Source organism: Ochotona curzoniae, unplaced genomic scaffold (genome assembly GCF_017591425.1).
Source record: "Ochotona curzoniae isolate NIBS_2020 unplaced genomic scaffold, NIBS_Ocur_1.0 contig_43, whole genome shotgun sequence".
In the NCBI taxonomy this organism is placed as follows: Eukaryota; Metazoa; Chordata; class Mammalia; order Lagomorpha; family Ochotonidae; genus Ochotona; species Ochotona curzoniae.
In genome coordinates, this window is record NW_024466218.1 from 1,629,356 (window position 1) to 1,754,528 (window position 125,173).

Genomic DNA, 125,173 nt, shown 5'->3' on the forward strand with positions numbered 1-125,173 from the left:
CCTGGCTCAGCCCAGCCCTGGTTGTTGTATGCACTTGGGGAGTAAATCAGTGGGGAGGATCAACCTTTCTCTCTCTCTATCCCTCTCTCTCCCTCTCTCTCCATTTCTCTTTCTCCCTGTAACTCTGTCTTTCAAATAAAAATAAAATAAACCTTTTTTTAAAAGTGCCTTGTGGTCATATCTCACAATTTTATAGCCCAGTTTTAGCTATTGTTCTTTTAAAAATTTTCTCTTACTAAAATTCTACCTTTAAATTTGTATGTATGTACGTTTGTTTGTATGTATATACGTTTGTATGTATGTGTATATGGATTTTTACTTGAATGAGGTACAGAGAGAGAAAGAGATTTATCTTCCATCTACTGGTTCAATCCCCCAAATGCCTGCAAAAGCCATGGCTGGGGCAGGCCAAAGCCAGGAGCCAAGAACTCCTTCTGGATTTCTGCAGCAGGTGGAGGGGCCCAGCCACTTGGGCCATTACCTGCTGCCTTCCAGAGTGTGCATGAGCAGGAAGCAGCACCAGGATTTAAACCCTCCCTGCATCACAGGAGGCAATACTGAGTGAGATCTGCCCCCTTCCAATATTTTTGTTCTCACTATCTCCTCCTACTATTCCACAATATGCCCGTAAGACGGCACTGCAGTTTATTATTTCCATTGTGTTAGACATTTAAGAAACACATTACTGCACATGCCTTGGCAAGCTAATATGTAAAGTTTGGCTCTTAGGAAGTAGCATCATTCTGCAAGAGGCTGGCTTTTCCTCCTCTCAGCCACTGGTTCTCTCTACCCTGTCTTTATGTCCTTGTCACTTCATCTGTTTTAGGAAAGGATCAGAGTGAGGAAGAAGCTGGGGCAGCTCTGACCACAGCAGTGGCAATGGGTGAAGATTCTTGTTCTTGCAAGTTGCAGATCAATGCCAACACAGTAATTCTCTCTCTCTCTTTTTTTTAAGATTTATTTATTTATTTATAAGTGGAAAAGCACATATATAGAGAGAAGGAGATACAGAGAGAAAGGTCTTCTGTCTGCTAAGTTCACTCCTCAAGTGGCCACAACAGCCAAAGCTGAGCTGATGTGAAGCCAGGAGCCAGGAGCTGCTTCCGGGTCTCCCACGTGGGTGCAGGGTTCCAGAGCTTTGGGTCATCCTCGCCTGCTTTCCCAGGCCACAAGCAGGGAGCTGGATGGGAAGTAGAGCAGCTGGGATTAGAACAGGTGCCCATGTGGGATCCCTGCAGATGCAATGCGAGGATTTAGCTGGGCCCAATGCAATAATTCTTAAGAATGCTGTTTTTAGATGCTTAGTAGAACAGTCAGGGTTCTCTGGAGAGACAAAATTAACAGGACACACAGAGATGAAGGACAGGGCCTGGCAAACCACTTCGTGTTTTAGCAGAAACCTATACTCTGGGCTTCCTTGCTAAGGAACTGTGTGAGTTTAGGCAAGCTGCTTAAGTCACTCTCACATGATCCACATCAACCAGAATGCTGGCACACCTTCTCACCTGGGGTTAATGTTACAAACGCCAAGCAAGATACAGTCAAAATAACATCTCCTCAGGCATGGAAACCTGAAAGTATGCTCGCAGACTTCTCTGCACAAAGGCTCGCCTACTTGTTGAGTCCACAGATCTGCGTGTTCCTTTCAGAATGCGAGCTTTGAGCCTTGCACTGCCGCTTCCTTCGGGGGAGTGTCTGCATTCCAGGTACTCAGGAATTGCCTGGGCTTCTCTTAACCCAGCTCCAAGCTCTGTTGGAACACTCAGCTGCAGGTAAGGCATGGAAGCGGGAGTTCCATCTGAGAGAGGTGGAAAAAAGTGCAGAAAGGCTGTGAATTAGTGGGAGAACTGTCTCCCAAGTTCAAGGCCATGATGCTGACCTCAGCTGAAGAATCCAGGGGCCTCAGAGTCAATGGTAGGCACTTCTGAGTGCTCCAAGTCAAGCTTTATAATAATTTGGTTCACTAATGTGATTCAGTCAAGTCTAGTCCATAGGTAAGCAAATCGTCCCAGGAAGTGGAGGAAGGCACTGGAACACACCCTCTTGATTGTCCTCATTGTCTAAGCACCAGTCGTGACCAAACCAATGATTTGTCACCTGCTACAGATCAGCAATCAACTAGTAATGCCTTTCTCCCTTCTTTTATGTCTTATATGAAAGGCAGCACGACACAGAGAGAAAAAGTCAGACAGAGAAAAACACCTTTTATCTACTGGTTCACTCTTCAAATGACATCAACAGCTGGGCCCGGGCCAGGCTGAAGCCAGGAGTGCTGAAATTCATTTGGGTCTCCCATGTGGGTGATAGGGGCCCAAGGAGCTGGACCGCTGTTTGCTGCCTTTCCCGGCACATTAACCGGAAGCTGGATCAGAATGGCACTTCAGTGTGGATGCACACATTGTAAGCAGCAGCAGCTTAACCCACGGCATGATAACATTAGCCCCATTTTTCCCCCAAGAAATATTATCATGGATAAAACTGAAAGTCAGTCTTTTTGCTTTCAGTAAGCGGTAGCATGAGAATGGTACCCAGCCATATATCCACAGAAAAGCATAGTTTTCCAAATCAGCAGGACAGGCAAGGAACAAAACAGGAGGGCTGGTGGGGAGCTTTCTAGGGAACACCAGGAGCTGGAAGAGACATGCCTTCAGTGTGTTCAACCGCGTGTCACTCCACCAAAGTCCAACTCCTAATTGTGTGCTTCCTCTCACCGAGCCAGCCCAGACAAAACACTGAGTCATCGTGACACTTGCCTAATCCAAACAACTGCCACTCCATCCCCTTCTGCTGAAAAAAGAGCATCTCGGGCCCGGCGCAGTGGCGCAAGTGGTTAAGGTCCTCGCCTTGCACGCCCGGGATCCCATATGGGCGCCGGTTCTAATCCCGGCAGCCCCGCTTCCCTTCCAGCTCCCTGCCTGTGGCCCGGAAAAGCAGTCGAGGACAGCCCAAAGCTTTGGGACCCTGCACCCGCGTGGGAGACCCGGAAGAGGCTCCTGGCTTTGGATCGGCGATAGCATCGGCCCGTTGCGCTCACTTGGGGAGTGAATCATCGGGCGGAAGATCTTCCTCTCTGTCTCTCCTCTCTGTATATCCGCCTTTCCAATAAAAAAAATAAATAATAAAAATAAATCTTTAAAAAAAAAAAAAGAAAAAAGAGCATCTCGGACATTCCTGACTTGTCTTAGTATTTTTCTCTGAAGATGGTAGAAGCTAAGAAGGTAGCTAGCTATAGCTCAAGCTGTACTCAGGTCTAGCAAATCAAAGGGAATGTGGGTGATAAGGAAGGGCGAGGTTCTCAAAAAGTAAACAAGTGTTTCACCTGAACTCTTGTTGGTTTTGAAAAAAAAAAAAAGCTATCAACAAGTTTATCCAAGGGCCAGTGCAGTGGCATAACGGGTAAAGCTGAGGCGTACAGTGCTGACACTTGCTCCCCATATGTGTGCTGGCTCAAGTCTCAGCTGCTCCACTTCCATTCCAGCTCCCTGCTAATGTGCCTGGGAAAGCAATGGAGTGCTTGGGCTCCTGAGCCCACTTGTGAGACCTAGGGGATGCTTAGGACTCCTGGCTTTAGTCTAGCTCAATAGCTCAGTGAATGGAGGACTTTTCTTGTTGATTCTGCCTTTCAAATAAGTAACATAAATCTTTAAAAAGGAAGTTTATCCCCAAAATTCATCATTATCTTAGTTGGTGATTGTTGGGAGGGGATTCCTTGTACTATCCTAGGTCTGTGTGGCATTTCTCACAATACAAAGCAAAATAAAAGACGAATGTGACATATATATAGGCAAAACACAACCAACTCCACAAGGAAGAATAATTTAAACATGCGGTAAGCTTTCCAAGAAATCTATTGATAGAATCACAAACAATAATAGGTGCATTGATGTGCACAACGGAAAGGTAGCAACCTGCAGTAGTCCCTGGTGGGTGTGCTCTGCCTTCCCTAGGGGGCCATCTGGACATGAGTGGGGACACTTGCACCTGTTGCACTCACTGCTGGCTCTGGAGGAAGCCCAGGGATTCTCTACGCCCTGTAATCTGAGAATGTAAATTCCCCCTCCCAACCTCAGTAAGGTTTCCAAAGGAACAAGGCGGAAGTGAGGAAACAAGGAAAGCGCAAACCCTGAAGCAGCCCCTGGGGAGCTGTTCTGACTCTGACCCTCAAGGCCAGAGCGTAGAGAATCCCTGGGCCAGGACTGGGAAGAGCACACAGAAGAAAGGGAACCACAAAACTCAAGGGATTGTGCCAGCCAGAGCCTGGCTGGAGGCTCGGCAGGATCCATGAGTCAACACAATGTTAAGACACAGTCAGAACAGAGTGTCTGCCAGTCTGAGAAAGGGAGTGGATTTCCTATCATCTAGAAGATGTTGCCTAAATATGGTTAAAACATAATTTAAGAGGCCAGCACCGTGGTGTAGCTTAGCCTGCCACCTGTGGTGCCCACATCTCATATGGGTACAGGTTCCAGTTCCAAGTGTCCCACTTCTGATCCAGCTCCTTGCTAAGGTGGCTAGGAAATCAGCAGAGAATGGTCCAAATCTTTGGGCCCCTGCACCCATGTGGTAGACCTGGAAGAAGTTCCTGATGCCTGGCTTCTGCCTGGTCCAGCTCTGGCTATTGTAGCCACTTGGGGCATGAACCATCAGATGGAAGATCTCTTTCTTTGTCTCTCCTCTCTTGTAAATCTTTTGAAATAAAAAAATAAGCAAATCTTTATGAAGGACTATACTACTGTAATAATATGGGGAAAATCAGTCAGAGGCTGGGAACTTAGGGATACACTATGGAACTGTATCATAAAATTCAAAATAAAAAAGAAAAAGAAATACTTCTTAAAAATACTCTCCCCTCCCCCCACACAAAATAAGCAAATTTTAAAAAGAAAAATGGGAAAATGATAGATGTAGTCAGAAAGCACCCCAGGAACTGATGCCCAAACTCCCAACAAAGCTGTACTAAGACCGCTTAACCCTACAACACAGCCCGGGCTGCAAACTCCACTCAAGAATGTATAAATGAACCACAGGCCAGCAGCTCCTTCCCAAGTGAGCGCATCCAGCCTATGGCTTGGGTCTCTGTCACTTCTGACCAGGTTCCAGTCTCAAGTCTGGTTTGGGAAGGCTAGACACAGTAGATGACAATTCCAAAGATATCAGAACACACCTTAAGACTGAGTTCTAGTGGATTGCACAGGTAGTACATAGTGTAAGTCAGGGAACATGTGAAGAACTTAAGAAAAGCAGTGAGTGCTGTACGAGACGAAGAGAGGATGCACTTTTAGAAGGCACACCGCTGGATGGGGGTGTCAGGGAAGGGAAGCAAATGGACCCAGCTTCTACCTTGCCTTGACTCCACAATTCAGTTATAACCAGCTGTTCCAGCTAATGAGTGCTTGTCTGACTCAGCCCTCAGGTAGTTCTGAGCTCTCACTTCCATGGCTGACCTGCTTCTGAGTCATGGCTGCTCAGGTCTTTGGGTTTCCCTGTCCTCTGGCCTCAGCTCCCTGCCCAGCTCTTTGGACTTACTGCCCCCAGTGCCTTGGTCTGATACGAGGAAGTCTCACTGGCCACCTCTGGGTGAAGAGCCAAGTCATGCACGAGAAAGGGACTGTGCAAGCCTCTTTCACAGGGAGGAGGAGTCAAGGTCCCGGGCTTTGGGCACCTCTGTATAATCAAATCTGAGGGGAATGTTCGTCCAAACAGCTTCTCTTTCTTTCCCTATGCGCTAACAGATTATTTTTGTTCATTTTTTAAAACAGTACTGAACATGATAGAAATTCATTTAAATACATCATGAGGAATAGACCGGAATGCTTTTGGATAGTTGCTAAAATTGCTGGCAAATGAATCAGCAATATAGGTGTATGGAATAAATTTAAAAATCATTGCTCAGGGCAGGGGTTTGGTAATAAGGGATTAGACCTGGCTTGGAGGGCTGCATCCTATACTGGAGTGCATGGATTTGAGTCCTGGCTCCTCCCTGGATTCCACCCACCTGCTAATGCTCACCCTTGGAGGAAACAGCCAGTGATTCAAGCACTTGAGTCCCTGTCACCCAATCTAGAGACCTGGATTGGGCTCCCAGCTCCCAGCTTCGACCTGGCCTGGCCTCTACCATCCCTGACTTGTAGGAAGTGAACCAGTGAACAGGGCATGCTGTGTCTCTTTATCTCTCAAATAAAATAATTTTTTAAAAAAGTCTTGACCTATCAGTTCCACCAAGAATCTTGAAACTTGTTTGCATTATGATACAAACTATTATCAAAACAGAAGTCAGTCACATGTTGTTGAGCCTAGCATTCATGACAGCCTGAAGTAAATCATTATGTTCCTTCCACATGTGGTTTTCGTAAACTGAACATTTTCATGCTCTCATTAAAGTGTTGCCATTCATAGCCTGCTAATTAATGAATGTTTTCTTCTAAAAGCTAGAAACTGTATTTCCTAGTAAAATTGCTAAGTAGACACAAATTAAGATGATGGTTAACTATATGAAGTTTATTAAAATATAGTGCACATGCGTGGACATTGGGTCTGGAGCTAAGATACTGATTTAGAGTCTCATGTCCCTAGCACCTAGGTCTGAGTCTTGGCTCTGGCTCCTAACGCCAGCTGCTCATCAATGGGCACCCTAGGAGGCAGAGGGTGGTGACTTAGACGGTTGGGTCCCTGCCTCTCTTAGGAAATCCAGATTGAGTTCCTGGCTCCTAGTTTGGATCTGGCCCAGCTGCTGCTGCTCCAGGCATTTGGAGAGTTAACTAGTGAATAGGAGCTCTCTTTGTCTCACTCTCTCTCCTTTCTCTCTCTTACTCACTCTCAAATATATACCTAGAAATTTGAAGAATAAAATAAAATACAGGTCGCACAGGTGCAGATGAGGTAAGGGCAAGCAGAATATTTTGCTTTCCTTTGTTGACTGGCTCTGCCAACACTGTGTTTGGGTTTCTGCTTATCTGAAATCATGTTGACACAGGCATTCTGAATTTTTGAAGGATGTGTGTGTGTTTGTCTGGAGCTGTTATTGCCTCGCTTCCTGGAACACACTTCTTTTAATGAGGAAACTCTGGTAAGCTGTCAGAATTTCACAACACACACACACACACACACAAACACACTTGATAACAGCGTGTTTTCCTTGGGAAACCCAACTGGAGACACAACACAGTTGTTGTATTCCTGTATTGCTTGTTCTGCAGGAGGGATAATGAAGAGGTTCCATTTACAGATATTTCTAGACATTTCTAGCAACACCATGATTTGCACTAATAACTTAGTCTTTAGAGCAATTGTCCTCAGCTCTTTATTCTGAGATCTCCATCTTATTGTACTCCACATTGTAAAAGAAAAATGTGTATTTTCATTTTATTTGAAGGTTTATTTGTGAAGGGACCATGCGAGCAGGGAAGGGAGAAGGAAGGGGAAACACCTCCAGAGAGAAAACCGGGAGGTGGGGTCCCTCTCAAAAGGGAGGGAGAGAGGCACCGTCCCGACTCACTTTCTGAACACACGTCTGACAGCTGCCCCTTACTGAAGAGCTAAAGAATGACCCAGATCGGCCAGCTGCGGAGAAAACTGCGTGTGTCAACAGGAGTATCTGGAAGTAGGTTTACCTTGACTTCAGAATTGTCTCTAAGAATCATTGCTGAGCGTTGCTTTAGGTCTTGGAGAATTTCCTAAACTAAGAGAGTCCCAGAGTAATGATGCTTTCAACACCAAGAACCTATGCAACAATGGAAAATAGTTTATGAGTCCCCTGCTGCAATGGTTGAACTAAACAGTCCATGTGTTAGAGCTGTGTCATTATACAGCTGTCTTGCTGAAATGGTTTCTGACCTCTACAGAGAATTATAAAGAACGGGATACATGCTGTTCTTTTCATGTTTTTGTTCACAAAAATGAGGCCCTTTACACCTACTAATGTTTAACCACTAAGTTAAAAACAACTACACAGCAATTTGGAGCACTCCAGAGTCTCCGCAAAGAGATCCTGGTTTTCTGCAGTTCATACAGTGTATACAAGAAGGCAGCCTGGAGTGGGCAGAAAGAACCATGTAATTAGACACACTTCCCAAGCAAATTACGGTGACAAGCGGGGGCTTGAGGATTTCTGTTGGAGCCTGGAGCTGCAGATATTCATTATAGGTGCTTGGGAGGCACAGCTGCTCCTGATTAAAAAAAAAAAAAGCCACGTGGACTGCTTGGCCAGCCAGGTGCAGGCAGGCCAGTCCAAGGCTGCCTAGAGCCAGCAATGTGTCTATGGCTACACACACTCCAGCTCTTAATGGTCCTGGCAGAAAAGGAAACAGGTCTTGTCTTTGTCTCTTCCTACCCATTTCTGAGTCTCCAGCCAGGTGGTAACATTTCCTGGGAGTTAATGACTAGCTGGGTTAAATGTTGTGGGCTTTACCTCCAGCCCATTGGGAACTGCTACACCAGGAAGCACTTCCCAATCAAAGCACCGTTTAAACAAAACAGAAGAAAATGAACTGTTCTTGCTGTCAATAGCAGTGATCACCCTAAAGGAGGGCATTCCTGGGGGGTCGGTGGAACAGGGCAAAGGCAAGCTTCAGGGAGAGGCCTAGGGGACTGGCTCAGTGGGAGGTAGGTAGCAGGAGTGGCTGCTCCTGTACAGGAAGAAGGACCCAGGGGCGTTGTATGCCATCCTTTGCTTAACCTTGTACCCTTGCTGCTACGTGCCAAATGCATCTGGAGGGCACGTGAGGGGGAAGATGACTTCCCTGAGCAACAATAGCATGAAGTCTACATGCACACTAAGACACAGCGTTCCCTGAATCCTACACTGTGCCGGGGGGCACTGGCCCCGGAGGCTTCAATTCACATCTGCAGCGAATCCAGTAAGATTTCTGTAAGGACCACCATTTCCTACTGAGGAGAGACTGGGACTTCAAGGTGTTAAGTATCTTTTTTAAAGCATTTATTTATTTGGAAGGCAGAGATGTAGAAGCAGAGAAGGACATTTCCACTCCCTAGTTACACAATAGCAAAAACTAAACCAGGCTGAAGCCAGGAGCTTCTTAAAGGAGTCCAATGTGGGTGCAAGGGCCCAAGGCTTTGAGCCATCCTCCACTGTTCTATCAGGCTGTAAACAGAGAGCTAGATCAGAAGTAGAGCAACTGGGGCTTGAACCAGTGCCCAAAGAGGTTAACTTGGCCAAGATTCACCACCCTGATCAATCCAAGGGCTGAAACTTGATTTCTCTTCTTCCATTAGTACTTGATCTCCCTTGAATAGACATATGTAAATTAAAAAAAGATTTGTTTATTTTTATTGGAAATTCAAAGAGGAGAAGAAACACAGGAAGGTCTTCCATCTGTTGATTTACATCCCAAGTTGCTGCAATGGCCAGAACTGAGCTGATCCAAAGTCAGGAGCCTGGAGCTTCCTCCGGGTCTTCCACATGAGCACAGGGTCCCCAGGCATTGGGCTATCCTCGACTGCTTTCCCAGGCCACAAACAGGGAGCTGGATGGGAAGCAGGGCCATAGGGATCAACTGGCATCCATAAGAGATCTCAGCGTGTGCAAGGCAAGGACTTTAGCCACTAGACTACTGCACATTTTAATGATTGGAAGCTGATCATTTTAGCTACTTTTAAGTGCACAGTTCAGTACATTCACACTGTAGCACAACCATCACAACCATGCAGCCACAGAACTCATCACCTTACATAGCTGATGCTATGTCCATTGATTGTAACTCCCAGGCAGCTGTGGTCCCCCACCATGTCCTCAAGGCATCCACTGTGCAGCATGTGTCAGACACTCCCTACCTTTTGAAGGCTAAGTCGGTCTCCATTGTGTGTACAGACCACATTTTGTTTAGGCATCCATCCGTAGAGGGACATTTGGGCAGCTTGCACGGTTCAACTATCATGAATGCTGCTGCTATGTTTAACTCTGCAGGTCAATGGCATTCCTGTTGGCCACCATGCTGGCAGGAAGAGAATGGCCCAAGCCCACAGACCTCATGCCAGTTGGATCTTCTGCAGCTCCAGGTTCTGTAAGAAGTTCATGCTAGGAGGAATCCAGACATTCAGTTCCAGCCTGTTAACCTGGGCTTTGGGTCGGGAAAAAAACAAAATTCTTTAAATCCAAACCCCACACGGTCTGTAGCCTGCCCTGGGCTGCCAGCATCAACTGCCACCTCCTAAAGAAATAGGACTATGGCTAACCCACACCCAAGGTGGGTGGGAACAAGTTAGGGACATCTTGAGTTGTCATCATGGTCAGTCAGGGTGCTTGACTGGCATTTAGCATGTGAGGTCAGGGGCTCCAGGTGACCTGTGACATGTGAAGCAGTCGCCCACCACAGAGATTTGTCTTGCATCCTGAACTCGTTTTGAATGTCCCATCAAATGAGTGTCCTGGGAGGACCATTTGCAGCAGTGGTTAAGATATCACTTTGGGAGAGCCCATGTCCCATGTTACAGTGCCCAGGTTGGAGTCACAGCTCTCCCCTCCCAACCCAGCTCCCTGCTGATGTACACTGGGTAGGGGAGGAGGGGCAGAAGGTGATGGTGGCTCCAGCACTTGGGGACCCTGCCACACTCTTGGGACACTCAGGGTTTCAGGCTCCTTGCTTCAGCTAAGTTTGTTACAGGCCCTGAGGAGACTGACCAGCAGGTAGAAGATGGATGTCAATTTCTTTGCCTTTCAAACTGAATGAAAGTAAACCTTTTCAAAAAGCAACTAAATCAAGAAAAAGAGTCTCCTTAATTCTGAGAGCCCAGCCTTGTGGTCCTTGCGGGGTCCTTTCCCTCCTCGCTCTGCCCAAGGTGAGGTGCTCACTCCACCTGGACTGTCTCTGTTTTGTCCCCTGCCGTGTCCCCAGATGACAGCTCAGTGTGCCCACCCTCCAATCTTGCTGCAGGATCGGCCACTCCCTCAGGTGAGAACTCCTGAACTTTTAGTATATTCATTCATTCCAGAGTTTGATTTTGTTTCTCCCTTTTTCCATACATTCTCTGATTCCCGGCCCTGGCCAGGTTAACAATTTGAATAAGGCAGGGTCCTTAACCTCAAGGAACCCACAGGGTTGGGGACAGGGGAACGGTGATTACCAGGTAGTGCACATTACAGAGGGAGGGGGTGTGAAGTGCCGGAGACAAGGAGCCACAAACCCTGCCTGCGAGGCAGTGTCTCAACTGCGAATTGCTCACTCGTGTTTGTGTTCATGTGACAGATCTTGTCAGCTACGCACCATTATTCAGCTTGCTCTATCCACATACACTTGGAGGTCTTCCACATCAAACCTGAGCAGAAATGATTCCATTCGTTTAGCAGCTGCACAAGGCTTGGTTGAATGGATGTGCCAGACTTGGTTAGGATGGCCCTTCCAACAAGTTCCCATTTCAAGTATCATCGCAACAAATAACAAGGACACTTCAAAAAGTCTATGAAGCAGTGCAATTAAAATCAGAATTTACTATGAAAGCATGCATCATTTTCTCACAGGACACATTTTTTCATCTATTATGAAAATAATTTTTACATCAAAATATTTTGCACCAAAATAAACTCAGTTTTATTTCCATTTTCCATGAACTTTTTTCAACACTTTGAAACTATTTTCCACGCATGCTAGTGTATCAACCGAATGAATGCTCAGGAGTGGGTTACAAGACCTACTATATGTCCCAGTCACTAAAGAAACCTTTCCAGACATGATATTAATGTGCTTTCTTCCCTCTCAGCCAACACACAACAGACAGGAATGTGTTCTTAAATGTTTTGACCTCTGCCAATCTGGTGGATAGGAAGCTGTATCTCATAAGAGTTTTTCTTTGTCCTGTATCATGAAAGAAATTGAGTATATTTTTCTGTATACGAGTGCCCTTCGTTCTTCCAGTTCATTGGCCCATTTCTCTACTGTGCTATTGATCTTTAAAACAAAAAAGCTATTTCAGATTTCTTTGCTGTTAAGGAAAGGTATGTTTATGCATTATGCATTGTAAATATTTTCCTCCAGCATGTTTGCCTTTTAACTTAAAATATTAGGTTTTTAAAAAAAATATTCATTTTATTTTAAAGGCAGCAAGATGGAGAAAAATATTCCTCATCTACTGCTTTACTTCCCAAATGCCTACACCTGCAGGAAAAGCCTGCACAAAGCAGGCTGGCTCCGCCTGAAGCCAGGAGACAGGACCTCCACTCCGGTCGCCAGCACAGGTGGCCATGCCCCAGGTACTGCAGCCAACACCTGCTGCCTTCCGGTGTGCGTGAACAGGAAGCTGGAATCGGGAGTAGAGCAGGGACTGGATTAGGGGTGCCATGAGTAGCATCTTTACTGCTCTAAATGTCCACCCCTGCTTTTTGCTTTTTTCTCTTCTTTTTAATTTTCTCTCCCCTCCCCTTTTCTCCTCTCCCCTCCCCTTTTCTCTTTCATTTTTTTCTCCATTTACTTAAAAGGCAGAGCAAGCTAACAAGAAACCTGAAACTGCAGCAGCACCTTCCACATAGGTGGCAGAGCCTCAGGCACTTACACTAACATTTCCTTTCTCCCCGCAGGATGCATAAACAAGGAGCTGGATAAGAAGTAGAACAGCTCAAACTGGTGCTCTGATCCAAGACATGGTTGCTACAGATGGCAGCGTAAAGTGCTACACCACAACAGCCACCATCCTCCCTAGTTTTGCTTTTCTCCATGTAATCATCTGTAATTTTAGTTTTGATAACTGAATTCACTTTTGCTTTTATGATTTCTGTGTTGTATATCATCCTTAGAAAAGCTGTATCTCTCGGGGTGCCAGTTTGAGTCCTGGCTGTTCCACTTCCAAGTCTCCCACAGGCAACAGAGAATCAATCAAGTACTTGAGCCATTACCTGCTATCTCTCAGGGTGCTCAATACCAAGAAGCTGGAATTGGAAGCAGAGCTGGGACTCAGACCCAGGTCATCTGCTAAGGGTTGTGGCCATCCTAAGCAGTATCTGAAGGGCCATGCCAAACACCTGCCACACTTCTGCATTAACTTTGACTTTGGTTATGTTACCTGAAATCTACAGGAGCCTAGAATATGGGATTGATCCTGGAATGGTTTGTTTCCAAAGCTGTTTCGTGGACGTATCAATATGTGAGGCCAGAAATGGATTCATCTCAAGCCTGTAACTCAGGACCCATGGGGTATGAGATGATGGCTGAGACACAGGCTCTAAGCCACATGCAACCGAAGTGAGGATTGTGCTGGGGTCATCTCTAGGCCCACTTCAATGAGGTACAGCCAGGTCAGTCTGCAATCCAGAAAAATGAGATTTGGCCCCATCATGGACCAACAATGTGAGGTGTACAACAGGAACTCAGGCCAAAGTTGAACTGGTGTTAGACCCTCAGATTCGCTCTCCCCTGCCTGGGGTACTTTGTGCTCTTTCAAGAACTGCAGCTGTACCCAAGACCGGTGATCTGAAAGCCAGTTTTCCTTCCCAAAGTCTCCTGCACATGACCTTTCTGTTCCATTCTCACTGCCCAGTCCAAGTTTCCATTGCTCGAGGACTGACCGAGTTGTGATAGAGTCCCGATGTTCATATCCCTGTGCCTGTGCATGGCCTGAAATGCCCTGTCTCACATGCACGAGAGAGCCTGCCCAAATCCAAGTTCCGACCTCCCCTGGGGCCATTCTGGTCCCAGAATCCCAGTTCCACCATCTCTGACAGAGCAAATAGTGCCCATCCAGTGATGGTTTGGGGGACCAGGCCGGGGGGCAGGAGGACTCCGAATGATGGCTAACTTGCTGGTGCCTCAGTTTATTCATCTGACATGGAAAATGAACCGCAAAGGACATGGAGAGAATTGAAGGAAACTGCACATGTGGAAAGGTCCGTTTCAGGATTTGCACCCAGGTCCCCTTTGCCCAGTTTTCTTGGCTGCCAAGCCTTTGAAGTCTGGGCTTTATCTTACTCTGGGTGCACATTAGAGGATGGCATACAGAAGGCACTCAATGAACAATAATTGCAGAAATTGCACAAAGGATACTAACCCTCCTGACTCCTTTAGACTTCTTCAATCCCTTATGCACATTTGCCAGCTGAATGCTTCTTCAATTTGATTCTCAACAAACATGTCTCTCACTAATTGAAACATCATATGACCATGCTCTTATTTCTATGTACCTAACCAAAACAAAGCAAACAAAAGTCAGCATAATCCTACTAGACAGTGACTGAACCTTCTGGCCATAGAAAGCCTTTAGATACATATTTGTATTTAAAGTAATTCTATTCATCTTTCAAAATAAAGTTGAGGTCTTAAGATAAATCTCATCTTTATTATTTTGTTTGGTTAGCATTATTTCGAAAACATACTTCATATCATTAAGAAAGCTTAGTAAAAACAAAGTTTTGGAGACAAAACAGTTTGCCATTGTTTGAGGAAAGTGTAACTTATTTTTCTGTTGTTCTACATTTAGGATTTCTTTTTCCAAATGTTCTTTACTTTAAACAATGCTGCAATGGGTATTTTTCTGCATTAATCTTTCACCTTGTTTCTCAATAGCTCCTTAGAATGACTACAGTAACCACAGTTCTTGAGTACTTGCCATGTTCCAGACATTGATTTTTTTCATGTGTCACTGAATTGAATCCTTGTAACAATGCTGTCAGGATGAGCGCATCATTGCCATTCTACAGGTGATGAAATCAAAGCACAAAGAAGTTGAGAAATGAGCTTGGTGCACTCAATGCCAAGATCTCACCTGGTTCTGGTCCGTTCTGACTCAAAGCACTTGCTCTCAACCATGAACTTTTTATGGCTCTTGACAGAGATGCCAACGAGAGGTGGTTTGTTCCAATGCATACTATACCAGCAGCAAGGACAGTACATCCTTTCACTGCTCTTTTCCTTCCTGGGAATTTCCTTCTAAGCATTCCCATTCTTTTGTGAGCTGGCTTTGCAAATGGGACAGTCCCCTGGCCACCATGTAGTCCAGCCAAAGTAACCCAAGGTCAGGCAAAAGCCTGACCATGGGCATCCCACCTGATGCACGAATGCTCTGGAAACATGCAAATACTGTCAGGGGATACTGTTAGACTGGGAGACACGGCACCTGCCAGGCAGGACCACCTCTAGCCCTGGATGGGCAGACTAGCAGAGTCTTCTCTGGCCCGCATGTGTCCACTTATAAGTTGGTGTTTATAAACTGTAATCACACAAAAATGATTTTTCTATTGTCTATGAGTTGCTTATTCATACAGGTCAGTGTCATTTCAACGAAAACAAAAGCAAGCTGTAAAGGTAATCCAACAAAGAAAATGCAGTGGTTTCCTCTAAGATGCCAACAACCTATCAATTCTATAGTGAAACTATGGGTGCTGTTTTGGATGTGAAAAATTCTCCTGTTGGAAGACTTGAGGGCATCTCACGGAAGCATCTGGAATGTGTGTTCCTATCCATTTTGACCCTAGGAGTCTCCCATGGCAGAATGACATAAGAGGTACACACTTGACCTCTGCCCCTGGTTCCTGGCCCCGCAATACTTCAGTCACTTCCTAGGAGCACCAAGAATTCGTCTTTGGTCTCACTACCACTTCCTGCGAGAGAAGACTCTTTAGTTCCAAGGTTCCTCTAACTGGGCTTCTGGCTCCCTCCAGGTTGGGAGCTGGTCACTGAAGCAGCCAAGCCATGAGCTGAAGCTTGGAACCTCCGACCCTACCTCCCCCATCCCCAGGAGAGGAGAGAAGCTGAGACTGGGTAAGTAGCTGTGAGATGCAGCTTACCCAAAAGAGTCCCTCAAAGACAGTTCTAGGGGAGCTTCCTGGTTGGCAACCACACCTGTGCGTTCCCTGAGGAAGAAAGCTCCTGGACTTGGTTGGGTGGCTTCCTGGCTTTTCCCTGTCCCTCTTCACCTGTGCTGTGTCATATTCTTTACCATAAACCAGTCGACGGAGGGAACTGGTTCCCTGAGCTTGAGTGATCTTAGCAAATCAGGAAAGTTAAGGAGAGGATCTTGGGCCCTGATTTGTAGCCACAGCAGACAGAAAAGCAGGTGGGTATTCTAGGGACCCTTCACTTGGGCTTGAAGTAGCAGCAGGACTGTGAGGCTGAGCCCTTTACTTGGAGGCTCCGGATGCTGAACTTCAATCCACAGTCTCAGCATTGGACTGAATTATAGAACAGCCAACTAGTGTTGGAAAATCCTACCACACATTGGTGTCAGCAGTATTGCATGTGTATGGAGAACGTGGAGTTTTTGCTTTGTTTTTTTTTTTTTTTTTTCCTGTGAAGGCCATGAAATAAAAGGCCTCACTGAGCAGTGTACTTCCCCGGGGTTCTGGGTCCCTAGTGAATGCTACAAGCACTCACTGTGTGCTGGACACCTGCTAGGTGTTTTGCACGTCTTGTTTTTCATCTGTCCAACAACTGAGTAGGAGAAATTGGGTTTGCCCCAGCTTGGAGATTCAGAAAGCAACCTCGAGAGGTCCCAACCAGAGGCAAAGTTGATCTATAAGCTCAGGCCTGCAGCTTTGGGCAGCATATGTCCCCAGTACAAGTTGAGTTCCTTCTGAAAGCCTGCCTCTCCTCCACCACAGCCAGCAGGGCCAAGTCTAAGCAAGAATGGTGGCGGAAGGAAATGTGAAGAACAAATGTGATTGCACTATGGTCTCTGACACCTCTCCAGCAAGATGGTAGCAATTAGAAGGAGTGTGGGACACTGACACTTGTCATTGCATTGTCAGGGTGCTCACATCTGTTCTGAGCGTGAGCTACTGTTCTGAATAAACTAGGAATACACATGTATGTGGCTCTTCCTACAGTTCAATAGGCATCTCCATGTCCTGCTTCTCTCAGAATTCTTTTTTTTTTTTAAGATTTATTTCATTTTTATTAGAAAGTCAGATATACAGAGAGAAGGAGAGATAGAGAGGAAGATCTTCCATCCATTGATTCATTCCCCAAGTGGCCACAGTGGCCAAAGCTGAGCTGATCCAAAGCCAGAAGCCCAGAGCCTCTTCTTGGACTCCCACATGGGTGCAGGTTCCCAAGGCTTTGGGCCGTCCTCCACTGCTTTCCCAGGCCACAAGCAGGGAGCTGGATGGGAAGCAGGGCTGCCAGGACACAAACTGGCCGTCCATATGGGATCTCAGCGTGTGCAAGGCAAGGACTTTAGCTACTAAGCTACTGTGCTGGCCCTTTCAGAACTCTTAGAACTCAAGTTCTAAAAGCCCAGAGCCCATCAGCATGCTAGGCAGGAGCCACAGGCAAACCTTCCTCTTCCTCTTTCTTCCAGTGTCGGGGTCCAGTGGGGAGCTGCTGGGGTCACTCACTGAGGGCAGGGCAGGTCCTTCGGCAGGAAGAGGCAGGACATGGCGACCCCATGGCATTTCACCCATGCAGAGAGACCACAGTGTCTCAGATGGTTCTGGAGGCGAAGGTGGCAACAGCCACTCCTCAGAGGGAGGGTGCCGGGCACAGCCAAACCTCGGGCGCACAGTTTTCTTAGAAAAGCGCTTGCTGCGTTCCGGGAACACACAAGTCCTAATATGCCTTTCGCTGCTATTAGCTTGAGGATGCCAGGGTCAGATCACGCGATACTGTTCTCTTTCGGTGCTTGCAGAGCATAATCCTAACCTGACACAGGGTTGGCATTCAGGGAGGACTGAAACGAGCCGAACGAGTAAGTCACATCGTCGGAGCTGCCAAAAGGGCCTGCATATGACTCATTCCATCGAATGCTCCTCAACTGCTAGGGAGCACTTATTTAAACAGGGGTGTCTGATGTCAGATATCCCGGGGAAACTGAGGTATCTATGCCACATCATAAAGTGGAACAGGAGGCCTCCCCTGACCCCATCGCAGCCTCCCTCCCCCTGTGTGTTCCCCCGGACCAGCAGAGGTGACCACACATCCCCATGGGGAGATGAGGTCCACGGGGATGTGCCAGGGGCACAGAGGGCCACCCCTCAGCCATTCCCTGCTTCTGATTTCAGTGGCTCCGACTCTGACCACATTAAGGAAAGCAGCAGGTGCCTCTGGGGCGGAGTGCCTGTGCCCGGGTCGGCCCAGTCTGCCGCTGTGTATTCCCTCGGCAGGCAGCAGCCTGCAGCCTGATGGAACGCATGCGAAATACATCTGATATGAACAGGAGATGACAGCTGACATTTCTGGCACTCCTTTCTGCCTGGCAGGACCAAGGGAAACTACAAAAACCCGGAGCTTAAAGCAGCCCGACCTTTCTCATGTGTGTCCTCTATGTTGTGCCTTTTTTCCAATCGCCCCCCGCTGAATGCCACAGCCTCTGCCAGTTACATAACTTGTATTATTGTAATCCTCACAACTCCATGGGTAAAACAGTGCTAACTCTACCTTGGCAGAAGAAGCTATCAAGGCAAAAAGCTTACAACTTGTCCAAACTGGAGACGTTACAAGGTCACCACATCTGAGAGCCTAGGCTGGCATCAGAGCCCTGGAATGTGTCCGAGTTTAAAGCCTTGTTTGTACTTCTGTTATGTTTTTCCACCATCTTGAAAGGAGGTTTTTTTTTTTTTAATCTGAAAGAATGAAAGAAAAAGAGGGAGAGAAAAACAAATCTTCTATACCCCAGTTCACTCCTGCAAATGGCCAATGTCTGGAAGCCAGGAGCCCAGAACACGTGGGTGGTAAGGGCCTAATTGAGTCACCTTCCCCAACCTTCCCAGGCACATCAGCAGGGAGCCAATCAGAATCAGAGCTGCTGGGCTCCAACCGGGCTCCTAGGGAATGCTGGCATCACAGGCCGGCTCCTCCACTTCCGTTCCAAGTGATGTCTGCTGTTATACCTGGAGCTTCAGACTTCTTGTTCCACTGAAATTTTATCATTTGTAAAGAGCCAGAGACTACTTACAGATTCTCTTTAAAAAAATGATCTTTCAAAGTAATCTATCAAACTATTACACAAATTTTGAGTTGAAGCATCAAAGAAGGTTCTCAGGAGACAGTGGGAGAAGGCACGATCTGAAAGCAAAGGACGGGTGGAGCCAGTGGCTGGCAGCCAAGCTTTGCTGTTTTTTTTTTTTCATTTTTAAAGATTTATTATTTATTTATTCCTTTGAAAAGCAGAATTATACAGAGAGAAGGAGAGAAACACAGAGATCTTCCACCTGTTGGTTCACTTCCCAGATGGCTCCCCGGCAAAGGCCAGGTCAAAGCCAGGAGCCAGGAGCTTCATACAGTTCTTCCATGTGGGTACAGGGTGCCGAGCCCTCACGCCAACAAATAAAATGGCTGAAAAATAAGTGACCTTGGAACAAGTCAGGGATTAAATAGATTATGATAGCATACATAACCAATGACAATTTTTTTTTTTCTTGAGGCGGGGAGACAGACTGACAAGCTAGCATTTGCACTTCCATCTACTGGTTCAGTCCCCAGATACCTACCATGGTTGGGGCTGGCCAGGTCTCGGGGGTTAAACCTGCCAGCAGGCCCCAAGGTCACGAATGTGAGGTGATGGTGTGAACCACTGAGAGAAGCTGGTGAGGAATGTCTGCTTTATTATGCACAAGTTACAAGTTCATGGCTAAGGACAGGAGGCCAGGAAGGCATCTTCTGGAAGTCCCCCCACCCACCAAAGACTATGTAAGACACTGATCGGCACACAGGGCTGGAAGCTGTGAGCCACGCCCACCAGGTAGCATGCAGGGGTCCAGGGGCAATAGCTCACAGCCAGGCACAGGACCAACCTCGGTGGCATCGGCCATCAGTAGTGGCTCCCTGGCTCTGTGTTAGCACGGAGCTATAGCCTGTTGCTGTGCCAGGAGTCAGACCCAGACATAGTCAGAGATGGAAAAATGCCTGCCTCAAGTAATGTTTCAGTAAGTACTTTCAGGTTTGTAAAATGCTCCTTGTGCAGCCTCAAGGGTACCACACGACCCACAAAGCAAACCGGGTTCAGCAAAGGCTGAGTGACTTGCTCTTAAACTCCCAATTCTCTCTCTCTCTAAGATGAATTTTATTTTTTATTGGAAAGTCAGATTTACAGAGAAAAGGTGAGACAGAGAGAAAGATCTATCTGCTGGTACATTCCCCAAGTGGCAGTAATGGCCGGAGCTGAGCCAATGTGAAGCCAGGAGCCCAGAGCTTCTTCCCAGTCTCCCATATGGGTGCAGGGTCCCAATTGCTTTCTCAGGCCACAGCAGGGAGGGACAGAAAGGGAAGTGGAACAGCCAGGACACACACTGGCACCCATATAGGATCCTGGCGCATGTAAGGTGAGGACTTTACCCACTAGACTACCGCGCTGGGTCTAACTCCAAATTCTCTTACCCCAAAGTCTATAGTAGTTCCTCTAGGGTAAAGTCAATTTCGTAGCATAAAGGCTGCCCCCCCATAAACCGTGCTAACCAGCAGAGGGCGCAAGCACATGCCTGACTTCTTTAAGTCACACCTCTGCGTGCTGGTCTTGCCACGTAATGTGCCAGATGACTCAAATCTGTTCTTTAATTTTCCCAAGTCTTGTGGATGAAATATCAGCGGTGATGTCCCTACCATCAACAACCCAGGGCGCTCCTAAGTTGTTATAATCACTGTGGCCGGCACCTGGTAGATGGACAATAAATTATTCAAGATTCCCATCAGGGGACCACAGAAGCAATTGAGGTTTAGTTTGCATATATGACACTTACAGTGGCAGATTAGAACCATCGCCCAGGCAGGGAGCCTTGGGAACAGGAGCTGACATTTGTTTAACTAAGGAAACCGTTTAAACCAAGGAAAATACTACCAGAAGTAGCAAGACCTGGAAATCGAAGAAAATGTCAATATCACTCTCTAACAGCAACATGGAAACCAGATTGTTAAATGCACAAGTTTAATAGCTTAGCCGCTCCAGCCAATGGAACACTGTGCTGACGCGAAAGTGAGGCTGCAGAACATCCCACAAGGAGAGACGTCACAACCCAGCAGGTAGAATTCTCAAGATGCAGACAACTCCATTGAGCTTTTGCTTAACAACACACACAGGACAGAAATCAACAGTTTAAGTTGTTTCCTCGGGAGATTGTTAGTGCTACTTTTTTTTTCTTCTTTCTGGCTCCTCCTTGCTTTATGTTCTGCAATTCACATTTATAGTTTGGTAATAAAATTATTATTATTATTATTGTGTTTACTGGAGCCCAGATGGCTTTTTTTCCTCTACCACCATCAGCCAGCACGACCAGGCCAGCGGTCTTGTAAATTAAGGCAGCGGTGACAGACGAGCCAGTTTCCAGGTAGTTAAAGTAATTACAAGGCTGACGAAATTTCCCAGAGCTGGTTATTAAGCGTTGACTTAGCAGCTGTAAGGCTGTTATAAAGAGACACCAGGCTCACACTTTTCCTAAAGGCCTAAAAATGGCACCAAATAAAGTATGAACAATTGTTCCCGGGGAGGGCCCGGTGCCCAGTCTGTCCTGGGCCGCTGTAACTTGAAACCCCTCTATCTCCTACTCCACCTTACTGACCACTGTGTCTCAACTTACTTTGCTGCCCTTGAAATGGAGTGGAATTTCAACGCAGAGTTACCCATTAGTTCCGGGCTAAATGGAAAGCTTTAATTAAATGAACCCGTTGGTCTCAAGCACATTGCTTCTCCTCCCAAAACACTGTGGCAAGGTTTCCCTGGCGTCACAGAGCTTAATGCAATGTGACAACGGTTTCTCACTGCTTTGGCTTAAGTCATTTAAATCACCCAGAGGGAACAGGCACGCGTGGGCTGACTCTTACGGAACGCCTCCAGCCCCAAGCCCAGCGCAGCCAGCGGCTTGTTGCAGAGGGGACTGCAACTGCCCCTCAAGCCCATGGAAACCGCAGAGAACTCCGAGGGTTAATCGCGTCCCGAGCTCGGGGAAGCCCATCTCTGTATTAGACGTGGTATTGTTTATGAAATAATAATAGTTAAAAGGGTCACGATGTCTACTGGTCCCAGCTTGTGTATTGGGGAGGGGAGTGCTTAAATACTACAAAAGTCTGCCAAGTGACAAAGGGGATGAAGTGATCTTTCCTGAACGTGGAAGTACAAACTGCTAGGAGGCGGATGAAGAATGACCCGCACAGTGCATGGGGCTGTGTCAACCACGTGCTGGACCTCCCGTGCAGGTCCAAAAGCGGCTTCTGGTGTCTGCCAGGGTTGCCACGCGCGGCCTGCGAACGAGTAACACACAACCTGAATGGTGGGCGACAGCCCTAAGGTGGGGCTCTCCACCGAGGAGACCCAACCCGGTAACCAGTAGTAAGGACCGGCCAATTCGCCCAGTTCTGCCCGCCCCTCCCCCCGGCAAAACAGGGTCGGGTTAACTGGCTCGCGGTTCACACCATCATCTCGCAGACTCAACAGGCGCACGCCCTGATAGCGAGGATTGTGCACGCACCCCCCTGGTTCCCAGCGCCAGCGTGCTGAGCGCACGTGCTCGCCTCCCGCACCTGGCTCCCGCCGGCCCTCGTGCACTTCCAACTCTGCCACAATCGGCGGGCGGCGGCTTGGACGGCCGTCCGGGACAGGCCGACAGATCCCCGCCCCTCCGCGCGCTCGGCCCGGCTCGCCCTTCTCCTCCTCTTCCTCTTCTCCGGCCCTTTCGCCTCCCGCGCCTGCGGCTTTTGTTTTCCTCCCAGGTTTCTTTACCCACACGTGACCCCGTGTTATTGCAAGGAGCGCTTCGGAGCGCGAGCGCTGGGCGCGCGCACCTATAAATACGGACGCTGGGCCGCGCGACCCACCGGCCAGGGGAGCGGCGAGCAGGCGGACAGCCCGCGAGCAGCAGCAGCAGCAGCAGCAGCAGCAGCAGCAGCAGCAGCAGCGAGCCCGGGGCGCGCGTGGGGCGGGCCGCGGCGCCCCCCGCCCGAGCACCGGGGCCGGCATGGCCCGCCCGCAGGGGGGCCGGGCCGCCGCGCACGCCGCCCGCGCCCCGCGCCCTGCCCAGCCCGGGTCGCCGGCGCTCGCGCACGCCGCTTAGCACTCGGCGCCGCTCGCTTCTCCCGTCTCGCGGAAATCCCGCCGCAGACGGACACAATGGCGGCGGCGGCTGCCAGCACGGTCGCTCGCAGCGGCAGCGCCGGCACCGACGCCGCGGGCGCCAGCGGATTGCAGCCGCAGCCCGAGTCTGCAGCGGCCGCCGCGCCGACCCCGCCGCAGCCGCCCGATCCCCCCCGGAAGCCGCGCGTGGACCCGCGGCGGCGCCAGGCTGCGCTCTCCTTCCTCACCAACATCTCGCTGGACGGACGGCCACCGCTGCAGGACGAGGAGTGGGGCGGCGGCGGCGGCGGCGACGAGGGCGGCGCGGCCAAGCCGGGCGCCGGCAGCGCCTGCGGCGCGAGGACTCGGCTCAGCCTGCTGGCGGCGGCCGCCGAGCGGGGCGGCCCCTGCTTCCTGCAGCCTTCGCTGCTGCCGCCGCCCCTGACTCCGGGCGGCCACGCCACCGTGCCGGGTCCCGGGGCGACGCGGGCGCTCGCGAGCGCGCTGGGCGCCGGCCGCGCCTCAGGGGAGCAGTGGCAGCTGCCGCGGCCCGCGCCTCCCGCCGCCTGTGCTTCGCCGCAGCCGCCAGACGGGCCCGGGGACGCCGGGCAGGAGGAACTGGAGGAGGACGATGCTTTTACCAGCGTGCAGGTGCCGGCGGCAGCCTTCTTGGGTTCCGGGACTCCCGGGAGCGCGAGCGGCAGTCGGGGCCGCCTCAACTCGTTCACTCAGGGAATCCTGCCCATGGCCTTCTCCAGGCAGACCTCGCAGAACTACTGCCCCCTGGAGCAGCCCAGCCAGGGCGGCAGCACCAGCGCATTCGAGCAGCTGCAGAGGTCCCGGTGAGTGTCCCGGACGCGATGCGCTCCTCGCCGTGCGGTTCTGTCCGCTCCCACCCACCTTCACGCCTCGCCCGGGGCCTGAACTGCTAGCTCTAATATCAAGCCACTAAAGGGCACGGAAAAGGAAAGGTAGGGGAGTCCACAGGGAGTGAGTGGTCACACGTGGGTACCCACGTCCGGCACCCCCGAAAGCAGCTGCTGCTGAAAATGCGCCCACCCGCTCACCCCCAAAGTTTATGCTCGCGGGTGCAGACCCGGCGCGCGCTCCCCTGGTGCGGCGCAACGCGGCCGGGCGCGAAGGGGAGCAGTGGGTGGGGTCTGCGGCCAGGTGCCGCGCGGGTGTCCACGTGCAGCCAACATGCATTAATCTCTCCCGAGCAGCTCCCACCAGCGGAGCTCGGGCAAAGACCTTGTTGGCATTTGCCTTTTGCTTTTCTGTGAAGCCTTATGTTCTTTCAAATCTTTGTGCCAGCCCCACCTCCGGAGACCCCCGGGGGTGGGCATGGCAGGGCGGAGATCGGACTTCGGTGGTCCTCTAGAAGTGTGTCTGAATCAGTTAAGAGCTTCTTGTTAGCTTGTTGTCTGAGGGTGTTAGGTCCCTTAATCAATGCCTGGAACTCTGGGCCGCTTGCTGGTAGGAGTCGAGTGGGGGGAAGAGGGGCTCCTTGGCCTTGTCTACTGCAAGATTCCTTGCCCCGTGAGGGTCTCCACTCACAGTTCTTTCAGCCTCCTGGGTCCTCAGTTTCCCCAGTCGTGGGAAGGGAGCATTGTGCAGGCATGGCGAGGGGCAGAAACAGCATCTCTGTCCAGCCTGTGTTGGGGAAGGCCCACCCGAAGCCCAGGTTGGCTCTGAGCTGAGTAAACTTCACTTGCAATACCCCCAAGAACCCAGGGGGGCGAGCAAGCCCAGCTGGTCCAGAAGGGTGCCTAGTGGGTGAAATCACCATGGTGCCTGGTCTGCAGTGCACAGGGCAGGATCCCAGGGCTGCTGTGGGGCTGGGAGCAGCAGCCCTGGAACTGCAGGGGTGAACTGACACCGTGGGGCACAGGTGGCCGAGCTGCTCTGGCAGTCCTTGTCAGGGCAAGGCAGTGTGCAGTGGCCGGTCAACAGCCAGCAGGGAAATCCCTTGCCTCTGGGTGAGTGAGTGTGCGCAAGCACACAGCAGCTTCCAGGCAGGCAGCTGGATGTTGCTGGACACTAGCCCCGATGTGGGAGTCGAGGTCCATCGGTCAGAGGGGTCATGACTGGAGTTATAATAAACATTCGTGTTGTTGTAAACCCGTGTGCGGGACTGGCCTGTGTCCTCCTGATAGAGCGATGTGTGCGTGTGCCGAGAGTAGCTGTAACTTAGGTGAGCTGGCAGTGTTTGTCCAGGACACCCGTGTCCCGGTGCCTGGGGGCTCTAGTTGGGATTCCTGACTAGCACTGCTCTCGGAACCTTTCAGCTGCTTCCTGCCCTGCCTGCCGCCAGAACCCAGGGAGATGAGGTAGTTGGTGGGTGAGCCTCCCCTTCCCCTGACGGTCACAGTGCTGTAACTATTTCTAGATAGTCCTTTGCGGGCAGCTTTGATGGGCATTTTATTAAAAGATGACAGCTACCCACAGCATCTGATTTGAAGTCCAGAGAAGGGAAACATAGAGTGAAATCGCTTTAAGAAGGACCTTTTAAGAGAGGCTGCATTGGCTGGGGAGTGGCAGTGCGCTTAGCTGAGCCTAGGATGCTTTTAAGAACATTGTCCGCAGCTTTCTGATCACTGAGTTCTTGCACCTGCCTAGACAAACTGTGGTTTAGGGCACAGGCCACAGGAACAAGGCCAGGGCCGACCTGGTTGGAGTCCGTTGTGTGTTGTGCCTCCTTTTAGGAAACTGCCAGCCGGTGTAGTTCCATCCGGTGCTTCATGAAGCTTCCCTGGGATGAGGTTTAATTATGCTTTCCTTAGAGTCCTTGCTTGCTATTTGAGGAATTCCACGGAATGTTGCTGCTCTAAACTCCAGCGGCAAGGCTTTTGCTCCGTGATGAGGATGTCTCTTGAGACACTCTCATCCCATCTCAGCATGTCCTGGGTCCGGCTTGGGCTCTGTTCCTGAGAAACAGCACCTTAGGAAGGCAAAAGCTGTGGGCCTGGCCTCCTAACCTAGATCTGGCCCAGTTCTGACCAAAGGAGCTTTCTTTGTCTCTCTCTCTCTCTCTCTCTCTCTCCCTCTCTCCCTCTCTCCCTCTCTCTCTCTCTCTCTCTCTGTATGAATCACACACACATAGAGGTTCTGAACCCACACCCTGGAAGGTCTTTAATAGGCCTTCTAGCCACCTGTAGTCCACTGGAGTCCAGGTCTGCATTTTAGCAAGGTCCCCAGGTGATGCTTCCACTAGTGAGCATTTGAAAAGCACCGCCGCTGCCCTAGATCTGAAGCCTGCCCTTCTCCCTAAATGATGTTCCTGCATCAGGCTTGCTGGGACCATGGGAGTGTTGGGATTTTGCCACAAAATATCTTGCCGTCCTTTCTGAACACTTGGAAAACTCATCAGTGAATCTCTCGGACTTCCAGACCTAGAAATACAATAGGGTCATTTCTGCGTGCACATCTTGGCAGCTATGTCAAGGGACTGATTATACCACGCATGGGGGCAAGCTACCTGACGTCTGTCCCTGTTCACCATCACAGCCACCTGTGTAGCATGTCCCAGTTAGAGAGACCTCAGGTGGACCCAGACACTGGGCAGTCTGAGAAACCACACCCAGCTCTGCCCAGAGCGGGAGGCTGTGTCTTTGCCACCCCAGCATGTTACCATGCCTTGCACACAGTAGGTCCACAGACAGCAAGCTGTTGGCTGTGCACATTGGCCAAGAAAGCAGCAGGGCATTTCCATGGGGGTGAGCCTGTGCTCCCTTTCCCAAGTATTCCCCCAAATTCAGCCTGTTATGATCCCCAGCTTTGCGGCTGCTTCCCACTCACTGTCTCAGGACCTGCAGAATCATTTGTTCTGGCCCTGTCAAGGCAATGGCAGGTCGGACTTGGAACTCAATAAATCTATAGCGGGCTAATCTCTAAGCTGATGATTTTGTGTAGTTCATGAATGATGTCATAAATATCCAAATTGCTCTTGGCAGAAAAAATGTTTCCCCACCCCTGTTTTAGGGTAACCAGCAGACTCAAATAAACAAAGGCCTTTTAGCTTCATACCCTCTCCTGTTTCTCGTTTCTTCTCAGCTCTTGGGACACAGGAAGGTGTTAATGGGTGACAAGGAGTATAAATCTATAAGGCTGTGTTTTGAGGCTTGCAACAGCTGGCAGCCAGATGTCTAGCATCAAACCCAGGTGAACTTACCTGGTTGCCACCTGGGGTGTATAGGGGCGAGGGTGTTGTTGGGTTTGTTGTTGTTGTCTGTTTGTTTTGGTAAGTTTTATTTTACTTTTATTTGAAAGATTTGCAAAGAGAGGAGGAGAGGTGGAGTGACAGGTCTTCCATCCCCAGATAGCCACAGTGGCTGGAGCTGGGCTGATCCAAAGCTGGGAATCAGGAGTTGCTTCTGGGTCTCCCACATGGATGCAGGGGACCAAGGACTCAAACCATCTTCTGCTGCTTTGCCAGGTACATTAGTAGGGAGCTGGATCAGAAAAGGGGCAGCTGAGACGAGTACCGGCACTCATGTGGGATGCAGGCTGAGGTTTAACCAACTCTGCCTTGGCGTTGGCTCCCTTGGAGTATTTTTAAATCACCTGGGTTCATGTGGAATATGTGGACAATGAGGTCATAAGTGGGAGAAGGGCATGTCGTGAGCCAGTGCCCCATGCCTCTGGTGCTAATGCTTGTTCCACCAAGGTGGCTGTCTGATCCTGGGTGGGCTGGACCCTTCCTGGGTGCCCCATGCCTGGGAGAGCCTTGGTAGGGTTTCCCGCCCATCCCCCACTGCCCCTAGCTGACTGTTTGTGGTCCTCATTGAAGGCTGCTGGAGCCTGGGCCTCTTGGTGTCAGTGTGCTGAGTGGCACCTGGGGGTCTCTGAAAAGGCAGATTGTACAGCTCATCCGGCTCCCTGGGATGCAGGTGGACCACACTCAGAAGTGATGCTTCACCCCGTGCCTGTCCTAAGGCAAGGTGGGGGGTCTGGAGTTCAGAGACTGGAAGCCCCTCGCTTTAATGCCATTCATGCCATGTTCATCCTTCTCCCTGTCACTCAGCCCCGCCTCTCTAGAGGGAGAAACCAGGTCCCTGTTTTGGTAACTACAGACTCAGAGTGTTCCCTGAAAGGAAAGCCAGAGCTGACCTTCCCACAGCACTCTGTCATTGCCTTGCTGTGACTTTGGGACACCAGTACTGTGTGTGTTCCAGCTGCTGAGGCACCTGCCTCTGGGCCTTGCAAGTCGGTCAAGGACTTGAAGCTCTTCAGCAGCTAGCGGGCACAGCCTGAGCCCCAGCAGGCGTTCAGAGAGTGACAGTGATGGCAGGGGCAGCCCTGGCTGGTCCCACTGTTCCCCTCCTCGCAGTCACAGTCTGTTGTATGGATGAGCTTCGAGGCACCTAGGAAGAATGCTCAGTGCTGGCCAGTGTATGGGGAGGACAGGAAGTTCATGCTGCTTTCTCTCTGTGGGCAGGGTGGTAGAGACCTCTACACGCTGCGCACCACCTACCTGGCTGCTGGCACACCAGACTTACGCCTGGATTTTGCCTCACTTTGGGAAGAGTTGCCAGGTGTGAGAGGGTCAAGGGCAGGTTGAGAAGGAGTATGGGTGAGCCCGCTGACCTGGTGTGGGGTCAGCATTCCCTGCCAGGCCAAGGAGTTCTGTGCCTTGGGAGAGTGAAGGAAAGGGCTGGGGCTTGGGCTCTGCAGGCCTAGCCTGCTGGGTGTCTCAGTCCTGTGGGCCACTGAGTGGCCTGGCACTGGGTAACCTTGCAGAAGAACTAGATGAGCAGTAGTAGCGTTCAGCTTGGATGGCAGGGTAGGCACTGGTGATGGGCTTCCGCTCTTGTGCTCTTGGACAATGAGGGGTCAGACCTGGACTGAGAACTAGAAAAGACCCCCACATGGGAGACTGCGAAGAAGCATATGGTTCCTGACTTCAGATTAGCTCAGCACCAGCCGTTATGGTCATTTTGAGAGACTGAACCAACAGATGGAAGATCTCTCTCTCTCCTTTACTCTGTGAATCTGCCTATCCAATAAACATAAATAAATCTTCAAAAAAAAAAAAAAAAGAGGTGCCACCATGCTAGATGCAGCAGAGAGAGAAGTCACAAGCCAGCCTGTCCTGTTGGATGGTGGAAATCAACAGGCAGTTGCCCTGGGTGACCTCAGAGCTTCCCTGTGCACTATGGTTTTCTTAGAGTGCTCCCTGGCTGTCCCCCAGGGCGTATCTCTCTGCAGGAGGGGCCCAGAGGCCAGATCTGGGAAACAGGTTCTCTTGACTTCCAGCATCTCCTGCCTCAGTCCCACCTCATCACCTGCAGGGCCCTGTGTGATTCAGAGCAGCAGGAAGATGAACCTGGCACCTCAAGGAGTGGAGTCTGCAGCTCTGGAGTGTGTTTACTCTGAGTTCTCATCTGTGCAGTGGGCTTGCTAATCCTTTTTCCCCCAGAGAACATGTGCTCCATCCTCGAGTTACCTGTCCATTGTGCATACGCGACATCATGTTGGAAGCAGCCCTGCCGGCCAGGGCATGTGCTGCCTTTGGTTCTATTTGGGCTACAGCAACAGACTGGAGTGGCTATGTTCATGATTATGCAATGTCCTGAGCTATTTACTCCGGGGCTTCTCAGGAGGAGCCTGCCACCTGCTGCTGGCCCTGGCTCTGGCCCTGGCTGGTTCAGGCTTCTTCTAAGAGGCTGACCATCCTTTCCCTACAGGCTGCCAGAGGGGCCTTTCCAAAACCCACCTCTGATCCTGCCCATCTTAGATTCCTTTGGTTGTTCCCACCCGCCATGCCACTGCCACACCACTGCCATACCACTGCCATTGCCATCAGCTGCTCCCTGAGGTAGCCTGTGAAGCCTGTCCCTATGCTGACTTTACTGAAGCTGTGCCCAGGGCTCCATGAGACATTCCCAGCCTCCTCTCACTGAGGCCCAGGAAACGAATTACCCAAAAGATGTCTACCTTCTTGAAGAGCCACCTGCTCATCACCTCCAATGGATCTTCCATCTCCTGAGTCTGTGTGCCCCAGCCTAATGCTGGCCTTCCCAGTGGTCAGGGCTTGGAGATGGATACATCCAGGATGTGGATGTTGCTAAATGCACCTTACCCCCCGTCTTAGCCACCATGGTTTACAATAATATGCAGCAATGGGCCCTCAAGATACAGGACACCAAGCCCCACTGGGCACCAGAGACAGTGCCATACACTTTTTTGTCCTATGGTCCCCTTTAAGGGATTAGCAAAATGGCATTATTGAAGGATGTTACACACCAAAGCTCTGGTTAGAATCTGAATGCTGGTGATGAGAATTGCCCCCAAGGTCACCAAGGCCTCCAGCTCTCCCTGTTGAGTACCAGCCCATGTGCGATTAGAAAACCCAGCTTTGCAGACACTGGAAGCTTGACATCACATGTAGGCCTCATAAAATCATTAGATTTGTGTTGCAAACACTGTGGAATGTTGTGTTTTTGTTTTTGTTTGGTTTCCCGAAGCCTCCAAGAATGTGCCATCCATCGACTTCCTGGGACGTCTTTTCCTTTCTGTTTGTGTTTATTGTTTGGATAATTGCACACTAGTTTATACTTAACGAGGTTATCATAAATGTGGTTTGGGGTTTATTGCTGCACATTTAGTCACCGAAAGCTTGGACAGGCAAGCGTGCAAACACTGGTTCTCTAGGACTTGGAGTGGTGCAGTGCTACGGGGTGCGTGAGACGTAGTGTGGTGAGATCACCTAAACAGACCGGAGTACTGTCTACCCAGAAGCTGGGTTTTTAACTGAAAGGCATTTTGCCCATTATTTACAAATATTATTTATAAATGGGAATGCCTGCTTTGATAATTTTAGGAGAATGGGAGGGGTCATATAAGGTCTTAAAAGATAAACTCTGCTGCTTTAACAGCCGTTGGTGCTTGGGGCGGAGCGGGGGGGGGGGCGGGGGGGGGGGGGGGTCAGGCAGTCCTGATCTATTAAGTTGAAAACGTCTGCTCTTGCCGAGTGAATCATGGAGAAGGGAAATAAGATTAAGCATTTGAGGCACTTGTGGGATGCGATTTATCCAGCAGATAACATTTGAAGTCATTTCCTGGGTGCTTTGCAGCTGACAGTGTACTTACTGTCTTGTAGATTTTTACATCAAGTCATTTCAAAAAGGTGGTGTGGTGGCAGCTTGGTAGATGAAATCAGGGAGCTGGAATTTGAAGTCTGTCTTCCAGTTCTAGGTTGGAGACTTTAATCAAGAACCTCACCATAGCTGCATCCCTTAGTGGGATTGTTGTTTTGTTTTTTCTCTCTAAATGCTGTAAAATTGTAGTCCCCTTCCTGGTCCAAATCTCCTGCTTTTGTATATTTGTTAGCCTCAGGAGAGTGAAATTGTTAGGGTCTGGTCCTTGCATTCTGGATCTGTGGGCTCAAGTCATTCAAGGTCACCGAAAGCACAAAGAAAGTCAAGGTACAAAGAAACACTGTGCTGTGGAGTTGGCTGCCCGGGGCTTCATCCTCCAGGGAGGAAGCTGATTTTCACATGATAAACCAGGACAGGCATGGGGATGAAAAATTTTCCCATCACCTCTGCTCTCATCCACATGGCAAGTTTGGGCTCAGTTCTTCCCATGGGGAACTCTTTCCTCAGCCCTGAGGCTTGACCAGTTTCTCAGCTACCAAGAGGGCGTGTAAAGACCCCACTTTGGAGTCACTATCATGGGCCCCTGGATGAATCCATGTGCAAGCCCTGGTGCTGGGAAGGCCAGCATTGGGCTGGGACACACAGACTCGGGGAGATGGAGGACCGTCCGAGGTGGGGGTGCTGAGCAGATGGGCTCTTCAAGGAGGCAGACAGCTCAGTTCCCAGGCCTCAATGGGAGGTTGGAGTACGAGCAGTGCCAGGGACAAGAGTGGTCTAAAGGCAGGGCAGTGGCGTTTGGCTGTCACCAAGATGCTCACCTTTCCCCCTGGACGTCCAGTAGCTGCCTGGCTTCGGGATGCGCTGTGCCTGTATTGCTGCCCATGCTTCATGTCCTGGCTCTCCAGCTTTTCCCCTTGTAGTGTGTGCGGAGTTAAATGGTGCCACCCAGCATTCTCGTCCTCCTGGGTGAGACTTCAGAGTATAAACTTGGTGGGTATGTTAAGATGAGGCCCTACAGGGTCAGGGTGGACCTGGTGTCCTGTGGACCCAAGCAGCAGGTAGAAGCCCTTAGTGAAAATGGTGACGGGAGTGACACAGTGAAGGCAGCCACCTCCTAAAGCTGGGAAAGCTTCCCCCCACCAGGCACCAGGGGAGCTGGCCCTGCTCACCTCCATCATCTGTATCTTCATCCTGGTGTGTGATACACACCAGGCCCCAGGGAGGCGGCATCTCTGAGCACCACTGCCCAGTTCTCCACATGGATAACCCTGCATCCCTGTCCCTCTCCAGTGGACAAAGCCAGAAGTCACAGTGCTGAGACTGAGTAGGAGCAGAGGGACGTGTGGGATAAAGCAACAGTGCCACCAGCACTTCCGCTTTGCTCACTTCCTTGGTGCTGCTGCTGCAGACCTGAATCAGCAGCAGCAACAGCCAGAACTCATCAAAAGAGGTGGTTCCCAGCACAGACCTGGGACACCCAAAACCCTGGGGGCAGGCCTTCCCTCCTCCCCACCCCCACAGTCCCTGTCAGCTCACCTTCTAGGTGCATCTGATTTCATTTCCGGTTTAGGGCAGCTGCTGAAGGCAAAGCCTCCTGAGCTTCAGCTGGCCTGCACCTTCGGACGGCTGGCACGTGTCTGGTGTGTTTATTGTGAAGTAGTCCTCCAAAGCTTTCATTCAGTGCTTCTCAGGGCACACCATGCCCCGAGGGAGGCTCTGCTGAGAGCCCAGGGAACTGGGGTTGGCGGCTCCCTGGAACCACCTCCGCACCCTCCCTCCCGGGGCTCACCCCTCCCCAGGCCTCCCTGTGCAGGTGGAGCTGGTGAGCTTCTAGGTTCAGCTTGGATGGATTCGTCTCCCTTTGTCTTTCTCAGCGACCTCCTTCCTCGCATGCCTGGTCCCTTACCTGTGTCCTAGAGCATCGCCGTGTCCCTCAGCTGTGTTTCCAAGTACTCAAATGTTTTGTTGTTTAAGTAAGCACTGGGAGATGAGCTCAGAATTGAGTCCCCTGTCTTCATGGCTGTTTAGTGCCTAGGATGGGAGGTAGAGAAAAAACAAGTGGAATTCTGGAGGATTCTCAGGAAGAGAACGCTGAGGTCTGAGCATATCCACCGTTTTCAGAGAATGAGAACAGTCTGCCCAAGAAGGGGAGCAGGTGTCTGTGTAGCCATGAGAGGTGAGGGTGCCTGACCGAAGGAAGAGCAAGAGGTCAGAGTGGTTGAAACTCAGTAAACACAGGTGTCCGTAGCTGAAGTGAGGCCCAAGATTAGGCAGGGGCCTTATAAAGCCAAAAGTTGGCTCTTCCTAAGTGACATCTAGTGGCATCTAGCCACTAGACTCGCACATGGGTGGGGAATGAGCTGGAAGAGGACAGGTGCACACTGGGGAGTCTCCTGCCAAGAGACAGCAGTGGCCCAGGCAGGGGTGGAAACAGCGAGGGGCTGATGGGGTCAGGGGGCACATAGGAGATAGGCAGGCAGAGCTTCTGTCCAATCAGAGGCTCCACAGCCAACAGGTGTGGTGTCTGTTGGACCCTGTCAGCCTGTTACAAGTGCCATAGTGGATTTGACACTAGGTGGTAGGGACCCCCAGGTCAAAGAAGGCTGTCTCTGGAGGTGACTGCTAAGCTGGGGTCTGAGAGTAGAGCAGTATACAGGACTGGCCATTGTTCAGGGCTGGGCAGGCAGGGGTGGCAGTAGGCGTCAGCTGGTAACAGGTGGTGGCTACCTTGGGACCCTGATGGTGGTGGTTGGGGTAGGGGGCTCAGGAGAAGAAAGTGGACTCCAGAGATCGGGGATGCAGTGGGATGAGTTTGGAGCTGAGTTGGATGTGGAAGGTAAGGCCAGAGGGGGACATGAAGGAAACCCCTGGGATTCTGGGGTGTAGACCAGCTAGATAGCAGGGCTAGCCTGGGATGGGAGAAGAGTGTGGCACAACCTTGTGTCAAGGGTGAAAAACAACTATCTAGGAGACAGGCCAAAGCTTGTCTTCTTGTTGTCCTCTGCCCCTCTCTAATCTTGAGGTGATAGTTCCATGGGATCATAAATAGTGTTTTGATTGAGATCATGTACCAAGGGGGTTTGCTTTTTCTTCCAAAGAAGTGAATAATGTGTGTGCTTAAGGAATGCCACAAACTTTCATTCACTTCCAACTTATGTGACCTAAAATTTCAATGTTTTAGAAATTTCTTCAGAAAGCTCTCATGCATTTTATTTGATAGAGAGGGAGAGAGAGAGAGAGAGAGAGAGAGAGAGAGAACACCTTTTATCTAATGGTTTACTCCCCGGATACTCGAACAGTTAGGGATAGGCCCGGCTAAAACCTGGAACTGCGTCTGTGTCTACCACGTGGGTGGCAGGAAGCCAGCTGATCGAGCCTTCATCTGTGCCCCTCTGGCTGTGTACTAGCAGGCACCTGGATCAGGAGCCCTCTAATAAGGAAACCAGAACCTCAAATGGTGACTTAGCTGCAGTACCTGCCACTCCAGCAGTTCCTTCTAAGGTAACGTTTATTCTATCAGTTACACAAAAAATAACCCAAGTCAGTTTTCATTCATCTTATTGGAAAGATACAGAATTTCTGTCCATTAATGAAAACATCCTTGAGTAAGAATGTGAGGTTTCCCAAGCAATTCCTAGTTGAACTTGCACTTAAAACTGATTTCCAAGTGCTGGAGTATGAGGGAACCTGAAGGGAGCATCACACTCCAAGAGAAGAAAATGCCTTCTGGAAGCCATGCCCGCCATGTGCCATGCAGCTGTGCAAGCTCCTGGGGCACATCGGTTCCCAGGGAGACACCATACTTCTGCCATGCTTGTGTCTGTCCTGTTTTAACTGGTGGCTTTTGCCATCTTGGCATGTGTATTGAGCCTACGAAGCTGTGTGGGACTCGCTTCCCATCCCAGGTCTGCGGCTGTAGGTGGATCTGAGTCGCCCAGCACTCACTTATTCCCAGGAAAAAGGAGGAGATTGTATTGAGTGGTCAGGCCCGACCCTCATGGTGTGGCTGCAAAAAGCTAATCTAATCAGCTCTGCAAATCACTGATCCCAAGACCTAGGATGCATGCTCTTTGTGATATGTCCCGGGGTGATTTTTTTTTTTAAATAAAGATTTATTTAATTGAAAGCAGGGAAGACAGTGAGAAATCTTCCATCCACTGATTCATTGCTCAGATGGTCACAACAGCGAGGACTAGACAAGGCTGAAGCCAAGAGATTGGTCAAGGTATTCCATGGTAGAGTTCTTGGGCCATCTTCTGCTTTTCTCAGGCCGTTAGGAGAGAGCTGAATCAGACCTGGAACAGCCAGGACACAAACTGGTGCCCACGTTGATGTGTTGCTGGTGACAGCTTCATGTGCTGTGCTACAATTCTAGCCATACCTGATGTGACTCTGAATCCCAGACACCTTGCTGGTGCTTTGCAGGTGTCCCAGGGGCTGAATTTAGAGAGTTGACTTCTACCACATCACTCTGTCTATGGAGACCATGTTCCTGCCGCTCTTGGTCTTGGGCACGTGAAACCTTTTAAGGAACAAGGATGGTGACGTTCTGGGCAGCATGAGTTTGGTTTTAGGACCCAGAAGGTGCACCTGTGCCTCTATACTGATGCATGCTTCCACTGGGATAGCCATGCCCCTTACCAGTCTCTGTTGATGGGAAACTACTGTGTGAATATGGAATGGCTTTGTCAGATTTTTCAGACTGAACCTATATGCGACAAGTATGAGTGAGTAGTAGGGGCCAGACAAGTTGGAAGCAGTGGGAAGGATAGATTTCATTCTGATCATCCCATGATTGTTGTGTGTATTTCACAGGGTTGGCAAGAGTTTAGCTGGAGAGCTCAGGCAGAGGTGTTATAGTTGTTCTGTGAAACCTTCGCTTTTTTGGAGCCAGGAAAACACAAATCAAGCCTAAAATATAAGGAAATGAGTAAGATACAGGCATGGGGGACCTGGAATTTAAAAAAAAAAAATGTCCATGGGTGCTTAGCTTTGATTTTATATTGTTCCAAAGTGGTACCAAATGCCTGTGTTTCACACAAACTCTCACACCAATTGTAGATTGTCAGTGGGAAAACAAACCTTTTGCCATTTGGAGTGCCAATTGATATCTTAGAAGTTTTTTCATGTTTTCAAAGGGAAAATAATCCACATTGCAGGCCCAGAAAGCAGAACTTTCATGAATGGCAATTAACAGGAGATACCCAGAGGAGAAAGTCTCCAGTTTCTTTTTATAACCCAAACAGAAGTAATTGAGGTGACATTTTATTAGCATTGGCATCTCTCGCTAGTGCTGGGAGTTAAATCAGCTTGGTGTAGCTGCATCTAGAGCCAGGAGCTCCATTTTCATCTGCTTCAGGTGCAGGGTAGAGAAGACATGCAGTGTCCCAGGGTGGAGCTGTGGTTCCTCGTGCAGGCTCCCTGCAGTGGGAGCCCAGAGTTTTAGGTGTCTCGCAGCACATGTTCTCCTGGTGTGCAGGAAATGGATTTTGGGTTTGGAGCTTCAGCTTCGGTCTCCTCATCCTGCAGATTGTTTTTCTTGCTGGTGTTTGAAGTCTTCCAAAATGAGTTGGAATGGGCCACCAGCCCCTCATTTCCCCTCCCCAGTCCCTGAGCGCCACCTTAGAGGGGCCACCCTGGGTTCCTCGAGAAGTGGTCCGAGGGTCACCTGGTCCCCGGGAAAGCTGATTCTGTGAGTTGGCTCGGGGCTGGGATGCAGTCAGGTTTTGGTGAAAATCACTCTGAGTCTGGAAAAGAAGAGAGTATGCCAGCAGGTGGCTGGAGGTCACTCTGAGTGGAGTGATGGATGCACTGGGGAGGGCCCACCTGTCCCCCCAAACAGGTCTGGGTAGAGTAACCCCCAGCCCTCCAGTCCTTCAGTATGGGGGATATACTCCAAGACCCTCAGTGGCTGCCTGCCACGTAGAGATTGAGCCCTGTGTACAGAATGGTGGAGTTTTAATGTGTTAGGCACAGGAAGAGATTTGTAATGATGAATCACAGAACCATTATCGGGGTTTCGCATAGGGACCACTTGAACACATGCACTGTGAGACCTAGTCGATTAGTATGATAGCTGAGTGCTGCATGATGAGTGAAAGAGAAGGCTGCAAACCCAGCAAGGCTACACGGGACAGAGGGATGCACCATGTCCCAGGCAGGCCTGTGCTGAAGGGAGCAAGGCCTCATCATGCTACTTACATTTTCTTTTCTTTTTATTTTTTATATTTTGGTGCATAATTAAAACCCATGGATTGCTTATTTCTGAAATTTCCCGTGTCAAATTTTGGGTCCACAGCTACCTGTCAGTAGCTGAGACCACGGAAGGCAGAACTGCTTAGCAGGGATGCGATACTCCTGTGTCTCCTCCAGCAGCTGAGATGGTAGACTCTCCCATGTGCTGAGGAAGGAACCCCGAGGCCCAGGGAACAGAGGCTGCACTGACTTGTGAGCTATGAGTTGGTTGGGATGACAGAATGAGGACCCTTGGCACTGCACTGATCCTAGCTTGAGCTTCTGCCCAGAGCATCTGAGGGCATGAACACCGTGTTCTCCCTAGAGCCATAGCTTCCTCTCTCTTGGCCTCTGGGAAAGTAGATTTCTAGTTCAGAACTCCTAGCTGGTTGAGTCCATGTGTCTCACTGTAGTTTGTTGCATGATGGTGCTGTGAACACCAAGTTGGGGAATTTGACAGCCTTGCTGAGGGAGGCAGTGCATAGAGGAGCAGATTCCTGGAGTCACTGGTGAGCTGATTTTCATCATTTGATCGGCACATAGCCTTTTCTCTGTTTAATATGCCTTTTAAATTTTTTATTTGAAAGATGGAATTTGAGAAGAGAGGAGAGAGAAAAATCTTCATCCTCTGCATCCCCAGATGGCTGCAACAGGCAGGGCTAGATCAGATCAGAGCCCGGAGCTTCATCCCTGTCTCCCTGAGTGCAGGGGCCCAAACACTTTTCCAAGCGCTTCATTAGCAGGGAGCTGGATCAGAAGTGGAGCAGCCAAGACCTAACTAGCACCCAGATGGGATGCCAGAGCTGTAGGTAGCAGCTATGCCTTAACACCAGCTCCAGGGGTTCTTTTGGTACTTTCTGTTGATTTTTAGTAGAATTTACACAGAGCAGCACTATCGCTCATCTGAATGACATTTGTAGCCATGTTTTCTGCCAAAGGCATACCAGCGGCTTTGAGCTCCACCCAGACAGTATTTCAACACTGTTTGGAACCATTTAAACAGTGGAGTCAGGGCCAGCATGATGTACAGTAGATTTATCCACTGCAGGCGTCCCACATGGGTGCAGGTTCTAGGATGGGGTTCCAGGTTCCTGGCTTCCCAGCTGTTGCAGCCATTTGGAAAGTGAACCAGTGGGTGGAAGATCTCTGTGGCTTCCTCCCTCTGTGACTACATTTTACATAAATTGGGGGTGGGGAATGGAATCATGGTTGGCAAAAATGCAAAATGTGGTAGTCATTGACTGAGTAGAGAGCATCAGCTATGCATGTTGGGTGACTGCAGAAGATCTGGCCATCAGCCTACACGACAGTCCTTAGCAAGCCTCCATTCTTGCAGATGGAAGACCAGTCAGACCTATTGCAGATGCTTCTGAAGGTGCTTGCAGTGTGCCTTAGCCACCCCTAGATTGGGTGTCCTGGGAGGCATCTGTCTCTGCTGTGCAGAGGCCTGCCTCAGGTGAGCCTATGTGTTCCTTGACCCTACCGTGACATGGGAAGCATTCACCTTGGAGGGACAGTGAAATGGCACCTGGTCTCTTCCCTCCTGCTGTGCTATGCCAGCAACCAAGAACCACGAGAGGACAAGCACCACAAGTGGCAAAGTTAGGTGTCAAAGTCACATTGACTTGCCATCTGCAGAGCGATCTTCCCAGGGCTTTCTGTAGGATTTAGCTGGATGAGCAGCCGCAGGAGCCAGACTTCCCAGACTGTGATCCCAGCTCTGCTTGGAGCTGTTTGTAAATAAAACAAACCCTTCCTGACCCTCGATCTCCTTATTTGTAAACTGAAGATGGTAAGGACCTGGATGACCCTTGGGACCAAGGGCAGACCATGGTGAATTCCTTCACAGTTCAAAGCCAGGCAGGGTGCCTGGCACCCCGTGGACACTCTGAGCACTTGGCAGGGTTGGGGCATTTAGTGCAATTGCTGTTCAGGAAGTGCGTGCTGAGCCCCATCCAATGAAGGTTCCAAATAAATGAGGGAAATGATTGTCATTGCACAGCCCAGAGCCAAGAAGGGATTTTGTAATTTTCCAGGCCTTTTGATCCATTTGGGCTGCACAGTTCGGGTCCGGAAAATGTGCTTTAGAGCTTGATGCCTGCAGTTCTGACGATCAGCTGTGGTCAGCAGTCAGCAAATCAAGCCAAGCTTGATCAGGGCTGGGGTATTTCAGAGTGGACAGCCAATCAGTCGCGTGAACCAAACCTGCTGGGTTGGACTGTCCCTGCCTTGAACTTGTGAAACCCGGAGAAGCGCAAAATGCAGGCAAGAGCTGTCACAGGACAGTTTGTGATTAGTCACAGAAAGGAATCTCCTGCCATTCCAGCTCCCACCTTAGTAGCTACTTGGCTGAAAGCTGCAGCTCGCTCTGTTGTTTCCAACGTCCAGCATCTGGGACAGATGTTAGTAAAAAGGCAGCTGGATGTGCCCCGCAGGGCTGGGGACTGGAGAGCCTTGTCCCAGGCAGCACCCACAGCCTGACCTGGTCCCTCAACCCGCCGACTGAGCAAATGATTACCGGGGGTGTGGAGTTATTTTCCACGAGGGTATAATTATGACATGAGAATAATTTGGGAAATTGATGGTATTCTCCTCTCCCTGGAAGCCCCCACCTGCTCTCTGCACATCTTCTTCCTGCCATTAGCTGTCTCGCCATCTGCTGGCACGAGATTTCTCTTTTTGGTGGATGCTTCATTAAGAAATGAGAAAATACAGGCAGCAGAATATGAAGGCAGGCAGCTCAGGCTGTTCCTACCAGGGTGCTTCCAGAAGGGCGTGGAAAACGCTTTTCAAACGTAAGTTCACTTGAGGGCCGAAATATATTGAAATTCATGCTTTTTAAAAAAATTATTGTTATACACATGTTCTGTGAGCTTTTTTGAAACTTTCCTGTATAGATGGATTTGAAAATGTTTTGCACCCTTTTTTGCACCACATTTCATTTTTTCCCACAAACTTTTTGTAGCACCCTTGTATTTGCTGTTTAAGGGTAGGATCTTGAAAACTTTTGGCCTGCAGGGGCCCAGGTTTGGCTGGGAGTGGGGGCTTTCTGTTAATTTCTAATTTTAAAAAATGCAGATAGAACTAGTGTTGTGATGCAGTGGGCTAAGCTACCGACTGTGATGCCAGCATCCCATGTTGGCTCACATCTGGCTACTCAGCTTCCCATCCAGCTTTCGGCTGTGGAAAGCTGCAGAAGATGCCCTGCAGGCTTGCCCCTGCCAGCCTCATGGGAAACGCAGGTGGACTTCAGGCTTCTAACTTTGGCCTGGCCCAGCCTTGGCCATCTGGGGAGTGAACCAGCGGTTAGGAGGTTCTCTGTCTCTTTTCTCTTCTACCTTTCAAATAAAATAAATCATTTAAAAAAAAATTACGGGCCTGAATTCACAATCACCTTCTTATCTAACATGACATTTGATTCTTGTCTAATCTACCTCCTGTTAATAATAAAAGCTCCCTGGACTGCAGCTGTACCAGATTGCTGCTTCATTCAGAGAGAAAGGCACCTCTCTTACGAGCAGGTGTTTTTGGGGTGTGTTTTAAGGAAACCTTTGACCATGCATAACTTTCTTTACAGTCTACGCTTAAGTATTACCATAAAGGGAACAGATTGGTACGTTACACAGGTGCAGTTGCAAGAAGACAGCTGTACTTTCCTCCGTTTTCCCCAGGACCCACTCCGTCTCTCCCCCTCGCTCTCCTCTCCTTATCAGTTTTTGCAAAGATGCCATTTTAATCTGCTCTGTATTCACAGACTTAGTTTGTCACTAACCACAATATTCAACAAGTAGAAAGCAGGAAGAGCAGTTCACTAGGAATGTAAACACAGCTGAAAGCGACAGCCCTGTCCCAAAATGACCGTTCCATTCCCATATTACTATATGCTTTTCATCAGTGAACAAGTGATTCTTCTGTGTTTGTGTTTATCTCACCCGAGGCGGCGATGATCTGACTGTGTGAGCATGTAACAGGCTCTGTGTAAGTTTAAAAATAAATAATACGCATGCACAGGCAAAAGCTTGTGGCTTCAAGCGAGACTCAAGGTTGTTTTTTTCTGAAAAGAGTGTTGTGTTGTGGGCTTTATTTCATCTGGAGAGAAACATTTAGGTGGGGAAAGAATGAGAAAGGTGTTCGTCTCTATCATCTGGACAGTTAGCTATAAGGTGAAATTTGTCCAGAGTTACTTTGGAAGGCTGAAGGAGAATGAAATTAACCCAAACAAGAACTTTGCAATGGCGTGTGAGTTGGTCAACTGTTTTGGTAGATGATGGAGGAGCAGAGTTCTTGAGTTCGGAAATGGGGAGGACCTGGGTAGAGCTGTCTTCTGCCAGGTGCTTCCGCAGGTTCAGCACAGAGCTGAGCACCTCAGCTGCACTCCAGCAGCCACCTGTCCTGTCCAGTGAGGTCTCCATGGAGTGTGTGAACATCTGAGGCTATCACAGCCAAAGGCCAAGTGTAAGGAGCGGTGGACGTGGTCCTCAGCCCCACCTTGGCCCTCTGGAGGTGGGGAAGGTTCTGGCCTGTCCTTCTGAGACCCCTCAACTGTGGGAAGCTCTGACCTGTTTTGAAAACACAATGGGGCAAGTGTTGCATTCCAGGGCTGAGCAGTGGCTTGTGTCCGCTCTGATCTTGATGACAGCTTGTTGCTCAAGTGGAACCTGGGTTAGGTAGTGGTGAGGGTACTAGTCATGTCACTGCCACCCACATAGGAAGACCTGACTCAAGTTTCCAGCTTCAGAGGCAGGGAAGACTTCTTGGAGGAGGAGGTGTTCTAGGTTCCTAGAAAGGAAAAGCCACAGGCTTGGGGAATGGGTGGGAAAGGGCTACAGGTGGAGGCAGCGACAGTGTGTCCAGAACCCTATGGTAGGAGAGCCCACCGAGGAAGAGCTGAGAAGCCCGTCCTGGCTGAGGAGCTGAGACTGCCCCTGCTCTGGGGGATTCTCTAATGAGTTTGTGCTTGCTTAGGGCATTGGCTAAAGACAGGCAGACAGCAGGTGTCACTGGCCCCAGCCTGAAGCATCTAAGAAGAAAATATGTGTGTGTGTGTGTGTGTGTGTGTGTGTGTGTGTGTGTGTGTGTGTGTGTGTGTGTGTGTGTATACAAACCCTTATCACGATGAGGGATCCGGATGGAGTCTAACGTATGCAGGAGGATGTGCCTGTTTTATTTAAGGACACAGGGTGGTTCTGGGACCCCATGGCAGATCAGGGGACCCCTAAGTAGGTCTGAGGCCTGGAGCAGGTGAAGACAGGGTAGGAGAGCTGATGAGGCAGGCAGGTAGGGGATTCGGGTCCTTTCAGAAACTGGCAGGACAGTGACAGTGCCCAGAAAAGGGATAGGGAGTGGATGAGAGTATATGACAGGAGGAGTAGCTGATGGCAGTTTAAAACTTTCTGGGTTTGTGATTTGAGGGGGCTTAGTCTGGCCCCCAAGGCTTGAGCTAGAAAGACACTTGAGCAGGGTGGGGCCTGAGGCAGGTTGGACAGACAGATGTAGGTGCTGTTTGCAGGTATGCTGATCAGAGCCCAGGGTGGGGCTGAGGTCTCCTAAGGAGTGAGACAGACGGAAGATGAGTTGCTCCCCAAGGGTCTCCTGTATTGAGATATTAAAGCAACGGGCATGCAGTGGCAAGAGTGGAGACATCATAGGGGGACGAGTCCAGTGAAGCTGGGAAGGTTCCCAGAGGGGCTGCACATGACGGTGTATGAACAAGGAGTGCTGCGTGGATGAAGCAGGCTGGGGGTCCCGGGAGTGCCTCTCAGCCTGTGAGCAGGGTTAGCAGTGACGCCAGCTGCTTGACTTGATAGGGGTGAACAGGAGCAGACTGTGTCCCCGGGAGGAGAGTGTGCCTTCAGACTGCACACTTCATAGAAGGAGAGGTCCCTGTGTGGATAGAGGCACATGCATGTCTCCCAGGTGCCCTTTGCTGAGATAATGAGATAAGTACTCATGCTCATTTGTATAGGCTTTCTTTTCTTTTTAAAAATATTATTTATTTGGATGTCAGGGCTAGGGAGAGGCAGACACAGATCTTCCATCTGCTGATGCAATCTCGGAGAGCTGTGACATCCAACAGCAGGCCAGACTGAAGCCAGGAGCCAGGAACTCCATCTCAGTCTCCCAAGTGAGTGGTAGGGACCCCAATACTTGGGCCATCTTCTGTTCCCTTTCCCAGGCCATTAGCAGGGAACTGGATCAGAAATGGAGCAGCTGGGACACAAACAGGTGCCCATGTGGGATACCAGGTTTGCAGGTGTCAGCTCTACTCACTATACCTCAATACTGATCTCCTGTATTTTCTTTTTTTTTTTTTTTTAAACACGTTTTAGCAGTCAGATCTTGTAGAACTCCCAAAACCTGTGTCTGGCTTGCCAGATGCTCCGAAAGCTGCTCACTAACCATGAGGAGGTGGGAGGAAGAAGTTTGCAGCATGGGCAGAGCAGCACTGGCTCAGGGCCCAGGCTTCCAGGGCTGGCTAGAGGTTCTCTGAGTAGTTGAGAAGTGTGAGTTCAGTTCATGTGGCCCCTGGTGGCTCCTTGATGTGTGTGCCCTCCTCTGGTTGGTCACTGAGGTTGTGTTCTTGGAATCTGGATGATGGCAAAGAATGTCCCAGTCATTGTGATAGGGGAATGGAACACTTCTTGCTTGGGGGTGCCTGGCGTTCTTGGAAAAGAAACCTCTCGATTCAAGAGGGGACATCAAGATGGTTCCTCTAGGGTGGATAGGTGACCTTTGAGCCTGTGTGCCGACACCTTGTGGGGCTGGCTGCACCTGCACCCTCTCGCTCCATGAGCTGATTTTTGTGAAAGGCTGTTTAGCAATCACAGAAACAGGGCACGGGAATTGTCAGCTGAGGGAGGGAGACCAGGACATGGGGCCCTGGTGGCATCTGGGTGCTTGCACTGTGTCTGGATTCAGTGCCCAGCTGTGAAATTACATGCATCTGTGCCAGAATCCTCGAAGGTCAGACCTGTTGGAGAAACTGAGAACCAAAGAGATGATGGACTCATTAGAGGTCCCAGAGCTGGGCTCAGCATGGTGGCCTAGCAGCTAAAGTCTTCGTCTTGAACATGCCAGGATCCCACATGGGCACGGGTTCTAATCCCGGCAGCTCCAGTTCCCATTCAGCTCCCTGCTTGTGGCCTGGAAAAGCAGTCGAGGATGGCCCAACATGTTGGGACCCTGCACATGTGCGGGAGACCTGGAGGAAGTTTCTGGCTCCTGGCTTCGGATCAGCTCAGCTTCGACTGTTGCAGCCACTTGGGGAGTGAATCATCAGACAGAAGGAAGATGTTCCTCTCTGTCTCTCCTTGTCTCTGTATATCTGACTTTCCAATAAAAATAAACAGATCTTTAAAAAGAAAAAAGAGTCCCAGGACTGTGGGCACTGAGTCATGCTGCCGTGGGGGGCTCTCTCTGGCCACCACGGTGGTCTCTGGCCACACTCCTTTGCAAGGAGGTAGAATTGCTTCAGGAATGTGATGTCCCAAAGCCTTGTCCCCTGAAATCCCCAAAGGCTCTTTGATCTGTGCCCACCTGATGTCAGAGGTTGGCAGTTGGGGTTGGCTCACTCTGTAGCCTGCACAAGGAGCCGTGCCAGGCAGGTGCGCTGTTGGTGGTTAGTTCCCGCTCAGGTTGCTGCAGGCCCAAGAGCTGCACAACTGAGCTTGCTGGTGCTTCCTGCAGGGGCCCTGCCCAGACCCTAGCACAGGGCAGTGCCTACAAGGTGAGTGAGCTCTGTGTTCTCTGTACTGCTTGGGAAGCATCTGGGCCTGTGTTGCCACTTGGCACCAGCAGAAAGGAAATTCCCTCTCTCCTTTTTATGCTTAATTGAGGACCAGGAAAAGAGACAACAGTTGCGGTCCGCTTGCACACAGCGGGGTGCAAACCGGCACCTGAGCTTCCTGTTAGTTTCTAAACGGTTTTAAGCATTTGGGGCAAAATACACGAACAGGTTGCCACTCTTTAGCAACCAGCACGTTCAAGTCAGCATTCAGAATGTTCCATATTGCATCTCTGAAGCTCTGTCTTCTGATGACAACCCTGCCCGCGCTCACAGCCCCAACAATTGTTTCAGTTGCTTGTTGTCTCTGCACTTGACTCTGCAGCATGTCTCATATAGACAGACTCACAGCCCATCCTTCTGTGACTGCTGAGTTTCCTCACTCAGCATGATCTGGCTTCTGTGTGATGGCCTGTGTCACCCTTAGGCACCTGTGAGTTCCCCCGAGCCCACAGGTATGCCCTTAAGGATGCATGCTCCCACCACATCACATCTGTCTGTCCATCTGTTCATCCCTTGGTGGACACAAATGGCTTTCCCCTTTAGGCCATTGTGAATCACACTGCTGTGTCGCAGGTGTGCACTGCACAAAGCCTTTGTTCTTTTCTCCGTTTGTCTATGCGCTGTTGCTCAGGATTCACAGGTGAGGGGTGTGCTGCCTTGGGTGCAATGAGTGATGCACATATATGATGCCTAGGAAGTCACATTTCCAGAGTTGAGCAATTTTTGCCTATTGTAAAGAAGCAGTTCTAAGAGAGGGAGTGTGTGTATGTGAGAGAGAATGAGCGAGCAGGGCGTATGTACATGCAGGCAGCTGTACATAAGAAAGGACTTAACCACAGAGGCGGTCTGATCAACCTTTCATTCTACTTTTTAACCCTTCCCCTTGATGTTAACAGTGTTGCCAAGTGATCCTCCATCCCACTCCTAGAATGCTCTGATGGTACCCCTGTACCGGGTCCCAGGTGTCCGTGTAGTATGAATGTATCATTTTGTTTAGGCAATGTATTTTTCCCCCCTCATAGAACAGAAAGGAATTCTTGGTTCAGACATTTAGGAAAAAGAGTGAAACTCAAGTTAGCCATACACCTGCCCCTGCAGAGATGGACATTGTAGGCTGCATCCACAGATGCAAGTGGGGCAGCTGTGTGTGTGTGTGTGTGTGTGTGTGTGTGTGTGCGCGCGCGCGCGCGCACAGCTTTTTGCAAATGAAAGAATGAGCTGCCCACTACATGCTCTGAGTTTCCTCCACTCTCAGAGAGAGTATGCACTTCCTCGCTGTCTTCCTCCCTCCCCTGCACCAGCTAGGAGAGTGTCTGCCTCCCAGTTTCTGTGCTGGGCTCGATTTCTCTGTTGATTGTTGAGATGGGGCAAGAAGGGGTGGTGTTTTTCCCATGTTGTAGTAAAATGGGCAGAGAACAGAAGTCAGCACTGAGCGACTGCTCCACGACAGGGGAGAGCTGAAAATAGAAACCAGATCACTCGCTCACTGCATTGAACTGGATTCACTTGATAGAACTAATCTTTGATCATGATCAGTGGAAATTAGTCCTCTCCTCTTCTGGAAGTATATTTTAATATTTTCATGTTTGCTTAATTGTAACATCAACCATGTCTGTTTTTTGTTTGTTTTTTTTTTTATTGAAACAGGTGCAAGCTTCCCACGCTCCTTTGAGACTCCCCATGTCTGTCTTCCATAACAGGACATTCATGTGGGCTGGGTAGTGCTATCCTGGGACATCTGCAGGCCCTCATCCCCAGGCTGCCTGCACATCCCCTGTGGACATCCTTGGCCTCTGGAGGGACCAGCAGAGGTGTTCCCACAAGCCGTTTGGAAATGCAAGCTGTTTTGTGTATCACATGCCTCTCTTTGCAGATTGATGAGCTCATTTCACAGACACTTCAAGGGGCCCACTGTGTACCATCCACATGAAAATCATCGTGGTTGGGTTCTGTTGATCACAGTTGGTTAAGCATTAATTTGGTGCTGAGCACTGCTATTTTGGTGCTGTCTTTGTTGGTTCAGACATTTGTCATGCACCTTAAGATGAGATGTAACCCAGACCTGGGTACTCGACGTCATTTAGGAGAGGTAGAAAATCCGCGAGGCCAGTGTGGGCAGGGCTGCACAGAGCAACACCCAGGGTAATGCAGAGGTGTGGGGAGAGAAGCGGCCCTTCCTAACCAGAGCTCTCCCCAAGCCCACAGATGTGCCCTTGGGGCGCTCATAGGTAGCCCTGCCTCATGGGAGAGAAAGGGTATGGCTTAAGACTGACCTGAAGAAAGACCGGGGCATGTGGCAACTTGTACCCAGCACCGTGAAGGTGGACTGATGGCTCTCAGCATGACGGCAGCAGCTGTGTGGGCAGGACTAGAATGTGGGAACCTCCTGGGGCTGCCCGGGGGTCCTGAAGGGCAACTTCACCCCTGGAGCAGCTGGCAGAACTGATGCTGCTCCAGAAGGAAGGAAAATACAAACCTGGGGTCTGTGCGCTCATGTCCACTGTAGCAGCATTCATATAACCAAAAGGTCAACGCAGCCACCGAGGACTGGATGGGTGAGCAAGGTGTGAGGCACCTCCAGGCTGGGATAGTGCTTCAGTTTCAGAAAGGAAGGGCAGGCTGGCACACATAGCACCAGATGCGAGCCTTGAAAACACATGGTGACATGAGCCAGTCACAGAAGGGTGACTGCCTTGTGAGTTGCTTCCATGAGGTCCCTGGAGTGGTAGGTGGGCATGGAAAGCAGAGGGTGGTGCCAGGGACCCAGGGAAGAGAGGGCAGGAGTCACAGCTTCCTGGACATGGAAATGCTATGAACGTATATGGTGCTACTGCACTGCACACTTTAAAAACAGCCAACAGGGTGCCTTTTATAGGAGGCTGTTAGAACCATAAAGAAGCGTTACATGAGAACCATACCAGCAGGATCTGGAGCAAAGCTGTGTCCCAGTCTAGAGCTGATGTAGTGCCTGGATGTCTCCACTTCCTGCACCAGGAAGTTACCTGTCCAGGTGTGCACAGGTGTGTGGGCTCCCTGGACCAAATCCTGCAGGTGTCAGCACTGCCTTGTTTCCACCTGCCCTGGCAGCTCAAGGCCTGACCTACTGAGTAAACTGAATGACTCCTGTCTGACGTTTTGCTGAGAAGCTGTCTCGCCTGTCAGAGGCACTAAGCCACAGCAGTGTGAAGGGGACCTTCAAGCTCCAAGACCAAAGTTGTCTCTAGCCCAGCAGGGACTTTCAAAATGCATTGTTTTTCAGCACAAGTCAGTCCTCCCTGGGTAGGCAAAGCTGTAGTTTTCCTTGGCACATGATGACGCTCTTTGTAGCCATGTGAAGTTAAAAGAGCTTCACAACTTTGGAACCAAACTCGCCAGGATTCGAAAGGACAGGAGGAAGGGGACAGATACCTGTTGCTTAGGTGAGCCCAGGAGTGAGTGCTGACCTGCCCAGGCCCTTGGCTTCTCTGGTGGGGTCCCTAATTGGAACCAGCCATTGTATGGATCCTGACAGCCTTAGGAGTAGGTGCCATGTACCTGACCTTGGCCTTAGGCTTTGGGACTGGCCGAGCATGGGTAGACACTTGAAGGGCAGCAAAGAGAGGCAAGTCCAAGTGGCAGAGTAGGATGGCCCATCAGGGGGTCTGTCCCTCCAGCTCCCTGCACTCTGAAAGGCAGGGACAGGTAATGCTGTGACCTCCCAGCTCTGTGAATGGCAAGAGATAAGAGTGCTCCCCTCTAAAGAAGAGGGAGCCTGCAAGGTGTAGAAGTATTGTCTTCATCTCCCAGCCAAGGCCTTGCTTGGGCAGTTCCTTGTCAGGTTGGAAGAGCAGTTTTGTGGTCTGTAAGATGTAATTTGGGGTACAACCCTTGTTACAAGGGAGATAGGAAAATTTACCATGAGGTAGCCTTTAGCATGCCTGGAATCCTTAAGTGAAAGCCTGCTCACCTTGGGCCTGGCCCTGTGTCCTGATATCCTTGTTCATGCCTGTCCTCTGCCCGCCCCCCCCCCAGGTGTGCTGGGCAGGGTTGCTTCTGGGATCTCCGTGTTTCTGGGTTCCAAGGCTATGCACCCAGGTGTTTCCCACAGCCTGTTGCACCTTGGGTCTGTTCCTGCCCCGATACTGTTGCTGAACAGCAAAGGCCAGGCTGTTGGACTTTAAGAATGCAGAAAAGGGGCTCCTGCGCTCGGTCATGAGGCCTTGGAACTGAGCTGGTGTGGCTGGTCCAGGTCCTCATCCTGGTGCTTGACAGCTTCATCTCCAAGGACGAAAATCCAGGCACAGAACTCTCCCAGCCTTAGCAGGTACCAGTGGAGGGAGAAAACTGGTTAAAGTTGCCTTTCCTTGTGCAGGTAGACTTGGGAAGGTGTTGGCTTGCATTTGTCTTAAACCCTTGACCTGTACAACCTTCTTGTCCTCCAGGGTCTGTTCTGGTGCTAAGGCCCAGCAAGCCTTCTCTGGTGGGTCCCTCTGTGTCCCCACCCTAAACCAGGGTGTCCTCCTTGCTCCTGTAACACCTGTGATTGAGCACCTGGTGCCTTGTGCTTGATAAATAGTGGCAGTAATTAAAGCACAACAAATGCATGAATGATAGTTGGCCATGCAGATGGCAGAGAGTGAGCAGGAAGTTGTATGCCTTGAAGCTTTCCATGAAAGGCCCTGGTCTTATCAACCTTGCATGCTCTTATCCAAGCTCAATTCCTTTTTAAAAGCTTTACAAGGGTCTGTCTTGCTTTCTGTCTGCTTTTTCTTTCATCTTGCCTCTGATCGATCAAGATAATATTATTTCTCCCATAATCCTAAGGAATGTACCCATTTTTCAGAGAGGGACTGCATCCCTCCGCTTTTTTCCAAGATGCCTGCCTCTCACTGAAATTCCGAGCCCCCAGGTGTAGCTTTGGGAAACAGAGTGCCAGGTTACGCACTCGGAGTGCACACACCTACGCCCTCCCTGAAACTCCTGTTCCTGGAGGCTGTCGATCCTGTGCATGACAGCATGCATGGCTGGTCTTTTCAGGGGCTTATAGTCTATTTCAGGAAAGAGCTGAATGGGCACACAACCACACACTTGGCATCTGATTATAGAAATTCACAAGATCCTTTAATGTTCCAGGCATTTCATGTTAAGGGATCATGTCCTGAAGAGTGATACCACTCAGTGCCTTTAGGAAAACAGGTATAGTCAGGTGCATTAATTGTAGTTTGCTGCTTTCTAAAAAGGTTGAAAACCAACGGACCCCACACTTACCCTGGGTGTGAAGAGTGCATTATCTTCCCTAATGGCCATGTAGAATCACACCCAGCTCTGGCTCTGACGTCAGGGGTTCATTTAGACCACATTGAGGGTTTTGTGGGAGAGCCCAGGAGCCATAGAGTCCACATTTCACAGTGGATGTTCATGTGATTTTGGGCCCCTTGGTCCTAAGCAGGGAGATAGAACCATGGCTGTTGGTTGTACTTACGGCTTGGCAGGTGTGCTAACACTGTAATTTCAAAGGGCACCAAGTGAGCTGTTAAAAAATTCAGCTCCCTCTGCAGGTGCTGAGAGAAACACCAGGATGGGATGTTGTGAATGATGGAAGGGGTTTGTGGGTTTACCTTCAGAAAGTAGTGACTTGCAAGGGTGTCAGAGGACAGGGGTGATGTGGGGTAGAGGGGGAAGGGTTGGGTAGGGGAACAGAAGCCGCAGAGCTTCATACAGATGCATGGTCGTGTGCAGTGAGGTTTCCATTGGGCCCTGGAAGAGTGGGGCTGTCGGCTGCTGCTGGGCGGCACAGTGCTTGAGGCAGAAGGTGCATTGAGAGCCTATGTGAGTGTTGGCCCTGCTGCCTTGCGGGTTTTCCCAGGTCCTTCAGGTACACCTGTTGCCTGCCACTGGGATCTGGGGGCAGCCACCCATAGGAACTATTCAACTCACACTCGCAGGGGAATGGCTTTGGCATAGGATTCTGTAAGCCCTGCTCTTTGTTCTCATGCCATCAGCTCTGGACTGGGTGGGTCATTGGGCCACCAGGCCCCAGAGCTTGAGTGAGAGGAAACTGACCTTTGTTGGCCATGTTCTGGCAGTTCCTCCAGGGACCCGTTTGTTTTCATGGCTTCCCTCCGGCCCCCCGCAAGATTTAATTTTCCACCTCTGTAGATTGTAGGTAGCGTAAGTGAATATTTGAACAGCTGTCTTTATCTGTAACTGTAACTGTTACTGTCACTCATGCCATCCATTTAAAATGGACTATTCTGCAGTTTTTAGGAGGTTCATAGAGTTGTGCAACATCACCACTGCCTAATTTTAGAACTTCTTCGTCACTCCAGAAAGGAGCCCTGTCGTCATTAGCAGTCACTCCCCGATCCTCCCTCTGGCCATCCCCAGGCCACAGCAACCACTGATGTCACTCCTGCCAGCACAGATTCACCTCTGCTGGGCATATTGTGGACATGGAATCTCACCCCTAGTGGTCCTCTGTGCTTTGTGCCTCACTCCTTTGGCTTAGGGGAACCTGTTCCAGATTTGAATTATAGCATGGACCACCCCATCATTCTTTTCTGTGGCTGAGTAACACTGCATCTGGTCTACTCGGCAGCTGATGGACCTTGAAATTTTCATATTCTGTATTCAATATTCATGTACACATTTTTTGTGAGGACCAGCATTTGCGTTGGTCGGATGATATCTAAGGGTAGAATTGCTAATTGGATGGGGTATTACATTTAACCTTTTAAGTATAATTTGTAGGTATATATACATAATTCATAATATGTATAGCTTTACATCCCCTGCAACAATGTAGAAACTGTATAGTATTCTACAGCAAGCCTTAACATCCTGGTGACCTTTGTGTTAATCACCTAATTAACTACATTAATTAACTCATGCTGCCAGAGTAAGTAGAGTTTGTGCAATTAAACTTCACTGGCCACATCTATTCATTTGAATCGAGTCCTTCCTGCTCCTTGTCTCTGTCCCATGGGATGATGGGCCTGCTGTGCAAGTAGGACTAAAAGAGACAAGTTAGATGCTGAGATTGCCTCTGGACGAGAGAAGTCAGCCATGGCCCCTGCTTGCAGAGTTTTGTGCATGACCCCCGTAGCCTCATCCTGACAGTGATGGAGTGGTGAATAAATGCTGCACATTCAAACATATGAAAACACATGGCTGCTCTCTTTCGTTTTGTATTTGGAGACTGGGTGTGAGATCTGGTACTGGTGCATCATTCTGAGTTTAAGCCTCAGCCTTCTCCAAGGTCCTGACTCTGGTGTTTGACGCCATTCCTGATAACAACCTGGAGTTGTGCTGGTTTGGGAAGGAAGAAAAATGTTAAGCTTACTCCCCAAAGCGTTTAAAGCACACTTTCGACCCCTGAGGTTGACTGTTGAGTGGAGCTGTTAATGCTGCACTTATGGAATTATTGAGCACCTGCCATGTACTGGTTGATGTGCTTGGTCAATGAAAAGGACTCAAACAAGTGTAGACACGGTTGCCTAGTCTCACAGGCCCTGCAGTCAGGGTGGAGATAAGCATGTGTAAAACAGTGAGAATGGAACCAGCCAGTCTTTAAGTGCGGCGATGTGAATGCTTCCATGTGATAAAGGTACCAAGTGATGTGGGAATTCAGACAATGAAAGGGACGACTTTACAGAGCAGGTGGCACCTGAACTGTGTGATGAGAGAAGACTAACACTTCAGTGGATAAAGATGAAGAAGATTCTGAACCTTCTGAATTAAATGTTGTCAAGGGGCCAGTGTCACAGTGCAGCTTGCAACTCCTGCATCCCACACTGGAATGCTGGTTCTAGTCACTGGTTCTAGTCTCTGCTGCTCCACTTCTGATCCTATTCCCTGAGTTTGGGGAGTCAACCTGTTAATGGAAGATCTCGCCCCCTCTTTCTCTGTCCCTGTCTTTCAAATAGACACTGAGCAAATGAAATGTGGCCACCTACGGGGCCTCTGTCACCCCATCACACTCTTAGGGTAAGGCAGGTGATTGAGCTGTCCCCAGCTCACAGTTCAAACCTTTCAATTAACGGAGCAAATGTGGCAGCCAAGGAGAGAGGAGGGTGTTCTTAAAACACTTCCAGGAAGCTGGCTGAGACCATTGCGGTTCCTTGGAAGGAAACCCAAGGCCAGAGGCATCCATCTCTGTCTTCATAAGCTGCTTTGCAGTGTAGGCTGTAGTGAATCTGAAGACCTCCCAGAAAACACAGGTTCACAAAGCCTCATCCATCAATCCCAAATTGACTACAAATGATTGCATGCTGTTTGCAAGCTGTCAAAATCCATACTGCCAGGGCCTTTGAGGACAGAGAAAGGTCAGCCGGAGACCCGGGGAGAGACTCCAGGGAGTGCTGTGCTTACCGGGGGCAGCTTCCTGAAGGTCTTGAATACTGAATGGGTCACCTGCCTCCCACTGGCTCGAAATAACTGAGTTGACATCTCAGTTCTCCAGCCCCAGCAGACACGGGAGGAGTCCTGCCTGGCAGGGTGTAGCTTTCTCCCGTCCACCTCCAATCCTTGTTCTGTAAACCCCACAGACTTAGCCACGAGGGGGAGAGGGGGGAGGTTTCTCATTTTACTTCCTAGGGAAAATAAGTATGTCTGCTGTTGACAGTCTGCAACGTGTAAAGGCATTCTTCCCAGCACCAGAAGTCTTTGCAGTGCCTGGGAACCAAGGGCAGGGTCCCTCATAGTCCTTGACCTGCTGGGGTATTTAAGAGCACATTCCAGCCCCAGGAGAGAGCAGGGGGCAAGAGAAACTGGCTCCCTGGGGGATGGGTATTGAGGTGAGGCAGTTAAGCTGCAACATGGGCCACCTGTATTCCTGTATCGAAGCACCTGGTTCAAGTCCCAGCTTTGCTTCTGATTATAGCTTCCAGCCCATGCACATCCTGAGAGGCAGCAGTTGCTGTCTCAGGCAAGGGTCTCCACCACTCAAATTAGGTGTTCCAGGCTCTTGGGTTCTGCCCACTTACTCTGGCCATTGTGTGCTTTGGGGGATTGTGGGAGGAACCAGTGGGTGAGCATTCTCACTTTCTCTGTCTCCTACCTCAAATAAAACCTAAAAACTGGCTCCCCGAGGGGGACTGGAGATGAGTGAACATCAGGCTAGGGCAGACAGTGGGCTCAGATGCTCGGACTTTCTGGCTTCTCAGGAGTGGATTCACTAGACTGCATTGCAGGAAGTAACCTGGGGCCTGAGATCTGCATTCTGTCTCATACAGCCGATGCCATGTGTGTGCATCTATATGCAAGTTTGTCCCCCCACACTGTAATCCCAGGCCCCAACTGTGTGCATCTGGCCCATCTGTTCCCTCAGCACCCCCTGGAGTCAACCTCCCCTAAGGGTGGGCTTTGCCTCAAGGACCCCCGCTGCTGTCCCCCACACCTGGTGTTGGGTCTTATGCTCAGGGAAGAGTCACACGTGAGAACCCACCCTGCATCATCTTTTCCCAGCCTTCCCTGATGACCCCCTTCATACTCCTGCCACCGTGTGTTTTCCTCACCTGCTCTACTCTGGCCCAGCTGCTGTGTTCCCAGCCTGCATTCTGTTCTTTGTATTCTGATGTGTACTCAGAATATCCGCAGGCTGACCCCGGGGTCTCTGACCCTGCATTAGATCCTCCAAGCTCTTACCTCTCCAAGGAGGAAGCCAGCTGTGTTTTTTGAAGTGGTTTGTCTTTGCTGGTATCCTCTTCCCATTACCACCCTGTCCTACCCAGCCTTTGTCATCCACTGTGTCCTCCAGTAAGTTTGCTGTGTCATCTGTCTCAACTCAAAATCTTTCTAGGGTCCTGATGTTGCTCAGCCCATATCCCTCCCTCAGCCCCAGCTGTTCTGCACCCTAACTCACTGCATCCCCTCCAGCTGTGGGGTGGGTCACCTCTCTCCCAGAAGTAGCTGAGTAGGAACTAGAACTTGACACTGAGTTGCTCCTCACCCTTTGTCCTGGGAGAAGGAGCAGGTAGGTGCCTGTTGGGTGTGTTGTATCTGCTGCAGTTCCCTGACCAACCCCAGTCCTGTGGCAGGAGGAGTTTAAACTTGTTCCCAGAAGGAGTCATTGTGGCTGGTCAGCTGACATGACAGGCTGGAAGCTTGTTGGACCAGGGGCTCTGCAGGGGCGAGCGCTGGCTAGTTACTAAGTCTTGGTAATGGGTCTGTCTCCTGAACAGCCTTACCCACTGACATGACCTCACAGCCCTGTTGTTTAGGACTTGGCATGTCTGGGGAGGATCCTCCAGACAAGCGTGAACTTGGATGAGCTGAGTGTCTCTGTATTCTCTGCAAACATTTAGAAAGTCGATTTCTTGACCTGCCTATAAAAATGTAGAAACAAATCTTATTTGAACAAGCTTGACAACTCTCAGTCTATTGATTTTAACTTGATTTTTTTTGGAAATATGACTAGATTGCATATCACTTTTTTTTTTAATTGGAAAGTCAGATATGCAGAGAGGAGGAGAGACAGAGAGGAATCATCCATTCATTTCCCAAGTGGTTGCAATGGCCGGAGCTGAGCCGATCTGAAGCCAGGAGCCCAGAGCCTCTTCTGGGTCTCCCACGTTGGTGAAGGATTTCAAGACTTTGGGCCATCCTTGAGTGTTTTCTCAGGCCACAAGCAGGGAGCTAGATGGGAAGCAAGACCACCAGGATTAGAACCAGCACCCATGTGGGATCCTGGGGCATGCAAGGTGAGGACTTTAGTCACTAGGCCACCACGCTGGGCCCTGCATATCACTTTTGAGACAGTTTAATCTTTTTTAAAAGCTAGCCATCTCTCCATTCTCAAAGATAATCTTGATTTTTTTTTTTTTAGATGTGGAGAACTTATTTGCAAGGGTTAAGGGGTTTTGCATGTTTGTGACATCAGTCACAGCTCATAGGAAATGATCAACTTGAACAGTAACCTGGTGTAGACTTACTGCATTTCAAGTCCACCTGCCATTACCTTGGCAGGGCCACATCTCATGAGCTCACGGGTCAGTGGGTGAACAGCCCCAGGCCTGCCTTGTGAGCAAGAGCCCACCCACTCCCTGGGCGTTTAGAATCGCTTTGGTCTGTGTTCTCTTGTGGGCCTAGCTCTAGGAGGGTAGCTGGGGTTGGGAGGTGGGTCCCTGGCATGAAGCAAGCCAGCTGAGCCCTTTGCTTCTGACTGGGTCTGCACCCTGCACTTCCGCACAGCCTGGAAGCCCCTGGATGTCAGAGTCCACGACTCTACTTGGGCATTTCTCCCACAGCTTGAAAGCAGCTGTTGCCAGGGAGTGGAGAAAGACCTGTGCTTAGCTTTATCAGCACCTTTGCTGAGAGCCAGAGTTGAGACCGAGAAGGAAAGCTCAACACGCCCTCGTGAGCAGCTTCTCAGGCCAAGGCCAGGGCCGGGCTAACTGAAGACCTTGTGCCACTTTTGTTGGGAGGTGACAGCCAAGTTTTCTTCCACAAACACATGTGTGTTGGTGCAGAGCAGCTGGACTCCTCAGCTGGCACACTGGCTCGACTTGTACTAAAGGAGTGTCTGAAATCTTGATTTTTCACACTCGCCAGCTTGTACTTGGAATTATCATGATACAGACTCCAGATATCTAGAGCAAGCATGTGGTATTGCGATGCCAACAACTTAACACTCAGAGAAACCCAAGGGATGACAGTGGAATGTTAAAGGTGTGTGCTGCTGTAAGTCTGGTCTTTGAAAACCAGTCTTCTTACAGACAGCATGTGCATGACGGCGTAGTTCTTGGGTTCGTATGCAGCTTGTTCTTCCCTTTAGAACTCCTATAAGTAGTAAGCTTCCTTGGAAGTCAAGTTGCAGAAAAGCAAAATTCTTTTTAGAACCAGATGGGGCAAGAGAATCTGTGGGGTAGGAATACAAGGGCCAACGGATAAGCCCTTTCCCGAAGAAGCTACACCAGGGATTTTCCAGCTACGAAGTCAGGCTTTGCTTCCTCCCTTCCCTTCTTATTTAAAAGGCAGAGTGATAGAGGAGACCATCCATCCATGAGTCACCAATGTGATTGCAATGGCCAAGGCTGGTCCAGGCCAAAGCCAGGAGCCGGGAACTCCATTTGGGTCTCCCACATACAAGTACCCAAGTGCTTGGGTCATCCTCTGCTGCTCTCCCAGGTGCATTAGCAGAGAGCTGGATTGGAAGTGGAGCAACTGGACTTGAATGGGTATGGAGCATCAAATGGTGGCTGCTTAGCCTGCTGCACTGCAATGCTGACTTTGGCCAGTTCTGTTCGTGTGGCTGTGAGCTGCGAGCCTTTCCTTGCTGGGTCCTGCCCAGGCACCTGAGATGCTTACGTCAGTAAAACAGGCTGACAAATGGAGGTCCTCCGAGGCTTTAACATTGAAGTGGGAAGTAATCCCAGTATGCAGAAGTGTTAGTAAGCTTTGTGAGGCCCGATATCTGGGCTCTGACAGACTGGGAACTCATATTAGAGACAAAGAATCCACTAAGATTTATATCTAGAGAAGCAATGAGTGGAAGGTCTAGTGTCACTCTGGGTAAAGTACAGGAAAGCCACCTACCATGTGAAGCAGTGAGTTTAGTCCTCTGCCTCGCTCGAGTTCCTGCTGCTAGGTATGGGCTGCCCCTGCGCAGTCATGGGCTAACGTGATTCTCTTCATTGGAGGATTGAGGCTGATGGGTGGCCCAGAGCATGCAAGTTACAAGCTTGGGGTGGTTTGTGACTATATTATATCTATGATGGGAGTTTGGGTCATGACAAACATCTAAGCTGATGGGAAGTCCTCATAACCTCTGCTCATCCATCCCCTGGGTATTTGGGGTATTGGTGAGGCTTTATTCACCATGCCTGTGGAGTAGGTTACTGTGCCATCCAATGGTGCAGCTTGCACCCAAGAGCGGAAATCCTCTTTTTTTAAAAAAAAAAAAAAAAGTGTTTGCTTTAAAGGTAAAATGAGACAGATGGAAACGTTCCACTTATTGGTTCACTCTTCAGCAGCTGAGGTTCAGCCCTTAGCAGCCAGGGCTGGGCTGAGCTGGGCTAGGCAATGCTGAATGAAGCCAGGAACCCGGAACTCCATCTGCGTCTCTGTGACCCCAGCATTTGAGCCATCAGCTGCTGTCCCCCAAGAAACAACTTCAGTCGGAAGTGCAGAGTAACCAGGACCCTAACCAGGCATTCTGATGTGACATGTCGTCATGCCAAGTGGTGGCTCAACTTGTACCACACACCTGCCCCCAAAAAGAAAACCTAGGCATGCTCCTGGCCCAGTTGTCACACATGCTGATGAGTGCTTCAACCTAGCCCTGCCTAGCCTACCCACAGACCCGATTCTCACGTGCATTAGCAGAGCAGGGATGGAGGGGATGGGGACTGTGATTTACCCCGCCCTGGCAGGCATACTTTTTTTTTTAATAGAATTACAGCACCCTGTGGGTAGGGAGTGCAGAGCTGCAGAGAGTGACAATGTGGCTTACTGTGTCGGGACTCCATCCTTCCTTCTGAAGGAGCATCAGACAGACTGCATCTCAGCTGGAGCTTCAGACAGGCTGCACCACACATGATGGCCCGGGTGCCTCAGAACTGCCTCAGCGTGGTGCTGTTCCAGGAGACATGGAGGACTGAGTGCCTGCAGTTTCAGGGCTGCCCAGGAGAGGACTGTGCACTGATGAGTCAGATGCGTGTCAAATAAGGTTGCATCCATACCTGTCTCTAGACAATTTTAGGTGACTGTTAGACATATGATAGCCACGTAGAGGTGGAAATCCAATAGATTTTGTTGGGCGGCCAGCGGGCAGATTGCTGCTACTGGACAGTTTTGTAAGACAAAGAGAAGATGTGAGGGGTGCTCTCAAAAGGATTCAGATATCAAAAGATTAAGAAAGGCTCTTGGAATGATGGATGGACCCCTTGACTGGTTTGCCAGGGTGACCTTTCTGACAGTCTTTGAAAGTAAAGCTTGAAGTGGAAAGAGTCGGGGTAACTGGTCAGAAAGAGCACACATCCAAAAAAAAAACTTGCTTTTTTAGAGCAAATTACATCATCATGGTTATAATTACATGTTCTTAACTGGAATTCTGGCTGTTGCACTAGAAAATAGACATCTATTTGTATTTTGGGTCCTTTTTTTTCCCCTTAAAGTAAAAACCTGTCCAACTTTTTCAATGTATTGCACTGTGTTGAAGCATGCACTCTGAAACCCAGGTCCTTGGTCAAGGGGAGTTGTTTAAAATCCCACACTTTCCAGTTCAGCTGTTCTTTTTGAAGCTGGGCCTGCTCTCAGTTTCATCTGATGGGAAGGGGCTGTGGCAACCGGCATGACCAGGAGGTGCAGCAGGGGAGCGTGGTCATGTAGAGTATCATCATTCTGCCTGGCCTCAGAATGCTCCCTAAGGCATGATTTCTTCCCTTTTGTGGAGAGGGGAAGATTTATTGGGGCTGATGCTATCTGGGTAAAAACCACTGTCAGTAACACAAGCATCCCATATGGTTTGAGTTCTAGCTGCTCCACTTCTAATTCAACTCCCTGCTAATGTGCCTGGGAAGGCAGTGGAAAATAGCCCAAGTGCTTGGGCCCCTAATCTCACGTGGCAGACTGAGATGGAGCTCCTAACCCAATGTTGCTATTACAGCTATCTAGGGAGTAAGCTAGTGGATGAGAGCGCTCTCTCTCTCTCTCTCTCTCTCTCTCACTGTAACTTTGCTTTTCATATATATACAAATTTGAAAGTCAGATACAGAGCCCAAGAGATCTTCCATCCCCTTGTTCACTTCCCAACTGGCCACAATGGCTGGAACTGGGCCAGTCCAAAATCAGGAACCAGGAACTCCACATAGAGACCCTAGGACCTTGGACCATCTTCTACTGCTTTCCCAGGCCATTAGCGAGGAGCTGGATTGGAAGCAGAGCAGCCAGGACTTGAACTAAAACCCAGGTGGGCTTCTGGCCTTGCAGTCAGCAGTTGATCTGAACAACAACCCTGACCCCTGATTTCTTATCTCTCTTTGTTTTTGAAATCATGACCTTCTGGAGACTAGAACTTGTTAGTTGCAGTCTAATGATTTTGAGGGTTGCATTGAATGTGGCTTTAAACCTGAATGTTTAAGTTGTCCGGTTCTGACCACAGCTGATTGTTTCCTGAGTGGAACTGTGTTAGCACTTGGGTTCTTAATCTTTTGGGGATATCACACGAAAAGGGTGGGTCTCCCTCTGAATCACTGCCAAGTCTCCCTTGGTCAACAAGAACACATGGCTAGCTGGACAGCCCGGGGCCCATGTCTTAAAGCAGCCTCGGTCTCAGCCTTCCCATCCTGCAATCCTTGATTCTCCTTAGGGCAGCTTTCAGTTGGCAGAGGTGTGTGACCTGTGGCTTTGTTCTCTCTGCAGCCGTCGCCTCATCTCCCAGCGATCATCCTTGGAGACCCTGGAAGACATTGAGGAGAATGCCCCTCTCCGGAGGTAATGTGTCCCAAATTCCATGTGAATCCAAAAGACTTGCAGAAGTCGTGGAAGTTCTTTTTTTCTTCCTTTTTTTTTTTAATTTTGAATTTTATGATACAATTCCAGAGAGTCTGGGATTCCCTCCCACAATTCCCACCCCTGACTGATTCTCCTCATATTGTTACAATAGTATAGTCCTTCATCAGGACTCATAATCCCCGTCAGTCCATTATTTAAGTGTACCCCAACATTGCTGGTACAGACAATGTCAGTCCAGCATCCCATTGTCTAGATATGTCCAACAGTTTCATTGCGAGTCCATCCTTGGTTTGGAAGTAGGGCTGCATTGTATCTTCACATCTGGATATGATAGTCTCTGTTACTCCATCACTACACATCCCCTTAAATGAGAAGCCACAAAACAAAGTCAACAACAGGTATGAAGCTAAAACAGAAACAAAAAGAAAAAAATATAGCATCATGGAGTCAAAAAACATGTCACTGAATAACCAATGCATAGGTGGCAAAAAGAAAACACAAAATCCTCTTGGGGAAAATGATGCCACCATGCAATGCATCAGACAGTGATGAATTTGACAAGAGAAAAGAAAGTACTTGGAAGAAATGAAAGTGAAATTAAAAACATCCAAACACATGGGATGCTGCAAAAACAGTACGAAAAGGGTTATTGAACTTACAATTTGTGTGATGGTTTCCTTATTTCAGAGAGAACATATGGTATTTGCCCTTTTGGGATTGACTTATTTCACTGAGCATAATGGTCTCTAGTTGGGATCATCTAGTTTCAAATGGCATAATTTATTTCTATTTAATGGCTGAGTAATATTCCATGGAGTAGAAGTACCACAGTTTCTTTAACCACTCCTCTTTGGATGGGCGTCTGGATTGTTTCCGTGTCTTTGCTATTGTAGATTGCTCTGCTATAAATTTAGGATTACAGATCCCCTTCTCATAAGCAATTTTCATTGCCTTTGGGTATATTCCTAAGAGGAGGATAGCTGGGTCCTATGGCAGGTTTATTTTCAATTCTCTAAGCACTTTCTATACCAATTATGGAAGTTCTTGATCCTGCCCGACCTGGCCAATGAGCCAAGTAAAAATGGCTTCACCACCTTACCAGCAATGTCATCCTCTTTTGACTTACATATCAAACCCCTCCTGTGTCAACAGAAAAGTGTGGGAGTCTGGTAGCTTGAGGAGCCTTCGTCATCCCCAAAATGGACTTTTTTTTTAAGTTACAAAAATCCCTTTTAGTTATTTAGCAGTATTTTGTATCCTATAAAATAACATTTGTGTGATGCAGAAGAGGGGGAATCCTTTAGCCGTCCAGGGACCTGAATTCTTGGCCGGACTCCTAGAAGGGGGCATGTAGCCTTGAAAATTCCACTTCGGTCTCCGGGACCTTGGTTTTCCCATCTGTGAGATGGGAGGGCCGAACAAGCTGCTGGCTGAGGTTCTTTTCAGTCTGTGAAGGGCAGGTACCGACATGGTACCCAAGTGTTTGGGGAACTGTGGGGGTGGAAGCTGGCTTGCCTGCCGTGCTTTTCAGCTGGGCGCATAGAAGAAAAGGTTCCCAGGCATTAATTCAACCTTTCCCATAATTAAGTGTATCCTGTAATCAGTGCTAACAAGGAAGCACTAATCTTTCATTAAATTAGTTTTTAATTCCATCCTAATTTAATTTCTGTATCCCTCACCATATGTGTCTTAAAGGGATGTTTGCACATGGTGCGGGAGACTTTGAGATGAATTTGTTGTTTTCCTAACCTGTATAACCCGGGCTCCCAGTGCTGCAGTCTCCTTGGCAATTGTTGCTATTGCCACCCTCTCGCAATTCTCCTTTCTTAGAGGCGCTGGTGATTTAGTTGAGGGCTTTAAAAAAGGTAAGACAGCACACCGCTTGCTGAGCATAAGGCCGCTGGCGAGCCCTGGGTGTGGTGTGGAGTGGAGACCCTGAGGTAAGTTATGCAGGAAAGCCAGATCTCTGCCTGTACTGCAACTGGCCACTCTGCTCCCTGGATCCTCGCAGGGCTCCCAGAGAGCACTGTACCACCTGCCCGGGGTTACCTGGAATCCTAATAATGAGGATTGAGGACGACTCTACCCAATGTGGAGGAAAACCTTCTTTTGTCTAGGCAGGTGGGACTGCCGTGAGCACCTGCTCTGGTTTGCCAGGCAGTCTGGGTTGGTGGGTGTTGGTGGCTGCTGCTGCTGTGATGGGTGTTCCTGGCACCACCTGCTTCTCCTGTTGAGGTGGGAGGGGTGGCCCTTCCATGGCTACTGGCTTCCAGTTGTAGAGGAAGGCCAGTGTGGGATGTCGCTCTTTCTGCTGGTGCCCTGGGGCAAGGCTCAGGGCAGGGCCATCCTCCCTCTGTGTTGGCATCTGTACCAGCTTCCTACAGATGGGAGGTGGGAGGAGGAAGGTGCCAGGATTTGCTGTTGTGGCATATCTGTGGACCACCGGCATGCACACACTCACTAGCTCACAGCCCACTGCCCTCAGACTGGCCAGCCCCAGTGCTCTGCTCTTGTTGGGTCAGGTCTGTAACCACCCGAGGATATTCAGGAGCCCTTGGCCCCTGGAGATACAACACTTTATGTTTTCAGAGAGGCTCTTCTTTCTAGCAGCCCTGTGTTTCCAGAACCTTTTATGTAACAGACAGTTGGGAACCTCGAGTGACCTGTAGACACCAGCAGTCACTCTGGAAGTGGATCTAGTGCAGTTTAGCGGGGCAAGGACTGTCTGCATCTGTATTCAGAGTGAGGTTCTGTTCCCTTGAACCCTGAGCCAGTGAAGTCTGGATTTGGAAGCCTGGTGTGGGAAGGCCTTGGAAGGCACTGGCTCACCCTGTACCTCTGAAGCCCGTGGGAAGCACCTGCTAAGGGTCCGGAAGCAGAGCTTTGCAGGTCTGTGAGAGTCTTCAGTGAAATCCAAGGGCTCAGGATGGCGTTTGATCTGGCAGTCCAGCTGCCGGTTAAGACCTCTGCAATCCATCTCGGCATGCCCAAGTTCAAGCCCAGCTAATGCACACTCTGGGAGGCAGCTCGGGGTACCCCAGGTACTTGCATACCTGCTTCCCATGGAAGAAACCTCTGTCAGGTTCCTGGCTCCTGGCTTTGACCCTGCCTAGCCTCCTCCACTTGGGGTGTGAAGCAGGAGATGAGGGCATGTTTCTCTCTCCCAAATAGATAATAAAGAAAGCCAAGAACTCCAGGCCTTTAGTAAGGGCTAATTTGTAGTAATGTAAGAGGCAAATAGGAACTGCTTGGTACAGATAATCTGTTGTTGATAATGATGATGATGATGATGATGATGATGGTGATGACACTTCAACAGGTATCTGATCGTGCACATGTACAGAGGACATGTTGAAACACTTTGCAAACCCTCATGGCAGCAGGGAAGGATGGGAAGTCTTAGTCATGGAGGAATGTGCAGGTGGATAGTGAATGTGCAGATGGAGACCTGGAAACCACAGCTTCTGCTGGAGCTCCTTGAGCTGGTGTAGTGGACAGCAGCCAATGGGGCCTTTCTGCTAGGGACCTATGGCCCATGCAGTCCCCTTGTCCCAAAGAAAGCCACCTGCCCCTTAGCCAGGCCTCCTTGCTGGGTCATCCTTTTGTTCCTTTACCTGACTTGAAGTATACGTATCCCCGGGATGGCCCCAGGCAGGTCTCTGTGGCAGCACTGTGAAGAGCCAGGGAGCTGCTCTCTCTACAACTCTCCATCTGAAGCGCGAGATTAGGAACACCCATGTCACGGGATGACAGGGCCCAGAGGTGCCAAAACCCAAGCAGAAACATCACAGCACCCTCAATGGAGAAGAGAGCAGACTTGCTCGTTGGGTTTCTTGCTTTGGTGGCAGTAGCGCTGCAGTTTTGTAACTTGCAGATTGGACGACTGACTTGCACAAAGACACAGATGAGCTCTCGATCCACCTTGGGTGAACCCTTAGTGCGAGCCAAGGTGGTATACTCCAAGAAAATAAGAAAGGATCTTTTGAATCTGAGCCACTTTAGTCCAGCGAAACTAAAATTTATCTAAAAATAACAGCAGCTGGGTCTCTGATCTGTGTTCTAGTTCTGTCTGAATGCCCAGGCATGCTCAGGCACGCTCAAGCAGGGGACAAGGCAGCTCTCTGAGTGGTTCAAGCTAAGATCTGCCGCAGAGCAAGAGTGAGCCCAGGCTGCTTTTAAACTGTGCCTATTGCAGGGATCTCCCCCTTCCCGCCCTAAATCTTTGCAGTTACAGTTTTTGTTCTGCGTTGACCTGGGAACAGCTTTCTTAGATGACAATGGAGAATAATGTCATTGAAGTCCGTAGATGAATTCAGCCAAAGACAAGAGTTTTTATCAGCTAACTTGCCAGACTCCCATCAAACACTGTCGGGTTCATCAGGCATAATGTCTTTCAGGATTTTTTAAGCTCCCTTGGCATCCAGCCACGTTCATCTTCATGGTCCCAGGCGACCCCCTGCCATGGAATGGCCCCATCCCTGTGCCCATTGGTCTTTGTTTCCCATCTCTGCGATGACCCACAGGCGGCTAGCTGACTGTGTTTTCTGTTTATTTTTCAGATGCCGAACTCTCTCAGGTTCACCCAGACCAAAGAATTTTAAGAAGATCCATTTCATCAAGAATATGCGGCAACATGATACCAGGAATGGCAGGTACTGTAGTGACGCAGTGGCGGGTAGGCTGGTGCCAGCAGGGGGAGCGGGCAGGGCACTGCTCTCGTGGCCTAGAAGCCACAAGACTGAGCCCATGCTGTTGGGATGAACAGGGCCTCATGTAGCCTTCCCAGACAACCCCCACCCCAATCGCCGGTGTCAGACGGGATGTGTAGAGAGCCCTGCTACCTGAGGCTGAGTCTGAGGGCTGGGCTGGCGACAGGCTGACATGTTGACAGCTCACAGTTGCGGTTTTTTTTTTTTAAAAGATTTATTTTTATTATTTTGTTATTGGAAAGGCGGATGTACAGAGAGGAGAGACAGAGAGGAAGATCTTCCGTCCGATGATTCACTCCCCAAGTGAGCGCAACGGGTCGATACTATGCCGATCCGAAGCCAGGAGCCTCTTCCGGGTCTCCCACGTGGGTGCAGGGTCCCAAGGCTTTGAGCCATCCTTGACTGCTTTCCCAGGCCACAAGCAGGGAGCTGGAAGGGAAGCGGGGCTGCCGGGATTAGAACCAGTGCCCATATGGGATCCCAGGCGTGCAAGGCGAGGACCTTTAACCACTTGCGCCACCGCGCCGGGCCCGGGTTTTTTTTTTTTAAAGATTTATTTTTATTATTTTTTTTTAATGGAAAGGCGGATATACAGAGAGGAGAGACAGAGAGGAAGATCTTCCGTCCGATGATTCACTCCCCAAGTGAGCACAACGGCCAATGCTACGCCGACCCGAAGCCAGGAGCCTCTTCCGGGTCTCCCACGTGGGTGCAGGGTCCCAAAGCCTTGGGCCGTCCTCTGCTGCTTTCCTGGGCCACAGGCAGGGAGCTGGAAGGGAAGCGGGGCCGCCAGGATAGAACTGGTGCCCATATGGGATCCCGGGCGTGCAAGGCGAGGACCTTAATCACTGCGCCACCGTGCCGGGCCCGACACAATTGCGTTTTTATAGAACACTCTGGACAGAATGACAGATTTGCTGTTGTCATTTTGCTCTGGTGGATTTTCCTCCTTCTTTGCCGCCAGCATGTGCTCTGGTGAATACAAACCCTGCCGGGTCTGCTCCTGAACTTGACCTCGGCTTGGCCTTTGCTGATTCGCTCTAGGAGAAAAGTCATGACTTTGCCAGCAAATGCCCAGGGCTGCCCGCCTCTGGGATGTGTGGCCCAAGGCAGAAGGTGGCCCAATGCCTTGGGACCTTATACTCACGTGAGGGGCCCAAAAGAAGCTCCTGGCTTTAGATCGGCTCAGCCCTGGCCATTGCAGCCATTTGAGGAGTGAACTAGCAGATTAAAGATCTTTCTCTTTGTCTCTCTTCCTCTGTGTAAATCTGCCTTTTCAATATAGACAAATAAATCTTAAAAAAAAAAAAAAAGCTAAGGTAATTAGGAAATTTACAGGACCTTCACCTCACAGTTCTCTTCCCAGCATGTGAATGGAATCATTGCCAACCTGCATGTAACTGATTAAGCCCATTCATCTTAGCCTACTATTTTTTCACTTTAACTTTGAAATGTTTTTAAAGTTTTATTTTTGTTTTTATTTGAAAGGCAACTAAAAGAGGAAAAAGAGCGAGATCCTCCATCCACTAGTTCACTCCCCAAATAGCAACAATGAGTGGGGCTGAGCACAATGAAACCAGGAATCAGGAGCTTATTCTGGGTCTCCCGTGTGGGTACAGAGGCCAAATACCTAGGCCATCCTCTGCTGCTTTTCCAGGCCACCAGCAGGGAGTTAGATCAGAAGCGATGCAGTAGGATATGAAATGATGCCCGTATGGGATGCTGGTGCCACAAATGAAAGTTTAGCCTACTATACCATGGTGCCAGCCCCTCCTTTGAAATTTGTACTCTTGACATATAAGCCTTACTTTTGTCTATTTTAGAGTTGTTATATATCATGTGTTTACATTTATGTTTTTGTCAAAACCATGGAAAAAGTATTCATAAAATCAATGACAAAGTCCAAGGAATGCGCCAGACTACTGCTCTCCCCTGTGCCGTTGCTAGCCAGGCTGCTGAATCATCAGCTCTCTGTCTGGCATGCCCTGGCACTGAGAGGGTATGGTTAGTGAAAACTTGGCATTAGCAAGATTCCTAAGGAACCTTACAAAGTGACAGTATAACCAGGCGGGAGAGCCTGCAGCTGCTGGCAGTTTTACTGGGGCTCAGGGAAGCCAGGAGATGCTTGGCTTCTTCCTTAGGGGGTCTGACAGGTGGCACTGAGGGCAGGAAAGAGCCATGATGGCAACACTGGGCTACAGGAGGAGGCTCTGGCCAGGTGGCTCCCCTGCACTGGCTGGAAGTGTGCACCTTCCTTTGTCAGGTTCATTGTCAAGGGGAGGTAGTCCTTAACCAGATGACAGAACGAACCCCAGAGGAACCCAGGATGATGAGAATTGAGTTCTGAGGTGGCGGAAGGGCATCACGCTAGACCCAGTGCATGCCAAGCCTTTCCATGGAAGAGGACAAAAGCTTTGCTTCATGACACTGGGCCGCAGAGTGGGGTATCTTCAGGGAGGCAGCCGTGACATTTGGATGAGCTGTACTCCCATCAATGGTAAGGAGGAGAGGTATGTCCTCACTCTCAGGTGGAGGACCTGAGTGTGACTGGGGTCTGTAACCTCCACCTCACACGCACAAGGACACATTCAGTAGCAAGTCCTGGAGCTGCTGGCCTCCAGTGTGCCCGTCTGCTGCTGGGTGAGTTGGGGCAGGAGGCAGTACAGCTCTAAGGTGAGTGGCAGAGAATGTGAAGGTCTGGACAGAAAGCACTTCCACAGATGGAAATAAGCTGCTTATCCTCACTGCCTGCGGGAGTAGAGACTAATAGGAGGCCTGGCAGGTGCGAGTGCACCTGTGTGAACCATGAGACCCAGGCAGTCTCAGCCATTGCTGTGGTCCCAACTTCCACCAAACTCCTGAACTTCCTTCCCAGTGACCTCCAGCTAGCCCAGCACAGCCTGGCCCAGCCAAGCCCGGCCTTCTGATCTAGAGACTAAACCCAGGCCCCATTTGCTGTTTCGGGCCCTGAAGGCATTAGTATGTGAGGCTCCCGTGTCCCCAGCCATACTGGCCGTGTAGTAAAGACCTTGGCTTTGGGGAGGATTGGGCCTCCTTTTTGAGCCAGGACTGGAGGGCAGCTTCCAAACCAAGCAGTGAATTTCTGTCACCAAGGTCAGTGTCTGATCCAACCCAGCATTTCAAGCATGGTTTCCAGTTAGACCATGGGAAGAGAGAACTGTATTAAAACTGAGAATCAGGTATAATAAAAGACAATATGTGGTAAAGTTCATGATCATTAATATTACCAGCAAAACTTGGTGGATTCTATCCTCAGCTTAGTATAGAAATAAAAATCCAGGAATCAATTGCTGAGCAGAAATTTTATTTGTGAAGTAAACAAGTGAATGTGGGAAGAAGGAATGGGAAGCACCTCCCAGGAGGAATCCAGGAGGGGGTGCCTCCTGAAAGGAGAGATTGGTTTCAGGAAATGTCTGGGGTGTTTAAGTTCTCTCTCTCCTCCTTGTCTGAGCAGGAACTTGCAGAAGACGTTCCCCCTTGGTGGTTTTCTAACCAGTTAGGAAATGGCTGGGCAATTCTGGTGCTGCCCTCTTGAAGGTGTTAGTGTCCTGGTCACCCGAAGAGACAAAGGGGAGACTTGAAAACAGTGTACATGCAAATATGGCGCAGTGTGATGGACAGCCCGGGAACAGAGACCTCGCGAGGTTTGCCCCTGGACTTCACACAAGACTTGAGCAGGCTTAGATGGTTTCAGTTAATACTTGGGTAGAAATCAAGCTCGGGACCTCACCCATAAGAAATCACTTCCCTCAATGGTATTAGTTGAGGTGGCCCCTTCATGAGTGTAGTAGTGATGTAGATGGAAGCCGCTCTAAAAACACGTTTCCTGGGTCCGGATTGGGACCTGCTAGACAGCTTGGCAGGCACGTAATGTGCAGGGGCCTGGACAGCCAAAGGTGGTGTGGAGTTGTGCTGCCAGCCATCAGTGAAGAGGATGCCCGACCAAACGGAGCCCGACCCAGATTGCAGATGGAGCCTCAACCCTGCTGTTAGAACCAGAGTAGGAAAGGAGTTACTGACCTTGGTCCCAGCCCAGGGTGTTTGATCTGCGCCCAGGTGCAGGAAGCCATGGGGTGAGTTGCAAGGGGGAGGTAGCCAGACAGACCCTACAAGACAGCTGAGTCCCAGGGAGACCTCTGCAGGGAAGACACGTTGCTTGTTGTAGTTAGAAAAGAAAGCAGTACTTCCCTGAATTTCAGAAGGCAGATCTCAGAAAGTTCAGACCAAGAGCTGAGCTCTCACTCCTGGACCGATTGTCAAAAGAGATTACACAAGGGTGATTGTGGTATGTTTGCTGAGTGCATACTGGGCACCAGGCTCAAAGTACCCACTGTGCTTTGTTTCATTAACTCGAAACTCAGCAAGTGTTTGCTGAATCCATGAATGGTGCTGCCTTGTAAATGAGTTTCCATCTACAGGGATGGACTGCATTTAGAAATATGGATACGCCTTGGAGCAACCATCTGAGGAAAGCATGGCTGTCTTGTCATAGAACAGCAGTTCCCCCAAATATCGCCATCCTCAGACCTGTGCATATGTTAGTTTGTGTGGCAAGGTGCGATGGATGCACTGACCTGTAACTGGGAGATGGTCATGGCTGGCGATGAAGATAGAGAACAGAGCCACAAGCCAGGGCTGCAGGCAAGCTCAAGAGGCAGAAAGGGGCAAGAAACTACTCCAAGCCCGAAGCCACTGTTAAGCACCAGCTCTGCTGGCATCTCACTAGGGTGCTCTGTTGCAAAGTTCTGAGCTCCAAAGTAAGGGAATCTATGTTATATTCGGCTGCTAGCTCTGGAGTGATTTGTTACCCCAGCGTAGGATAAGAAAATATTCACTATCCTTGTTTCCAAAGGACGACACTGAGGCATGTAGCTGGAAAGAGGGCAGCGTTCATTACTCACAACAGCCAGAAGGCAGAAATAGCCAAGAACCCATCTGTAGCTGAGCAGAAAAATAGCATTTGGTCCTGGAAAGGAATGGAGTGCCGACACAGGCTGTCATGTATGGGAGCCTAGAAAAATGCACTGAGGGAAATATGCCAGACACAGAAGGACCGCTCCAAAATTATATTATTGTGAAATAATCTGCTTAGGAAGATAGGTAAAGGTACAAAGTGGATGAGAGGTTACCAGAGCTTTGGAGAAGAAGGTGCTTGCCTAATATAGTATAAGGTTTCTGTTTGGAGTAATGCAAGATTCTGGAAGATTCTGGAAGTAGCTAGTATTGATGATCACATAACATAGAGACGTGTACTTAGTGACATCAAAGTGTACCCTCCAAAATTACTAAATGGCATCTTTGACATTATGTATGTTTGGCAAAAATACTGAGTAAAATGCCATTCGTGGCTGGGGAGCTTTGCAAACAAGATGCTGACAAGGGAGGAGAGGAGGATGGCCTTCCAGGATCAATGGTTCCAGGTGAGCAGATGTTGGCTTCTGGCCTGTGTTCTGCATCTCTCCCAAAAGGTGATGTCTTTACAAAGCAACATGCCCAGTAGGTGCTTGGGGGTGTCTGTCTGATGGATGAGTGGAGAGACCTTCTAAGGCCTTTTAAGTAGGTTTTGGTCTTTGGGACCAGGTCTTAGAGTATGCAGAGATTTTAGAAATACAGAGTCCTGCTTTGAATGCTGTGGGGAGTCAGGTGAATTCCAAGTTTCGTGCCAAGCGAATGCTGCCAAAAGGCAATCAGAGTCAGCAGCAGCAGGAAAGGGTGGCTGATGGCTGGCAAAGGTTGGGAAGGATGGCCTGTGTGATTTTAGGAAAATGTATGGAGATCTTGAGCAGGCAGCCAGAATTCGTCGGGGAAAGACCTGTTATATTAACTCCATTTCTGGGTTGATGGATTAGCTAGGCTGGTATGTTAGAGGAGTACACTAAGCCCTTACCTTTCTGTCCCTCATCCAAGCAGGGTTGGTGGTGAAAGTGGGGGCCTGCCAGTGGGAAAGCTGGAAGGAGTGGGGTCAGGGCTGGATCAGCTGGTGGCTGAAGCTCCTTAGCCTGAGCAGGCTTTGAGTAGGGCATGATCTCTGCCATTTTGACTCTTAAGGCTTGTTATCAGCCATGTGCCAGGCCATGAGCTCACATCACTGAATCGACTATAGATGGAAGGCCCAGCTGCCCAATATTCAACCAAGCAGGAATGGTGTAATCTGGCTGGCCAACCTGTGACAATGCAAGATGGACTTCTGAAGTTCCAATGAAGACTGGCTTGACACTCAGGGCCACTGTTGCAGCACAGCTTACACCATGTGGTGACCACAGAGCCAGGTCATTTATATTGCTTGGTTAGGCAGTTACCATCAAAAACCTGTTGCACCCAGTCGAAGTCAATATGGATTTATGCTGGAAGGGCCCTACCACGGTATGCTTTCTGGAAGGAATGACATGCAAGGCGCTTGAGAAAGCAGACCCTTATCCACTGCAGGGATGCCTGCATCCCATGCCATCAGATCATGCTGCCAACATCTGTTCCACATAGGACTCGGACTGTGTCAATGAGGAAAGCAGCCACAGGTCTTGCTTCAAGGAGCAAGGGACTAGATGGGGAAGCAGCTGATGAACTGGCAAGCTGATGGAAGAAGGGGGAGAGGTGTCATAGAGAGAGGCCAAAGCAGTGGAGGCATGAGCAGGTGTGGGAATCGCTGTTGGGGCCAACCTGGGAGTGCAGGTGTGCGGGAGGTGAGGGAGCCAGTCAAGGACAGAAGGGGTGACCATTGCAGAGACCTAGACATGGGGCCACATGGGGAATGTTTGTGAAACTATGGGAAAGCTGGTGAGGAATAGGTGAGCCCAGAGCACTGGGGCCGGTGGCTCGTGAGGACGTCTGCTTGTGTTGGCAGCATGCAAGGAGCTGTGGAGGAGCACAATGACCTGCTTACCTGGAAAGCAGGCAGCCTGGCAAGCGGTATCCGTCTTTCTGGTGAACTTTGTGCTGGTGGAAGATCGGGGACTGAACATGCGTCATCTTGAAGGTTGTGAAGTTCAGAAACCCCTGAAGGTTTCTGCGAACCTTTCCAATGTGGGAGCGAGCCTTCTGTGAGGGAGAGGAGGTGCCAGCAGCCCCTCACCCCAGCATTGGCAAGGAACTCTTGAATAGTCTGGGATGAGGGCAGCCAACAAGCAGGAGCTGCTGCCTACCAGATAGGAGCCAGTCGCTGCTTGCTGTCCTGTGTGTCGTCAGGAGGACAAGAGGCCGCACTCAGGCCTCATGCACAGAGTGTACGCTGGAAGACACCAGATGCTTTCAGGATCTCACAGGAACACAGCTGCCTGCTGCCCAACAGCTGCTCATGGTTGACAGATGGAAGGCGATCTTCAGTGTGCAAGGAGAAAACAGTGAGCATGGAGACCAAACACAGCTGATGCTTCCGTGCCTTTGACAATCCCGCTGGGAAAGAACCTCCTCAGTGGAGCTTCTGCTTTTGGTGACCCAGCAAGACCTGTCTTCAAGAGGGACAGAAGATGAAAGCACAAGCTCATCTGGTCCTATAGTATCTACACTGTCTGCCAGCCTGGGCTGCCTTGTGCCCTGGCACTGCCTACCACCTCGTGTACCTGCCCTGAGCATCCCAGTGAGCAGGTGGAAGAACATTCCTAGCAGTGAAGGGGTTGAACTGTCAGGGCCCCAGGGAGGAGCTGTCGGCATGTCAGTGGACACAGGGGCTGAGCTGGAAAGCATTCTCTTTCGAGAATGGGCTTGGCAGGAAGACCCAACCAAAATGGGGGAGATCCTGGCACCCCTTATCTGCTTTTTCAAGGCAGATGATTCAAGAGTGGCAATTGACATCAAGTGGTGGCCTGCCTTTTTGAACAGAAAGTTGTGGAGGTATTCACCATCGCCAGGGGCCCATTCCCTGCCTTTGCTGTCCCTTGCCTGGTACAGAGTGGTGGGGGACATGAAAAGGGTCACTGTGAGCATAGGGGCCCATGGGGTCCCAGCTGGATCAGCACCATGAACACATGGGGTTTGGCTATTCTCTATTTAGAAGCATACTGTGGTGTTAGTGGCAAGAGTTGATTTGCAGTGTTTGTTGACTGTGCCCCATGCCTCATGCACCTGTGTGCCTGCAAGCCTCAGTGTTCTTCCCATCCAGGGCCACTTCCAGGGACTAGAGCGAGCCCCAGGGGAAGGAACAGGGGTGGGATTTCTGTCTGTTTACCTCTCTACCTGGCCAGAGAACCTGGCAGTTAGGGATCCCATCCCTGGGCAGACAGTCTTCCTGCCTGGGTCCCATGCCAGAGTCTTGGCAAAGTGCTTTGCAGGGGAAAGTGGAAACCATTATACTCCTCCTCCTTCCAGCTTTGCCTCTCACATCAGTGCCTCCTACAACAGCTTCTCCTTGTAACCTCTTGGCCCCTATCCTTCAGGTTCAGCTTAAATGCTGCTTCTTCCAGGGAGCCCACTTTACTTCCTTCCAGATGGCTTAGCTCTTCTTCCTCTTTGCTCAACAGCTCCCACTACTTCCCCATCTGAGAACCTATATCCCTGTGTGAACCTGCCTCCCACCCAACCCTAATCTTGATGATCATGGAGTCTGTCTTGTCACTGGGTCCACAACCCCTCACGTGGTGTCCGACATGGAACAAGTACTGAAGAGGGAGGCAGGGAGCAGGAGGAGAAGGCTACATCACTTGGGCCTCAGAAGTCTTCTGCCATTTCCTAGACCACGGGGTAAGGTATACCTGCTTGGCTAAAACAGCAAGTCTGTCCTGCTGTAGGAAGCAAGTAGAAGAAGCAGCGATGGAGGTAGGGGTGGTAGTCACATTAAAAAGACAAGCACCCCCACCGATGATCCCGCCACCTGGAGTTGCTGAGTCTCTTAGCATAGTTTCTCAGCAGTTATCGCTCCACCTATTTTGGGTCAGGTATGAGCCTGCCCTTGCCATGGCACACATCACTGTATCAGTCCATACTTCCTTCCATCGTGGGCTTGCATGGCTGCCCTCACCTATCGGAGTCCCGCAGCTGCTCCAGGGCTGGCCCACATATCAAACACTGGTCCCAGCCTGCCCTTCCAAGCATGGTCTGTGTTCCAGCCCCACATTCCTCCAGCCACCTGTGTTGGTGACAGCTGGGAACACATGGCTCTGGGCAGGACGACCTTGGAAATCCCATGCAGGTCTCTGCTTTGCCCTATTCCCAGAGGAGGCACATCCAACAGTGAGGAGACAGCTCCAGCAGCTGGTAGGCATCAGTGAAGTTCATCACCTTGTTGCCAGTATTGTTTCCATTCTGCTTTGATTGTGTGCCTGCCAGCTCCTTGGACAAAAGGGAAGGGGATTGAGGCCCTCTTCTTCTGGCTTTGAAGAAAGCGCTGTGATGAGGGAAGGATTAGACTGGGAAGAGCCTGGGTCTCCCAGACTTGGTCACATCATTTCCTGACATTGGTCTTCACTATCTCATGCACAGCACACATAGCCTGGGCCCACAGAACCCCTGCTGAGTGGGTGCTAGGTGGCCCAACTGTGTGCATTTTCATGGGCTGCCCTGCAGTGAAGCACAGACCAGGAGATCACAGCAACAGTGAGGGCTTCTCCCACAGCTCAGGGTTGGGGTGTCACAAGGTGGAGCTGTATGCCCCCTGAAAAGCTCTGGAGACCCTCCCTGGTGGCCATGAGCCATCCTGGGCGTCCTTGTCTTGCAGCTGTGCCGTTCTAGCCTCTGTTGCTATGTGGCCTTTACCCCTTCTTGGGGGCTTGGGTATCTCTGGATCTCACTAGGAGAATGCCAGGCACAAGGCCCTCCCTAATCTGGGGTAACTTTATCCTCACTCTGTTGAATCTGTCACCCCCTGCTCCCCAGAAGGTAGCCCACATCCACAGATTCCGGGAGTTAGGGCTTCCACATTGCCCTTAGGGGGACATAGTAGTGTGTTTTGCTTGGCCATGTAGAAAATAGACTACAGAATTTGGGAAATTCATTTCTGTGTGTGTGCCAGGAGCCTGCCATGGACACTGGGCATGGGTCGGGGAGGGTGTTTGAGTGTTTATACTGTACATTTTGCTATATATTGCTGTGGGTGTGGCTTTCTCGCCTCCCCCAGCACCTGCCTCTGGCTGCTGCTTCAGACTCCTCTGTAAGAGATGATTTCTGCTGTAATGGGATGATGCACTTGGAGGGGGTTGGACCTTCTGACAGCCAACAGAGGCTCTGCAGGACTCTGGCAGGAGAATCATGCACCAGCTTGCAGTAAAAGCAGATGCACTGAAAGGTCCTGAATGATGCCAGACATGGTCGATGCTGGGTAGGAAGGTAGGGGAGGTTGATTCCGGAAAAGTCGTTGTGTCTCTGAGCTCTATAGAATGTTCCAGTATCTCGAGCGAAGCATCGCTGTGGAAACTTGTGATCTACTGGGAGCACCTCGTGAGAGAGAACTCAAAGCCACCAAGGAGTGAGCACACGCCAGGCTCCAGCTTCCTGCACTTGTGCCTGGAGACTGCCTCCCCGCACCCACCTGCAGGTGCTTGTGGAGGAATGTGCCCTTTCATTCCCAGGCCCAACAATTAATTCCTCCTTTGAAGTCTTGATCTTTTCCCTAATGCTTGCTGGTTGTCCAGACTTCAGGCCATATGCCATGTGTCCCTGGCAGCAGGGGAAGCTGGGTGGGCTCCTGGTGTGCGACTTGAACAGGCCGGTCGGTAGCTATGGTGGTTGGATGTGAAGACAAGGAAGCAGGCAGTTTGTAAAGATGCTTGGCTTTGAAGTTGGCTCTATATCATCAATCCTGACACTGTCAGCGGCTGCTTTAATTCCTGCACAAGTCACAGAGGCTTGTGAAAGCACTGGGCGGATCTGCATGTCTGCTCTGGCCTTCCCTTCTTCATTCATTTGAAACCGACCCGACAGAAAAGTCCCAACCCAGCAGGGTTGTTGGCGGTCAGTCCACGTCCAGAGCTGCCTGGCCTGACCCAAGCAAGAGCATGACGTTTTTTCTGACTGAGGTGCGTGTGGTCGGCCTCTCGTGGACTTGCTGGTTCAGGTCACCAGAGCGAACACTCGTTGATGAAACAACACAGCCCTTGTATGAACAGGCATCTTTGTGGTTGAATCATTGGAAAGAAGACGCACACTGTGTTGATGTTGGCATCCTCTTATTTTCTTGTGCTGCTAAAATGATCCAGACACATTCAGGATGTGGGTAGGTAGCCCCATGAGCAGCGAGTGATGAAGAATTTGAAGGTAGGTTTGGTGAGTGCCTTCGTGCCTCTGTGTAATGGGAGTTTACAGCCAGCCAGTCTGTAAGAAGTGTTAGCTGGGGCCCAGAGTGATATCCTAATGGCTAAAATCCTTGTCTTGCAACTGCTGGGATCCCATATGGACACCGGTTTGTATCCCGGCTGCTCAACTTCTCATCAAACTACCTGCTTGTGGCTTGAGAAAAAGCAAGATGGCCCAAAGCCTTGGGATCCTACACTCATGAGAGACCCAGAGGAGGCCGCTGGCTTCGGATCGGCTTAGCTCCAGCCATTACAGCCACTTGGAAGATCTTTTCCTCAATATTTCCTTTTCTCTGCATATCTGCCTTTTCAATGAAAAAATAAATAAATCTTTTTTTTTTTAAGTGTTAACCATCGTTATACTGCTGCTTAACAAGATTGCTCTGAATCTTGTGCCATTGTAAGATCTCTTGTGGCCTACACGTGTGAGAGATCCAGTGGCCAGGCTGAGGCTAGCAGGCTGTTGTATCTGACCCTTGGCCTTGGCAGCCCACTCTGGATAAAACACCACTGTGCTCACCACAGTGGCCGGGGTTGGAGTTTGTGGTATCTCGTTGTCCCTGGGCAGCATCTTCCCATGCATCACATTTCTAAACTAGGGCAGAGATGTGGTGTGGTCCCTCTGCTGTCCTAGCTGGTGTTAGAAGCAGAGAATTAGGCAGCTGCCCCCGTGGTGGGCACTCAGGGGCCTCTTGATGGCCCAAACTACGTTTCAGTGACACCTAATGGGCATTTTTGAAGGGGTTTTAAAAAGAGGAGGCAGGCAGGCAGAGGGTTGGCAGCACCAGTCCCATCAGTGCAGTCCTGGTGGCAAGAATGAGGAGTGGAAGTTGCACCTGCCAGGGGAACAGGTACCCGGTGAATGGGGAGCTGGGCTTTGAATAACTAGTTCATCGGGTGTTACAAGGTGAGGCATAACAGACAGAAGATAACGTGGGCAGAGGACACACATCCTGAAAGGCAGTTCTTCCCGTAACCAGGGATCAGGCAGGATTTTGCCTGACTGAATGAGAGTGAGCGGGAGGAAGTTGAGTATGGTGTGCCTGTGGAGGCTAGGGGAACAGAAGGGGCTTTGGGTGACAGGGTCGGCTTAGGCAAGTCAGGAAGCGAGGCTTTGCCTAGAGTTGCAGGCGGTTTAATCTGGGACTCATAAGACAAAGCTGAAACCCCCAGACCTTGACACAGGTGGGAGCTGCTTCCTCCCCACCCCCGTTTGATAACACTCTCATCTGTGTCCACAGTAGGCCAAAAGAGACTGCTGCTTTTTGATCTCTCCCACTCATTTTCCCGTTTTTCCATCAGCAGTTCCCTTAGGCCAAGGGAATTTTCAGATGCTGGGATAAGGGCTTTTGGAGGTTTGGGGTTTTGCTTTTGCTTTTCATGGTTTTTAAGTGGTTCTGATTGCATAAGAGCCGCGTGCAAAACTGTCTGCAGTGGTATCTTTGTAGCCGAGGTTGGGGGAAGACTTGATTACGTAATTGTTCTCAGAGACTAGCATGTGGCCAGCACTTCGAATGCCAGCAATGGCATGGAGTGGGGGTGGAGGTTGCTGTGGGACAGACACAAGTGGCTCACATGCAACATGACTGTCTGCCCAGCACCAGCCACCCCAGGCTTGGTGCCCCCTACTCCATCTTGTATGTATGGGCTCCAGAGCGAAGAACCTTGTGTTCCCCTTCCCCCCCAGCCCCTGCTGCATCTCCCGTGGCATCTGGGCGAGGCTGGGCAGCAGCTTACTGCCGAGCTGGGGTTGTTTCTTGCAAGGAGAGCAGAATGCCATCTGTTTGGGGAGGTGGCGGGCGTGTGTGAATAAATAACTGCTGTGAATTCCATGAATGCTTAATTGCTGTAGAGTTGTTTTGCTTTTTAATTTGCGTCTGCATTTAGTCTGTTTGTTGTTTGTTCTTTTTTTTTTATTTTTTAGAATAGTCCTTATCAGTGGCAGAAGATCCTTGTGTAGTATATTTTCCGTGCTGCCGTATCGCGACAGTACCCAGGTCGGGTATGTATGTGCATGCTTTAGAGTTCTCTGGGTGAAAAGTTCAGACTCCGAGATGTGCAGCGTGGCCTCCCTCACCATTGTCAAGAACGTACCTCACTTTGATGCTGCAAGCCTCAGTTTCTGTAAATTGGAAAGAAAAGATGTGCTTTTCTCTTTGTAGCCAGAAAGTTTCCTTGTTTGTGTGTGTGTGTGTAAGAGAGCTGTGTGCTTGTGTTGCCACCATTTTGCCTGTCCTTGCTAAGTGCACGCTTGTCACCTTTGCCCATGCCTTAAAGCAAGAGTGCCCCTAAGCCAGGCCAAGAAAGAAGGGCAGCAAAGAAATGAGACCAGAGTTCATGACCATGCTACCTTCTTGCATCTCAGGCTTGGGGTCTGATCAGCTGGGGCTGCCACCATAGTATAGTCATCCAAGGGGGACATGGAACAGGTGTGTGTAATTAGTACAGGTCCAAGGAGCTCCTCCTCTAAGTTAAGTAACAAGTCCATCCTTGCAGTGCCAGCTTTCCTGCCCAACTGGGTCCCCTTTTCTCCCTTGCCCCTGGACTCTGGCACCCCCTCCCTGCTGCCTTGCATCCAGTGTCTGTGTGCAAGGTGTCACTGGGGTGAGAGCTAGACCATCACCACGTAGGATGGTGGGAGCATCATGGGGTGCTGGCTCCAACCTTGCTCGCTGTGAGCTAGAACTGCCCTCTGAGCCCTGGGATAAGCCGACATGACACACCTGTGCCCGCTGCAGGTGAGCAGCGTGGTGTGGCCACCCCATGCACCTCCCATGGATTCATCTTTGACCATCCGTCTCCATAAATGTAACCTAGCCATTCCTGCTGCCCGTGAGCTCCTCTTCTCCCAGAGACATGTCCGATTTAGGGTGTGTTCAGTTCACCATGGCTCTCAGCTGGACTCTGCCCCTTCAGCTCGATGGGTCAAAAGGCAGCACACGCAACTTGGTCGTCAAGCAGACATGTACCCGACAGGGAAGGAGCAATTCTCTTGTGTGTTGCATGCAAGTTTTTACCACTGCTTTCTGTTATCTGCTTCCTTACAAACACATGGCACAATAGGTATCCCAGGAAAAACAACCCCCACCCACTTAAAAAAAAATCCCACCCAAAACAGCAGATCCTGCAGGTGGAGAACAAGGGGCCATTAGGAGGTGGGGTGGAAGATGCCATAGTGACCCTGTTTTCCAACTGACTGACCTGGCGTGGTGACAGGTCTGGCCGTATCTGAACAGCAGGCTCATCCCCTGGGGAACCAGCTGGTAGCAACTGGCAGGTCTGGCACATGACCCCAGTGGGACAGGCCACTTCATTCAGGGAATTACAGGTGGTAGCCTGGGGCTAGAATAGGTCAGTGTAGCTGGTTTGTGTGCATGGCTCCAGGGAGGTCTCCGTCCTCAGCAGAAGCTCCCTTCTCTGGCAGGTCCTCTCCTGGCCAGCTAGGAGGAGCCCTGCAGCACCGTCCTCTCTCCTTGGAGCTCCCTTGCCGACCTGACAGTTGTGTTCTTTTGTTGGCTGTGTGCAGTTCATCTGCTTATCGAGGGCTTACCCTGTGGCCAGGTGTCAGAAGTATATGCAGTGAGAAGTGAGCTGGTCTCCTGTCCTCCTGAACACAGAGCCTGCAGGGGTGGCACACTGCTCAGCAGATTACACCTTAAGACGGATGCTCAAAGATGTTTCTCCTGCCCAGTCTTGCTGGCCAAAGACTCATTCTGCTTCTTTAAGATGATTCAGCTTCTCCACACATGCCTTCCAAGTGCTTTTGACAGTTTCTTCCTCTAAGAATGAGCTCGTTTCCAGATTCCAGGGATCCCCCCACTGTGGCCCCCAAGTTACAAATAGGATGACAATTACAGGTATTAGGGGGTTGGCATTGCAGCACATAAGATAGGCAAGTCCTGGCTATTCTGCTTCCAGTGCAGCCCAGGAAAGCTACAGAGGAGGGCCCAAGTGCTTGGCCCCTGCATCCACATGGGAGACCTAGAAAAGGCGCCTGGCTGCAGCCTCGCCCAGCCCTGCCCATTACAACCATCTGGGGAGTGCACCAGCAGATGGAAAACCTGTCTTTGTTTCTCACTCGCTCTGCAAACCCACACTTCAAGTACATTTAAAGAAAAGAAAGATCTTAAAAAAAAAAAAAAGACATGGATACTCATGAGTTGAGGTCTCCAACATCAGCTTTAAGCCTGAATGGAACTGAAACCTCCTGCCTATTCAGCCATAGGTTTTCCCAGCTCACTCTGGCAGACAAACAGACAAGCTGTGTGTTTGAGGAGTCCTTTCTGCACATTGGGCTGGGTGACAGAGGCTCACTGTAGCCTGGGCAAAGGTCCCCAGCATGATGCCTGACCCACAGAAAGGTAGCTGGGCCCATCCATACAAGGACAATGGAGAGGGCAGAGTGAACATTCAGACAGCTCCAGGAGTGAAGACCATTTGACTGGCATGCCTCTTGCCTCCTGTGAGCCTGCCCTTGTCCCTGTGTAATATGAGGCCCATGGGTCACCACCTAGACTCTTTGCTTTGCTTTGGCATGGTTTGGAAAGCCAGTGGAGGGCCTTTGAGCCACCCAGCAAGAGACTGCCTGAGCCACCACTGCTGGACATCCTTGCGGGTCGGTGTGGCTCCTATGTTTTCACTTGCTCATGCCATCCACTGAGTCACTCCCCAAATGGCCACAATGATTGGAACTGAGCCAATCTAAAGCCAGGAGCCAGAAGCTTCTTCTGGGTCTCCCACATGGGTGCAGGGTCCCAAGGCCTTGGGCCATCCTCGACTGCTTTCCCAGGCCACAAGCAGGGAGCTGGATGGGAAGTGGAGCAACCAGGACATGAACCAGTTTCCATAACAGATGCTGGGCTGACAGGCAGAGCCATCATGCTCCACCCCGTAAGTATTTTTTAAGTACTTCATGTACCTATTGCCTAATAAATTTCCACTGTGGAGAATTTCTTCATTTATACACAGAAAGGCTCTCTCCCTAAGACTTAAGTCATAATGCTTTGGGGCTTCATGGTTTGGCCTCACTGAACAGACACAGGTGTGCGAAGACCTCATTGCCAGAACTTGCAACTCTGCCGTTTCGAGCTCCCATGTTCTGAGCACAGGGACAAGGCTACATGAGGTTGTTTTTAAGATTTCTATTTATTTGAAAGAGAGAAAAAGAGACAAGCCCTTCTGCTGGTTTGCTCCCCAGATGCAGACAACAGCTGGGGCTGAGCTAGACCTGAAGCCAGGAGCTTCCTCTGGATCTCCTATGTGAATTGCTGGGGCCATCTGTTGCTGCTTTTCTGAGGCTGTCAGCAGGGAGGAAGCTGGGAAGTGGAGCAGCCGAGGCTCCATGCTGTGGTGCTGGCATTGAAGCACTGGCCGTTCTGCCACAGACGCCAGCTGCTGCACCTGCTCATTGCACAGGAGCACCACCGCCCCACGCCAGTTCCAGCCTCCTCTCCCAAACTGCAACAGTAGGAAACTCCCAAGTTCACCTGCGTTGTTGCCGACCCCTCCACGGGAGGCACCCAGCAGGACGATCCTATCTGTCCGGCTTTATTTCTCGGCTCCAGACAGGCCCCGCTCCCACATTGCCGAATGAAGGGCTTGAGAAAAGGAGGGGCCGCGCATGCTCCCCGCCCGTCGGCTGTCACTGGCACCTAGAACTCCCCGTGTGAATCATTCCTCATTCAGCTTTCTAAAATTGGGTATTTTTTTTAATGTCAATCTTATGACGTACTAGGTTATTGGTTGTGTTGTTCCCTGGCATGTGCCCCAGGGAGAGGGCTTTCATCATCAAGGGCATGAAAACAGGATGAAACCTGTGAGGTCATTTTGCTGGCCACTAGGCTGACAGCGGGATCGCGCTCAATGTGACCTGCAGAGCCGTCCCTTGAAGCAGACCGTCCTGGGTGTCCAATGCTGGGTCTTCACCCTGGACTCCCCAACCTTGAAGGACAGGTGGAAAGCTACTGGAGTAGAACCTCTGCCCTTGGCATCTACTGAGGGTGCCAGCAACTTGTCTGTGTGAATGCAGTGACAATACTAGTGGAGGCCCTGTCCTGAGTGCTCTGTGAGTATGCTCAGCTCATCTCCCCAACCACCTCCGAAAGCAGGTGCCCAGCAGTCACACTCCTGGACAGCGCCCTCCCCAGGTAGCAGGAAGCATGGCAGCTGGGCTGCAGAAGCTGCAGGATCAGGCTCCCCCAGCAGGGCCGCCCAGATGCCGAAGTCATCTCCAAAAGTGTCAGCACTTAAGAGTTGGGTCAGTTTCCCTTCCCGGTCACCCCTGGATGATTGCCTGTGCACATCTGGGCGATGGTTCAGCTTGGAAGTCGGGCTAGGCGTGGGTCTTCTCCCACACAGGGGCCACCTGCTGGCCACCTCAGTGGCCGGGCTGCTGGGTGTTGCCTTTCAGAAGGTGGCTTTGGAAGTTGCCAGTTTACCCTGCAGCTACAGCTGCTCCCAGAGCAAACCCCAGGCATCTCTGGCTAGAATTTGAAGTGAAAAATAATCTGGCATGGAAGCACTTTAAAAAGCTTATGGAAAAATGGAATCAAAAGATCAGTTTGTTTTGGTGCAAAATATTTGAAAACACATTCATAACCCACACTCCCCATGAACGTTCTGAAGACCTTGCACGTGCATGGATTTTAATTATTTTTGCACGAAAGTGAATATGTCTTCAATTCTATTTTCCCATTGGCATGTGGAAGCTCCCCCCACCTCTGCCACAGTTGCCATCTTTAGGATGGGGGGGGGTGGAAGGAGGTAAGGTGAAGCTCTCAGGCATTGAAGCAGGATGGACAGGCTGCCTGTCGGCAGAGGCAGGGATGTGCATGGTCATCACTCCCGCCCCTGCACACATTGCCTGCCACTCCCAAGGCAGCTCTGGTTTAGGAACCAGTAGGGTCTATCTGGGGACCCAATACAATGTGTGCAAAGTGCTGCTGAGACAGGTTACTATCCTGGCCGGCCTGAGGTTGCTCCACAGCAGGCAGTGGCAGGCATCTGGGCAGCACGTAGTTCTGTGTTCCTAGCTGGCCTGTAGCCTGCACTTCACAGCATCCTCCTCTAGGTCTCTGTTTTGTCCTCTGGCTTGCTCCTTGGTCCTCGGCAGCTCCAAGCGAGGATGGGGTGAGTACATACCCCCTGTGTCCTGAATTGCAGAACACAGGACCCTCTGCTGGCCGGTTTGGAACAGGGGCTGGTAGGTAAGCCCTAGGACCTCCAGGCAGACAGAGAGAGCCACATGGATGCCCAGGAGCAGGACCAGGACTGTTACCTGTATGCAGCCCTTCCTACCACTGCTCCCTGCTCCCTGACACCCCTGTTCCCCCAAAGTCGTGACTGGCCCCAGGTGTTACTTGTACCTCCAGATTTCACAGGAGCTGCTTTGCTGGGCAGAACTTGGGTGGGAGCTAGAACTGCTGTTAGCTTACCTCCTTCCTGAACATAATGAGCCGAGCTTTGGGCTCTGCCACCAGGTCACCGAGCAGTGCTCCCCTCCCCAAACTGAACTGGGAGGGCATTGCAGAACTCCAAGCCCTTAACCCTACCCCCACACCTTCCTTGAGGACCCGGTGATTTCTGATGCCTCCCCAGAAATGTCCATGTGCCTGGCAGAGCTCCGGGAGCCTGCTGAGCCCACAGTGAGCAGTACCACAGCCCGGGGAAGGCTGGCCCAGCCCTGCCTACCTGCCTTCTGGGTAGATCCCAGCCCCTACCCCAGCTCAGATCTTCGCTTCTCACTTCTTCTGTTAGGGTTGGGAAAATAGGACTGAAACCCTGCTGGCTCCTCTCACCACTTGTTTCCAGGCCCACCACCCTGGTCACAGTCTCCAGGGTGCCCCCAGGCCAACCCCTGCTTGTCCTATCTGTGGAGTCCTGTCTTTGGGGCCCTACTTCTCCCGAAGTGACTCTGTCACAGCCTCCATGCAAAATGGTGAGGCCCTAAAGTGACAAAATTGTGTAGCTTGATATAGCTCTGCAGCCCCTGGAGGGTCCCTGCTCTGCAACCTGCCCTTCTGGCATCACTGTCACCAGCCCCATGTGCTAGGTATCCTCACATCTGCTTGCAGCTGCAGCTGCACCTGCACCTTGAACTTGACACTGCTGAAAGCCTGTGGCCAAGGTTGCCCCCTGGCTTCTGGAGACCCTGCTGGAGACCCGTTAGAATGCCCTGGTGTTCAGCTTGCCCAATCCTCGAGGTCACCTGGTTTGTCTGAACATCTCCAAACCAGCACCATAGAATGCAAACATAGATTAACAGTGCTCAGAACTGTTTTGGCGGATCACCTGCTGTTCCTTTTGTGTGTTATGCTTTTGCTGGAAGCAGGGGACCTCTTTGGATGGGCTTCACTTAGACAGAGGAGTTTTATCTCATCCCTGAAGCCCCTTTCTCTGTATAGAATGAGGGGAACTGCCTGCCTTGGTCTCCTTGACCACTTCCTATACACATATACATAGGCACACGCACACACATCCTTTCTGATGCCTGGCCTTACCCTGCCACTAATCAGGTGCCTGGGTTTGGAATATGTCAGGACTTCCTAGCATGCTTGGATCAAAGCTATGGCTATGGGTAGGCCTACCCCTTTCAAGCCACACAGCCACTGAGTCTGGGGTCCCACTGATCATTCTCTGGGATGGATTGCTTTTTATGACAACAGACCTACAGGCGGAGCTTAAAGAACACAAAACACTTCCCAGGATTGGAAGCCATTTTCAACTCCAGCACACTGCCTCTTCCCCCTGAGAATGTCCTGAACTCATTCACTAAAGGATAATTGTGATGGAAGATACTTCTGGCAACACCAGCTCCATACCAGGAGAAGGGGCACTTCTCAGCTCAGACCACAGGCTTGGAAGGAGACGGCATCTGGAGGCCCTGATGGGCTGCAGCAGACAGTCTTCTGGCAGGAATTCACATAGGACTCCAGTAGCCGGCCCAGCCAACCACAGCCCTGTTGACACTGGGGGAATGGGGACCAGAAACCTGCTGCTCCTCTGCAGCACCTTCAGGGTCACGTGGCATCCTCGCCCTCAGTCCCGGCAGACCCCCAAGGCCAGGCCGCGTCCCTGTATGTGGGATGGAGGTGGGATCAGACAACTGCCTCAAGTCTGACTAGTTAGGCTTCACTCACCCCAGGCTTACTCATCTGTAGGACTGACTTCAGAGTCACCCTGAGGGAGTTCACGGGCAGCACATAATCTATGACGTGGGGGGAGTTCCCAGCACCCCACCAGGCTGCCATGGACACTCCTTATGTGTCAGCTTCCATTCCATTTTGGCCCAGACACAGAGCTGTTTGTCTCTCAAGCTGATGCAACAGGGCAAATGTCTGCAGGACAGGTGAGCCAGCAGGGTGCCCCCACAGACCCCTTTGGACTCCTCTTCAGACAGGGATCGCTTTGTTTTCTCCACGGTACACATGCTTTGGAAAGAAAATTGGAAAAGATGAAAACAGTTAAGCCCGCCCACCTAGACAAAACTGCCATGAACGTTTAGGCCATTTCTTTCCAGTCCATCTTCTCAGCACGTGCATGTGCTTGTGTGGCGGCCGCCTGAGGTTCCTTTTCTGTCTGCTCCTTTTCGCCACATCCCACCTCTCCCTGCATGCTGGCGGAAGCTGCTCCAGAGGAGAGAAGCAGATGTTGCCCGTCTCGCTCACTGTGGCCGTAACATCAAACCTTGCCCTAGCTGTAAACACTCTTCTCGGGTGAACCTTGTAAATTATACCGTTTTCTGGGAAGAGGCCCAGCTTAAACCAGTTCCTCTTCCCTCCACTAATAGTTGCCAAAGTCGGCCCGAGTCTTTTGCCTTTTATCCACATTAGTCACTGCCTTCTCTTCTCCAGTGTGGATTTGTGGTTTGGCTTACGACGCTGAACACACAAAGTAAGTTGCAAGCAGCTTTCTGCACTCTCCCAAACAGGCAGGCTAACACCCCCACCACACCCCTCCCTACCCCATCTCCACCACCCTGGCCTTGGTAAAGAGCTCACCCACTGCCTCTGGTACCCAAGACCACTCCTCTAACTCCCCAGGCCTGTCCTTCCTCCAGAGCTGCCCTGCCACCACCATGGAGAGAAGCTGGAGTGGAAAATCTGGGAGCTTGCAAAGACATTTATGGGATTAGATGAAGAAAGAGGGAAGACATTGTGAAAAACACGAATGGCTTGGGGCAGAGAATCCCGGAATCCTAAGAAAAGGAAACCAAGAGGAAAGGTGAACTCATGAGAACTTGACCTGTAAAATGTTGCTGAGAGGGGCCAGCTTGGTGGAATGACCGGTAAAGCCACCTGAGATGCCAACTTTCCACATGGGTGCCAGTGTGAGACCCAGCCACTCCACTTTCAATTCAGCTCCCTGCTTATGGATCTGGCAAAGCAGTGGAAGGCGGCCCTAGTACTTGAGCTCCTGGCTTTTGCCTGGCCCAGCCCTGACCACTGTGGCCATTTGGGGAGTAAACCAGTAGATGGAAATCTGTCTTTCCCTCTTTCTCAGCTCGGCCTTTTAAAATTAGTTTTTTAAAAATGTTACTGAAGATCAACTCCAAGCAAGTGAGAAACTCAACCTCCCTCCAGTTTTCGACCCTCTCACTCTCAGGTTTTCCATTACTATGGCCTAGACTCTTGCTTGTGCCTTGGAGCTAGTTTGATTATGCAATTGACTTAATAGGTGTTGGGAAGGCTAATCTTTCATGCACCATGCTTTGAGGAGAGACTGCAGGCTTCTTTTGGAACTAATCCCAGCTTGGTACCTATGCTCAAGGGAACCAGAACCAGTGCCTCCTGCAACATTCAGCCGTGTGTGGATCTGGCCAGAAGAAAGGGATTCAGTCCAGGTGACTTGTAATTGGGGACCATGTGAACTGATCCAACAGGAAGATACATGATGCATGTGTTGACTGGCCTTTTCAGAGAACCCTAGTTGATTGAATGGTGGTCAGTGGGTCAACTGAGTGCAAGTGGGGTGCAAGGTGTCTCCGGGAGTATGTTTTTTAAGTCGTCAGCAGTTTGCACTTGGTGTTTATGTCCTTAGCTTTTGGCATCCGGATGCGGTCATTGCTCGGATCCACTTCCTGAGTGTAGATCGTTTTGTGACATGGAGAACAGCTTCTTCTATTTTTAGCTCTCCAGCCCGAGTGCTCCCTGTGTGGCTCCAGCCCCATCTCCCCTTGCTCCCCACCCACGCTCTCTCCAGAAGCATCTCTCTTGGTTGTGGAAAATTACGCATTCACAAATCGCATTCCTTTCCTCACACCAAGCATATTCCCACACACCCCCAATCTGGGATGATCTCATGAGTGAATCATGCCATTATCTGGCTGTTTATAGGAGCTGCCTTTAGACAAAGATTTTGGTGTCAGCTACATGAAGACCCTTTGATTGTCTTGCCAGTTATGCTGGACAGGAGCCGTCCCCAGTCCACTTCTCCATGGTGGAGGGGGAGCAGGACTTTGACCCCACCAGCTGCTGTCAGTTGACTGTGCTGATTTCTGTTGGTTGTGAGCTGCGGATCTGTTGCACTCTGCTTTGACACTGGCAGGAAGGCCTGGTGGTGAGGACCTGTACCCGAAGACACAATGGGACATTTGACACTAAGATGAATTCTTATTTTGTCAATGTGTTCCAGAGGATCTATAATGTCTTCGTTAAAATTGATTCACAGGTGGCATTCTCTTAATCCAGCCTTCAAGCTTTGCCTTCTGTGTAGCCATCTTTCTCTCTTTCCTCCTCCTCTACCTCTTTTTTGAACAACCTAGAAATTCTGTTAATATTTAACAGCTTTTGAATTATTTACACATCACAGTGTCCAGCCTGTTGTTTTTCCTTTAAAGAACTAGTGCCCAGTGCTACTTCCTAGCTGGCATTCCAGAATTTAGCTAACAGCACATGAGAGAAACTTCTGTGGCCGGAAGTCAGCACAACCCCTTCTTGATAGGAGAAAGCCCTGGAAACAAGTTAATTGGATCACACACTTTTTCCATTGACTTCCCAGGTATTAAGTCTTTAAATCTTGTGTCTGGTTCATGAATCACGTTCCCTAAGGAAAAGGCCATGGCTTGAACTTGGCTGTTATCTAATAGAGAATCTTGTTTTCCCCCATCAAGATCAATTCCACCCATTATGGCTCAGTGAGCAGCCTGTTGGGCCTCTGCCAACAAGCCCTGGAAATGGAAACTACTAGAAATCATGTTGCCTTTACAAAGGATGAAGGCAAGACTTAGCTGTCTCCTGCCTAATAGTGACCCACTTCAGTCTGAAGACTTTAGAAGTACAAAATTATGTAAGTGCATGGACATCAAATTAAGGCAGGAGTCCCTGGGTTTTCCACCATGCAGGTACAGGCTTTGCAGGGGAATCTGTGGGAAACGTGGCCCTGTGAAGGGTGAGCAACTCCCCAAAACAGGCCAACCTGGTTTTCTACACCTCTCTTGAGGGCATAACTGCCACGTGGCTTTGGCTCTCCCCGAATGCCCTTTTGTGTCTCCTTTTTTGAGTGCCTCCTTGCCCCATCTTTTCCCAGCCCCTCCCTTGTTCCCTCCATCTACTTCGCCTCCTAGCCACCCTGCCATTCAACCCACCAGTTTTTGTTTTAAAACAAACTTCAATGTGCTGGATTTTCAAAATGCATTTGTTGCCTGTGGCCCCTAAAGACAACAACAAGCCCCAGGTAGAACAAGCAGCCAACCCTTGAGAGTAAAGAAGTAGAAGCTGCACACACCCAGAGCTGGGGAAAAGCAGCATTGGGACTCCATGGGATCCACAGTCCTCACCAGCGGTTCAGCCCCACGAGATCTAGGAAAATGCAAGCTTTTCTTGTATCACCTGGCTGGCCCCACTCAGAGTAGCAGCCATGGCTTTTCAGCTTTAGTCCACACGCATTTCAACCAGTTCCACAGAAAACCTTTGAATTTGCTTCTCCTCCAGTTTTTCAAGGAGGACTATCAATCAATTTTTGAGCTCTAGGAAAAATTGCAGCTTTTCAAAAGAGTAGAGGAGTCTGGCCTAAGTGTGTTTATCTGGCTGTGCTGGGTGGGCCCAAGCTTCGGAGCCCCACCTCGCATGCTGTAGGTGAATGGGCTGCCCTGGATGGGCTCAGCGAATGCTTCCTTTTCCATTCCACTTCTGAATGAGAATAGCGACAGTGGGCTTAGAAGGAATGCTTGGAGACTGCATCCCGATTGCCCTGAAACTTGTGCAGAATTCTTTTTCACTGGAGGTTTCTTGGCTGATCGAATTTTGAGAGCCAGAGAGAGTTCCCATCTCCTGGTTCACTCCCCAGATTCCCAAAATAGCATATCCCTGAAGCACGTGGCTGGTTCATTGGCTCTCTGAACTTCTATGTGCGTTGCACACAGAATGAGAGCTAGCTCACTCCGACTTCAGGAGCCAGCTTGGGTAGCACAGTACAGCAAGCCGTCTCTGCTGCCTTCCAGGGACTGCAACACAAGGGGACGGGGTGAGGAGCCAGAAGGAGTGCTGGTATCTCAAAGGCTAGCCTAAGTGTCCTTTCCTGCTTCCTTAAAATGGAGTTTGGAATTTCTCACAGAAAGAAATCTTGCAATCTGAATCAGTTTTTCTTTGTTTTGTTTGCTTGTTTTTGCTAGGGTCCCATTTCCCTTGTGGGCGGGCCTGAAGAAAAGGGGCTATGTAGGAAGAGGCAGACCTACACTGGCCAGGATCATCTCTGCCCTATGTGACACTTCTTTCTGTGTCCTTGTGTCTCAGACATGGTGCAACCAGGGCTCAGTCTAGGAGCCTCTCTCTCTCTCTGTATATATATATATCTGTATATATATATATAACTATATATAAAAATATATATATATATGAAATGTGTGTGTGTACATGTATTTTATTTATTTGAAAGGCAGCTGGTGTGACACTGAGATCTTTCATCCACTGGCTTACCCCATAAATGGCCCAGCCCAGGAAGGGCCAGCCAGGGACCAGGAACTCCATCCTGGTCTCCAACATGTGTCACAGTGGCCCAAACACTTGCACCACCTTCTACTGCCTGCCCAGGTGTCTTAACAGGGAGCTGGATCGGAAGTGGAGCACGCACATGGGATGCCAGGTTTGCAGGTGTTGACTCAACTTGCTGTACCACAGTGCTTGCCCTGGGAGCACTCTATTTTTTTTTTTTTAAGATTTATTTATTTGTTGGAAAGGCAGACTTACAGAGAGAAAGCTCTTTCATCTGCTGGTTCACTGCCCATAAGGCCACAGCGACTAACCGGAGCTGAGCTGATCTGAAGCCAGGAGCTTCTTCCAGGTCTCCCATGCAGGTTCAGGGTTCTAACGCTTTGGGCCATCCTGAACTGCTTCCCCAGGCCACAGGCAGGGAGCTGGAAGGGAAATGGAGCAGCCAGGATACAAACCGGCTCCCTTACGGGATCACAATGCATGCAAGATGAGGATTTAGCCACTAGGCTATTGCACCTACTGTGCTGGGAACACTCTTAATACAGTTTTCCTCTCCACTGCCTCACCTGCCTTGGCTGTGTCACCCTGAGAAGGTGTCCCTTGCTTCGTCTGGTGATTTCAGCCCTCAACAATGCGCTCTGTCTGGGAAAATGAAACCAAGGAATCAAGGATCTGAGACCATGCATGCTGGGGTGGGCTTTGGGACAGGAGGAGAGCTATGAGCTGCCCTGTGGATCCTTCAGTGACACCAGGGGTCATCCCAGCTCACCTCCCACCCTGCCTGTCTTTACCTCCTGTGCTAATTTTTTTTTTACCCATGAGGAGTATTCCCACCTCCTTGCCCTGTGCAAGTTTTTGTTCTGTAAGCACTTTCCCTTAGGAGTGCCCTGATGTCTGCATCCTTAGTGGCCTCAGGACATCTTTTGAGAGTAGACCCAGGTTGCTGCTGTAGCAGACTGAGTGACGGGACACTGGAGCAGGTGGCCTGTGACCCTGTGTAACCCTGGTCTGCTGGGTCTTTGCAGCAGCTGGCCTGGGTCCTGTGATGATATAGAGAACACAGTCCCCATAAAACACCTCTCTAAATCTTGGTTTTGGAGGCTTACACCTTCAGCCATACACTTACAATTCTGGCCTTACTGGTCTGTGTGGTCCTGAAGGAGTGAGTATGATTTAAGAGTCATTTGGAACCCAGCCACTGAAGAGGGTATGTGTAGGGGACAAGACAAGCACTCACTAACCTTATTGAGGGTCCAACAACCTGTAAATACAAACTTGGAAGCCAAGGAGGCTTAGTGGCCAGCTTTTCCTTTGCCTGATTGGCTGCTTCTCAAAGGGGCACCAGAGATGTTTTGAGGCTGGTGATGGTGCAGCTGCCCAAGGAGATGATGTGCGCAGTGCAGCACTTTCCAATGCAGGGGTCCTCCTCAGACTCTAGGATCGGGGAGCCAGTTTCTCCACAGAAGGCCCAGGCACTAGGGCCGTGCATGACACAGACAGGGAGCCAGGATTTCTTCCACATCTAGGGGCAGCCTGCCTTCCTCCCATCCCTGCACTCACTCACTCTCTTTCCCTCTCTTTCCTTCCCTGATGACTTTGTGTGATGCATTTAGATCTGTTCTGTTCTTGCCTTGGTTGTTGGAGAGAACTCCACGCCAAAGGGTGGCTTTGACTGACAAGTACCGTGGCTGACACAGAGACAGGAGCTGAAGACCATCCCCTCCCCAGAGTGGCTGCAAGTCCAAATCCTGTGATTCCAAATCCCATGCTTGGCCAGATCAACATGTCTGGCTAGGGAGCCGGGCAGTGTGCACACCCTTCTCCACCCTGCCACCACCTCTGGTGATGCCAAGGGGCAGCTAAAGCCGAGACCTCTTGCTGCAAGGAAGGAAAGTTATCCTTTGAAACTTGGCCAGGGACCCACGAGCATGGTCATAGCACCAAGGTGATGGACTGTGCTCAACAGAGCCCTGGATGCACAAGCCGCTCCCTGCAGCCTCTGTCCCCAGGGACTTTTAGCTGGGCCTCTGTTTACTTCTCTGCAAGACAAAGCAACAGCAGTGTCACCCGTCTCACAGGGTCCTCTTCACACCACGTGTGAAGGTCTTTGGGAACTGCACGTGCTGCTTGTCACCACTTGAGCTGATGCTGTTAGGAAAACACTAGCCAGGTCACCTGGCCAGGCAGCTGGGATGGCTGCCATAGGGTTCATGCTGGGATTTACCTTGTCACCAGTGGTAAACCTAGAGGCTGTTTAGGAACAGTGAGGAGAGATGGTCCCTCCCAGCTTTCGGAAGAAACCAGCGGGCTGGAGTTCAAGGGCCTAGCTGGAGAGGAAGGGATGCTCCCAGGCCTGGCGTGGTCCATCAGGGTTCAGTGTCGGTCTGTCTAGACTGAACGGAGAAACACCCAGAGCATCCTTACTGAGCTCTGAGACAAGGCCAGAATGACCCACCGTACTCCCCACCTGGGGGATGCGAGGGGCTTCCTGGGAAGGAGAGGGTGCATTTCCACTTACAGTTTGGAGGATACAGTTAAGGATCATAAGGCCCCAGGGTCTGGCATCTAGTGGTGGCTAGCTGTGGGGGCTATGGATGGGCAATCATGGTGAGCAAGGGAGCAGAGAGTAAGCGCAGGGTGAACTTGAACTTATGCAGTAACTCCCTTGAGAGTCATCCTCCAAGGACATACCCCTAAACACCAAAATAAACACCTTTCCCAGATGGCCATGCTTACTTAGCTTGTCTCCACTTGTAACCCATCAATCACAAACATGAAAGCAGCTGTGTGAGTTTTGTGGGAGCAAGTCCTGCTGTTCCCATAGTAACCATCTCCATCCATGTGAGTGCTGTGTCTTGGGGCATGAACATCATGTCTCGTGCAGGTGCCTGCAAATGCCTTTTTCTTTGGCCTGTCCTCCCCCCAGGGACTTGAAGCTGGATGGAGGGAAGCCATCAGCAGGTGCCATGAGTTTGAAAGAGATCATTGGTCTCGAAGGTGTGGAGCTGGGTGCCGATGGGAAGGTAAGAAGGCTGCCTGGCTTCTGGCCTCTGGGTCTGTGCTAGTACCATAGAGGGCAGCAGGAGGAGGCAATGTGAGCCTTGACCAAGGGGCAAGGTCAGGAACAGATACCCAGATGAAGGGCGGTGTCTGCCCCAGCTTCCCCTGCATGTAGGCTGACCTCCCCTAGAACAGCAAGGTGGTGGAGGGGGCGCAATCCCAAGGTACACAGAAATACAACTAATATTACTTTGCTAGTGCTGCTTACCAACTGATTGTACAATGCTTAGGAGTCACACACGTGCATCCACCCACATTCCAGGAGGGGTGCTGGGGTCGAACTTCCATCAGCTGATGGTGTTAGCAAGCATAGTTCTGGCCAACAGCAAGTGTTTCAGCTTCCCAGAGTTCTGGGAAGCCAGGAAGTCCCTCAGCCCTACACAGTGACCCCCAAGCAATAGGACTGTCCCATTCATCTCTCCTCTCCAGTGCTATGAGCTGTTGGACTGGTGTCTGAGAAGTGCAGGATTGAAAGATGAACTTGACCTTTGCTGGTTCTAGGCAGTGCTCCTACACTCTCTCCAGGCCCATTTCTGGCAAAGATGAAAGCATTTCCTAGCATCCTTGGCTTGCGAGTGAGGCTGCTGGGATGGCAAATGACTTTCCTTGCTCCCACCCCCAGAGCAGCCAGCCAGTCCCTCATCCTGTGTCTCTGTGACATCCTGTGTCTGAGTGAGGCCATCTCTGAGCTTAAGGTGTGGCGAAGGCATTCAAGGCACTCCCCTGGACAGGTGTGAAGGTGTTTTATCTTCATTCCTGAGGGGTGAGACATGCGAGGCCAGAACAGAATTGAACATCCTCTGCAGCCACTGCCAGAGGAACAAACATGGGGGAGGTGCCAGCCCTGATTACAGACTCCAGGGCCTGATATGTTCAGGAGTCCTGCACTTGGCAGATTATAAAGAAACAGTGCCGCAGCATCCATGTGTCACACAACGCCCCCACAGGCCCGAGAGAGCACCTGGTAGCAATCACAGGGTGTTTCTGCTGCCTTGCAGAAGTAGTTGCTCCATGAGGGACCGATGAAAATCGTCTCAGCCTCAGATCAAATCAGGTTAGCTTGGGACACAAATCTGATGTGGTGTGTCACGACACATTTCACTTTTCACATCTTGTATTTAGCATGGAAAAAAACTGGACCTGGTCTTGATTTGGGGTGGCAGCGTGGCTTAGAATGCAAAGCTGCCATTGCTTGGAAATAATCCCTGGCCTGTTTGGCTTTTTGTCTGTTTGTTTGTTTTTGTTTTGTTTTATCTCCACCTTTTAGACCGTTTCTTACACCCAATTTCTGTTACCCACAAATGCCTTCGGAGTCCGGAGAAATACCATAGATTCCGCCTCTTCCTTCTCCCAGTTCCGTAACCTGAGCCACCGTAGCCTCTCCCTGGGCCGGGCAAGCAGCACCCAAGGGAGCCTGGACACAGGTAACCTCTGTCCCCCGGCTGGTCTGGGTACTTCATGGTGGGAAGCACTGGAGTTTGTTGTATGGAGTGTCTCCTTATGTTCAGAATGGGGACAGGTGCTCGCAGAGCCAGGTCTTAGGCTGTGGAGGCTCTTCTGGGCCCCAGGTGACTGACCCCTAACTAGAGGCCCTGGGTGACCCCCTGGAGAGAGGCCCCAGGCCATCTGCACCATGCAGAGGTGGCTGGACTTCCCGCCTCTGCTCAACCACTCCTCCCGCTCTGTTCACTGTGCCCCACATGGGAAGAATCAGGTTTAGCCTTTTCCTTTTCCTGCTGTTCTTTTTTGCAAATTGGGTCCTGAAGGGCAGGGACAGATCCAAGCATTTCCTTTGTGAATAGCATCGTGGGTGAGCCAAGCCAGCCACTGAGAGAACACTTGGGAGTACCCTCTAGGGGTGCCTCTGTATAAACCTTTGTAGGCATTTGGCACAAGAAAGCTGTGGGGCAAGGTCATTTCCCCAAGTTTAACTGCCTGTGGTCAAGGACAGCCCTGGGTCCTTTGGCTGCCCTAGTTGGTGCTCAGGCAGATAGAAGATCCAGCCCGGGAACCTTGGCACCAAGCTGTGCTGCTCGGACAGCCAAGCTGGTGTGCAGGTTCAGCAGGTGAGCGTTTGCAGGCCATCACCTCCTATGTCCACAAGCGCACTCTGCCTCTTGCGTGCTCTGCATCAGGGAGGTGCACTCACCATTTTCCAAAACAGACAGTACAATGTCTGAGACCCTGTTGCTGGGGGCTACTGCCCCTCAGTGGCATGTAGAGAACTCTGCTTGAAGTCCGAGCCAGCCCTGTGAATGCCCGTCTGGAATCTCCCCATGCCTGCTCCCAGATGCTGCCCTCTGCAGGGCCTGGGCCCCTAACTATCACTGTGCCTATGATCTTCAGGTAGTGACCTAGGAGACTTTACGGACTATGACCCGAATCTCTTGGATGACCCCCAGTGGCCTTGTGGCAAGCACAAGCGAGTTCTCATCTTTCCTTCATACATGGTAAGTGGCAGTGGGTGGGTGGCTGGTTTGGTCCACACCCTGGCCACGCTGGAGTTGCTCGGAGGTGGGTTGCTCACGTTGATGGCGTGGGGAGGAGAGGGCTGGAGTTTGTTCGGAGATGCTCCACCTAAGGAAACCTTCTGGCAGAGTTCCCCCAGCATGGCTATTTGTGGAAGCATCATTACCTGCTTGGTTCCCAGGGTTCTAGTCACCTGGCTGGAGAACAGACAGGTGGCCACTGTCTCAGATCAGGAACCCTCACACAGGGGGCTGTGATAAGCTTACATACTCAAGGGCAGGAGCCTCAGGCTAGGCTCGTCCCTAGGGTTCAAGTCCAACTCTCTTCAGAGCTTTGTGCTGACTGGAGGCCCCCCTTGTGCTCTGAGCCCATGTGGGCTCCAGGCTGGAGCTGACAGAATGATCTCCTGGGAAAGTGAAAGTAGGACGCCGAGGGTGTTAAATGCAAAAACCTTTCCTTGCTGTTTTAGTCGCACAGACGCTTCCTGTTTTTCCTCTGTGTGTAACACTGGACTCTGCTGTCAGCTGACCGCTGTTGTCCTTCTGCTTCAGCAGACAGCCCTGTGCACTCAGGGACGCCAGGGCCCTGGCCGGCTGCTGTGCAAGGAGGGGAGATGGGGAGGAGGGACACTCGTCCACTCTCCCCGCCCAGCCTACAGTGTGCAGGCTGAAGGCACACCGGTAGGGCAGGCCACACACTGTGGCAACTCTGTGTCCCTTCCTATGCTCTAGCAGACACCAGTGTTGGGACCAACCCACAGGTCACCCAGGGCCTGCCGTGGTAGTCATAGCTGTTAGTGGGAGAAACATGAGGCAGAGCTCAGCCACTGCCCAATGCTTTCAGTCTAGGTCCTTTGGCGGTTGAGTTCAAGGTTCAGAGGTCAGTCTTTCATGTTACCTTACAACAGAAGGAATGGCCAATGAGGCTCTTCACTTCCACATGTATCCTCCAGTATATGACACAAGAAGCAAAGCTGCAGGCACACAGTGCCCCCTTCCCACTCTGACCCGTTTGTTAAACACATGATACGGGCATTCTATAACTGACCAGGCTTCTGGTGCCAACGTTAGCAACGGAAGGATTGTCACCAATCATGCTCCGTGTGCTCCCCTGCCTTATACACCAAGTGACTGAGGTGGCCGATTGTGGCCAGGGAGGCCCTCCTGGGTTTTAGACAGGAAGTGGGGGCTGAGGCTTGACCTCCTGACCTGGTCCTCCCTGAGTTGCCCACACCACCCTTGGAAGTCAGCACCAGGATTGCAAAGCTGAGAGTAGGCAAAGCGTGGAAGCGATTGTTGGAGTGAATGGTCCTGGGAAACTGAGAGAGTAAGAAGGTGTGATTATGACTAATGCCAGGGTCTGGAGATGTGCCGTGTCGGCTGATAGCATTGACCTCTGCTGGTGTGTGCTTCCGTGTGTGTGTGTGTGTGTGTGTGTGTGTGTGTGTGTGAGAGGCGGGGGGAGGGACGAGAGGTTGTTCCTGCTTGGAAAGAGTGCTAGAAGGCTTGCCAAGTCAGCACACACATCCTGCCCTACTCATTCCGTGTCCCCAAGGGGATCGTTTCTCATTTTGCGATGCTGGCCCTGCGGTCAGTGCTTCCTGCATTTCAGAGGGTGAAATTGCTCTTAAACCACATTTCCAGGGCAGCTGTGAATGACCACAGATTGTGGTACTTTGGTAAAATGCAGGAAGCCCACCTTGTAGTGCCACCCAGAGCCTCTGCCTGCTCCTGGAAGCAGGTGCAGCTCCCAGGCTGTTCTTCACACATTTGTTTTCAGCTTGTGCTCTTCAGAGTGAAGATGCTTGTGTTTGCTTAAAGCGTGTGTGCGTTCAGTAGGGCTTGATTGTGGCACTACTGTGTGCCAGGCTTGGTGCTTCCTTGTAGGATGAAGAGCTAATTAAGCAGCCACAGTACCCCTTCCCCTGGGCCTTGGAGTGAGGGGCAAAGGTGGACAGTGATATCACTGTGGCCTAGGAAGAGTGGCAGCAGATGTTGGGGAGGGTAGAGGTGGTCCTGAAGGAATGGCATGGAAGGTGGGTGCTCAGCAGTGACAAGTGGCAGATGTGTCAGGTTTTGGTAGAAAGAACCCAGCGCATGAGAGAGGCTGACTGTGTGCAAAAATGCCCTTCCCTCTACCATGCACACATAGAGGCAGGCACAGCCCGGGGAGTGGTGATTCTGGACAAACCCTTCCTCCTTACCAACTCAGTCCCAGGTTAGAGGAACTGCAGGGTTAGTGGAGCCAAGTTGTCAAAGGGCCTCTGTAAAAGGGCCTTGACCCCTAGTACATGTGGGGCGTGCTATAGGCACAGGCCCAGCACGGCTCAGCACATTCTCTGGCCATGGGCAGCATGCCAGTCCCCAAACCCGTGAAGCCAGGCCGCATGTGTCTGCCTGCTGCTGGGGTACAGAGCTGTTTTGCAGGTCTCCGGCTAGCTCAGTGGGTCACAGGCTGGTTCTGTTTGCTGCCCTGCACTCCTCCCTCCGACCTCTGAGGCCCTCTCCTTGGGATCCTGTCTGCCTCAGGGCTCCCCTCCATCTCCCAGAGGCAGGCGACATGAGGCTGGGCCACAGGCCCCAGAGCCAGGGGTTGTTGTGCATTACTGTATGTCCCAGAAGGGAGGCAGGCTCTGAGGCAGCAGTGGGGCACCTGTCAAGTTGAGCAGCTCTACGGGCACTTAGCAGGTTTTTCTGCTGCTCAAGTTACACCATACCCCAAGTGGAGCTGACTTGCCTCCAGTGTACCTGCTACAAGTGCTCCATTCCAGGAATATTGCTGTGATCCCGATGTAGCTCATCTTGGACCCCTGGGAGGGCTCCCTTCTGTGCCAGCCCATCACCATTGGCAAGCTGCTGCTGTTCCGTACCTCCTGTAAGTGGCACCTTAGGGTGTCACTTGCTGCCTTTTGTCTTTGCCCAGTGCTTTCACATAGGTTTGCCTTTGAGATTCACCAGCAGCCATGCCTGGCAGCAGCTTAGTGACTGGGTACTTTTGGGTGCTCCTTGCTTTATCTCTGTGTTTTCCTACTGATGGGCGTCTAGGCAATGCCCAGGTGGGGATAACAGAGGGACTACTGCCATGGACATTCTTGTTGCTGTTTAGTGAGCATCTGTGTTCTTGGATAAATTTCGGGGCAGGGGGGTGGGGAGCGCCAGTGATAATATTACCCAGCCAGGATATATCTTCATCCATGTTTATTCCATGGTATAAAGAAGGTCACTCACTGCCGCTGGCTGGAAACTTCCAGAATGGCACCCTTTTGTTCCCTATTTATGTCTGAATTTTTCACCTTTGATCCCTGCTGGTCACACCCTGTGAAAGGACAAAGGTGAGATGCCAAACTCAAAACAAATCCCCAGTGCAAGCAAATTCACAAAGCAGGTCACATGTGTCCATCTTGGGACACAGATGCCAGTGGGGTTGCCTGCTTGCCTGCCTGTGTGCCTGCGGCTGTGCAAGCAGGCAGGCAGGAGGCCCCAAGTTTGAGATGGCCACCCAGCTCCCTACCCCGCACGTGCCAGTTTTTCAGCAGAGCCTGCCACCTGTCGCAGGTAGCCCTGTTTCATTTATTTTCCTTCTTTTTTTCCTCTGTGTGGATATGGGAATCAGCTAGGAGGAGAGGATGCCAGTAAAATAAATGTGGTTTGAATGGGTTCCTGGACCTGGGTCCTCTCCCAGGAAGATCTCCCTCCCTCTCTCCAGGGTGACATCAGGAAGTGACTCAACCCAATGCAATGTCCTTTATGGGATCCCAGCTTCCCAAGTCTCCAGAGACCCTCTCTGGGATTGAGCTGCATGACCAAGTGCCTGTGCCTTTCTTTGCTTAATTCTCTAAGTGCTCTGGGACGAAGGCAGCCCTGTACCTGTGCTTCTCCCAGTGCCGTGGGATGATAGTTTAGAACTGAATCTCTAGTATGCTGGGAGATGCTTCCGGGGGAGGTAGGGGACTCCCTGCAAGGAGGACCAGTTATACCCCCATAGGTAGGACATGATGCTTGCCTCCAAAGGGATAGATGAATGAATCTTGGAATAGTCTTGTATCTATTCTAGAACATGCTCTCTCTCTCACTCTCTCTTGCTCTCTCTCATACACACACACACACACACATACTCTCTCTCTCAAGGGCTCAGGCGCTCAACTGCCCACACGGTAAATTTGTTGCCATAGCTCGGACCCCTGTCTCCTCCTCTGTGGAGCGCCTCCCAGGATCCTCTGGTTCCAGGTGGCTGAAGTGCTTCTGATTCTTTTTAAGTAGTAGGGCCTGCGCTGTGGAGTAGTGAGTTAAGTTACTGCTTGTGGCACTGTCATCCCATATGGGTACCGGTTGAGTCCTGGTTTTACCTCATCCAATTCCCTGCTAATGCCCCTGAGAAAGCAACGGAAGATGGCCCAGCACTTGGACCCCTGCAGCCACTGGTAAGAAGCTCCTGGCCCAGCCCTGGCCATTGTGATCATTTAGGAAGTGAACCAGTGGAATGGATCTCTCTTATTCTCTCTCTCTGCAACTCTGCCTTTCAAATAAGTAAAATAAATGTTCAAAATGAGAGAGAGAAGCTAGTCCTGGATCACCCCCACAATTGCTAGGCCTTTCCCTGAAATGGAAGAGATGAACCTACAGGTACAGACCTACAACGTTAGGCATGACTGTTCAGATAAAATGCGTTGGAGAGCTGAGGGTTTTTTGGTAACATCTTCATTATAATTCACCTACCATGCAGTTCACCTCCCTTCCAGTGAGGCACTGAGTGGTTTTTAGTCAGGCAGCCATCACCATAATCTACTTCAGAATGTTTCCATCTCACCCAAAGGAAGGTCATCTCCCTGAGCAGGCTCCCTGACCCATCACCACCTGACCTCCCGATGACTTGGTTGTCTGACTCTCTGGATTTCTTAGCAATGAACTTGTGCCTGACATGGCTCTGGGGCTGGCTGCTGCTTCTGTGTCATCCATGTTGTAACAGGCATTAGCAGCGAGCCTGGGGCTTCACCCGACCCCCCTTTCCATGTTAGAATGTGGAAGGTCATGTTGTGTTTTTCTTTTTTAATTTTACTTTTTTAAAATTATTATCATCATTTTATGATACAGTTCCATAGGCCTTGGGATTTCCCTTACCTTCTCCCCAAATTCCCTCCCCCATCCACTGAGTTCCCCTATATTATTACTATAATATAGTTCTTCGTAAACAAACATATGTCCATCATTGTGGGCATGGACACTGGCAGAGAGTCCAGCATCCTATTGTCAAGATATAATTAACAGTTTCATTGGGAGTCCATCTTTGATCTGGAAGTAGAAATGCATACTGCATTGTATCCTCACATCTGGATATGATAGTACCATTACACAGTTACCGTACATCCCTTTAAATGAAAAGCCATAAACAAAATCAACAACAGGAAGAAAAAAAATTAAAAACACTATGAAGCTAAAGTACATGCTACTGAATGACTAATGTGTCACTGAAGAAATGAAAAAGAAAATTGAGAACCTTCTTGAAGAAAATGATGCTACTGTATGATGTATGAGTCAGTGAATAATTTAATGAGAAAGGAAGAGATGAAACAAAAAAAATAAAAATCCATGAGATAGTTCCCTCTGACCTTTGTTGGTGAGATATGTCTTCTATAGGCAACAAATAGATGGGTTGTTTTTTTTTTTTTATCCAGTCTACAAAGCTATGATGTTTGATTGATGAGTTTAAGTCATTTTACATTCAGGGTTAATATAAATGGGTGGTAATTTGGTCCTGTCATTTTAGCAATGGCTTGTTCATTGATTTAGTCTTCTGTTGTTATTTTACTGAGATGTTTTTCACATTTGCCTTTGGTTTTGGGGGGCGCTTTTCCTCTTCTCTGTCAAGAGAACATCTTTAAGTATCATTTGTAGGGCAGGTTTGGAAGAGGCATTTTTCTTAACTTTTCTTTACTATGGAAGAAATTTATTTCATTTTCAAAGACAAAGGAAAACTTCGCTGGGTACATTATCCTGGGCCAACAATTTTTTTCTTTTAGAATCTGGAATATGTCACTCCATTCTCTTCTGACATGTAGAGTTTCCTGTGAGAGGTCTCTTGTGAATTTAATTGCCATTCCTTTATATGTCAATTGATTTTTTTCATGTGCACATTTAAGGATCTTTCCCTTATGTTCGATTAAACATAGCTTGATTATCATGTGTCATGGTGAAGATCACTTTTGGTCAACCCTGTTGGGAGTTCTATGCCCCTTCTGGATGTTGTTTCCCAATTCTTTCTCTAGATTAGGGAAATTTTCCCTTATTATTTCATTAAACACATTTGTAAATCCAGCTTCTCTTTCTGCACCTTCTGTGACTCCCATAACTCTTAAATTAGACCTTTTAATAGTGTCTTTCAATTCTTGAATACTTTTTTTTGGCCGGATCCAGCTCTGCTTCCAGCTTTTTGTTTGTTCCCCCTGGTGGAAGGAAATATCTTCTAATTCTGAGATTCTTTCTGCTTGCTTCATTCTATTTTGGAGACTCTCTACTGTACTTTTAATTTGCTCCACTGTATTCTTCATTTCTGAGATATCAGCTTTCATGTGATTCATTTCCTGTGTGACATATTCCTTGAATTCCTTGAATTCCTGTATTATGTGCTTGTTGATGATAAGAAGCTTTCTAACAAGTGTTTTGAATTCTGTATCCCCCATTTTCTCAGCGTCATCCTCAGTGAACTCTGAGGTTAGCAAAAGGTTTTGCTCTTTTACAGGGGAGTCTTCAGTAATATTCATTATGCCTCTGTCTCTTCTTTTGCTCTTGGTCAATGTACTTCTGGTTATCAAATTCCTCTCCTTGGGGCAGGTTTCTAAACTGTGTCACCCTCAGGTCTACAGTTGATTTTACTTATTGTGGTTGGTATATGGCTCTTTGCAGTCACTTGTGCCACTCTCCAGCGAGTTCCAAGTCTGGGTTCTTGTGATAGACTTCCGCCATGGTCTCTGTAGCCTCAGCTTCTAGATTACCACTGTCCACCTCCTGTGATATCATGCTGAGGCTGAGCTGTTGTCTGTACAACCTTTCTCCCACTTTCAGATAGAGTAGGTTCCAGGATTAGGGAGACACCAGGAGTCCTATATAGCTAGGTTGTTGGTGGTGCTGATCTTGCTGGAACCTGCTGTCCATTAGGTCTGGGAGCCACATGGACCTATTTTGACCTGTAGGATGCCAAAGTTGGTATTATTTTTCCTGTGGGACCAGTGCAATGCACTGAGCTCAGTGAGTTCACTCCCAGATCAGTGCATGTGCAGTCCTGAGCATAGCCTTTGCCTCCCTACACAAAATAGCGCACAATTCAGCTCTAGGGGGTGGATTGGACTATAAAATCCACCTTGTTCCCGCACCACCCATCTGGGATCTGCCACTCTGTCTCAACTCCTTGTCAAATCAAACAGACCAGCAGATAGGCAGTTCTTTGTCTGGGTTCACCTCCTGAGCTCCCGGTGAACTCCCCTTCCTACCTTGTTGCTGGTGGAGCTCCAGCTGCTGATGCAGTTCAGATTGCTGCTCACTGAATCGTCTGTGCTTGGTCACTGCAATACCACACCATTGTGTCTGCTGCTTTCCTGTGTCTGTCAGTCTCCAGGTGTCTCTCTGCTGTCATTCTGTCCTCTCCTATTTCCTGGAATATGCCCTCTCTGCTTCCCCTGGTTAATGATTCTCTGTTTAAATGTGTCCTTACCCTATTCCACCAGCTTGAGTCTCATGCCATGGTGTTTAAATATAACATCTCCTGCACTGTTTTCAGTTCGTGCCCAGTGACTGCTGTTAGGAGAAGCATGCATTTAGAAGTGTCCCCGTGGGCCTGGCACAATTGCCCAATTGGCTAGTCCTGCCAGCTCAAGCACTGGGATCGCATGTGAGTTTTAATGCATGTCCCACCTGCTCCACTTCCCATTCAACTTCCTACTTTTGGCCTGGGAGAGCTGTAGAAGACAGCTCAAACTCTTGGGACCCTGTGCCCATGTGGGAGACCCGGAGGAGGCTCCTGGCTTCAGATCAGCTCAGCTCTGATCATTGTCACCATTTTGGGAGTGAACCAGTGGATGGAAAATCCTCTGCCTCTTCTCTCTATAGATCTGCCTTTTCCATAAAAAAAAAAGTTTTTTAAAAAGATTTATTTATTATTTTTATTGGAAAGTCAGATATACAGAGAGGAGAAGAGACAGAAAGATCTTCCTTCCGATGATTCACTCCCCAAGTGAGTGCAACGGCCGATGCTATGCCAGTCCGAAGCCAGGATCCAGGAACTTCTTCCAGGTCTCCCACACGGGTGCAGAGTCCCAAGGCTTTGGGCTGTCTTCGACTGCTTTCCCAGGCCAGGAGCAGGGAGCTGGATGGGAAGAGGAGCTGCCAGGATTAGAACCAGCACCCATATGGGATTCCAGCGCATTCAAGGCGAGGACTTTAGCCGCTAGGCCACACCGCTGGGCCCTAAAAAACAAATGTTGACATCAACACTATCTGGCTATGTGTGAGCTCTGGGCCAGTTCACCCAGCATCCTAAAGTTGGTGGTGACACAACTGCAACTGTGTTGTTACAGTACTCAGGAGATACTCCCACAGGTGCCTCAGTCAAGCCACTTGGGGGAGCATGAACCTATAGCTACAACCATGAAGCAACTTTGGTTGCTCTGCATTTGCAAACCATTGTGTTTCAGAGAATGAAACTGAAGCGAAAGTCATTCCCCTCAAGGGAGGGAGGGAGGGAGACTGAGTCCAGGATTGAGCCTTTGGAATCTGGTGGCTAGAGATGGCCGCACATGTGGCTCCCAGCCACATGGGTCCCTGCTCCTTCCCTCAGTGTCCTGTGACTTCCTGACCTCTTCAGAAAAAGAAATCAATGCATGCTGCAGCTGCACTGCCCATCTGTTGCTAGTTAGCCGGATTGAGTGGTGAGCCAAGAGCTACATAATTACCTGAACAGGCAGGAACAGCTGCTTCCCCGTGCCCAGCTGAGCTTTCCCCGTGCCCAGCTGAGCTGGCCACGCCAATGGACAGCACTTGCATTGCCATGGCTGCCAGTGCTGGCAGGAGCTGCCCAGAGCCATTTCCATGCAACTATCCACCTGGGGTCTCCGCCTGGCTTCTGGGAGGGAAAAAGCCCAAGCTGGCCCCTGGCTCTACCTTCCCTGGGGAAGGTGTGCTGAATGAAGCAGGGGAGGGCCCCCTGGCCCAGAATAGAACAGGCAGTGTCCACCACCAGGCCACAGGTGCTCCGAGCTGCTGGGGAGCAGTCCTGGGCCAGGAGAGAAGAGAGCAGGCAGGCGAAGGAGGCAGGGGCACAGGGTCCCACAATAGGAACATTTTTACTGTCAGTTCTCTTCGGCTCAGAGCAGGGAGCTGTGAGGTCCAAGCCCTGCTGTGTTTTGAGAATGCTTTTGAGGTGTATGTACCACCTGCTGTCCTCCTAACCCCCACCCTGGGATACCTTCAGGACACTTCAGCTGGTGCTGTGGTGTTGTGGGCTGCACTGGTACCCGGTTACCGTAGAGGTCCTGCTTCTCTGGGTCAGAGCCGTATATACATAGAAAGCAAGACTGCCAGGTATCTAGTCTCCTCCATCCACGATTAGGTGGCCAACCTGTGGTCATCTTTTCCTCCAAATCTCAGAAAGGGTTCTTGAGCCCCTACCCCTGCCCCCGCCCCACCCCAGGCACTCCCAGCTCTGCTTCTTGCCTGCGCTGGGCAGGCTGCTCCCTGACCCACAGTCTGTGTCCTCCCTATGGGTCTACCCCTGTGCAGCTGGACAGAGCGCCCTGGAGTAACCTCTTGCCCCAGCTGCTGCATCAGTGTCAAGGGACTGAGGGCGTCACCCATCCTAGAGCCCAGCCTGGCTGCTGGCTGCAGCTGCAGGCCCTAATGGGGAATTCCACAGCCTGGGACTTGGAGGCCTTGAACACAAAGATGGCTCTGACCTTCCCGCACCAGCAGGGAGCCAAGCCTGTTTCATGAGTTCTGTGATTTATATTAATGGCTGCTCATGAAACCTAGGCCTAGCAATTCTGTAACTCACTCCATTAGACAAGTAGGTGAACTGGAACAAGCATGATGCTACATTGAATTCATTCTTTCCTAAGCCAGAAAGAGTGCATGCTCAGGTCCTGTGGTGCTCCTGCACCTGCAGCCCAGTCTCCCGGTACTGCTGCCTTGTCTACTCATGGCGTATCCTATACAGCATGCTGACCTTAGTGTGGCTGGAGGCCCAGCCCCCAAGGAGCCTCACAAGATGTCCCCGAGACAGACAGGACTGTGTCAGAATCATGCACCTGCCCTTCCCCAGGGTGACAGGGAGTGGGGCTGGTGTACCCTCTGGCACCTGCTGGAAGGGTGGCCCTGAGTTCTTGAAGGTCTGGCCTGCATTTGGGCAGCATATGCACAAGAGGCGTAGCTGGCCCCGGGGAAGTCTGGAAGCCAGTTGTCACTCTGGGCGTTGCCCACTCAGCTGCCCCAATTGTGTGTTCCAGGCAGCTGAGTGTAAGATGCGGACCAGCTCGCAGCAGCTGGAGGTGGCAACTGAGGCAGTAGGTATTTTTGCAGTTTGTGTGGGGCTGCCCAAGAACTGTGTAGCTGAGCCAGGATTTAATTTTTTAAAGATGTATTTATTTTTATTTGAAAGACAGATTTTGTAGAGAGAGAGAGAAGGTCTTCTATCTGCTGGTTGACTCCCCAGGTGTCTGCAACAGCCAGAGCTGAGCTGATCAGGAGCCAGGAGCTTCTCCTGGTTCTCCCACATGGGTGCAGGGGCCCAATGGCTGTCCTCTATTGCTTTCCCAGGCCACAGGTAGGGAGCTGGGCGGGAAGTGGAGCAGCTAGGACTAGACCAATGCCCAGGTGAGACATTGACACCACAAGCAGAGGATTAGCTCCATAGACATCTACACCAGCTCCTCTAGCCAGGGTTTAAACCCAAGGATCTCTGGCTGCTAGCTGCTGAACCACAGCTCAGAGCAGCAGAAACACAGCAAGGCAGGAGAGCGAGTGAGCTGCTGCTGCTGCAAACAGAGGAGGCAGGGGAAAGAGAACCCCTCATCTGTCAGTCCAGGGTGAAGGCCTGCTGTGAGGGGGGCCAAGGGCCTCACAGTGGGAGCACTGTGCGTCCAAGCTGGGGGACAGAAACCAGCGGTGTCAGGAGCAGAACAGTATCTCTGAAACACAATCGAGTCCTAAGTCCTCCCAGGGCTACGGGTGCAGCCAAGCCATCAGCACTGGTAGGAGGGAGGAAACGGACATTCTCATGCATGGCTACTGAGTTTATGTTTGACAAGACCGAGAGTTAGAAAGGTGGCTGCTGGTGATGACCGCACAGCAGTGCCGTGGGACTGGACATAGTCAGACAGTGAAGTTGATGGTGGGTATGTTTTATCGGTTTTGAAAGTTTGTTTAAAACCATAGTTTGTTCAAAACCACTTATTGAACACTTGCTGTGTACCAAGCTGCAGACAGACCACTTGTCATGTTCTCTGTATGGCTGGGTAACACTGGCACTATGACTGCTTTCGTTTTTCAGAGATGAACTGCCAGATTGGAGACAATGAGATGGGTCTACCAGAGCCAGGGAACCTCCCAGGGGTGCTGGATAGCTTGGGCTCAGGCCTGAGCAAGGTCCTAGCCCTGTGGCTGTACACACTGCCCTGCATGGACAGCAAGCTGACACAGCTAGTGCAAGACAGACCCCCGGCCTCTGACTGCTGATGTCCACTTTGCCTGAATGTCCCCTCGTCTTCTTGACAGTGGCAGTTGATTTCCATTGACCTCCTGGAGGCCACTGTCTCCTTGAGGCTCCTGGGCTCATCCGGGGCTCTAATCTGCGTTTTTCCACTATCAGATGGTTTCATACACTGCCCACTCCGGCATGTCATCATGACCTGTGACCTATGTAAGTGTACCCTCTATTGCCCGATCTGTTGCAGACCACAGTAATAGACTACGTGAAGCCCTCAGATCTCAAGAAGGACATGAACGAGACCTTCAAGGAGAAGTTTCCTCACATTAAGCTGACACTCAGCAAGATAAGGAGGTATGGAAAGCCACTACATTCTGTCACTTTGCCCCACCAGTCCCATCCCTACATGCCCTCAGCTCCTGCTTTATACCATTGCTGAACCATGGTCATGTCCAACAGAAAGTGACCACCCACATAGGAGACCCAGATAGAGTTCCAGCCTCCTGGCTTTGGCTTTGGGCTGGCCCTAATTGTTAGGGGCTTTTGGAGAATGAACCAGCAGAAGGAAGACCTCTCCTTCCTCCCTTTCAAATAAAATTTTAAAAATAGATGGTTTTTTTTTTTTAATCAGGGGGGGTTGTTCTTGTTTTGTTTTGAAGCAAAAGAGAACTTTACCAGTAGTTGTCTTCCCAGAGGTGAGAGCCAAGCCCTATCTTCAAGCAGCTGCAATCACCCAAGTAGTCCGGCTCAATGGCCCTTGCAGCCAGTTGGATCCACTGTGTGGAAGCCCACATGTGGCGGCCAAACACTGGGACAGCTGGCCCCACCGAGCCAGAAGGGAGCCACCTTGTGTTGTTGTATCTGTAAGCGGCGATTGTGTGTGTATGTCTCAATGGATGCCACCCCACCACCATGTTGGCAGATGTGCCAGAATTTCTGCCACTATGTTTCCTTGCACTGATTTGATTCACACTCTAATAAGCCAAAGAATCAACAATGTTTGAGGAAAAGTGGAGCATTCAGTTTGCCCATTTGCTGGGCAGCTTTCCTCAGGACATTACCTGCTGTGCACGTCGCCTAGCTCCTTTCCTCCCTTAGATAAGGAACTTAAGTGATCATGGGAAGAGGACTTGGTTTGTTTTCTGGAGTAACCATGTCTCTCTCTATTTTGGACAGCTCTACTCCCAGTTTCAGGGTTATGGCCCCTTTATGGCTTATTGTTATTAGGGAAGAAGAAAGAGAGTAAGCCAGCGAGTGGTCCCTTCTGCTGATTCACTACCTAAATGCCCTCAGTGGCCAGGGCTGGGCAAGGCTTGAAGCCAGAAGCCTAGGACTCAATCCAAGTCTCCCAAGTACTCAAGGCATCACCTCTACTTCCAAAGAGCCACTGGCATTGTCTGGGGTCCCTGTGCGGCCTATGTCCTGTTCACTGGGGCCTTGGTGGTCACCCTGCAGCCTGGCTGCTGCCTGCCTACTGTCTTCCCAAAGGTGCTGATGGTGGAAGCGCAGGCTGGGGTGATGAGGCTCTGTAGCCCCTGCTCTGAAGTCTGCTCCCCACACATGATATTGACACACATGTGCCAGGGGAGTCTGTCGTCATAGCCCACATCGCCTCCCCCAGGGAGGAGGAAGAGAGAGATGGCCACTTTTAAGGAAGGGCTTCTTTTCCTTTGAGTCTGCTGAAAATGATGCCCTCCTCCCTGTCTTCCCCAGCCTGAAGCGAGAGATGCGCAAGCTAGCCCAGGAGGACTGTGGCTTCGAGGAGCCCACGGTGGCCATGGCCTTTGTCTACTTTGAGAAGCTTGCCCTGCGTGGCAAGCTGAACAAACAGAACCGGAAGCTGTGTGCCGGAGCCTGTGTGCTGCTGGCAGCCAAGATTGGAAGTGACCTCAAGAAGCATGAAGTCAAGCATTTGATCGATGTAAGTGGCCTACATTCCGACGGCCATCGGAGCTGGTCTACTCCCCACCCCACCCCGCTGTCAGGGTCCTGCTCTCTGCAGGACCTGGTTGGTCAGCCCACCCAGGAGGTGTCTGGGATCATGCATCCTGCAACAGGTGTCTCGGGCTGTCCTTGAACCGACGGGGCTGACCCACTATGAAAAGACCAGAAGGCCCCAGTTTGGACCGTAAAAGTCCATTTTCAGATGCCATGGAGGTGACATCATTCTCCCCCCATGGAAGCCGCCATGAGGCAAGGAGCTTGTGGGCCATGTAGCCTGTGAGCATCCTGCTGCCATGTTGCCGCCTCCTTGGAGAAACATGTGGGCTTACTGGATGACACACTCCTTTCATTGAAGGCAGAGCCTCAACAGAAAGCAAGGGAATTCTGATCTCCTTGGGCAGAAATAGGAATAGCCAATTTAAAAGATGATGCAAACAATATATCAAAAAATTGATCCTCATCCGGAGACAACTGCTATTGAAAAGGTAGTTGGTTGACTCAGAAAACCTGAGAGGAGTTCCCTAGTTCAAACAGAACCCTTTGGCCTGGGCAGCACAGTCAGTAGAAATCCCCCTTGTCACTGCTGAAGGCTGGGAAGCCCAAGGTTGATGTACTGGGCTGACAGCAGGCCCTCCTCCTGCTGGCAGATTCCTTCATCATGAGAGAGGCAAGCATCAGTTCCATCTGATGGCTGCACCTTCCTGACCTCAGCTCTCAAAGCCTTACCCCGTGATACCAAATGTATACATGAGAATGTCCTGGGCACCTATTCAGTCCATAAGCAGCAGAGTGTGGGGCCGTGTAGACACACAGCAGGTTTGATCGGGACTGTGGGTAGAAGCCTCCAGGTTGATCACCTTGAGAGGAATGGATGACACAGGTTGGGGAGTAGCTGCTCTAATTCTTTTCAGTAGACTCTAGGGCCTGGGGGTCATCCCTCATCATCTGGTGCTTAGCCCTGTGTTGATTAGGGGCAAGTGGAGACATGGCCTGAAGTATAAGTCCAGAAGAAGAAGGTGTCTCGGGGTGTGATACCTGCATTGGTTGCTTTGCATTTGGGAGGGTGACATTTACTGCGGAGGAATCAGCCAACCCTGGCATGGGCCTTCCTGATCAGCAAGGCCCCATGGTGTGAAAGCCTCAAGAAAGCAAGCACACAAGTCACACGATGGCTCATGTGTTCTCACTTGTCAGCCTTCTTCCCATTGTAGAGAAGAGTGGAGCATCCTTACATTTTAGTTTGCAGTGGGGATCCTGGAGCCAGTCTCCCATGGATCTCAAAGAGCAGCTGTGTTAATAAAGCTTGCAAGTGACGTTCTGCTCATGTACAACACAGCAAAAGTGGATGGCATTAGTGCAGAGCGTGATAAAAATGAGGGTTTGACGGGCCAGTCTGCAGCAGTTGTAAGCCTGATGGAAGATCCCTTCCCCGTTATCATTTTAGCACAGTCAATACCTGCTATGTGAGTGAAATCTTGTTAATTCAGCCAAAAACTCCACTTTAAGCCAAAGCAGAGGCCTTCTCTGCCACTCTCCACCTATTCTCCTCCACTGCTAACCACACATGCTGGCAGGGACAGGTGGAAGGCCACTGGACCCTCAGCCCCTGTGGGACCCTCAGCCCCTGTGAGACCCACTGGAAGCAGAGTGACCCGTCCAGAACCCAGGTCCTGCACCTAAGATAAAAGTACTAGACTGCGCATGACCTGCTCTCCCTGCTTTGAGCTACTGCGTGGCTGTTAGGCTGCAGGTGACTGACTCTGCTTTGTAGCTTCACCTCAACCTGCAGAGTTTGGCTGGGATGCTGCAGCTGAAGTTCCAGTGAGGTTGGCATCTCCGTAACTGCTAGTTCCTGCCCAGGTGGCCTTGGACCAAGTGACCATTTGGAGCCCAGGTCTTTCTCCATAAAATGATAAAATGGAGACTGTTTGACATCAACTTGGGGAGCTAGCCAAAAGGATTAAATGTAGCCGTGTGAGGTGTGTGTGTGGCTCTGGGCGGACGACAGGCCCTCAGGACAGGTGGCTGAAAGCACCAACCAACATCATGCCCCATTGTGGGTGCCATGGCTAAAATAGGATTGTGCCCTTCTGGAACTGACTTGATGGCCACTGTGGCAATGCTGGGAGGCGGAGTCTTTTGAGAGCTGGCTGTCCTGGCACCTGGGTTGTCCAGTGAGGCTCCCTGGTGTTTTGTCTCCCTCTGCCACACCCCCATATTCTCTCTGGCCCCCACCAGAAGCTGCTGCCTGATTGTGGGTTTCCTGGCCCCCTCCCAGTCCTTAGAGCCTCAGGTCAGTACCCAGTCAGCGCCTCAAGCTTTGCTGGTCTATTCCAGCACCAGCGAGCTAAAAAAAATAAGTGAACTCTTCAGTTGCAGGGGGAGCCTAAGATGTCAATGGCCAGGCTGAGGTGGCTTCTGGTTTTCTTTCATTTGGTGCAGAAACTGGAAGAGAGGTTCCGGCTGAATAGGCGGGAGCTGATCGCCTTTGAGTTCCCGGTGTTGGTGGCCTTGGAATTTGCACTTCATTTGCCAGAGCACGAAGTCATGCCGCACTACAGACGCCTGATCCAGAACTCCTAGCACAGGGCCCCGGGGAGGGCCAGGGATCACCACCTCTGAGCTCAACCGGGCAGCCCTCAAGTCCTGGAAATACAAAAAATAGGACTCACTGCTTCCTCGCCGCCACCCATGCCGGAAGCCTTCCAGGGAGAAGGGAGCCGCACCCTGATTACTACCCAGGATGCATGAGGCGACCAGTGCTGGGGACAGCAGAGGCTCAGCCGGATGTTTCCCAGAGACACGCACTCTGAGAGTGCGGTCTCTCCAGACTGTTCTACATGGAGCATGAGGGAGAACTTGGAGGACTTGGGGTGGGGGTGGGGAAACTTTGAGAAGAGATTCCTCCCGAGTGGCAAGACTGTGCCAGCCTGTTTTTGTATCAGCCGTCAGAAGCACACTTCCCATGGGGGCATGTGAGGGTCCGAAAGAAAGAGATGTCGCCACAGCTGCCCAAATGCTCAGAGCCAGCGTGAGCCAGGTTTTGCTCGTGCAGTCACTTCTAGACACTTCTGGAGGTTGATTACTCAGTACCAGATCCTCAATGCCGCCAGCCCTCGTTCACTGCTCTGGTGGGACCAAGACACGTGCTGGGCCTGGGCCATGGCCCCTGTGCCTTTTTGCTGGGGGTCACCATGCATACCTGCGTGACCCGTGCCCCTTCGGCTGTGCTCCACAGGCTGGGTTTCTGTGCTCTATGTTAGAGTGCGTAAGAAGCACATTGATCGTGCTGCCTATATAAACAGAGAAAAGTGTTTGATAAAAGTCAGACGCAGGGCTGGGGCGCCAAGGCTCATGCCAGTCGGGACGAACATCTGCAACAGAGGTGGGGTTGACACAGAACACAGCAGCCCTGCTTGTTCCCACGACCCCCACCCGTGACCCCAGCCCTGTCCCGCCTAGGGCACTGGAACTGACACTGGTGGGAGAACCTGAACTGGGGCACATCATCATGTCATCATCTCGCTGCCACAAGATGCAGGTGCCAGCTGGGTGGTCTTGCTAAAGAAAGCCCATGGCCATGTTAAAAAAAAAAAAAGAGAGAAAGAATTAAAACCTTTCTGTTTTCTATGTGCACGTGCATGTGTGGGTGTACAGTCCATCACCTTGGCCTTCCCTTGCTAACTGTTCTGCCTCCATCAGTCCCAGGTGCCACATGCAGTTTCTAAGGGAGCCCCAGATTCCAAGCTGTTCATCAGCCCCCTGGCAGAGGGTGGATGGAGGACCAAGCACAGATGGCTTCCTTTAGCAGAGCTTAATATAGTCTGCAGACCTTGGTGGCAACAAGATTAGTACAATGTCTATGGCTGATCAAAAGCTAGGTCAGCCAATATTTAAGAGGCATCTACTGTTTCTAAATCAAATGTCTTAAAGATTGATTTATGTGTTTGAAGGAATGAGTCAATGGGAGAGATACAGTGAGCTGTCTTCTGCTGCTAGTTCACTTCCCAAATAGTCATGGCCGGGGGAGGGACCGGGCCGGGCTGGAGCCAGGAGCTAGAAATTCCACACTGATCTTGGAAGGCAGTGGCCCAAGTACTTTGGCCATTGTCTGTTGCTTTCCCAGGCACCATAGCAGGAAGCTGGATTGGAGACAGCAGTGAGAACTGGAACCCTGGAACCGGTGCTCTGCTCTGGGTGCCAGCATTGCAGGCGGCACTGCCAGGTCCATAAGCCAGAATGCTTAAGCCTCCATCTCCTGAACTACAGCCGCCCTTCACCTTTCTCTCATGGTGTCTGCCCTTTCAAACTGACGCTCTGCCCACTCAGCTCCCTGGGTGCCTGCAGGTGACACACCTTACTGGAGAGCAGCCATTTGGTACTAAAATGGCCCAGTGAGCTGCCACACTCAGGAGGGTATCCGATGGACGACATAGGCCACCAGCCTCGAGGTAGTAGGGAAGAAGCCTGAATCCTCCCTGTGCCTTCAAAATCAGGCTGCTAATCTTAAACTAGGGGTGATGGGTGCTTTAGTGTTTGAGATGGGTTCAGGAAGCTGGCTGACTAGTTGCTTTAAAAAAAAAAAGATTTACTTATTTTCCTTGGAAATTTAGATTTATATAGACAAGGAGAAACAGAAAGATCTTCCATCTGCTGGTTCACTCCTCAAGTGGCCACAACAACCATAACTGAGCCGATCTGAAACCAGAAGCTTCTTCCGGGTCTCCCACATGGGTGCAGAGTTCCAAGGCTTTGAGCCATCCTTGACTGCTTTCCCAGGCCACAAGCAGGGAGCTGGAAGGGAAGTGGAGCAGCCAGGATATGAACTGGTACCCGTATGGGATCCCAGTGCTTGCAAGGCAAGGTCTTTAGCCACTAGGCTAGCGCTCCAGGCCCTAACTAGTTGCTTTTCAAAGACTCACGTTGACTACAAATTTTATTGTAGCTTTGTGTATGTGTTATTGAGTGAGTAGACTTGCTTAGTGGTGGCTAGGAACCAGGCATGTGGGCAGGAGGCTGCATTTTGTGTGTCCATCACAGGAGCTATTTCTGGAGGCCAAGGGAGATGAAACGAAAGTGAAGGGTGGAGGGTGAGGAGTGCGGGTCACTCCCAGTGCCGCCCGGGTGACACAGTACATTCCAAACACTTGCCCAGCCTTGAGTTTTGGCAAGGCGTCAAGGAGGAAGCCCAAGCCTGTGTGGCCAAAAGGCAACTTGGCAGTCCAGTTCCAGAAGATTCTGAGGCTTTGCTCTCTGACCTCCAGTCCTGCCCTCTATTAATACTCCCCCACAGCCTCCCCACCTCTTCTCAGGCATGACTGTTACCCAGTTGCTATTCCTCAGGCCCTCACAAGGTGGTTCTGCATGGCCCGGGCGAGAGAAGGGGGTGCCTCCTCTGTCAGCCCTGATTGAGGGTGCAAGGTGGGAGGGAGGAGTTGGGGGAAGTGAAGGAACAGACAGAGCTAAGCCAACAGGAAGCTTGGTGCCGCCTGCAGAGCAGCGAGAGGAAGCGGGTGTCTGGGAGCAGTGCCCAGCTCAGGCCCTGCCCGTTCTGTACCTGCTGCCCTGGGGCAGAGCCCTGGCCAGCCCAGCCACACCTCTCCCGCCAGCCCTGGAGCCACAAATCTATGTGAGAACAGGAAATCCAGACAAAAAGCAAATATGCTTCATCCTGAGCTTGTCTGCTCCCCACGGATAACTGGCTTGCCTCCGGCCACTAGTGACCAGGGAGGCCGAGGTTCCTTCCTGTCCCCTTCGTGCCCCACCCCACCAGCACATCACACTGTTGAGTGCACTTGCTTCTGGCTTGCTTATCTCTCTCTCTGGCACTTCCGGGCCAAGGCCAACCAGCAAGCCCTCTGCCCTCTGCCAGCCCTGACTGCCTCAGATAACTCCAGACTCCTTTGCAGGCTGTGGGTGGTGAGGGAAGGGAGGAGAGGCTGGAGGCTGAGGTCCCTGGGAGCCAAGGAAGGCCAGCTCCCCAGGCAAGCTCACTGCGAAGGAACCATGATGGACATGGCCCGTTCACAGCAAGTTTAGGTAGGAGTCCCACGCCCAGAGGACAAGCCCAGAGTTGTGTTTTATCCACGAAGCAAATGGAAAGAGGCCTCTGGTAATACAACCACAGCCTGGAAGGAGAGAGGGACAAGCAAACAAGAAAAACGAGGGGGAAGAAGTATTTACTCGCCACTTCCATGTACACACAGAGAGGCAATTCAGGAGGAAAGCTACCCAAGTGAGTCCCTCCCCGTAAATCCCCAGGCTGAATCCTAAAGAGGGATTCTACAGGGAACTGCAGGCCTAGGCTGGAGCTCCTCCCTGCTCCTCAGTGTGGGACGGAGGGTCGGAATGGCCCATTAGAGGGAGCAGTCTGCATCCACACCCAGCGAGCCATCTGTTCAGATTAGAGAAGCCTAGGACAGAAAGTCAGCCTTGAAACGGTACCGCCTGTCAGGATTCCAGCTGGATCAACTAGGGAAAGACACAGAGAAAACCCACATAGCTTTCATGTCAGAAAAACAATCAGAACAGTGCCAGGGGGCAGCACGGTCAGCGAAGCTGCCACTTATGATACTTGCATTCCGTTACGGCACTGGTTCAAGTCCCAGCTGCTCCACTTCTAGCCCACTTCTCTGCAGATACCTCTGGGAAAGTGGTGGAGGGTGGTCCAAGTGCTTGAGCCCCTGCCACCCACACAGGAGACCCGGATGGAGTTCCAGACTCTTGAATCCAAACTTGCCTATCCCTAGCCATTGTTATGAACTGAACCAGCATACAGAAGACCAATCTCTGTCCCTTCCTCTATCTATCAGTCTTTCAACTAAGTAATTGAGTACTAAAAAAAAAAGGTGTGAGCTCTATCTGTGAGTTGAGGTCTCGGTATGTATTTGCCCGGCTGCTCCTACCTAATGTTTTCTGGCTGCACAGATTAATAAGTAGGTGCCAGGCCCCAAGCATAGAACTCGCCTCTAGTGAGTAAGATCAACCAGTGCTCTTACAAGCTAGTCCCCAGATGCCATCTGTGCCCCCAATGCTCTGAGGCCTGGGGTCACAGTCACAATGGTGGAGTCAGAGCCACTGGGAGTGCCAGGGCATGGCTGCCCTCTGCTCAGCCTTGATCTTGGGGCCATCACAGATGAGCAGTTTGCCTGCACTGGCATTTCTGGATGCATCTGACACTGAGTTCTGTGGGCTTCCAAGTGTTGGAGGGAGTCCCGTGGGATGGGGAAAGGTGCTGTTTCCATGTGCCCTACAAATGTTTCATAGAGAAAGCCCCAACCATGCAGAAACTCTGAAAGGATGCTCCAGGGACTCCCTGCTGGCCTGGATAAGGCATCAGGGTCGGGAACTGGTGTTCATGAGCCAGCCTGGCATCGGATGCCAAGTCAGGTCAAGACAGAGCAATCGTTTAGTGTCATGAAAGAAGTCCAGGAAACAAACCAACAAACTAGGTGCTTGCAAGGACTTTGATGAGGGCTCCCCAGTGGGTTGGGGGAAGCCAGAGGAGTGAGCTTGACTATGGAGATAAACCCCTGTGTGTGATGTTCAACAAGGGGTTATTGCTGGGAAAACATGGAGTTCACTGAGCAGGTGCCATGCCCCACCCTGTGCTGGATCATGGAAGTACAGGCTGCCACTTAACCTTCAAGCTCTAATGTTAGGCTTCTATCCCCTGCTTCATAAATGTGGAAACTGAGGTGCTGAAAGCTTGCTAATGTTCTCAACATACACAGTTAGCAAGTGACCAAGATTCAAAACCAGTTCTGTGTGATTGAACAAGCTTGGGTCAAAATCGAGGCATTGAAAAGATGGGTCGGGTGTCTTTCTCCACCTGCTTCCCAGAGGACACCCACCCCCATGGCAGTGGCTGGGAACTGGCACCATCACCAGCATGGCAGCATGCTCTCCCAGGTGAGCGACCCCTGGATCTGACACTTCTAAGCATGCTGGCAGGACGTGGCCTTTTGGAAATTAGTAGAAGAGGGCAGTGAGGTGTAATACAGCCAGTGGTCATGTCTATCAGCTTTTTACCCATGAGTACCTTGCATGACACTAATTCTCCTTACCCTACCACTCTGCATGTTCCTTGGCCGCTGTCCCTCCTATGGGTGTGACTAAGAAATGCACATTAGTGTTGATGAAAGAGTAAACTTAGGATACCTGGGGCAGACAGGGAGCTGGTAAGGAAGGCCGCACCTTCTGGTGCAAACCGAACAATGGCTCGGGGATGAGGATCTGAGACCCAGCCTCCCAAGAACCACAAAGAGACTCCAGTTCCCTTCCACCTGCAGAGCATGGATCCCCAGCGGTCATGGAGGGGCACTATTGCAGCAACTGACTCCCATTCTATTCAACCCAGAGTTTAGAATTAACATCCCCTGCCTGTCTGCTCCCACTGGCATATCCCCAGGCCCCTGCCATAGTGCCTGGCATACAGAATTCACCACATCAATGTGGGCCTAGTCGAATGAACCATCATGCAGCAGTGACTCTATGGAGCTCATGGCTGCACCTGGGAGTGGATTTTCTACTCAGATCTTACGGTCTCCTTCTGCAGTCCCGCCTTGCTCTTTTCCTGTTGGTTACAGGTTCTGGAAGGAGAAGCACTGCCCAGAAATCAGAGCACTGGAGGGGAGCAGTCCCAGGCATGTGCTCCTGGTGCAGGCCCACATCCCACCAAGTGACCCTGCTGCCCTGTGGACTTACCACCTTCCCTTTCTTAAGCAGTCTGCCCACTGAGCTCCCTTCAATCATCACCATCTTTTGGGCCATCAAATGTCTGCCATGAGCCTGCCCAGCACACCCCATCAGGAGAGTAGGGAACAGTGTCTCTACAACCATGGATCATCCAGGGCTGTCTGTACTTTGAAGTATTCCTGCAGTCAAGCTGCAGGAAGCACCCCCTCCCCCAAGCAACATAAACTCAGGGTGGGGGAAGGTCAAGAAGTTCACAAGCCTCTCCTCTCCACCCCTCTGAAAAAAGGCAGCTTGGCTACCAGGAACCTGACCCTGAAGCAGCCCATTATGGCACTAGTGGCCCACACTCCCACCCCCCTGGCTGCAGGTAACCCTGGAGCAGGAGCAGATCCTAAGAGATGAGCAGGGGGAAAGCCCAGATTCCAATGCCCAAGCCAGATACAGCTGCTTTCCCCATGCAAAAATCTTCAATTTTATTTGCAAAACACAAACAAGACACAGGTGGAACCCTAATGTGTTTCCTACTCTACCCCCACCAACTAGTTTGTGCCTGTCGGAGAGCAGTAGTTTTTAAGGGAAGCCCAGGGCCAGTTTTTCTGGGAAGAGCATGCAGCAGGCCCCAGGCCTGCAACAGAATGGACAGTTTGTCGGTGGCAGCTCCCAGGGAGCCCAAGGCTGTGACCCCAAGAAAGGCAGGTGCAGAAGGGACAGTAAACAGTTCCAGAGCCCAGGAGACTGGGAGGCCCCACACAAGACCTGCCTGCTGGGGTCCCAAGGGCTCCCAGCAGAGGAGTCCTGGGAGGTTGAATGAGATGGTGCATCCAGTAGGTGCTTAGCAACTAGGAACTACTATTACAGCAAGTTGAGTATCCTTTATTCACAATACATGGGACCACAGCTGTTTTGAAGTTAAGGGTTTTTTTTTGTTTTGTTTTTTCTTTTCAGATTTCAGAACACTGTCATGTGTCTAATGTCTACTAAGAATAAAGGGCTGAGGGTCCAGCACAGTAGCCTAGCAGCTAAAGTCCTCACCCTGCATGTGCTGGGATCCCATATGGGTGCCAGTTCTAATTCCAGCAGCCCCGCTTCCCATCCAGCTCCCTGCCTGTGGCCTGGAAAGCAGCAGAGGATGGCCCAAGCCTTGAGTCCCTAAACCCTCGTGGGAGACCTGGATGAAGCTCCTGGCTCCTGGTTCCAGCCTGCCCCAGGTCTGCCTCTTGTAGCCTTCTGGGGAATTAATCAGACAATAGAAGATTCTCTCTCTGCCTCTGCCTCACTGCAACTCTGCCATTCCAAACAAAGAAATAAGAAACAGCACCTCCCAGGGACTGGGAAGGAAGGAATAAACATATATTGTTCAGAGGGTGTGGGGTTTCTTTTTGTTGTGCTGAGAAGGTTCTGGAACAGATGGTGATAATGGCTGCACACACTGTGGATGTCCTTAATGTCACAGAGCATCCCTTAAAAGCAGGTGAATATATGTGTTTGATAGATATATACAGATGGATAGATTGCCACAGTTAAGAAAAAAGCTCAAGGGCTGAGCAGGCCAGAGAAGCTGTGTGGGAGAACCAGAGGCCCAGGACGGGGCGGGGCCCAGCCAGGAAGCAGGCTTCTTAGTCCTTCAGCCCGCTCAGGGTCTCAGCCCCACATGTGCTCACCTGATGCAGTTTGGAATAGAGGACCTGCTTTTTGCCCAACTGGCATGTCCAGCCAAGTCAGTCAGTTCCTTCCTGCCCCAGAGCACTCTGTCACCTCTTGGTGGCTGCCTGGTGACAGAGGGAGTGCCCCTCGCTAAGAACTGCCAAGCAGACAAAACTGTCCCTCGCTAACACTGTGGTCACCATGAGACAGGCATTCTGAAGGACACACAAAGCACAAAGAGGGGGCATCTTCTCCCTGCTCTCCATATTTAACTTATTTGAAATCAAGAGAGCTCCCATTCACTCCCCAGATGGCTGCAGTCGCAAGGGTTGGGGGCCCAGCTGCAGCCAGGCTCTGGGAACTCCACTCAGGTCTCCTGCATTGGATAACCAAGGTCCACGTATTTGAGCCAGCATCTGCTATCTCCCAGGATGCACATTAGCAGAAAGCCGGGATTGCAGTGGAGCGGGGCGCTGATGTGGCTTGCAGGCAGGCATCCCTGGTGCTGTCATCACGCCTGTTCCAAGAGCCAGCCCCAGGCAGAGGCATCTTTATTTTCTCTGTATCTGACCTCTACTGCCACAGATGCTGTACTGCAAAGCACCCAACATCTCAGTGATGTAAGCCATCGACTGTTCATTATTTGTCAAGGTTCTAGGGGTTGGCTGGGCAGCTCTGTTGGTCTGAGTCCATCCGAACGGATGTCTCGCATGCTCACTTGTGTGTGTGCAGACAGCTGAGGGCTAGCCAGTCTGGAAAGGACTTAGCTCTGCTCCGCATGGTCTCTCACCCTCCAGCAGCCCAATCCAGGCTTGTTCTCATGGGGAAAGCTGTCAAATAAAAAGCTGCCCTGGAAACAGTTCAACAGGCAGGGAAACCCTTATCTGAGACTATTGTGTTAGAGGAACAAGATGAAGTGCAACTCTAGACACGAGAGAAACAGCTGGGGATTTATAGCTAATGAACAGGTGACAGAGTCAGTCAATGGCTGGAAAATTCAGAGGAGAAACTTGGTTAGGCCTCAAGGCCCAAGGGAATTTTTTTTTTCTAAGCTGGCTTGGCAGAATCGTTGCTGAACTGGGTTTAGCATGCCAAGGACAAGACCTGGCTGAGAAGAGGGTGTGGAAAAGTCTGTCTACGGTTGGGTCACAGGAGATGCTATTGTAGCAGGTAAGATGCTGTTTGCAGTGTCTGTATACTGTATCAGAGTACTAGGCCTGCCATACTTCTGATTCCAGCTTCCTGCCAGTTGGCACCCTGGGGCGTGGGGGGCAGGATAGGTGGGTCCCTGCCACCCGCTTAGGAAACTTGGATTAACTACTGTTTCCTGGCCTCAGCCCGGCCTGCCTCAGCCGTTGCTGGCGCTTGGGAAGCAGGCCAGTAAACAGAAGACCTCTGTCTCCCTTCCTGCCTCTCTACTTTTCAAATAAAATGAAAATAAGTAAATGAAATATTGTTGGGTTAAGTAGTCAGTCGTTGTCAAAGCAGAAGTTCAAGAAAGCAAGTGAAATGTACATGGATTCTTAGGGCCTAAGCTCAACATTGGCAATGCTGTTCTTACTGCATTACTGGCCAAGTGAATCAGAAGGCCAGCCCGCTCCAAGTGGGAGAAAGTGGCTCCCTCCCATTGCAGATGGCATAGCCACAGGCAAGGGGGAATGCCTGGCTTGTCCTTGCCCTTGATGTCCTAGTTTTTGCCTGGGAAGACCCTCCCTCTACCACCTGGATCCTTCAGGTAGCACTGAAAGCCCCCACAATCCCTGCATACAGACTCCTGAGGGAAGTGGCTGTGCATGGAAGGTTCTACCAGCTGCCAAAGGGGCAGCTGAAAGCAGCTAGGGTTGGAAGCCAGACAAGCTAGTGATCCCATGCTCGGATGAGGTCCTTGAGATCAAAAGAAGGCAAAGAGGGTACGATAGGAGCCTACAGAGAGACCTGTCTTAGGAAAAGGCAAAGGTGTTTTTTAATTAATTAAGTAAGTAATTGTTATTGGAAAGTCAGAGAGGAGACAGAGAGGAAGATCTTCCATCCACCTGTTCACTCCCCAAGTGACCTCAATGGCCAGAACTGAGCCAATCCAAAGCCAGGAGTTTCTTTCGGGTCTCCCACATGGGTGCAGGGTCCCAAGGTTTTGGTCATCCTTGATTGCTTTCCCAAATCACAAGCAGGAAACTGGATGGGAAGCAGAGCAGCCAGGACTGAACCAGCGCCCATATGGGATCCTACTGCGTGCATAGCGAGGACTTTAGCCACTAGGCTACCATGCCAGGCCCAAGGCAAAAGTCTTGTCATTAAGTAGGGAGGCAGGCAAGTGTAAATGGTTAAGTATCTGTTTGGGACCTCAAGTCCCAAACCAGGGTGCCTTGTTGGGATCCCAGCTGCTCTGCTGCCAACCAGCTTCCTGCTAATGTACACCTTGGGAGGCATCAGGTTCCAGTACAGGTTCAAGTACTGCAGATCCTGACATCCACACAGGAGACCTGGATTGCATGCCCAACTCCCGACTTTGGTCTGACTCAGCAACCCCAGCCGTGGTGGGCACTGGGGCAACTGAAACAGCAGGCAGAAGCTCCCCTTCTTTATTTTTTTCTCTCTCTGCCTTGCCAAGTAAATAATTCTTTTTCATTTTTGTATTATTTATTTATTTGTTTATTTATAAGGCAGAGTTACAAAGAGAAAGGGGAAACAGATTTTCCATTTGCTGGTTCACACCCCAAGTAGCTGTAATGGCTGGAACTGAGCCAATCCAAAGCCAGGAGCTTCTTCCTGGTATCCTGCAGTGGTGCAGGGTCTTAAGACTTAGGGCTGTCCTCTGTTACTTTCCCAGACCACAAGCAGGGAGCTGGATGGGAAGTGGAGCAACTGGGATATGAGTCAGTGCCCATATGGGATGCTGGTGTTACAACGGGAAGCTTAGCGTACTAGGCCATGGTGCTAGCCCCAGTAACTGTTTTTTTAAGGAGAGGAAATTTACACTGATGTGCATGGACAGAAGGCAATGTGACAGACAGAAACAGGAGAGAGGCCTGGAACAGACTCTTCCCTCATGGTCCCCATGAAGATCCAACCTTGCTGACATCTTAAATTTGAACCTCCAGCCTCAAGGGCCATAAGATAGAACATTTCTACCACTTAAGCCCCCAGTTTGAAGTGCTATAATATGTCAGCCCTAGGCAACTCCCACTGAGGAGGAGGGGGCAGTACCTGGAGGGCAGTGGCCAGCAGTCTGTGCATCAGAGCCCTCCACAGCGTGGCCTTCATGGCAGGTGCTGAGCCTGAGATGGCAAAGTTGGAGAGCTGGGCCAGGTGTAGGGGTGTCCTGCACAGGGGCCCAGCATCTCACGGTCAGGTTCTGGTTGGGCCTTTAGCATAAGAGCAGGTGGAATCAGGGAACTTGAGAGCGGCAGGTCTCCAGGCCTCTGTGCTCTGCCTCCCAGTGTCCTTCCTCACATCCTATGTGTACATGAACCTGAGCTAACAGTGTGCCCTTTTCCTGTGTCTGTATTCTGCTGGGAGCAAGTGCCATCCTTACAGCAGGTATCCAATCAGTTCTGAATTTGACAACGCACAGTTAGACTCGGCTGTAGCTTCAAGACCTCCAGGCAGAAGAGGACAATGGCTGGGAGCTGGGAGCTCAGAGTGGAGCCACCTGAGAGTGGTGGCCATCTGCCCTCTCCCCTGTTCCACAGAGGGAGAGCCAAACAGACCCTTAATTCCTGCAAGCACAGCCAATGCCTGGCTGCCGTGCTAACAGGGCTTAGCCAAAGTTCCCGGATTACAGGGGACATTGGCACTGGACATTTGAGAATACAACTGAAGCCTGTGCAAGCCTGTCTTTTGCAACTAAGTGGATGCCACTGGAAAGCATTATGCTTAGTGAAAGAAACCAATCTCCAAAAGATAAAGTTTTTCCCTGATCTGTGATAGCTAATACACAGAGTATAAAAATGTCATTTATAGGTGCAGGAGTGACGTTCTACGATTTGATTACTGTGTATCTCTACAAGTTCCACATAATGAGCGAATCTACAGAGACTGAAGTAACTGGGTTGTCTCCGTCTAGGGAGGGATGTGGAGCGGCAGTGGGAATGGGGCTTTCTTAGGGCTGCAGAAAATGTCTTGAAATAAGCAGTGATGACGGTAGACTCAGCAGATGTGCTAAGAACCTCTAAGATGTACACCTTCATGGGCACACCTGGGAGCCTGTGAATGCTGTCTCCAGGAAGCTGGTTTTCAGCTGTTCCATCTCAGTCTGCATCTATTAGTTTTGTGTTTGCAATCACTGGAAGAGCTGCTCCAGCCAGAACACAGGTGATTCCACAAGGACAGTTCCATGTGGGCCGTGCCTGCAGCTGGCCCAGCCCAGTGGGAGCTTAGGCCTCGCCTCAGCCACTGTAGCTGTGGCTTTCTCAGGGTGGCAGGCTAGCCGGCTAGGGAAACACAGAGACTGCAGCCAAGTCTCCCCATAGTGGGTAACTCTGTGTGTGTTTGGTGAGTGAGGAAATGGGAACATGCACGAAGAACTGAAGTCACTTATTTGCCAAAGGAATCAGGAAAGCATGCGTTGGGATCCAAGATGGTCCATTCTCTACCCAGACCACTGCATTTCTATTGAGCATCCAAATTCACCGGTTCACAGCCACCGGTCCCTAGACAAGCTCTTGTAATTGCCAAGGGCTTCCCCACTCTTCCGGAGGCTGGGCCTGAGCCTGCTGTGGGCATAAAGGCCTTGCCTTTGCAGGCCAACGGGGCCTTTCCCACCAAGAACAGGAAATCAATGGCCCAAATGTTCTTTTTTGCTTGTGCAATGGTTTCCATGGGATTTCATCCTTAACTCCCCCGGAGAGGGCTGGCCAGTGCCTCTCCAGTGGCTTCCCAAGGGCATAGCAGAAAGCCTGTGTGCAGGGCTGGTTTGACCAAAGGCCAACTCTGCCAGCCAGTTGGCTGGACTGATGCAAACTCGGCTCACGACAGGAGCAAAGAAAGCCCCTGTTCATGGGGCCCGGCCTGGCCTGGAGGCCTCTGAAGTTTCCCAGAACACAGGGAGCCTTGTGCAAGCTTCAGGGGCTCTGCCTGCCCAGCACTTGGCTGCCCAGCTCTCAGGGAATAGAGCAGCTGAGCAGGGTGAGGGTGCGGTTGGTGGCCCTGGAGAGGCATGGCTCCCCAGGTTTGTCTAGAACTCAATGACCAGGCAAAGGGTGCCAGAGCAGACTGGTTTGAAAAAAATGACTTTGGAATCTTTGCTCAGTTACGTAAGTGTCTTGGCAGAGGCCCATGTTAGTGCATTTTCATTTTATTTGAAAAGTGGGCACAAAGACCTCCTATCTGCTGG

The 125,173-nt window shown here is 50.6% G+C and overlaps 1 protein-coding gene across 2 annotated transcripts; it reads left to right on the plus strand.

The window, feature by feature from the left end:
- Positions 1-22,903: 22,903 nt before the first annotated feature.
- Positions 22,904-113,081, plus strand: CABLES1 (Cdk5 and Abl enzyme substrate 1). 2 transcript variants are annotated; one of them, XM_040984793.1, is made up of 10 exons: positions 22,904-23,753; positions 60,370-60,441; positions 65,022-65,114; positions 78,336-78,413; positions 93,266-93,362; positions 94,667-94,823; positions 95,746-95,849; positions 107,804-107,910; positions 109,270-109,477; positions 111,943-113,081. In XM_040984793.1, the coding sequence occupies exons 1-10, from the start codon at positions 22,969-22,971 to the stop codon at positions 112,081-112,083; spliced, it is 1,842 nt and encodes a 613-aa protein (XP_040840727.1). In that variant the 5' UTR covers positions 22,904-22,968; the 3' UTR covers positions 112,084-113,081. The 2 variants fall into 2 exon arrangements, with proteins under 2 accessions (XP_040840727.1, XP_040840728.1); XM_040984794.1 differs by lacking the exon at positions 78,336-78,413.
- Positions 113,082-125,173: the final 12,092 nt, after the last annotated feature.

What these genes read in the sequence shown, in the direction of transcription:
- CABLES1 (XM_040984793.1), top strand. Translation starts at nt 22,969, where the DNA reads ATGGCGGCGGCGGCTGCCAGCACGGTCGCTCGCAGCGGCAGCGCCGGC. An exon ending in CCAAGGGAGCCTGGACACAG is followed by an intron (nt 94,824 to 95,745) that starts GTAACCTCTGTC and finishes TATGATCTTCAG; the next exon opens with GTAGTGACCTAGGAGACTTT. An exon ending in ACACTCAGCAAGATAAGGAG is followed by an intron (nt 107,911 to 109,269) that starts GTATGGAAAGCC and finishes TGTCTTCCCCAG; the next exon opens with CCTGAAGCGAGAGATGCGCA.